This window comes from Pantherophis guttatus, chromosome 4 (genome assembly GCF_059756535.1).
Source record: "Pantherophis guttatus breed Tessera chromosome 4, ASM5975653v1, whole genome shotgun sequence".
Classification (NCBI taxonomy): domain Eukaryota; kingdom Metazoa; phylum Chordata; class Lepidosauria; order Squamata; family Colubridae; genus Pantherophis; species Pantherophis guttatus.
This window is the reverse complement of record NC_142066.1, coordinates 4,962,457-5,092,528: the sequence shown is the minus strand read 5'-3', so window position 1 is coordinate 5,092,528 and position 130,072 is coordinate 4,962,457. Positions and strand designations below refer to the sequence as shown.

General features: G+C 46.2%; 5 protein-coding genes across 8 annotated transcripts; 1 reads left to right on the top strand and 4 right to left on the bottom strand.

The window, feature by feature from the left end:
- Window positions 1-9,867: 9,867 nt before the first annotated feature.
- On the bottom strand, window positions 9,868-19,096 carry CEBPE (CCAAT enhancer binding protein epsilon). Its single transcript, XM_034406334.2, has 2 exons — window positions 18,582-19,096; window positions 9,868-10,171 (listed from the first exon to the last, which is right to left on the bottom strand). The coding sequence occupies exons 1-2, from the start codon at window positions 19,005-19,007 to the stop codon at window positions 9,869-9,871; spliced, it is 729 nt and encodes a 242-aa protein (XP_034262225.1). The 5' UTR covers window positions 19,008-19,096; the 3' UTR covers window position 9,868.
- Window positions 19,097-31,912: 12,816 nt separating this feature from the next.
- On the bottom strand, window positions 31,913-74,428 carry SLC7A8 (solute carrier family 7 member 8). Its single transcript, XM_060684796.2, has 11 exons — window positions 73,474-74,428; window positions 66,324-66,528; window positions 63,809-63,960; window positions 42,743-42,868; window positions 41,885-42,038; window positions 41,661-41,784; window positions 41,470-41,573; window positions 38,120-38,216; window positions 37,120-37,269; window positions 33,728-33,905; window positions 31,913-32,613 (listed from the first exon to the last, which is right to left on the bottom strand). The coding sequence occupies exons 1-11, from the start codon at window positions 73,595-73,597 to the stop codon at window positions 32,465-32,467; spliced, it is 1,563 nt and encodes a 520-aa protein (XP_060540779.2). The 5' UTR covers window positions 73,598-74,428; the 3' UTR covers window positions 31,913-32,464.
- Window positions 74,429-93,025: 18,597 nt separating this feature from the next.
- On the top strand, window positions 93,026-107,194 carry RNF212B (ring finger protein 212B). Its single transcript, XM_034406331.3, has 15 exons — window positions 93,026-93,196; window positions 93,592-93,644; window positions 94,452-94,526; window positions 100,638-100,753; window positions 101,594-101,654; window positions 101,833-101,861; window positions 102,087-102,133; window positions 102,345-102,387; window positions 103,078-103,135; window positions 103,911-103,956; window positions 104,244-104,283; window positions 104,416-104,552; window positions 105,094-105,149; window positions 105,738-105,778; window positions 106,225-107,194. Exons 1-15 carry the CDS (start codon window positions 93,097-93,099, stop codon window positions 106,256-106,258), a joined length of 936 nt encoding a protein of 311 aa, XP_034262222.1. The 5' UTR covers window positions 93,026-93,096; the 3' UTR covers window positions 106,259-107,194.
- On the bottom strand, window positions 106,944-114,798 carry HOMEZ (homeobox and leucine zipper encoding). Of its 3 annotated transcripts, none has more exons than XM_034406325.3 (2): window positions 114,339-114,798; window positions 106,944-110,092 (listed from the first exon to the last, which is right to left on the bottom strand). In XM_034406325.3, exon 2 carries the CDS (start codon window positions 110,030-110,032, stop codon window positions 108,599-108,601), a length of 1,434 nt encoding a protein of 477 aa, XP_034262216.2. In that variant the 5' UTR covers window positions 110,033-110,092; window positions 114,339-114,798; the 3' UTR covers window positions 106,944-108,598. The 3 variants fall into 3 exon arrangements, with proteins under 3 accessions (XP_034262216.2, XP_034262218.2, XP_034262217.2); XM_034406327.3 differs by lacking the exon at window positions 114,339-114,798 and adding an exon at window positions 113,648-113,862 and having other exon boundaries at window positions 108,070-110,092; XM_034406326.3 differs by lacking the exon at window positions 114,339-114,798 and adding an exon at window positions 112,185-112,273 and having other exon boundaries at window positions 108,070-110,092.
- Window positions 114,799-116,995: 2,197 nt separating this feature from the next.
- LOC117658200 (twisted gastrulation protein homolog 1-like) lies at window positions 116,996-127,597 on the bottom strand. 2 transcript variants are annotated; one of them, XM_060684804.2, is made up of 5 exons: window positions 126,854-127,597; window positions 124,556-124,684; window positions 123,916-124,009; window positions 120,528-120,743; window positions 116,996-117,968 (listed from the first exon to the last, which is right to left on the bottom strand). In XM_060684804.2, exons 1-5 carry the CDS (start codon window positions 127,265-127,267, stop codon window positions 117,739-117,741), a joined length of 1,083 nt encoding a protein of 360 aa, XP_060540787.2. In that variant the 5' UTR covers window positions 127,268-127,597; the 3' UTR covers window positions 116,996-117,738. The 2 variants fall into 2 exon arrangements, with proteins under 2 accessions (XP_060540787.2, XP_087747820.1); XM_087891694.1 differs by lacking the exon at window positions 126,854-127,597 and adding an exon at window positions 126,624-126,711.
- Between the last annotated feature and the right edge of the window lie 2,475 nt (window positions 127,598-130,072).

Below are 130,072 nucleotides of genomic sequence, written 5' to 3'. Positions count from 1 at the left end.
ACCCCTGATCCTAATCATCTTTGTTGCTCTTCTCTGCACTCTTTCCAGAGTCTCAACCTAAACCTCTAATTTTCTAATCTAAACCTCTAATTCTCCTAAACCATCTGAGGGTTTTTTTCCCCCCCTCCCCTGCCCCCAATCCTGTTTGGAAAAGCATCCGTGTTTTCCCATCAGCTTAATGCTGCCTTCCACGGAGCAGCGCCCTCGTAGCTTTGAAAACCTCGTGACGGGAGAGAGGAATTTAACAGTTTAGCTTCCAATAAAAGAGAATATTTGGCGCTCACGGTTGAAAGCAAGGGTGGGCTTCAAATATTTTAGCAAGGGGTTCTCTGCCTGGTTGCTGGGTGGGCGTGGCCATGGTGGGCGTGGCCTAGTCAGCCTCCCGCACCACAGCAGAAGGGGTGGGCGTTTTTGCCCTCCCTGGGCTCCCGAGGCTTTTCTTGAGCCTCCAGAAGAGCGAAAATGTCCTCCCCAGGCTCCGGAGGCCCTCTGGAGGTCAGAAACGGGCCCATTTTTTACCCTCCCTGAGCCTCTGTGAGCACCCTGCACTTACTCGCATCGAAAACAGGCCGGGTGGAGACTCCTGGGAGGGGAGGGGCAGGGTGGACGGGGCCAGCCAGGAATCGGATTTGGGGGTTCTCCGACCTGCACAGAATCTTAGCTAGGGGTTCTCCCGAACCCTTGCGAACCCCCAGCAGCCTACTCCTGGTTGAAAGGCAGGTTCCTCGGTGTTCTCTGAATTTGGTCGTCATTTTTTTTGCAGATGTTTCATTACCCAAACTAGATAACATTGAGGTTACACTAGAAGACCACACCTAGAGTACTGCATCCAGTTTTGGTCACCACACTATAAAAAAGATGTTGAGACTCTAGAAAGAGTGCAGAGAAGAGCAACCAAGAGGATTAGGGGACTGGAGCAGAGGTGAAATCCAATTTTTTTTTACTACCGGTTCTGTGGGTGTGTCTTGGTGGGCGTGGTGTGGCTTGATGGGTGTGTCTTGGTGGGGGTGGCAGGGGAAGGATACTGCAAAATCTCCATTCCCTCCTCACTCCAGGGGAAGGATACTGCAAAATCTCCATTCCCACCCCACTCTGGGGCCAGCCAGAGGTGGTATTTGCCGGTTCTCTCAAAATTTCCACTATCGGTTTTCCGAACTGCTCAAAATTTCCGCTACCGGTTCTTCAGAACCTGTCAGAACCTGCTGGATTTCACCCCTGGACTGAAAGCTAAAACATACGATGAACGGTTATAGGAACTGGGCATGGCTACTCTATTGAAGAGAAGGACCAGGGGAGACATGAGAGCAGTCTTCCAATATTTGAGGGGCTGCCACAGAGAAGAGGGGGATCAACCTATTTTTCAAAGCACCCGAAAGCCAGACAATAATGGCTGGAAACTGAACAAGGAGAGATTCAACCTGGAAATAAGGAGAAATTTTCTGACAGGGAGAACAATCAACCCATGGAACAGAAGTTGCCTTCAGAAGTTGCGGAAGCTTCATCACTGGAGGCCTTCAAGAAGAGACTGGACTGCCATCTTGTCAGAAATGGTATAGGGCCTCCTGCTTGGGTGAGTGGGGGTGGACTAGATGACCTACAAGGTCCCACTCTGTTAATCTGCAGGAGTTCTCATGTTTTGTGCTACCGATGTCGCCTCAAACGAGAAATGAATCGGAGCAAATTTTTTGTAGGATAAATTTTTATGATCTCATTAGATTAGGGTTGGGCCAGACATCAATTTACCATCTACTTTTAAGGCCTACAATTTAACCTCTTGCATTGCAGAGGCTCTCAAACTTGACATGCTTGCACAGGTAAAATTCAGAATAAATATTTTTATTTATTTATTTTTTTATTTTTTTATTTATTTATTTATTTATTTATTTATTTATTTATTTATTTATTTATTTGTTCAACTTGTATGCCGCCTTTCTTCCGCCACGCTCTCAAGACCTTTTTATTTCACCAGGCTGGTCTGGCCTAACCTCTCCCATTCTCTTTTTAATGTAAATTTTAATGTAAATTTTTAATTTGTTCTTAACCTGGGGTTTTAAATTCGTCTTGGGCTAAATTGATTTAATTTGATTTTACTTCTGCTCTTAAATTTTTGTATTCTATGTGTTTTATCCTGTGCCTGTTCACCGCCCTGAGTCCTTCGGGAGTAGGGCGGTATACAAATTAAATAAAATGAAATGAAAAAATGAAATATATGCCCGTCATACCCCAAGAGTTATCTTTTCAAGCCATACCTGTCCTTCTGGGGAAAAAAAGATCCCTGTCCTTCTGAAACCTCCAAGGACACTTCCAACTCTCCTGTTATCCTGATGAAGTTACCGAGTTTGGGTGATGAAACGCTGGGCAAGAAAGGCGACCACGCTCAGAGAAATTGTGTTCATCATCACACCCTATAAATAGAATAACACAGTTGGAAGGGACCTTGGAGGTCTTCTAGTCCAACCCCCTGCTTAGGCAGGAAACCCTACACCACTTCAGACAAATGGTTAGCCAACCTCTTCTGAAAAACTTCCAGTATTGGAGCATTCGCAACTTCTGGATTTCAAGTCGTTCCACTGATTAATTGTTCTCGCTGTCGGGAAGTTTCTCCTGAGTTGTAAGTTGCTTCTCTCCTTGATTAGTTTCCACCCGTTGCTTCTTGTCCTGCCTTCGGGTGCTTTGGAGAATAGCTCGACTCCCTTTTCTTTGGGGCAGCCCCTGAGATATTGGAAGACTGCTATCATGTCTCCTCTAATCCTTGTTTTCATAAGACTAAACCTACCCAGTTCCTGAAACCGTTCTTCATATGTTTTAGCCTCCAGTCCAGTGATGGGTTGCCCCCGGTTCACACCGGTTCGATAGAACCGGTAGTAAAACCGGCGGGAGGCTCCGCCCACTGACCCTGACGTCATCAAAACATTTCTGCGTGTGTGCAGAAGCTTCTGCGCTGCGTGGCCCCGCTGCAAATCTGTAGTAAAGGTAAGTAGAACCCACCTCTGCTCCAGTCCCCTCATCATCTTTGTTGCTCTTCTCTGCACTCTTTCTATTTATTTATTTATTTTATTTTATTTTATTTCTATGCCGCCCTTCTCCTGCGGGACTCAGGGCGGTGTACAGCCAAGATAAAACATAGCATATAAAATTTAAAAAACAGTTTAAAAAACAATTAAATAATTTTGGCCCAAACTTTAAAACAACCCAATTAAAACCGAATTCAATTAAAAACTGAGAGGATGGGATCAAGCCAGCTCGGCTAAATGGAATAAGTTTGTTTTCAGGGCCCGACGAAAAGTCCGGAGGCCTGGTATCGTGCGTATCTCAGGGGGCAGGTCGTTCCAGAGGGCAGAAGCGGCCGCATTCTGGACCAACTGGAGACTCCGGGTGCACCCCAAGGGGAGCCCCATGTAGAGAGCATTGCAGTAGTCCAGGCGGGAAGTGACGAGTGCCTGAGTGACCATGCGTAGGGAGTCCTGATCTAGAAAGGGACGCAACTGGCGTATCAGGCCCCCCTGGCCACGGCCGTCATATGCTCTTCTAAAGACAGCCATGTATCCAGGAGGACGCCCAAGTTATTTATTGATTGATTGATTAAGGTACCACCTATATACTGTACCTGTGCATTTGGGTTTTCTTGCCTAAATGTAGAACCAGTGGTAGGTTGCCCCTGGTTCGGACCGGTTCGCAAGAACCGGTAGCAAAACCGGCGGGAAGCCCCGCCCACCGCCCCGGATGTCGTCATTGGCGATCCCATTGCGAACTGGTAGTAAAGCTAAGTACAACCCACCCCTATGTAGAACGTCACTTTTTCGTTGCAAGATTGCGATCGACGAAATGCCTACTCAAGAGTGCAGCTGTTTGGAGCTGGTTCTCGGGAGAAAACACAAAATTAGATTTCGGATGGGTGGGTGGGTGTGTTTCCCCCCCCCCCGTATTGAACCCTGCCCTTTACACCAATGCAAACAAACTGGTGTCATCACCTGCCTCAGGATGACCGAGTACCATGGCTTCTGCAAAATTGCTGTGACACAGAACTTGGTCAGAGGACTTCCGACTCTTGAGTTCTCTTCTGAAGAAATGGTGCTTCTCCACTGAGCATGCTGGGAAGGTTGGGGGAAAATATATATATATATATTTGTTTTTAGGGTACCCCGTTACTTGAAGGGTGCTATCCTGACCTTCATCGCCAACGGGCCTCCTCTCTCTCTCTCTCTCTCTCTTGGGCCTTCCGGCGTCGTGGTGGTGGACAGCATCCGTGAGCTCCTGGAAGCTTTCCAGATCAGGGGTTGCGCAAACGCGCCCGTTGCAGGATGCCCGAGAAAGTTGTGTGAGGAACGGGAAAAGGTGTACCTTCGCGGTTCGAGAAAGAGAGAAGTACCGCAACGATGATGAGGGGAAAAAAAAAATAGCAGTGTTGGTGAGTGAGTTCGGACCAGCCTTCTGCTCCAGGATCTATATGGTGGAACAGGACCAACCCTTTTCAGAGTCTGGGGTGGACTACAAAACTGGATGCCCGTGTTTTCAAAGGTGGGCTCCGGGGATGGGTTGGTGGAGTTTGCAAAGGGCAAGGAGAGAAGAGAAGAGTGCTTGTGGTTTGTGTGGTAGGTTTCTTTCTCCTTCCTGATGGTGTAACAGTCGGTTTCACAAGACAATGCAATAGGGGTAGTGGCTTACCTTGAAGTTAGCTGGTTTCTACCTCCGTCTTGAAGGAGAACCTCCAGACAAGGGGACCGTGGCCAGAGAGGGGCCGAAAACCCAAAAGCCGAGGACCCAGTTGGGAGTGGAATATTCTCTTCAAGGCCTCTTGGTTGTGTGTCTGATCTCAGGAGAACGAGAAAGGTCGTCCTCCTTCTCGCCTCACCACAACACCTTCATCTCTAAGTAGTTCTCTGGAGGTTGTCACATCAACCGCTGCCTTGCACAACTCTTGTGTGTACGCATCTGTGTGTGTGTGTGGGAGTGGAATATTCTCTTCAAGGCCTCTTGGTTGTGTGTCTGATGTGGTCACGAGATCTCAGGAGAACGAGAAAGGTCGTCCTCCTTCTCGCCTCACCACAACACCTTCATCTCTAAGTAGTTCTCTGGAGGTTGTCACATCAACCGCTGCCTTGCACAACTCTTGTGTGTGCGCATCTGTGTGTGTGTGTGCGTGGTGGAGGGTCATGGAGAAAGCGACTGGGAATCCTTCAAGTTAGGACTTCTGCTACTTGACCTTCTCCTGGGTGGTTGGGTGGACTGCTCTTAGTTAGGGATTGTCCACCCAACCGTCTTTTGAACGATGAATGATGAAACGGTCAATTTTTCCAAAACAAGGGGATCCGGAAAAAAAAAACCTAAAGATTGAGCTGGATCTTGGTGGAGAATCTCATCCTGACGTTGGATGGTACCTATTCTATACACAGCTACAGAATAGGGGGTACCTGGCTCAATAGTAGTAACTATGAGAGGGATCTTGGAGTCCTAGTGGACAATCATTTAAATAGGAGCCAGCCGTGTGCGGCAGCTGCCAAAAAAGCCGACACAGTTCTAGGCTGCATAAACAGAGGGATAGGATCAAGATCACGTTAAAAGGGTTAATACCACTTTATAAGGCCTTGGGAAGGCCACACTTGGAATATTGCATCCAGTTTTGGTCGCCATGATATAAAAAAGATGTGGAGACTCTAGAAAGAGTGCAGAGAAGAGCAACAAAGATGATGAAGCTAAAACATACCAAGAACAGTTGTGGAAATTGGGTATGTCTAATTTAATGCATAGAAGGACTATGGGTGACATGATAGCAGTCTTCCATATTTGAGGGGCTGCCCCAAAGAAGGAAGGGGGTCAACTTGTTCTCCAAAGCCCCTGAAGGCAGGATAAGAAAGAATTCTTGGAAACTAACCAAAGAGAGAAGCAACCTAGAACTAAGGAAAAATTTCCTGACCGTGAGAACAATTAACTAGTGGAACGACTTTCCTTCAGATGTGGGCGCTCCATCACTGGAGTTTTTTTTAAAGAAGAGATTGGACAACCGTTTGTCAAGAATGGAATAGGGCAGGGGATTGGACTAGAAGGCCTCCAAGGCCCCTTCCCACTCTTCTGTTATTCTGAGCCATGTGCAGATTTGTACATTGGGGAAACAAAACAACCACTTCACAAACACATGGCACAACGTAGGAGAACAAACCCCCCTCAGGACAAGGTTCAGCGGTCCATCTGCATTTGAAAAACAAAGGCCACTCTTTGGAAGACGGCAAAGTCCACATTCTGGACAGAGAAGACCTCTGGTATGAAAGAGGGGTCAAAGAGGCCATCTATCTTAGCATTCAGTGGCCCTCCCACAACACAGGAGCGGGGCATAAGGCACCACCTATCTCTAGTTTACAAGGCAACCCTTTTCAGTATTCCAAGAAGGTTCCACACACATTTGCACAATTCAGCTGACCCTGAGGCAGAGATGGTATTCAGCCGGTTCGGACCGGTTCACCCGAATCAGTAGCGGAAATAGCAGGTGGGCCCGTCCACCTGCCCCGGCTCTATGCCATCATATTTAGGCATGTTTTTGAGGCCGGGCGTATGCGCAGGAGGCGCGCCCGCCAGCAAAGCACATGCGCGGAAAGCCGGCCGCATGCATGGACGGGGAGGGGGGGCGCTCACATTTGTGAACCGGTAGGGAAAGTAAGTGAATACCATCCCTGCCCTGAGGGCACAGATAAACTTCCGAGTGGCCTCAACAGCTCTCAGGGAGAATGCTAACAACCAGGTAGAACATTGGAAGGGACCTCGGAGGTCTTCTAGTCCAACCTCCTGCTCGAGCAAGAGACCCTATACGATTTCAAACAAATGGTTGCCGTCTTTCCCTCCCTCCCTCCCTCCCTCCCTTGTTCTCCCTTGTTCAGGAAATTTCTCCTTAGTTCTTAGGTTGCTTCTCTCCTTGATGAGTTTCCATCCGTTGCTGCTTCTCCTGCTTGTATCTCAGTAGCTGATATTTCTTCTTCACATTCATATTCTCTCTCCCTCCCTCCCTCTCTCTCCCTCTGTCCCTCCCTTCCTCTTTCCATCTTTCCCTCCCTCCCTCCATTGTTCTCCCTTGTTCTAACTGTCAGGAAATTTCTCCTTAGTTCTTAGGTTGCTTCTCTCCTTGATGAGTTTCCATCCGTTGCTTCTTCTCCTGCTTGTATCTCAGTAGCTAATATTTCTTCTTCAGATTCATATTCTCTCTCCCTCCCTCCCTCCCTCCCTCTCTCCATCTTTCCCTCCCTCCCTCCATTGTTCTCCCTTGTTATAACTATCAGGAAATTTCTCCTTAGTTCTAGGTTGCTTCCCTCTTTGGTTAGTTTCCATCCGTTGCTCCTTCTCCTGCCTTCGGGTGCTTTGGAGAATTGGTGGGACTCCCTCTTCTTTGTGGCAGCCCCTCAAATATTGGAAGACTGCTATCATGCCACCCCTAATCTGTCTCTACATTAGAAGACTCCGCCCTGAGTCTTCGGAGAGGGGCAGCATACAAATTGAATTAATAATAATAATACTAATAATTAAAGATATCCAGTTCTTGCAACCGTTCTTCATCTGTTTTAGCTTCCAGTCCCCTAATTCACCTCTGCGCTCTTTCCAGAGTTTCAACATCTTTTTTTATATTGTGGTGACCAAAACTGAGTGCGATATATGTGTAAAAAAAAAAAAGGTTTAGAGGTGAACAAAGATAACAGAATAACAGAATAATAGAATTCTGGGGTGAATAAAATTAATCCCCTCGCAATGGTGAAATCCAAATTTTTTTTACTAGTGGGTGTGGCCTGGTGGGCATGGCAGGGGAAGGATCCTGCAAAATCTCCATTCCCATCCTACTCCAGGGGAAGGATATTGCAAAATCTCCATTCCCTCCCCACTCCAGGAGAAGGATAGTGCAAATTCTCCATTCCCATTCTACTCCAGGGGAAGGATATTGCAAAATCCCCATTCCCTCCCCACTCCTGGGCCAAGGATACTGCAAAATCTCCATTCCCATCCCACTCTGGGGCCAGCCAGAAGTGGTATTTGCCGGTTCTCTGAACTACTCAAAATTTCCGCTACTGGTTCTCTAGAACCTATCAGTACCTGCTGGATTTCACCCCTGCCCCCTCGTCTTTGTGTAGATTAGCAATGTAAAATATTAGATTGCTCAGAAATGGATAGACTGACATTAAAGATAAAAGAGAAGGAAGATACGGAATATTTTCAAATATGGGATTTGTTTTAGAACTGGTTGGATAATACAAGTAGAAATTAGGAGCTGGGGAAATATTGTTGTTATTGTTAATGTAATATTATTATGGTTATTATTTACTTTATTCATTAAATACGAAACTCAGTCAACTGAACATTCAAAAATGCATCACAAATACCATTGACTGGTGCTAATGGTTGATACGGGTTGCTGCCAGCATCCTAGGGATCGACCAAGTACCTTCTTAAGATGCACGATGTTCCAAGTAGCGCAGTTTTTTGCAGTTCCGCTGGTGTTATTGCAGGAAGCTGCAATTTGTTGATGTCTCTTATAAAATTTTTGGACATGGTACCAAGTGCCCCGATGACAATGGGTATCATTGTTACATGTTTCATCCATAGCCGTGTAGTTTCGATGGCCAGGTCGCGATATTTCGTGATTTTTTTTCCAGTTCTTTTTCTTCGAATCTGACATCTCCTATTACCGCGATGTCAATAAATTGTACGTTTTGGTTTTCGGCAACTGTGATATCTGGTGTGTTGTGTTCCAAGTGACGATTATTATTAATATTATTATTATTATTATTATTATTATTATTATTATTATTATTATTGTTGTTGTTGTTGTTGTTGTTGTTGTTGTTATTATTGTTGTTGTTATTGTTAATGTTAATGTTGTTATTGTTGTTATTATTATATGTTATATAACCTCCCACTGGCCAATTCACTCCCACAGAGAGGGTCTCCTCAGGGTGCTGTCAGTCAAACAATGTCGACTGGCGGCCCCCAGAGGGAGAGCCTTCTCGGTGGGGGCACCCGCCCTCTGGAACGAGCTACCCCCAGGATTACGATTGATCCCGGACCTCCGTACTTTCTGCCGGGCCCTGAAGACTTTTCTATTTCAGCAAGCCGGGCTGGCTTAAAATTTTTAACTGGTCAATTTTATGGGTAAGGGGTTTTAAATTGGGGAAGCCAAATTAATTTAATCATGTTTTAAATTATTTTAATTTTCATATTGTAGGTATTTTAATTTTGGCTGTTCACCGCCCTGAGTCCTTTGGGAGAAGGGCGGTATAAAAATGTAATAAATAAATAAATAAATAAATATTAAGGGACGCGGCGGCTCAGTGGCTAAGACGCTGAGCTTATTGATCGAAAGTTCAGCAGTTCAGCGGTTCGAATCCCTAGTGCTGTGTAACGGGGTGAGTTCCCGTGACTTGTCCCAGCTTCTGCCAACCTAGCAGTTCGAAAGCACATAAAAAAATGCAAGTAGAAAAATAGGGACCACCTTTGGTGGGAAGGTAACAGTGCTCCATGCGCCTTTGGTGTTTAGTCATGCCAGCCACATGACCACGGAAATGTCTTCGGACAGCGTTGGTTCTTCGGCTTTGAAACGGAGATGAGCACCGCCCCCTAGAGTCAGGAACGACTAGCAGAGATGTGCAAGGGGAACCTTTACCTTGTATGTTATATTATTATGTAAGCAGTTGACCGGGACATTACAGTATTCACAAAGTTAATCGAAAATGTATAAATAAACTATAAAACAAAAATTCACCACCAGAGATGGTTAAAGCCAAGCCAAAAAAAAAAAAATCTTTTATTTACACCTTGCAAAAGCTTTGTTCTTCTAGATTCCAGTCACCCCCCGCTCCCCTCTTGGCACCTCGGATGCCAACGCCCCCGTCCAGCTTCAGCTGCAACCCCCGAGACCCTTGATCAAGCCGGCGGCTTCCGGCACTTGACGGAAAATATCCCGAAGGGTCTCGGTTTCCTGCATCAGTTGTTCCACCCGGGTGCGCAGCCGCTCGTTCTCCCCCAGGAGTTCCACCATGCGCTGCTGCGTCTCCATCACCCGCCTCTTGGCCTTGTCGCGGCTCTTACGGACCGCAATGTTGTTGCGTTCGCGGCGCAGGCGGTACTCCAGGCTGTCCTTGTTCACCGATTTCTTTCCCTTGGGGTTGCCACAAGGAGGAGACGGGCTGCAGGCCGGACCCTGTGGGGCGGGTAAAAGAAGAGATTAGAGAAACGTGGGTTGAACCCAGTGATGGCTTTCAAAAATTTTTACTACCGACTCGGTGGGTGTGGCTTGGTGGGTGTGGCATGACTTGGTGGGCGGGGCAGGGGAAGGCTACTGTAAAATCTCCATTCCCGCCCCACTCCAGGGGAAGGATACTGCAAAATCCCCATTTCCTCCCGATCAGCTGGGACTCGGGAGGCAGAGAATAGATGGGGGCAGGGCCAGTCAGAATTTTTACTACCGGTTCTCCGAGCTACTCAAAATTTCCGCTACCGGTTCTCCAGAACTGGTCAGAACCTGCTGAAACCCACCTCTGGTTGAACCCCGCCTGAAGGCAGGACGGACAAGAAGCAAAGGGATGGAAACTCGTCAAGGGGAGAGAAGCAACCGAGAACGAATTTTCCCGAGAGTTGGAACAATTAATCTGTGGAACGGCTTGCCACCAGACCTGAAGGCAGGAAGAAACAAGAAGCAAGGGATGGAAACTCATCAAGGAGAGAAGCTAGCGAGAACTAAGGAGGAATTTCCTGAGAGTTTGAACAATTAATCTGTGGAACCACCAGAAATTGCGGATGTCCTGCTCCATCCCTGGAGGTTTATAAGAAGAGCTTGGACAACGAGTGGTCTGAAATGGTAAAGGTAAATTTCCTGCCCGAGCAGTGGGGTTGGACTAGAAGACCTCCAAGGTCCCTTCCAACTCTGTTATTCGGGTAGGGGAAGTGGGGCTCCCTGTGAAGGAATGTACAGTCGATCCAACCACAGGGAGGGGAAAGGAAACAAGATAGGCCTTAAGGAGAGACGTGCAGAAAAGATTCCTCGTCCCGAGAAAGAAAGAAAGAAGAGGTGAGAAAGAAACTCAAGGAAACCCTACCTTGATTTTATTTAGTATACAGTGGCACCAAATAAAAACTGGGGAGGCTTTCAAATTCTTGCTTCTCTGACCTTCCTTCTGACTTCAGCCCTTCCTGAAACCCGAGCCATGCTTGCTTGTTGAGCTAGTCTACCTCAAAGGGGTAGTCAAATTCAAGACAGGAATATTTTCTCACAGAACGTATCTCAAAATCCCCCTTAATGGTTATTCCCTTTCTCTCCCCCAAAGTCAGGTCTATGTTCTCCCTCGCTCCCTCCCTCCCTCCTTTCCTCCCTCTCTCCCTCCCCCTTTCTCTCCCTCCCTCCTTCCTTCCTTCCCTCTCTCTTTCTTTCTCTCTCTCTCCCTCCTTCCTTTCTCCCTCCCTCTCTCTCCCTATCCCCTCTCCCTCCTCCTTCCTTTCCTGACTCTCTTTCTTTCTCCCTCTCTCTTCTCCCTCCCCCTTTCTCCCTCCCTCCCTCCTTCCTTCCCTCTCTTTCTCTTTCTCTCTTTCTCCCTCTCTCCTTCCTTCCTTCTCTCTCCCTCTCTCCCTCCCTCTCTCTCCCCCTCCCTCCCTCTCTCTCTGCTCTCTTTCCCTCCCTCCTTCTCTGTCCCTCCTTCCCCTTTTCTCCCACCCTCCTCCCTTCCCTCTTTCTCTCTTTCTTTCTCTCTCTTTCCCTCTCTCTCCTCCCTCCCTCCCTCTCTCTCCCCCTCCCTCCCTCTCTCTCTCTGTCTCTCTTTCCCTCCCTCCTTCTCTGTCCCTCCTTCCCCTTTTCTCCCACCCTCCTCCCTTCCCTCTTTCTCTCTTTCTTTCTCTCTCTTTCCCTCTCTCTCCTCCCTCCCTCCCTCTGTCTCTCTTTCTCTCTCTCTTCCTCCCTCCCTCCTTCCTTCCTCTGTCTCTCTGTTTCCCTCTTTCTCCCTCTCTCTCCCTCCCTCTCTCTCCTCCTCTCTCTATCTCTCTTTCTCTCTCTCCCCCTCCCTCCTTCTCTCTCCCTCTCTCCCTCCCCATTTCTCCCTCTCTCCCTCCATCCTTCCTTCCCTCTCTGTCTCTCTTTCTCTTCCCCCTCCATCTCTCTCCTTCCCTCCCTCCCTCTCGCTTTCTCACAACCACACATCAAAGACCCACTTTTTAAAGCATTTGAAACTCCCACCTACAGTTTTTGTCATCAGTTCGAAGCTCAAAAACCACATTAAAAACTGCAGCGCGGTTCCTAAAAAATAAGACTCTGCAAGGACCAGATCAAGCCTAGAAACCGGATTCAGTAAAGTAAATAATAAAATAGATCTGGGGGTTGAAAGCCAGAGCGAGAGACACACATTCAAGCTCCCTCAGCGGAAAATGCCGAAGAGGGTGATTCTATCCACCTATCTGACCTGACCTTTGCATTATTATTAATAATAAATTAATTAAGTAAGTAAGTAAAAATCAAATAAAAAGTAATAATAATAATAAAATAAAGAACAAAAAAAACTAATCATATAAACAAACAAAAAAAAACAAGCAAGAAAAAACTCAAAGGACGAACTCATCTGGGTTTTTTTTCTGCTCTGTTTTCTTTTCTTGCTCACTTCTCCGTGAGCCCCTGTTCCCCACCCCACCTCACCCCCATTTAATTGTGGTCCCAGTCAGGCCGTCCTTACCCCGGGATTTAAGTTAAAGAAAATAAAGCTGACGATAAGGAAAGCTTCGCTTCCTCCAGATATTTGGAACAATGAGAAGTTGAGACTCCAAACCGCTCTTTGTTAAAACAAAAACCATTTCTTTCTTTCTTTCTTTCTTTCTTTCTTTCTTTCTTTCTTTCTTTCTTTCTTTCTTTCTTTCTTTCTTTCTTTCTTTTTGTTAAAAAATACTCAGATGGAAAAAGTTAGAGAGTGATCTTTTTCAATTTATTTGTTTAAAGGATGGATTTCAGATTTGATCCGACCGGGCCCCCAAAACTGCAAGAAGACCGATTCGGTGTGAAAGACGTTGGAATTGTGTCGTTTCAAACTACGGTCCGTAAAAGAACAAGCTGTGGGGAAATGAATTTTAGTCTTTTTTGTTTTGTTTTGTTTTGTTTTAATTTGATTTATATGCCGCCCTTCTCTGGAGACTCAGGGCGGCTTACAATGCGCTAAGCAATAGCCTTCATCCTTTTGTATATTTATACAAAGTCAGCTTATTGCCCCCACAAACTGGGTCCTCAATTTACCTACCTTAGAAAGGATGTGAAGGCTGAGTCAACCTTGAGCCTGGCGAGATTCGAACCTGCAGTAATTGCAGGCAGCTGGTCTTAATAACAAGGTGCTTTAGACCACTGTACTACCAAGGCTCTTCACCCTTCCTCCTCTTCCCCCAAAAATAAATAAATCCTAGATGTCTCCAAGTTTAGGAGAAGAAGGTAGGAAGGACGAGAACACAGAACCAAGAATCTCCTAGCGGTAGAAGGGACCTCGGAGGTCTTCTAGTCCAACCCACAGCTCAAGGCAGGAGATCTTATGCCATCCTATGCCGTTGAATGATTTGTCCGCTCTATTTTTTCAAAACCTCCCGAGACAAAATGAGAGAGTAACAATAGGAAAGAGTACAGATGTAAAAAAAAATTAAGAGTCTATTGGAAATTCGTTTCCTAAACGGCAACTCAACTTAGATGAGGGGGGAAAAAAATCTTGGTTGCAGGAATAAGGAATGCCACGTTTAAGGAAAGGAAGGACTAGGGGTGACACCATAGCGGTCTTCCAATATTTGAGGGGCTGCCTGAAAGAAGAGGGGGTCCACCCAGGAGTGGGCTGCTGGGGGTTCGCAGGGGTTCAAGACAGTTACTACCGGTTCTGTAGGCGTGGCTTGGTGGGCATCACAGGGGAAGGATACTACAAAATCTCCATTCTCACCCCACTTTGGGGCCAGCCAGAGGTGGTATTTGCCGGTTCTCCGAACTACTCAAAATTTCCGCTACCGGTTCTCTGAACTGCTAAAGATTTCCGCTACGGGTTCTCCAGAACCTGTCAGAACCTACTATATTTCACTCCTGGTTCGGGAGAACCTCTAGCTAAGATTCTGTGCAGTTTTGGAGAACTCCCAAATCTCACTCCTGGCTGGCCCCGCCCACCCCATCCCTCCCTTCACAGGAGTCCGTTTCCGGCCTCCAGAGGGCCTCCGGAGCCTGGGGAGGCTGTTTTCGTCCTCCTGGAGGCTCGAGGAAAGCCTCCGGAGCCTGGGGAGGGCAAAAACACCCCATCCCCTGTGGTGCAAGAGGCTGACTAGGCCACGCCCACCATGGCCACACCCACCCGGCAACCGGGCAGAGAACCCCTTGCTAAAATTTTTGAAGCCTATCCCAGGGTCCCCCTACTCTCCAAAGCACCTTGAGGGTAGGACAAGAAGCAACGGATGGAAACTAACCAAGGGGAGAAGCAACTTAGAACTAAGGAGAAATTTCCTGACAATGAGAACCAGGGGAACAACTTGCCACCAGAAGTTGTGGGTGCTCCAACACTGGAGATTTTGAAGAAGAGGTTAGACAACCGTTTGTCTGAAATGGTACAGGGTTTCTGCCTGAGCAGGAGGTTGGACTAGAAGACCTCCAAGTTCCCTTATTCTGTTATTTCCAATTATTCCAAGATATTCCAACTTCGTTAAATTCCTATTAAAGAGAAGTGGGCATTTTCTTCTTTCCGACAAGTTGTCGAAATTATATTTATCTCAGGCCAGCATGAAAACCCCCCGGTCTTGAATGCCACAGTTTCACATATGTGGACTTCTGAATTCCTACGGGAATAGTCGGGTTTCCTTCCATTGTCTTGGATTTTAGGGAGGGCCAATCTCCTTACTCGGCCGTTTGGCTCAAAAGCAGCCCTTGCAAAACTTGCCATAAATATTTTCATAATATTTCTTTAGATCTCCGGCGAAAGGGTTTCGAATGTTTTTCCTGAACCGGCCCTCGCCAGCTCTCTCCTCTCTCTCGCCTTGAAGCTTCACCGAGTTGGTTTCCCCCTTCCATCCGTCTAAAATACACATCCGAAACGGCATCCTTCTTTGTGTTTGATCTACACAATAAATGCGTTTAGACCCACGCCACAAAATATTTTACGGGAGCCCCCGTTTATTTATCTTCCGTCTTTGTGAGCTTCTCCCGTCGCTCATTCCCAGGTTCCCAAAATGGAAAAGTGTAACCACAGCTGCGGTAATAATTAATCCAGCAAAAAAAAAAAAAAAAAAAAAAAGGAGGGGGAATTGTGTTAGAACATCCCATAATTGACCAACTTTTCCCTGCGGAAGAACTGATTCCACCTTTACAAACTTTCAAAGCACTTGCAGAAACAGCTAAGTTTTGGTGGCTCTACAAGAAGGGTTCTTCAAGTTGGGGTATACCAGGGACCCTAACTCTAATTCTCCTTGTTTCCCCGATTTCTGAAATTCCCTCAAAATAAATGGGAAAATCCCTCTGTTCATGGTTTTATTGGATGAGAACGAGTCAAGCTAAGTTCTTGAGAAGTTCTTGAGAAGTTCCTGAGAAGTTCTTGAAAATTCCATCTGAGACCTGATATCAGCCATAGTAAGCCATGACTGAGGTAATTATGGGTTGTTAGATGTCACTGTCGTGCCCAGCTTTGATCGACAGTGATCAAGACAAACCGGTGGGGTTGCACTGTGATGTTAAAGTCGACCATCACGCCAAGCTATGAATAAGCCAGGATTGTGTGAGCCTTGATGAGGTTTGCTTCTCAGAACTCTTCCTGGCATTTGCCTGATCTTGCGAACTTAACAACTTGTACATACCATCATTTTCTTAATACCGTGTTTCCCCGAAAATAAGACCGGGTCTTATATTAATTTTTGGTCCAAAAGATGCATTAGGGCTTATTTTCTGGTTAGGTCTTATTTTGGGGGGAATTATGGTACTAAATGCACCCCTCTGGCTGACAATCTTAACTGGGGCTTATTTTTGGGGGGGGCGTAGGGCTTATGTTACGAGCATCCTGAAAAATCATGCTAGGACCGGTGGTGGGTTGCTCCCGGTTCGGTCCGGTTCTTGTGAACCGGTAGAAACGGCGGCGGGAGAGTCCGGCCAACCGCCACGATGTAATCACCGACGATCTGCGCATACGCGTTGCGAACCAGTCGATAGTAAAGGTAAGTGGAACCCACCCCTGGCTAGGACTTATTTTCCGGTTGGATCTTATTTCCGGGGAAACAGGGTAGGCCCACTTAATACTTCCAGTTTTCTTAACAGGTTTTCATGTTACGTATTTCTGCTTATTTTTTGGCGTGGCTGAGCTATCTTTAAAAACCGTAACAGAGCCATGATGGTGTTGATCTCAGTCTGTGAACGGTCCTATTTTCATGGTTTCTTGGGGCTCTTTTGAGGACGGGAGAAAGACTAGGGGAACCCCACACCGAGAAAGGAGCAGGCCAATATTACCAATAAGAATTTTGCAGAATTGGGAGTCAAAGCCCGGTTAAATGAGACTAGAATCCTAAAATTCTAGCCTCTCCAATTCTAGTCTCTAATCTAAAATTCTTCAAGACGAAAAAGATCTTCTGCAGTCACGACATAAGCCTAAGACTGAAAATCGGGCTTGTTAGATGTTACGTCTTTTCTATCCTGCTCTACGGAGTAGAGAGTTGGTCTCTGACAGAAAGCCACTGGAAGAGACCAGAAGCATTTGAAATGTGGATTTGCAGACGGCTGTTACGTATAAGCTGGGCTAATAAAATCAAAAATGGGGAGGGGATAAGCCGCCTGGAAAAGCCAAGGGAAATCCTCAAAGCCATTAAAAAGCGAAAGTTAGAATATTTCGGACTTGTGAGGCGACACCCAGAAAAATACGGCATCCTTCACTTAATCCTCCAAGGAAAGATTGAAGGCGAACGAGGTCCAGGCAGAAGAAGCAAAACATCATGGCTTCAAAATCTTAAGGGACTGGTTTGGACAAAACTCAGCAGCACTTTTTCATGCGGCTGTTGACAAAAATAGGATTGCCAACACGATCGCCAACATCCGATGACGGATATGGCACAAGAATTAGAAGAAGAAGGATCCTAAAATGGGGACATTACAGAATCTGGGTTGTTAGGGAAAGGAATTAAAAACAGGGACTCTGGAAAACGTACCTTTTCTATTCAATATTTGCCTTCATTACCCAAAGCGATATCCTCTAAATTAACTCTTTAATCGGTGGTGGTATTCAGCCGGTTCGGTGCGCAGCGAACCGGCGGTAAAATGATGTGAAACCCAGTGGGTTTTTTTTTAACATTGAAGACAGTTAAACACTGTCTTTAATCCAGTGTGTCTCAACCTTGAAAACCTTTAAGATGGGTGGACTTCAATTCCCAGAATTCTGGAAGTTGCCAGCACTGATAAACGCCGTTTTAACCTTTCGGGCCTCCGTTTTTCCTTCTTCTTGTGTCCAATTATGGAGCGTCAAGAGCTTAAGAGAAGGTCCTTTTTCAGTCCTTCTCCATGAAACCGATGGCGCTGTAGAAAACCCCCCCAGAGATCACAATACATGTCTTCCTCCTCCTGCCTCATTCTATCCTGTCTGCACAATCCAGGGAATTGCGCCTGTTTCCTTCTGCTCTCCCACAGATCAACCTGCCCCTGAGCGATGGGGCGTCAATCAAGATGGAAAACAGTACTTTCCAAGCGCAGAGAGGAGCAACCAAGATGGTTAGGGAGCTGGAGGCTGAAACGCACGAAGAACGGTTGCAGGAATTGAGTATAGTCTAGTGAAAAGAAGGTACTAGGGGTGTGACATGATTGCTATCATGTCTTCCAATATTTGAGGGGCTGCCCCAAAGAAGAGAGGGTCCACCAATTCTCCAAAGCACCTGAAGGCAGGACGAGAAGCAACGGATGGCAACTCATCAAGGAGAGAAGCAACCTAGAACTAAGGAGAAATTTCCCAACAGTGAGAACAATTAGCCGGTGGAACAACTTGCCTCCAGAAGTTGTGAATGTTCCAATACTGGAAGTTTTGAAGATGTTGGACAACCATTTGTCTGAAGCAGGGGGTTGGACTAGAAGACCTCCAAAGTCCCTTCCAACTCTGTTATTCTGTTTTGTTCTCCAAGGGTGTATAACTGAGTTTTAAAGACTCGTTCTACTTGCAGTGATAATATTCTAGGAGGTCAACTGTAGGAACCAACATTGATCAGAATAGACCTGGAAGGGACCTTGGAGGTCTTCTCCAGCAGTCTCAAGCAGCAGACACAATCCTATTTCAGACAAATGACTGTCCAATCTCTTCTTAAAAACCCTCCAGTGATGGAGCATTCACAACTTCTGGAGGTTAATTGTTAATGGTTAATTGTTCTACCTGTCAGGAAGTTTCTCCTTAATTCTAGGTTGCTTCTCTCCTTGATGGGCTTCCATCTGTTGCTTCTTCTCCTGTCTTCAGGTTGACCATCTCTTCTTTGTGGGCAGCCCCTCAAATATTGGAACACTGTTAATCATGACTCCCCTAGTCCATCTGTTGTTTCTTGTTGGCAGGTAGAATTGGGGGTCTCCAAGTTAGAGAAGGGTAACGGGGGGAGGGGAGGGTCTTCTCCATCCTTACCTTGAGCACTCTCAAAGCTTGTCCGGTCCGCGGTCCCGGTTGGGTGAGGGTCACCTGGGCACAGTGGGCAGCTGGCAAGTGCATGGCGGCGTACGGGTGGCGTGCGGCCCCTCGCCCTGCCTCTCCACCTCGAGGTTCTTCCTTGACAGCAACTGATCGCGGATCAAAGGGGGCCAGGCCTTTGCGTTCCCCTCCGAAAGAGAGGAAGGGGTACGGGTCGGTGGGGAAGTAGTTTGGGAAGGGGGTTCCCTTGGGCAGCCTCTGCTGGTTGCCTTGCAGCAACTCCGACAGCAACTGTTCGTCCCCGATGTAGGAGGCCAACTCCGATTCGCACAAAGGGGCCAAGTCGCTTCCGGTGGACCTCGCAGGAGCCATTTCTAGAGCTTGGTAGTGCCTCTCGCCCTCAAAGTAGCCTCCTTGGGACATGGTAGAAGACCCAACGCCAGTTCCTCTTTCTCCCTGACCTTCGGAAGGCTCCAACCCACGTCTTTACGGGCACCTTATCTCTGAAGGTCTTCTCCTCTTTCGAAGTCTAGCTGCCTCCTTCGTGGGACGTCGTTATTTCTCTCTCTTCTCCCAGATGGGTCTCCTTCTGGTTTTCTTCTGGACCTCGGCAAGCGGGATTGTCTCGTCTTTGTCCTCACCTTGGTGGTCGCCAATTCTCCAAGATGTCCAAGCGGGGTTTTTTTGGGGGTGGGGGGTGTCTTCTTCTCCCTGTCTCTGCTGAATTCCTCTATTCCTTTTGATCTACCTATCTCGCCTTGGTTCCCTCTTTTTTCTCTCTCTCTCTACCCTGTTCCTCTGCTTGCCTGCCCCTTCCTTCCTCTTTCTACGCTGCACCCCAGCCCTGCTCGTAAAAAATAAAAAAAAACCAAAAAAAAAAAAAAGACCAATTCACCCAACAATGTCTTCTTCTCAACCTGGTCCACTCTGGAAGTTCTTCTCCTCCCAACCCGTCACACAAAGAACATCCTAAGAAGTATCCTTCACTGTTATTGCTGCTTTTCCGGGGCTAAGAGGCCCGGCTGGCTTCCTACCCACCTTCCGACCCACTGACCCATTTCAGAATCCAGGCAGAGGCGGGTTTTTGTCTCCTTTCGGCAATTGTTCTCCAGCAAAGTGGTAGCTTGCAGGTTCCTGTTTGTGAGGAGATCTCCAGATATTTCTCAATCTTTTTTTTTTTTTTCCCCAATCCTACCTCAGGTTGAGTTACGATCGTCGCCACATCCAGCCTCCAAAAGCACAATTTGCAAGACGTAAAGAAGGGACTCCTTTAAGAAGCGGAACTGAACGGGGCCTACCTCAAAACATTGTCTGTGTGTTGATTTTTTTTTGGTTGTTGTCTTGTTATCAATGGCTGACAAATTCTCATTTTTGTCACGGAAGAGAGAGGTCCTTATTATTATTATTATTTTTTTTGAAAAGGCCTGCTGTGATGATCTTGGGTTTCTCTTAAATGAGGAGACCCCCCCCAAAAATGATACGGAGACTCTAGAAAGAGTTGTCGAGAAGAGTAACAAAGATGATTAAGGAGAGGGCTGGGCTTCAAAAATTTTAGCAAGGGGTTCCCTGCCCGGTTGCTGGGCGGGCGTGGCCATGGTGGGTGTGGCCTAGTCGGCCTCCTGCACCACGACAGAAGGGGGGGTGTTTTTGCCCTCCCCAGGCTCCAGAGGCTTTCCTCGAGTCTCCAGGAGGGCGAAAACGGTCTCCCCCGGCCCTCCGGAAGCCCTCTCGAGGCCGGAAATGGGCCTTTTCTGGCCTTCCCAAACTTCCGGTAGGCCCGTTTTTCATCCTCCCCGAGCCTCCATACATGCCCTGCACTTACCTACATCCAAAACGGGCTGCATGGTGACTCCTGGGAGGGGAGGGGTGGGCGGGGCCAGCCAGCAGTGGGATTTGGGAGTTCTCCGAACTGCACAGAATCGTAGTTAGAGGTTCTCCCGAACCCCTGGGAACCCCAGGGGGGAATAGAGGCTAAAACATATAAAGAACGGTTGCTGGAACTGGGTATGTCTAGTCCAGGGGTCAGCAATCTTTGGCTCTGGAGCCGCATGTGGCTCTTTCACCCCTCTGCTGCGGCTCCCTGTCTCTCAAAATATGTGTCACCACCACCAATGTGCAACACCCACCGGCACGCGATTTATTGAGCTTTTCAACCCCCGGTAGGCCGACCATGGATAAATCCAAGAAAAGGAAAGTTTCAGAAGAAAACAGAACATTTAATTCGACTACATATGCTAGTTTTGTGGCTGCTCAAGAAATAGTCAGTCACGGGAAGGGTTTTGTGGCTCCCGGTGTTTTCTTTTCTGTGGGAAACGGGTCCAAATGGCTCTTTCAGTGTTTAAGGTTGCAGATCCCTGGTCTAGTCTGATGGAAAGAAGGACTTAGGGGAGACGTGATAGCCGTGTTCAGATATCTCAGGGGCTGCCCCAAAGAAGAGGGAGTCAAGCTATTCTCCAAAGCACCCGAGAGTAGGACAAAAAGCAACGGATGGAAACTCATCAAGGAGAGAAGCAACCTAGAACTAAGGAGGAATTTCCTGACGGAACAATTAATCAGTGGAACAACTTGCCTCCAGAAGTTGTGAATGCTCCAATACTGGAAGTTTTTAAGAAGAGGTTGGTTAACCATTTTTCTGATGTGGTGGAGGGTTTCCTGCCTAAGCAGGGGGTTGGACTAGAAGACCTCCAAGGTCCCTTCAACTCTGGTATTCTATTTCTATTTCTAAATGGTAATTAGCCTTTTTCCTAAATACCCAAGGTGGATATTTAGACCCAAAGGCCAAAAAGACAGCAAGCTAAAAAGACCGGAGGACGTGCAAAATTAATATATACTTGTGTTTTTTCTCCAACCTTGGCAAAGTTAAGATGGGTGGACTTCAACTCCCAGGATTCCCCCAGCCCGCATAGGGAATTCTGGGAGTTGAAGTCCACCCATCTTAAAGCGGTTGATAAATGCCGTAATAGGCATTCGGAGAATGCAAAAAGGGTGAAGGCACCCAAGTGTATGTTTAGAAAAAAAAAAAGAAAGTTAGGAAGAATGTAACGATTATATATTTTATTTATTAATTAATTACATTATTTATTTGTTTGTTTGTTTGTTTTAACCATTTATTTAATAATGCTTGCTTTAGCTCCACAGGTTGCACAGAAGTATCATGCGATTCGGTTGTAGCATCTCCCTGTCGTGACTGGTAAATGATAGCTAGTTTAGTCTGGCTTATTCAACCAATCCTGATTAAATGGTGGTTTAAGGAGATGGGGGAATGTAGTACCTGTCGGTCCCTGAAGAGGGCGCCACAAAGCCAAAAATACACTTGCATCTTTTCTTGCCCCATAAGGAAAAAAAAAAAAAAAAAAAGGAACATACCAGTATTGGAGAAAAATAGTGATAGAGGGAGTCCTCGGCTTACGACCACAACTGAGCCCCAAATTGCCATTGCTGAGACCGTTGTTCAGTGAGTTTTTGCCCCGTTTTACGACCTTTCTTGCCACAGTTTGCTAGTTGAATCGTTTCAGTCATTAATTTAGTCAGAAGGTTATTAAATGCTGCATCTGGCTTCCCCGTCGACTTTGCTTGTCGGAAGGTCGCAAAAGGGGGAAATCCTGTGACCCCCAGGATACTACGACCGTCATAAATATGAGTCCGTGGCCAAGCAACTTTAATTTTGATCCCGTGACCGCAGGGATGCGGCAAGATTTGCGTGAAAACTGTTCCTAAAACTGTTCCTTTTTTCAGTGCCGTTGTAACTCTGATTGTTCACTAAACGAATGTGGGCCAGGGGTGGGATTTGGAGGTTCTCCGAACTGGCCATAATGTTAGCTACGGGTTCTCCCTTACGGGTTCTCCGCTACGGGTGAACCCCTAGCAGCCCACCCCTGAATAGAATAGAATAGAAAATAGAATAGAATAGAATAGAATAGAATAGAATAGAATAGAATAGAATAGAATAGAATAGAATAGAATAAGAGAATAGTAAATACAATACAATACAATACAATACAAGAATAGAATAGAATAGAATATAGAATAGAATAGAATAGAATAGAATAAGAGAATAGTGAATAGAATAAATAGAATAGAATAGAATAGAATAGAATAGAACAGAACAGAGAATAGAATAGAATAGAATAGGAGAATAGTAAATAGAATAGAATAGAGAAGAGAGAATAGAATATAGAATTGAATTGAATTGAATTGAGAATAGTAAATAGAATAGAATAGAATAGTAGAATAGAATAGAGAATAGAATAGAATAGAATAGAATAGAATAGAATAGAATAGAATAGAATAAGAGAATAGTAAAGAGAATAGAATAGAGAATAGAACAGAGACTAGAAGAGAATAAGAGAATAGTAAATAGAAGAGAATAGAGAATAGAATAGAATAGAATAGAATAGAATAGAATAGAGAATAGTAAATAGAATAGAATATAATAGTAGAATAGAGAATAGAATAGAACAGAATAGAATAGAATAGAAGAATAGTAAATAGGATAGAGAATAGAGAATAGAATAGAGAATAGAATAGAATAGAATAGAATAGAATAGAGAATAGTAAATAGAATAGAATAGACTAGAATAGAGAATAGAATAGAATAAGAGAATAGTAAATAGAATAGAATAGTAGAATAGAGAATAGAATAGAATAGAATAGAACAGAATAGAACAGAACAGAGAATAGAATAGAATAGAATAGGAGAATAGTAAATAGAATAGAATAGAGAAGAGAGAATAGAATATAGAATAGAATTGAATTGAATTGAGAATAGTAAATAGAATAGAATAGAATAGTAGAATAGAATAGAGAATAGAATAGAATAGAATAGAATAGAATAGAATAAGAGAATAGTAAAGAGAATAGAATAGAGAATAGAACAGAGACTAGAAGAGAATAAGAGAATAGTAAATAGAAGAGAATAGAGAATAGAATAGAATAGAATAGAATAGAATAGAATAGAATAGAATAGAATAGAATAGAATAGAAAATAGTAAATAGAATAGAATATAATAGTAGAATAGAGAATAGAATAGAATAGAATAGAATAGAAGAATAGTAAATAGGATAGAGAATAGAGAATAGAATAGAGAATAGAATAGAATAGAATAGAATTGAGAATAGTAAATAGAATAGAATAGACTAGAATAGAGAATAGAATAGAATAAGAGAATAGTAAATAGAATAGAATAGTAGAATAGAGAATAGAATAGAATAGAATAGAATAGAATAGAATAGAACAGAACAGAACAGAGAATAGAATAGAATAGAATAGAATAGAATAGGAGAATAGTAAATAGAATAGAATAGAGAAGAGAGAATAGAATATAGAATAGAATTGAATTGAATTGAGAATAGTAAATAGAATAGAATAGAATAGTAGAATAGAATAGAGAATAGAATAGAATAGAATAGAATAGAATAAGAGAATAGTAAAGAGAATAGAATAGAGAATAGAACAGAGACTAGAAGAGAATAAGAGAATAGTAAATAGAAGAGAATAGAGAATAGAATAGAATAGAATAGAATAGAGAATAGTAAATAGAATAGAATATAATAGTAGAATAGAGAATAGAATAGAATAGAATAGAATAGAATAGAATAGAAGAATAGTAAATAGGATAGAGAATAGAGAATAGAATAGAGAATAGAATAGAATAGAATAGAATAGAATTGAGAATAGTAAATAGAATAGAATAGACTAGAATAGAGAATAGAATAGAATAAGAGAATAGTAAATAGAATAGAATAGTAGAATAGAGAATAGAATAGAATAGAATAGAATAGAATAGAATAGAATAGAATAGAATTGAGAATAGCAAATAGAACAGAATAGAATAGTAGAATAGAATAGAGACTAGAATAGAATAGAATAGGAGAATAGTAAATAGAAGAAAATAGAATAGAACAGAACAGAGAATAGAATAGAGAACAGTAAATAGAATAGAATAGAGAATAGAATAGAATAGAATAGAATAGAATAGAATAGAATCTTACTGTCACTTTAAATTGTGCACTAATCGCCATACATTAAAATGAGATTTCGTTGCATTCAGCTCTCAAAAGATAACCATTATGCATACACCCACATACACACACGTGTGTGACACAGAGAAACACCACAGTCTAATTCGATTGTATACAGTGGTGGGATTCAGCCGGTTCACACCGCTTCAATAGAACCAGTTGTTAACTGCTCAGTCCGGCGAACCGGCTGAAGCCTCGCCCCTCCCTCCCAATCTCTCTTCGCCAGGCGGCTCGTCTTGCCACCTTTGCCACTTCCTAGAGCCGCTTCGTGCTGTGATGTCACCCGAGGGGAGGGTAGCAGGAGCAGGGAGGCTCACTTGCTCTCTTTTTCTGTGCCTGCACCATTCGGCCTTTCGTTTTCCTTTTTGACGTCCGAGCCATGCAACTGCCACCATGGGCCATCAGCAGCTGTACTGGAGCCACCCCAGGAAGTTCAGGCAGGGCTTGTGCTCCTAGTAGGTCTCTGACCCTCCCATCTTTCGGCCTCTGCCAGGCCCAGCGCCAATGCCGTCTGGTGCACACCGGCCTCTGCAACCAGGCCTGGCAGTGGAGGGAACACGGGATCGTCCAGCAGCTACACATACAGCTGCAAAAGGAAGAGAGGCCAGGTACTTCCCAACTCCCCTTGTCCCAGAAGCACTCCCCTCTCTGCTAATGGCCGCCCTCTTCTCCCTCTCCCTCCTCGCTGCTGGGCGATCCCGTGTGAAGAAGAGGACGAACACACTTTTTAAAAAAGTACTTTTAACGAAGCCTCCAATGCAGCAGCCAAGATCCAATCCCTCTTGGCACTCTGGGGCGGGAAAGCGCCGGTGGGGAGAAGTCACCCCGCAGAGTGCAAAGGTGAGCTCCGTGGTGCCAAAGAAGGGGCCGGGTTACCACCGAGGCCGGTCTTGGATGAGCAGGTCTCTCTCCTCAAACGCTCCCATGTTTCTGGCAAGTCCCAGAGCAGAGTGATAACAAACCCTCCACACAAACCTCAAGCAGCCTCTGGCTGCAATTAGTCCAGCCCAGCACTGTCTGCACAGCAATAAATCCCAAATGTATTTGGCAAAACAAGAGCCAAGCAAGGAGTTCATGGAACAAAAGATCCAGGTAATTAGTCAAAAGGAATAAAAGGACTCTCTGGAAGTTCAAACGTTGGCATGCAACACTTCAGGAACTCAGCGTTTGTTCCCGACAAATGCCCCTCCCCACGGTGCCTCCTTAAGTCTCATTCCCCAGGTGTGCCCGGTGAAGATGAGCAGGGCATTCTCAAGCGTAGCCTTCTCTATCTGTGCTGATCAGACTTTCTCTGCACTCTCCGAGCCTTTGCATCAGGAGGGGGTGGTTCTTGCTCCGAGTCTGAGCTCTGTCTCGTTCATCCTGCCTCTGTTTCTCCCGCCTGCAGGCCTTACTAATTCCGAAAAGCCTTGCCTGGACTGACTCTGCCCTTCCCCAGTTTCCTCCAAGGCCAACGGATCTGCCCTCTCACTCACCCTCAGTTCTTGTGCCAGCTCATCTTCCACCGCAGATTCAGACTCCGAAGGGGGCATGACAGTCTCTAACCATGATTCAAGATCTAAGCCAGGTGTCAGCAACCTGCGGCTCCGGAGCCACATGTGGCTCTTTGGGCCCTCTGCTGTGGCTCCCTGTCGGGTGATCCCACCACTGGCTGGCCCTGCCCCTTGCCCGCCCCTCCCAGTCACTCCTCTCCTGGCCTGAGAAGGTAACGGTGAGGGCAGGGGATGGAGAAGTGGCCGGGGCAGAGACAGAGAGATACAGAGAGAGAGGTGGGGAGAGAGGGAGAGAGGGGGAGGGAGGGAGGGAGGAAGAGAGAGATGTCAAAAGGGTTTTGTGGTTCCAGGTGTTTTGTAACAACTGGTTCTCTGCCCTAATGACTGGCTGGGTAGGCGTGGCTAGGGGAGTCATGTGACTGGTGGAAGTGAGTGATGTCGAGTTGGCCACGTCCATCCAGGTTTTGTGGCTCCCGTGTTTTCTTTTCTGTGGGAAACGGGTCCAAATGGCTCTTTTGGGTGTTTAAGTTTGCAGACCCCTGGTCTAAGCACATCGGGCTTGTGAGCAGCATCCTGAATAACGGGAAGCGAGTTTCGTATCATTTTCTCGGCTGTGATGTTCGGACCTCATGAACATCCATCCGTAGGATACTCATGGGAACAGAGGATAAAATAATCAAAACAAATCTATAATTTTCTACTTAGTATGGAATTAGAAGAAGAACAAGTAAAGGAAACCAATGATTGCGTGGGCAAAAAAAATGCGGATACTCAATTGAGCTCGATAGACGGCAACAGTTATGGGAAAGGAACTATAAACTAACAATGTCCACTGCATGCAAAAAGAATTGATATAAAATGTTTGACGGATGGCATATGTCCCCTGAAAAATTGGCAAAAATGTTTAAAGACAAATCAGCTAAATGTTGGAAATGCCATTGAATACCAGGATCTTATTATCATATGTGGTGGACACAGTGGTGAAATCCAATTTTTTTTTTTACTACCGGTTCTGAGGGCGTGGCTTGGTGGACGTGGCGTGGCTTGGTGGGTGTGGCTTGTGGGCGTGGCAGGGGAAGGATACTGCAAAATCCCCATTCCCACCCCACTCCTGGGGGAAGGATACTGCAAAATCCTCATTCCCTCCCCACTCTGGGACCAGCCAGAAGTGGTATTTGCCGGTTCTCCGAACTACTCAAAATTTCCACTATCGGTTCTCTGAACTACTCAAAATTTCCACTACCAGTTCGCCAGAACCTGTCAGAACCTGCTGGATTTCACCCTTGGGCGGACCTGTTCAGAAGCTAGAGTCTATTGGAACAAAATTAGGATTTGGTTAGAGGAAATGACACAACAATATATTGATTTAAAACCGGAGCTGTTCCTACTGAGTATCCTACTAGAGAAAATTAGTAAAGAAAATGTATATTTGATTATTCATATAATAACTGCAACGAGGATAGTATTTATTTGTGCGAAGATGGAAAGTAGAGAAAATCCCGTTGGAAGGGGAAGTAATTAAAACATTTTTAGCCTGTGCAGAAATGAATAGATTAACCTTGATGATTAAAGAAAGAGAGAAGATACGGAATATTTTAAGATATGGGGGATATTAAATGTATTGTATTTGGGGGGGGAAATATTGTAATAGAGAAATGGAAATTATAAGGAAAGAAATGAAGATAGGAGGAGTAATCAAAAAGAAGAAGAAGAAACGTTACTGAAGAAATGCCGAGATGACACACGGAAGGATTGATGTGTTTGTGTATAAAAAAATAATTTTTTACGAAAAAAAAATGAACATCCATCCATAAGCCATTTTCTGAGGTAAGGTTTAACGTTCTTTAAAATTAAAATGTTGCCAGTCACTCCAGGTGATCCTCGACCTATTGAGCCCCACATTCCTGTTGCTCGGCGAGACATCCGTTTGAGTGAGTTTTGCTCCGTTTTATGACCTTCCTTGCCACGACCGCTCAGCGGACCCCTGCCGTTGTGAAGCGAGTCATGCAGTTGTTCAGTGAATCTGGCTTCCCCATTGACTCTTGCTTGTCAGAAGGTTGCAAAAGGGAATCATGTGACCCCCTAGGGACGCTGCGACAGTCATAAATAGGAGTCGGTTGCTAAACGGCCGAATTTTGATCGTGTGGCTGTTCAGAGGATGCGATGGTTGTAAGTATGAAAAAAATGGTCATAATTTCCTTTTTTTCAATGCTGTTGTGACTTCGGTCACTAAATGAATGGTCGTTAAGTCGAGGAAGGTTTTTTTCCCCTGCCAAGCCTGCGATTCTGGGATTTTTTAAAAAAAGTTTCCCATCCAGGTGTCAGCCAGGCCTAACCCTGCTTAGCTGTCCTCAGGGCCAGCTCAGTGCTGCCCCCTGCCATTGAGAAAGACAAGCCTGAATTCAAGGCTGAAGGTAGTGAAGGTAGTTTGCCCACCACACCTGAAATGTAACTCTGACCAGAGGTTGCTCTTTTCCAAACCCCTCCCCCCAAAAGCCCCTTTGATTCTCACCCCCCCCCCCGCCGTGTGCTGAACCAAAGTGCCCTGTTCCATCCTACAAAATTGGTGATCTCTTGGTGGTCTCCTTTTCAAATTCCAACCAGGTTCCACTTGGCTTCCAATTCAGCCAGTTGAATGAAATTGAATCGAACTCAATGTCTGGGGTTTTCCAGAGATGGGGCCCAATCCCTCAAGATGGTTAATTGCTTGACAACTGAAGTATTTAATTAATCCTTTCCGGCTACTAGTTGGGAAACTAACCCATTTGATTTACCATTCTCTCTGTCTCTCCGTCTGTCTCGCTCTCTGTCTGTCTGTCTCTGCCTGTGTCTGTCTGTGTGTGTCTCTCTCTGTCTCTCTGTGAGTCTCAGTCTCTGTGTCTCTGTGTCTGTCTCTCTATCTGTCTCTGTCTCTCTCTCTGTCTCTGTGTCTTTCTGTCTCTCTGTCTCTGTGTCTCTATCTATCTCTGTCTCTGCGTCTCTATCTGTCTCTGTCTGTGTCTCTATCTGTCTCTCTGTGTTTCTATCTGTCTCTGTCTCTGTGTCTCTCTGTGTCTCTGTCTCTCTCTGTGCCTGAGTCTCTGTCTGTGTCTCTGTGTCTCTGTGTCTCTCTCTCTCTGTCTCTGTGTCTCTCTGTGTCTCTGTCTCTCTCTGTGCCTGAGTCTCTGTGTCTGTGTCTCTGTGTCTCTCTCTCTCTGTGTCTGTGTCTCTCTCTGTCTCTGTCTCTGTCTCTCTATCTGTCTCTGTCTCTGTGTCTCTCTGTGTCTCTGTCTCTCTCTGTGCCTGAGTCTCTGTGTCTGTGTGTCTCTCTCTCTCTGTCTCTGTCTCTCTGTCTCTGTGTCTCTCTGTGTCTCTGTCTCTCTCTGTGCCTGAGTCTCTGTGTCTGTGTCTCTGTGTCTCTCTCTCTGTGTGTCTGTGTCTCTCTCTGTCTCTGTCTCTCTATCTGTCTCTGTCTCTGTGTCTCTCTGTGTCTCTGTCTCTCTCTGTGCCTGAGTCTCTGTGTCTGTGTGTGTCTCTCTCTCTGTCTCTGTCTCTCTATCTGTCTCTGTCTCTGTGTCTCTCTGTGTCTCTCTCTCTGTGCCTGAGTCTCTGTGTCTGTGTCTCTGTCTCTCTGTGTCTCTGTCTGTCTCTGTCTATCTGTCTCTGTGTCTCTATCTGTCTCTGTTTGTGTCTGTGTCTGTGTCTATGTCTGTCTCTGTGTCTCTGTCTGTCTCTCTGTGTCCCTGTCTCTGTGTCTCTCTCTGTCTCTGTCTCTGTGTCTCTCTGTCTCTGTGTCTCTCTCTGTCTCTGTAATATTCTAACTCAATGTTTCTCAACCAGCACAACTTTTAAGATGAGTGGACTTCAACTCTCAGAATTAAACTTCAATTAACTTAAACTCCCAGTTTCTTTCCGCGTGCCATCACTCTGTTGAACATCTAATTCTCACAGCTGACAAAACACAATAACTACACAATAATAAGTTATTGTTGCCTTATGTGGATTCACATTAACACCTTAGGTGCGGCTGCAGTATTATTATTTATTCTTCCCCATTCTATTGGCTGTACACTTTAGTATTATTATTATATTCTGTTGTTTTACCGGAGACCAATTCCTTGTGTGTCAAACCACACTTGGCCAAATAAATAAAATATTCCTCAGCCAGCCTTGTGTTTCTCAATCATGGCAGCTTTCTGATAGGTGGACTTCAACTCCCAGAATTCCCCAGCCAGCCTCATGTTTCTCAATCATGGCAGCTTTCTGACACGGGGACTTCAACTCCCAGAATTCCCCAGCCACCCCCACGTTTCTCAACCATGGCAGCTTTCTGACAGGGGGACTTCAACTCCCAGAATTCCCCAGCCAGCCTCATGTTTCTCAATCATGGCAGCTTTCTGACACGGGGACTTCAACTCCCAGAATTCCCCAGCCACCCCCACGTTTCTCAACCATGGCAGCTTTCTGACAGGGGGACTTCAACTCCCAGAATTCCCCAGCCAGCCTCATGTTTCTCAATCATGGCAGCTTTCTGACACGGGGACTTCAACTCCCAGAATTCCCCAGCCACCCCCACGTTTCTCAACTATGGCAGCTTTCTGACAGGGGGACTTCAACTCCCAGAATTCCCCAGCCAGCCTCATGTTTCTCAATCATGGCAGCTTTCTGACACGGGGACTTCAACTCCCAGAATTCCCCAGCCACCCCCACGTTTCTCAACCATGGCAGCTTTCTGACACGGGGACTTCAACTCCCAGAATTCCCCAGCCAGCCTCATGTTTCTCAATCATGGCAGCTTTCTGACACGGGGACTTCAACTCCCAGAATTCCCCAGCCACCCCCACGTTTCTCAACCATGGCAGCTTTCTGACAGGGGGACTTCAACTCCCAGAATTCCCCAGCCAGCCTCGCGTTTCTCAACCATGGCAGCTTTCTGATAGGCAGACTAATATGCCTATCAGGCCTAATATGGCTTCCAAAGCTGACACAGACTTCAACTCCCAGAATTCCCCAGCCAGCCTCGCATTTCTCAACCATGGCAGCTTTCTGATAGGCAGACTAATATGCCTATCCGGCCTAATATGGCTTCCAAAGCTGACACAGACTTCAACTCCCAGAATTCCCCAGCCAGCCTCGCGTTTCTCAACCATGGCAGCTTTCTGATGGGTGGACTTCAACTCCCAGAATTCCCCAGCCAGCCTCGCGTTTCTCAACCATGGCAGCTTTCTGATGGGTGGACTTCAACTCCCAGAATTCCCCAGCCAGCCTCGCGTTTCTCAACCATGGCAGCTTTCTGATGGGTGGACTTCAACTCCCAGAATTCCCCAGCCAGCCTCGTGTTTCTCAACCATGGCAGCTTTCTGACAGGGGGACTTCAACTCCCAGAATTCCCCAGCCAGCCTCGCGTTTCTCAATCATGGCAGCTTTCTGACAGGGGGACTTCAACTCCCAGAATTCCCTAGCCAGCCGTACTGGCTAAGGAATTCTGGGAGTTGAAGTCCACCCATTTTAAAGCCGCTCACATTGGAAAAACATTGATCTAACCTAACCCCGCTCCCGTCTCTTAAAAACACACACACACACACAGCCTAAGATCCTGTTATTTTCATCCTTGCTTCCATGGCACCGTGACAGCTTGCGTGCCGCATCGTTGCCAAGGTGGCACGGAGCCCAGACTAAACTACAGTTTCTCAATCCCGATGGAAACTTGGGCTGCCCCCAGGGACAGGCACTTAGCTAGATGAGATGATGTTTCATCACCCCCCAAAAAAATAATAATAATAAAATAAAATAAAATAAAATAAAAAACCCACAACACAGCCAGGAAGCAATCCGGATGGCGAGTGGCGTTTAATTTATTACATCCAAAACGAAACGGGGGGGGGGAGAGAAAAAATCCCCCCCCTCAAAAAAAAAAAACCGTAAGAGAGAAAAATGAAGAAAATACGCGGGCACCAACGGCAGGAGGAAATTCTCCCAGGATAGCTGAGGTTCCACCACCACCCCTTAAAATATTTCTCTCCCCCCCAAAAATATATATATATATATATATATAAGGCAGCAACAAAAGATGCTTTTCCAAAGTGGGGGATGAGAGAGAAGCAGGAATTGGGGGGGTGCCAGCTCTTAAGGGGTTGCCCCATCCTTTTCCGCCCCATCGGGAGGCACTGCAGACGGGGGAAATTGGGATTGTGTGTGTGTGTGGTGTGGACCCCAGACCCTGCAAGAAGCTGGGGAAAGGAGTGTGTGTATTGTGAGGTGTGAGGGGGGTCGACCTCCCCCCCAACAGGTCCAGCTCCGGCTGACGGGAGCAGAGGAACCGTTATCTAGTGGCGAAAAAAAAAACCAGCGCAATCCATGTTTGGCTATTCTATTCCTTCCGTTGGCTCAGTCCTGGGGCGTGCCGAGCTTTTCTGTGCCGCACATAGGTTCCAGCTGTTCTTTGGTCTCTTTGCTGAGGTCGTTCGCCGCTTCCCCGGCGTCCATCTTGGGGTACACCACCACGCAGAGCTTCTGCCCCACCCGAGTGATGCCATCTGGAAGAAGACCAAAACACGCCACGGGTTAAAAGAGCACAGCGGGAGTGCTCGGGTGTGTGGGTGTGGGTGTGTGTCTCTGAGCTGGGTGGGTTTTTTGCCGACGTCTCACGACCCAACTAGGGAATATCATCAGTGCTAGAAGGGAGGTGGAGTTTGTGGAGTGAAGGGGGAGAGGAGGAGGAGGAGGAGGAGGGTGGGGTCCTTGTTCTCTGAGCTTGGTGATTTTCTGGCAGACGTTTCATTATCAAACTAGGGAACATCATCAGTGCTAGAAGGGAGGGAGACTTGTGGAGTGAAGGGGAAGTAGAGGAGGAGGAGGAGGAGGAAGGGGGAGTGAAGGGGTTGAGGAGGAGGAGGAGGACTGTGGGGTCCTTCGTGTTTTCTGAGTTTGGTTGTTTTCCTGCAGACATCTCATGACCCAACTAGGGAACATCATCAGTGCTACAAGGGAAGGAGATTTGTGGAGTGAAGGGGAGGAGGAGGAGGAGGAGGACTGTGGGGTTCTTGATGTTCTTTGAGCTTGCTTGTTTTCTTGACGACATCTCATGACCCAACTAGGGAACATCATCAGTGCTAGAAGGGAGTGAGGTATGTGGAGTGAAGGGGAGAGGAAGAGACGGAGGAGGAATGTGGGGCCTTCATGTTCTCTGAGTTTGGTTATTTTCCTGCAGACATCTCATGACCCAACTAGTTAACATCATCACTTTAGAAGGGAGGACATTTGGAGGAGTGGAGGAGGAAGACCGTAGAGTCCTTGGTGCTCTCTAGGCTTGGTTAATTTCTTGCAGACCTTTCAGGACCCAACTAGGTAACCTCATCAGTGCTAGAAGGGAGTGGGACTTGCTTTTCGTTTATATACTAGTGGCTTGTGTCCTGTCAGTGTTGGTGGTCAAGCCGTTAGTATATAAACAGAGAGCAAACCCCACTCTCTCTTGGCACTGAGGATGTTACCTAGTTGGGTCATAAAACGTCCGCAAGAAAACCACCAAGCTCAGAGAGCATCAAGGACCCCCACAGTCCTCTTCCTCCTCCTCCCCCCCTTCCCTCCATAAACCTCCTCTCAGGCCTATCCTAGCCCTCCCTGCCTGGGGAGGTGGGGGGCAACACTCACCGACCAGGGTGTTGAAGAACGGGGGCTTGTTCTCCCAATGGACGCCCAGGAAGTAGACGGGTACCCCTGTCAACATGATGGCCAGGCCGATACCACAAACCAACGGTTCCGACCACAAGCTGAAGACCAAGAGGAAGGCCCAGAAAAGCAGGTAGATGATCGGGAAGAACAGGCTCACCTGTGGGGGGGGAAGAGAAATGGGTTGAACCTATAGACCTTAACGTCATCCTCTTTTAACGATCCCCATCATCCCTTGTGGGGTGGAGTCGGGGCAAGTGAATGGAGCTGAATGTTTACTGGCCGGATGCCTTTCTTGTTGCCAGTGCGGAGTTTTGTTCAGCAGATATATTCTCATTGTTGCCCAGAGAGAGAAATATCTGCCTCTACCTAGGATCGAACTCACAGCCTCCTGATTGTGAGGCAAGAGCGCTACCTCTAGGCCACTGCACCAGCTTTAACCATAGGATCATTCTCTTATAATGACCCCATCATCCCTTGCGGGGTGGAGTCGGGGGCAAGTGAATGGAGCTGAATGTTTACTGGCCGGATGCCTTTCTTGTTGCCAGTGCGGAGTTTTGTTCAGCAGATATATTCTCATTGTTGCCCAGAGAGAGAAATATCTGCCTCTACCTAGGATCGAACTCACAGCCTCCTGATTGTGAGGCAAGAGCGCTACCTCTAGGCCACTGCACCAGCTTTAACCATAGGATCATTCTCTTATAATGACCCCATCATCCCTTGCGGGGTGGAGTCGGGGCAACTGAATGGAGCTGAGTGTTTACTGGCCGGATGCCTTTCTTGTTGCCAGTGCGGAGTTTTGTTCAGCAGATATATTCTCATTGTTGCCCAGAGAGAGAAATATCTGCCTCTACCTAGGATCGAACTCACAGCCTCCTGATTGGGAGGCAAGAGCTCTACCTCTAGGCCACTGCACCAGCTTTAACCATAGGATCATTCTCTTATAACGACCCCATCATCCCTTGCGGGGTGGAGTCGGGGGCAACTGAATGGAGCTGAATGTTTACTGGCCGGATGCCTTTCTTGTTGCCAGTGCGGAGTTTTGTTCAGCAGATATATTCTCATTGTTGTCCAGAGAGAGAAATATCTGCCCCTACCTAGGATCGAACTCACAGCCTTCTGAACGTAGACCGTTAACGCCAGGAAAAAAACGCTCTGCTTCTTTAACCAGGCTCTCGACCAGCATTGCTGTGAGGAACAGATCCGTATCCCAAATCTCACTTTCTCTGTACAGGTGGTCCTCGACTTACGACCGCAACAGAGCCCAACATTTCTGTGGCTGAGCGAGATAGCGGTTAAGTGAGTTACACCTCATTTTAGGACCTTCCTTGCTCCAGGTGTGAAGTGATTTCCCTGCCGTTGTTAAACTAGTTAGCACGATTGTTCGGTGAATCTCGGCTTCCCCCTTGATTTGGCTTGTCAGAAGGTCGCAACAGAGGACCACGTGACCGCCCCCCCTCTACCCCGGGGACACGGCAACCGTCATAAGTACATGCCAATTTCCAAGCATCTAAATTTAGATCATGTGACCTGGGGGGGGGGCTGCAATGGTCATGTAAAAAACTCCCTTAACAAGCAGGAGTCAGGAATTACCTCTTTTATTTACCCGACTGTTAATTACGTTCATTCACAGTCAGCAAGGTTTGTCCAAACAGTTTTTCAAAGGAATATTTATCAACACAGACCTTATCTCGCTTGGCAAACTGCCATGTAACTTGTTTCCAACCGCAGTACAAGGCCAAACTTGGCACAGAGTCTCTCAGAGTCACAGAACGGACTGTCAAAATCTCTTTTATTTACCCAACTGTGAATTACATTCATTCACAGTCAGCAAGGTTTGTCCAAACAGTTTTTCAAAGGAATATTTATCAACACAGACCTTATCTTGCTTGGCAAGCTGCCATGTAACTTGTTTCCAACCGCAGTACAAGGCCAAACTTGGCACAGAGTCTCTCAGAGTCACGGAACGAACGAATTGTTTCCTGCGAAAGCCCGCTCCCTGTTCGCTCCTCTTTTATTTCCTATGGGAGGGGCCAATCACCTCCCATAGGTGTGGCTTTTACTCCCGAGTCGACCCTGCTTTCTGAGTCGTTTTTGTCTTTTGGCAGCTCTGCGCACACTGGGAACTCGCAGACGAGGAGACCCGAACTCATTGGGAGTCTCACATTGCAGTGAACAAGTACATACATTCAATTTCATAGCTACTCAGATTGTTGGCTGAGCAGGTCCAAAAACAGCCAGGGAAAACAATTGAAGCCTGGGAAACGGACTTCTTGTCAGTCAACAGGAGTGCTGATTTACCACCAGCTTATCACGTACTTAAAAGTTAACACAGAGGTGGGATTCACTTACCTTCCCTACCAGTTCGCAAATGTGAGTGCGTGCATTACATCCTTGTGCATTACATCCGGGCGAGTGGGCGGAGCCTCCCACAATCACCACTACCGATTCATCCGAACCAGACAGAACTGGCTGAATCCCACCACTGGTTAACAGCACAAGGAAACCACAGCCAATCACTGGCCATCAACCCGCCAATCAACCAATAGGAAGGCACCACATAAATACGAAGCATAGAATAGTAACCCAAAGCACACTGTTTGCTAGAGAGAAGTTCCCTGAGGATGGACTCTCCAGCACGAGTTCGAAAGCTCGGAAAACTAAACCTTGGGGCCCGGTGACGGACCTAGATTGGATCTTGCAAAACAGTCAGATTGCAAGGGTGAAATGCTACCCGGTTCGCACCGGTTCAGTAGAACCGGTTGTAAAAAAAAAAGCTACCGGTTTGGGTGAACCTGTAGTTAATAAATACCGAACCGGTATTTCTGATGATCAGCTGTGCTGCGTGGTTTATATTTGCTAGAAAACAAGAAATCCTGCTTTCTAGTGAATCTAAATCACACGGCACAGTTGTTCCCCCCCTCACTGTTCTACTTATCTTGTCAAGCCTCCTTTTTCCACGCGCAGTGTACGTTTGGTGCACACTGCGCATGTGTGCGCAGCGTGCATTTGGCATGCACTACACATGCACACTTGCAGTTTCCGTTTGGCGTGCATCATTAATGCGCAGGCAGCAAGCCGGTGTGAAACCCCGGAGGATTTCACCACTGTCCCATTGGAAACGTAGAAATTGACTGCGCTCAAAGCAGAGACATTGACCATGCTGGACGTGGAGAAACGACCTCATTCGAAGCAGAGAACTCGACTGTGCTGGAAGCGGCGAAATTGACCACACTTGAAAGGACGAAATTGACTACAGTAGAAGCACTGAAATTGACCGTCCCCAGGTGCCCAGGGAAAAGAAATTCTGTGCAAAAATGAAGAACGGCCGAGAGATCAAAAACAGAGTCGTGTCTCGGGAGGGTTCTTCTTACCTTGATTGGACGAGGCCGATGGGGTTCGCGCCAGCGGAGCACGACCTGCCCAGCCACTGTCACTCCGTAGAAGAGGTAGTTGATGAAACCGACGTAATTGATCAGCGTATATATGTCACTTGTGACCAGCATAAGCAAGGTGGACAGGCACTGCCAGAGACAACATAAAGGAAATGAGCCGATGGGTTTAAACCAGGGGTGAAATGCTACCAGTTTGGGCGAACTGGTAGCGGCGGCGGCGGATGGTTCGGAGAACCGGTAGATGCAGCAGCGCGAGGCTCTGCCTACCTACCCGGATGTCGTTACTTCCTGGTTTTAACCAGGAAGCAACCTGTTTTTGACCCTCTGCGCATGCACAGAAGGTCCAAAATTGCACGGGGCATGTGGGCACACAGAGCGCGCACTTCCAAACCAGTAGGGAAGGTAAGTAGATTTCATCCCTGGTTTAAACTACTGACAAAATTGGACAATTCTCCCACAACAGCCAGCCACATCAGTGTCCGCCACCCTCGGCAGCTTGAAGAGGGGTGGACTTCAACTCCCAGAATCCCTCCAGTCAGCTCGATAAGATGCAGGGGGTTGCCCCTGTGACTATGTAGGACGGATAGGGAGGAAGCCAACTACCAGATCACAAGAACACAAGCGACTGATCAGATAAAGAGACCCGAAACTCATTGGTAGCTTCACGTCGCCATGAACAAGGACATACGTTCAATTTCGCAACTATTCAGATTGTTGTCCGAGCAGGTACAAAAACAGCCTGGGAAATTATTGAAGCCTGGGAAATGGATCCCTTATCAGTCAGCAGGAATGCTGATTTACTACCAGCACATCAAGTACTTAGGAACTATGCTGGCTGGCGAATTATGGGAGTTGAAATCCACCCAATCTTCAAGCCGCCGACGCAGACGAACACCGCAGGTTCTCATTGGATCCCACCCACGTGGGATCTCCCCAGATCACTCCCCCACCCGCTTTTATTTCTCTACCGATGACTCACAGTGAAAAGTAGGGCAGGTATTGGCGTGCACCTTCGGATGTGAATCATTGCCAACACGCTGGGAAGATGTCCTTCGCGGGCGCCAGCGAAAAACAGCCTAGGCAAGGAAGGAAAAATAATGTCGCGAAAAGAAAACAATAGCAAGCGGAGGCAGATATTATTGGCGTGGTTTCTAATCAGCACCGGAGCAGCTCTGTGTTTTGAACACAGCTTATTCATGCTTCTTCGGTTGAAATAATTTAAAGACAAGTACTTTCCCTAGACAGCTTGCGAAGATAAAAATCACCCAAGCAGCCAGCATCAACAATTAAAGCATTGCCCCGGGGTGCTAAAATCGGAGATCCGATTCTCTTTCGTAACGCCGCTCTAAGCAATAAATCCCATTCAGAGAAAGAAGCAGGGGTGAAATCCAGCAGGTTCTGACAGGTTCTGGAGAACCGGCAGCGGAAATTTTGAGCAGTTCGGAGAACCGGCAAATACCACCTCTGGCTGACCCCAGAAGTGGGGAGGGAATGGGAATTTTGCAATATCCTTCCCCCAGAAGTGGGGAGGGAATGGGAATTTTGCAATATCCTTCCCCCAGGAGTGGGGAGGGAATGGGGATTTTGCAGTATCCTTCCCCTGCTACGCTCACCAAGCCACACCCATCAAGCCACACCACGCCCACCGAGCCATGCCCAGAGAACCGGTAGTAAAAAAAAATGTGGATTTCATCACTGGAAAGAAGAATGAATACAGATAATCCTCATGACCACAATGGGGGCTGAAATTTTGGTCGAAAAAGCAGTGCCGTCATTAAGCAGATCAGCAGGGGACCAGATCCAATCTTACGATCATTTTTATTGTGGTTATTAAGCCAGTGGGTTATATGAGTGACACTGGTGCGGGGTTTTAGAGAGTATCCTTGGATCCCTGGAGATCCTCCAATGGGGAAACTAGATTAGATTAACAGAGCTGGAAGGGACCTTGTAGGTCATCTAGTCCAACCCCCCGCCCAAGCAGGAGATCCTACACCATTTCTGATAGATGGCAGTGCAATCTCTTCTTGAAAGCCTCCAGGGATGAAGCTCCCACAACTTCTGAAGGCAACTTCTGTTCCTTCGGTTGATTGTTCTCGCTGTCAGAAAATGTCTCCTTATTTCTAGGTTGAATCTCTTCTTGTTCTGTTTCCATCCATTATTCCTTGTCTGGCCTTCGGGTGCTTTGAAGAATAGCTTGACCCCCCTCCTCTCTGTAGCAGCCCCACAAATATTGGAAGACATGTCTCCCCTGGTCCTTCTCTTCACTAGACTAGCCAGGCCCAGTTCCTGCAACCGTTCGTCGTATGTTTTAGCCTCCGGTCCCCTCATCATCCTGGTTTTCTCTTCTCTGCACTCTTTCTAGAGTCTCAACATCTTTTTTATAGTGTGGTGACCGAAACTGGATGCAGGATTCTAGGTGTGGTCTTACTAAGGCTTTGTAGAGTGGTATTAGTACCTCACTTGATCTGGGTTGTAACCCTCTGCGAATGCAGTTTAGGATTCGGTTGGCTTTTTTGGCTGCCGCCGCACACTGCTGGCTCATATTTAAAATCGAATAGAATAACAGAGTTGGAAGGGACCTTGGAGGTCTTCTAGTCCAACCCCCTGCTTAGGCAGGAAACCCTACACCACCTCAGACAAATGGTTAACCAACATCTTCTTAAAAACTGCCAGTGTTGGAGCATTCGCAACTTCTGTTGGCAAATTATTCCACTGACGAATTGTTCTAACTGTCAGTTAATTTCTCCTTAGTTCTAAGTTGCTTCTCTCCATGATTAGTTTCCACCCATTGCTTCTTGTCCTGCCTTCAGGTGCTTTGGAGAATAGCTTGACTCCCTCTTCTTTGGAGCAGCCCCAAGATATTGGAAGGCTGCTACCATGCCACCCCCAATCCTTCTTTTCATCAAAATCGACGTAATCAGTTCCTGCAACCGTTCTTCATATGTTTTAGCCTCCAGCCTCTTAATCCTCTTGGTTGCTCTTCTCTGCACTCTTTCTAGAGTCTCCACATCTTTTTTTTACATCGTGGCGACCAAAACTGAATGCAGGATTCCAAGCTTGGCCTTACCAAGGCCTTATAAAGTGGTATTAACACTTCACATGATCTTGATTCTATCCCTCTGTTTATGCAGCCTAGAACTGTGTTGGTTTTTTTGGCTGCCACCGCACACGGCTGGCTCATATCTAAATGGTTGTCCACTAGGATTCCAAGATCCCTCTCACAGTTTCTACTATTGAGCAAGGTACCACATATATGGTACCTGTGCATTTATTTTTTTTTAATTTTTTTTAATTTGATTTATATGCCGCCCTTCTCCGGAGACTCAGGGCGGCTTACAATGTGTTAAGCAATAGCCTTCATACTTTTGTATATTTATACAAAGTCAGCTTATTGCCCCCACAAACTGGGTCCTCATTTCACCTACCTTAGAAAGGATGGAAGGCTGAGTCGACCTTGAGCCTGGCGAGATTCGAACCAGCAGTAAATTGCAGGCAGCTGTGTTAATAACAGGGTGCGTAGACCACTGTACTATCAAGGCTCTTTTGTTTTTCTTGCCTAAATGTAGACCCTTAATTTTTTTCACCATTGAATTTCGTTTTGTTAGATAGCGTTAGATATTTAGCTGGTTGTCCACTAAGCAGGGTGGATAAAAATCAATGATTTTTTTTACAAAATTTAAAAAAAAAACGGATTTTTTTGATTTAAATCGGATTTTTTGATTTAAATCAGATTTTTTTGATTTTTATTGAATTTATTTTAATAAAAAACTTTTGGGGTAAAAATCTATCGTAAGATAGTTTTCTATTTAAGATACATAAACAATTTAGTTTATTCAGCATGAAATGGAGCTTAGTTACGTAGCACAAGGCTGTATATTCTGCAACACTGGGACTATCGGTGAGTCAACAGCAGGTCAAAGGAGTAGCAGAGATGACAGTTGCTCTTTAAAAATTATGATTTAAATCGAGTTGATTTAAATCAAGCCTTTTTACTAGTGATTTAAATCATGATTTAAATCATGATTTAAATCGACTCGATTTAAATCAAATCCACCCTGCCACTAAGACTCCAAGATCCCTTTCACAGTGACTGCTATTAAGCCTGGTTTCACTCCGTCTATATGGTCTACTTTGAGTTTTTCTTGCCTAAGTGTAAGACTTTTCTCTACGTTGAATTTCATTTTGTTAGATAGGGCCCAGGCTTCAGGTCTGTCAAGATCCATCTGGGGTGTTAGCTATTCCTGCCAGCTTCGTATCATCCGCAAATTCAACTGTGATCAAGGTTGGGAAATCCACCCTGTCGGTTGGAGGTCAGGTCTCTCTACTCACCTGGAGGACGTAAAGAGGGATCCGTTGACGCCTCCGAAGGTGGAGAGAGCCACAGAGATGGGCATGATCCAAGCCATCACTCCTAAGAGTTTCTCCCCAAATGTCTGTGGAGAAAGGAACAAGGAGATGTTAGGGGGGGTCCATTCGCCGGGAACCCAAGAGGAATCTCAACGTCGTTGATGGAGACTCACCACCGCCACAGCGTTGGAGGCCAGAAGCTCCTGAGGGGACATGGCCGTGACGTAGGCTACATTGGCGAAGACGTAGACGAAGGTCACCAGGGGAATGGAGATAAAAATGGCTCGAGGCAGGTTTCTGTGGAGGACGGAAAGAGTTGAAGTGGCGGAAGGTTGGAGCGGAGATCGAGGTGGGCCTTCTCCATCTCCCACACCACCCAGGAGGGGCTCTCACTCACTTGTGTGGGTCCACCAACTCTTCGGTGACGTAGTTGAGGAAGTTCCAGCCCCCGTAAGCAAACGATCCTTGTAAGAAGGCCAAAGCAACCAGCCCCACATTTGGAGTTTGAAAGAACTCGAAGGCATTTTTGGGTTCCAGCCAAAAGTACTCTCCTACGTCAAGGACAACACCAAAGAAAACATCCTCAGCCATGATGATGGGGGGTCTCTTCTCTTTAATCCCCCTTTCCCCAACCAGGTGTATCTCCCATTCTCCTCCTTCCCCGTGGGCAGGAAACTAGTCCCACCTTGTAAATCCAACCATCCCAAAATGGCGTCCATGTCCCCCCGTTTACACCTTTGCAAACCTCTCCACCACCAATACGGCAGGAGAAATACAGAATTACAAGAGTTGGAAGGGGTCTCAGAGGTCTTCTAGTCCAACCCGCTGCTCAAATAGAGGTCTCCAACCTGGATACTTTACCACTTGTGGACTTCAACTCCCAGAATTCCTCAGCCAGCATTCTGGGAGTTGAAGTCCCCGAGTCATAAAGCAGCCAAGGTTGGAAACCCCCATTTTACGACTTATGGACTTCAACTCCCAGAATTCCTCAGGCAGCATTCTGGGAGTTGAAGTCCATGAGTCGTAAAGCAGGCAAGGTTGGAAACCCTCATTTTACGACCTGTGGACTTCAACTCCCAGAATTCCTCAGCCTGGGAGTTGAAGTCCCCGAGTCGTAATGTGGCTCAGGCTGGAGACCCCTGCCCTATACCATTCCAGACCAAGGGCCGTCCAATCGCTTCTTAAAAACCTCCAGCGATGGAGCACCCACAAACGTTGGAAATAATACACTCGGTTGGATCCAAGAAGTCCTCACCTTTGCAAATTTGCACAATTCCCATGATAATGATTAAGGCCAGAGCCAGCAGCTTCCCGGCGGTGAAGATATCCTGGACGCGGGTTGCCCAGCGGACGCTGGCACAATTCACCCATGTCAGTAGCACTGAGGAGAAACAAGGAAGACCGTGAAGCAGGCACCACCCCACTGACCTCACCTTCTCCCAACTCAACCCAATGCTTTTCAACCCAAACCGTTTCCGACTCGTGAAGTAAAAACCAAGTCAGGAACATTGAGGAAATGTTCCTGAGAACATTTTAAGGAGATAAAATGCTGGCATCTCATGTAGATTACAGAGTAACACAGTTGGAAGGGACCTTGTAGGTCATCAGGTCCAACCCCCTCCCGCCCAAGGAGACCCTACACCCGTGAGGGCGAACTTATGGCACGCGTGCCACCATATCTGTTGACACACGAGCGTTGCCCTAGCTCAGCTCCAGTGCTCACGCGCGTGCTGGCCGGCTGATTTTTGGGCCTTGTGGGCCCACCGGAAGTCGGGAAACAAGCCATTTCCGGCCTCCAGAAGGCCTCGGGGTGTGGGTGGGGGAGGCCGTTTTCGCTCTCCCCAGGTTCCAAGAAAGCCTCTAGAGCCTGGGGAGGGCGAAAAATGGGCCTTCTGAGCCCACCGGAAGTCGGGAAACAGGCTGTTTCCAGCCTCCAGGGGGGTAGGGAAGGCCGTTTTCGCTCTCCCCAGGTTCCAAGAAAGCCTCTAGAGCCTGGGGAGGGCGAAAAATGGGCCTTCTGAGCCCACTGGAAGTCGGTAAACAGGCTGTTTCTAGCCTCCAGGGGGGTGGGGAAGGCCGTTTTCGCCCTCCCCAGGCTCCAAAAAAGCCTCTGGAGCCTAGGGAGGGCGAAAAACAGGCCTACCGAGCTCACCGGTAACCTTTTTGCCATCACATGCCAAAAGCAGGGGAGCATGGGGGAGTCACATGCGCATGCACAGGGAGCAGGGGACATTGAATTATGGCTGTGGGCATACACGCGCGCGACCATCCCGTGTTCCTCCCGCTTTTGGCACACAACGGCAAAAAGGTTAGCCATCACTGCCCTACACTATGTCTGACAAGATGGCAGTCCAGTCTCTTCTTGAAAGCCTCCAGTGAAGAAGCTCCCACAACTTCTGAAGGCAACTTCTGTTCCATCGGTTGATTGTTCTCCCTGTCAGAAAATTTCTCCTTATTTCTAGGTTGAATCTCTCCTTGATCAGTTTCCATCCATTATTCCTTGTCTGGCCTTCGGGTGCCTTGGAAAATAGCTTGACTCCTTCCTCTCTGGGGCAGCCCCTCAAGTATTGGAAGACTGCTCTCATGTCTCCCCTGGTCCTTCTCTTCACTAGACTAGCCAGGCCCAGTTCCTGCAACCTTTCGTCGTATGTTTTAGCCTCCCGTCCCCTAATCCGGAGGTGAAATCCAGCAGGTTCTAACAGGTTCGGGAGAACCGGTAGCGGAAATTTTGAGTAGTTCGGAGAACCGGCAAATACCACCTCTGGTTGGCCCCAGAGTGGGGTGGGAATGGAGATTTTGCAATATCCTTCCCCTGCCACGCCCACCAAGCCATGCCCACAAAACCAGTAGGGGAAAATTTTTGAATTTCACCCCTACCCTAATCCTCTTGTTTGCTCTTCTCTGCACTCTTTCTAGAGTCTCAACATCTTTTTTTATAGTGTGGTGACCAAAACAGGATGGAGTACTCTAGGTGTGGTCTTACTAAGGCTTTCTAGAGAGGTGTTAGTACCTCCCTTGATCTTGATTGTATCTCTCTGTTGATGCAATTTAGGATACCATTGGCTTTTTTGGCCAACAGAATTGTTGGAAGGGGCCTTGGAGTTTTCTAGTCCAACCTAGAAATATAATGTATATTAATATATTTTTAAAATATTTTTAATTGGTTTGTTATTTTAAACTGGGGCCAAATTAATATATATCTCTTTAATTCTTTTTAATGTTTGTATTGTATGTTTTTTATCTGGCTATACACCGCCCCGAGTCCCTCGGGAGAAGGTGCAGTATATAAATTTGAAATAAAATAAAATAAAATAAATAAAACCTCCTGCTCGAGCAGGAGACCCTCCCAGTAGTCCTCGACTTACGACCGCAACTGAGGCCCAACATTCCTGTTGCTCTGTGAAACACTTGTGAAGCGGGTTTTGCCCTGTTTTACGACCTTTCTTGCCACCGCCGTTAAGCGAATCGCCGCAGACGGTTAGTCAGTCACACGGTTGTTCATTGCATCTGTCTCTCTCCTGGACTTTGCTCGTCGGAAGGTTGCCAAAGGAGGATCACGTGACCCCAGGACACTGCGACCGTCATAAATAGGAACCAAGTGCCGGGCGTCTGAATTTTGACCCTGCGATCGTGAGGATGCGGCAACGATCGTAAGGGTGCAAAATGGTCCGAAGACACATTTTTTTCAGTGCCTTTGTAACTTCGAACAGACAGTAAACCAGGGGTGTCAAACTCAAGGCCTCACATTGGCCGGATTCGGCCTGCGATTCAGTCGAGGTGGTAGTCACTTACTTTCCCTACCAGTTCGCAAATGTGAGCGCGTGCGCATGTATGCTTCACTCGCATGTGCCACTTTCACGCATGCGCACGTCCTTCCCGCATACACGTTGTTCGTGCTCCCGGCCTCAAAAACGTGCCTAAATAGAATAGCATAGATCCGGGGGTTCGGGGGGGACACCTGTGATTTCCGCTACCAGTTCCGGCGAACTGGTCCGAACCGGCTGACTACCACCTCTGGATGTGATCAGATCCAGTCTTGGAAAATGGGGCCAGCCATGTCGCTTTATCCCGGTCTATCCAATGTGAAGAGGCAACACTGGGCCAGCGTGGCTTCGGCCTGGTCTACCCAATGCGAAGAGGAAACATGCCAGCAGTTTGGGGAGTGGCGTCAAGCCGGCCACGCACACCCGGGCCCCCGAAGTCAACCACAGCCCTAATGCGGCCCTCAGTGAAATTGAGTTTGACACCCCGGCACTAAACCAACCGTTGTAAACCGAGGACTACATCCTGATCAAAAATAGCTGTCCAATTCTCTTCTCAAAAACCTCCCGTGTTGGAGAGAAGAACGCACAACGTCTGGTGGCAGGCAGTTCCGCCGGCCAGTCGTGGAACTCAATGTCGGGAAATTTCTCCTTCGTTCTCAGTGGCTTCTCTCCTTGAGGAGTTTCCACGCATTGCTTAAGAGTTCAGCAACCCGCCGTGAAGGCCGTAACCCGAGGTTAAATCTCACCGAAGAACCCAAGGCCCTTCAACGGTGGCTTGATGTCACCGTTGTCCGAGGGAATGAAAACAGCAGCAGTGACCTATTTGGCCTAAGGCCACCGGCATGGAAAACATCCCGTTTACAGGCCGGCTGACCTCTGGGGTTGTTGCGCGGAAAAAGCCGTCCATCTGAGAGAGATCAACAGAAACTCAAACGTCTTGCGTCACCCCGGAGAACAAGGAAGAACAAGCAACAAACAAACCACAGCTTGTTCCTTCTTGTCACCTTTCCGTCCACGCAGGACAGGGAGAGATTAGCCAGAGGTGAAATGCAGGAGGAGTTTCCTCATCTTCCGCAACCGTCGTTCGGCGGTGTGAAAGCTCAGCGTATCATTTCTAGGCTCCCAAACGCCGTGTGGAAATCTGACGTTTGGGTCATGCTCCACTGACGACGATTCGTTTAGTGACCGTCCAATGGGAAGATGGGACGACGATGAACGTTTTTCACGCACGTGGTCAAGCGAGGCGGCATCCTCGGGATCATGTGATCAAAATTCAGAGGACGCTTGGGAACTGACTCATGTTTACGACAGTTGCGGTGGGCCGGGGGGGGTCATGTGATCCTCCTTTTGCGACCTTCTGACAAGCCAGATTCACTGAACAACCGTGTTAGTTGCTTAACAATTCACTTAACAATTGTGGGAAGAAAGGTCGTAAAAGGGGGCAAAGCTCACTTAACGACGGTCTCGCTATAAATTTCGGGGGTTGGAAGTCGAGAATTCCCTGTGTGCTCCTATATATGGAAAAAAATACCTTCCTGATGGAGCAGTATTGTTCAAATTTAACCACTTTGAAAAGGGGTGGACTTCAACTCCCAGAATCCCTCAGCCAGCCTGGCTGGTTGAGGGATTCTGGGAGTTGAAGTCCATCCCTCTTCAAGTACCCAGATTGATAAACACTGAGATATTCTGGACTTCCTCCAAGCGCTGGGATAGGACGAAGTGGGGAGAGGTGTGGACTTCAACTCCCAGAATCCCTCAGCCAGCCTGGCTGGTTGGGGGATTCTGGGAGTTGAAGTCCACCCCTCTTCAAGAGTTAAGATTGAGAGACACTGTGGGATAGGACAAAGGTAGAAGAGGGATTGACTTCAATTCCCAGAATCCCCCAGACAGCCTGGCTGGTTGGGGGATTCTGGGACTTGAAGTCCACCCCTCTTCAAGGGCTAAGATTGAGAAACACTGAGGGATAGGATGAAGGCAGAAGAGTGGTGGACTTCAACTCCCAGAATCCCTCAGACAGCCTGGCTGGTTGGGGGATTCTGGGAGTTGAAGTCCACCCCTTTTCTGCCTCCGTCCTATCCCAGTGCTCGGAGGAAGTCCAAAATATCTCAATGTTTCTCAATCTTAGCCCTTGAAGAGGGGTGGACTTCAACTCCCAGAATCCTTCAGCCCGCCTAATAAATCTAATAAGTCTAATAAATCAATCAATTTCTCAGTTCCTTGTGATTTTGTAACCGTCCCAGTTCACGGTCAGGCAAAGGAAGATGGGGATTGAAATCCTCACGTTTGAACGGCCTTGGCGAAGAGAGAAGCCGTGATGTCATCGAGCGGATGATGTCATCATCAGACTGGTGACATCACTTCCTCTCCCTTCCTAAGCGGTAGAACGGGTGCGATTTTAATAGTGGTGAGTTTTTTTCGGGTTTTTAAATCGATATAATCTCTTCGCAACCCATGATAGGAATGCAACAGCTTGCCTTCAGTCCCTTTCAAGACTACCATCTGTCAGAAATGGTATCTCCTGCTTGGGCAGGGGGCTGGACTAGATGACCTACCAGGTCCCTTTCAACTCTGTTATGCTGAGTTTCTAATATACCGATATGCTCGAAAACTAGCCTCTAAGACCCTTGTCAATATATGGGTATAAGTAGTCCTTCGCTTACGACCACAATTGAGCCCACGGTTTCCATTCCGAAGCAAGACCGTCGCTAAGTGAGTTTCGTCCCAATTTAACCACCTCCCTTGCCGCAGTTGTTAAGTGAATCCTTGCAGTTGTTCAGCTAGTAGAGGGGTCTGCCACCTTAAACACTCAAAGAGCCATTTGGACCCGTTTCCCACAGAAAAGAAAACACCGGGAGCCACAAAACCTGGGTGGGCGTGGCCAACTCGACATCACTCACTTCCACAAGTCACATGACCCCTCCCCAGCCACGCCTCCCCAGCCAGTCATTAGGGCAGAGAACCAATTGAGTTCTCTGCCCTAATGAGTCCGAAAGGAGTCCGAAAGGAGTCCGAAAGGAGAAGGGCGGTATAGAAATTTGAATAATAAAATAAATAAATAAATAATAATTGTTAAAAACCCCGGGAACCACAAAACTCTTTTAACATTTATTTATTTATTTATTTATTGAATTTCTATACCGCCCTACTCCCGAAGGACTCAGGGCGGTGCACAGCCATGAAATAAAACACATAGATATACAAAATTTAAAATCGAATAAAATGAATTAAATAAATTTGGCTGAATTAATACCCAATTTAAAATACCCATATTTTAAAATCCATTAAAAATCTCTCCCTTCCTCCCTCTCTCCCCTTCTCTCTCTCTGTATCTCTCTGTCTCTGCCCCGGCCACTTCTCCATCCTCTGCCGTCATCCTTACCTTCTCAGGCCAGGCGAGGAGTGACTGGGAGGGGAGGGCAAGGGGCAGGGCCAGCCAGTGGTGGGATCACCCGACAGGGAGCCACAGCAGAGGGCCCAAAGAGAAGGGGTGAAATGCTCCCAGTTCGGACCGGCTCGGGTGAGTAGGTAGCGATGGTGGCGGGCAGTTCGGAGAACCGGTAGCAAAAATCCCTCCCCCCCTCACCCCGAGCCTCCAGCTTGCTTACCTTCGCACACCTGCCTTGCTTCGCTTGCTGTAATCCCTGCAATCCATTGCATCAGCAAGCAACTGAATCTCCCTGCCTGCAATCAAGCTCATCGGTGAGCAGCTCTATCTGCCTGCCTGCAAGTTTTTTTTCCCCTTTGGGAGCTTTAAAAAAAATAGTTATTGGGGGTTTTTTTTAGTCGTTCTTTTTTTAGACCTAGCCATTTAAAGTTTAGGAAGTTTTAAATTTAGCTGCTTTTATATAAAAATAAAAATAAAATAAAAATAACGTAATATTTGTGCAGCTTTCTGAGATTTTGTATGTTTCTGTAGTGTTTCACTCTAACTACACAAACACACAAAATCTCACAAAGCTGTATGTGGAATTTTGTGTGTGTAAAGTGTGAAAGTTGGGTTTTTTGGGGCTTTTTGTGGCTGTGTGAGGTTCCTGCTTGTTGCAGGGGCCATTTTGGGTCTAGCACAGCTGCTTTTACCTTGTGGGTGAGCCAGTTGTGTTGTGTTGTGTTTTGTAGGTTAAAAAAGGGCAAAGAAGTGACATTGACTTGGCCACGCCCACCTGACCAACAAGCCACACCCTCCCAGTCACCTGACCACCAAGCCACACCCATTAATTAAGCCACGCTCACAGAACCGGCAGCGAAAATTCTTAGATTTCACCCCTGCCAAAGAGCCACATGCGGCTCCAGAGCCGCAGGTTGCTGACACCTGAGCTAGTAACACGGCTGTTAAGTGAATCTGTCTCTCCTGGTCAGAAAGGCGCAAAAGGGGATCCCAGCTCCCCGGGACACTGAAACCGTCGTAAGTCCAAGTCAGTGGCCAAGCATCTGAATTTTGATCATGTGACCATGGGGAGGCGGTCACGGTCTTAAATGTGAAATTCAGTCCCTTTTTTTTTTTTAACGCCGTCATAACTGTATCCCCCTTCTTTTATCCCCCTTCTTTTGGTGCCTTTTCCTTTTCGTGTTTATTTATTTTCCCTAAAGGCACTGATAAAAAATAAATATTTACTTTTCAAGCAGGAGCTCATAAATACAACGTCCTCTTAGCACAATATTGCAAAATGAAACAATTGCCAGAGGAGGAAACAAAACCACGTCTGGAAAAAAAAAATGTTATTTTTTCTAGTGACTAAGACCAAACAATTAATTCCTGCCACAAGTAAGATATTAAAACAGGAAGCTTTGCTAAGGGAATATAAGTAGTCCTCGGCTTACGACCACAATGGAGCCCCAAATTTCCTATTGCGAAGGGAGATCGTTGCTAAATGAGCTTTGTCCCACGTTGCGACTTTTCCCGCCACGATTGTTAAGCGAGTCGGCGTAGTTGTGAAGTTACTAACACGAACCTGGCTTCCCCCCACACTTTGAAGGTCGCAAAAGGGGATCATGGGATCCCGCCACCGTCATAAATATGAGTCAGTTGCCAAGAGTCTGACTTTGGATCTCGTGACCAGGCAGCGTGCAACGATCCTAGCGGTAATAAATCACATTTTTTCAGTGCGGTTGCAACTTCAGAATAGTTGTAAGCCGAGGACCTCGTGCCTCTCAGAATGTGTCACACAACTGTAATCAGGGTTTGCTTAGTTTCAATTAAAGGTCTCAGGGAATCCTAGAGGCAGACAAACCACCATTCATGGTTTGATGTGTTTACAAAGCCTAACACTGCAGCGCCCCGCACAGAAAGTGGTTTAATCCAATCTGTGGTTTAACGTGATGGATTAACCCCTTCACAGAATGATGTCTAGGCACTCGTTTTGCCTTCTGGTTAACCGTCTAAGTATAAAGGCTTCCCGGCTTTGCATTTCAAGTTTAATTTTAAATTCAGATTTAAATTTCCACATCCTGCATTTTCCTCCTTGCATGGGGGGGGAGGGCGGTCAGGGGTGAACCAACGGGGAGGGGGTCCCGCCAAGCTTTGCAGATGAAGAGGAAATGGGAACTTTGCCTGCTGAGTTGGCGTCCCGTTTCTGACAATCCAGACAATTTCTGATTTGTTTCTGACAAATCAGCAGAGGTTCAAAACAGGAAATGCAGAGTCTGACAGAAAAACCCTTGGGGAGAAGCAGATCGCGAAGTGAAAAAGCACCAGATGCAAAAATCCTTCAGATCAGAACATAAAATTAATAGAGTCGGAAGGGAGCTTCTCCATCTTGGCGACTTTGTAAGATGGTTGGACTTCAACTCCCAGAATTCCCCAGCCAGCCTTGAGAAACGCGAGGCTGACTAGGTTTGAGAATTCTGGGAGTTGAAGTCCACCCGTCGGGAAAGTCGCCAAGATTGAGCTACCCAAGGTTGACTGGGGAATTCTGGGAGTTGAAGTCCACCCATCTAAAAGCTGCCAAGGCCGGGAAAGACAAGGCTGACTGGGGAATTCTGGGAGTTGAAGTCCACCCATCTAAAAGCTGCCAAGGTCAGGAAAGACAAGGCTGACTGGGGAATTCTGGGAGTTGAAGTCCCCCTGTCAGAAAGCTGCCATGATTGAGAAACACAAGGCTGGCTGAGGAATTCTGGGAGTTGAAGTCCCCCTGTCAGAAAGCTGCCATGATTGAGAAACACAAGGCTGGCTGAGGAATTCTGGGAGTTGAAGTCCCCCTGTCAGAAAGCTGCCATGGTTGAGAAATGCGAGGCTGGCTGGGGAATTCTGGGAGTTGAAGTCTCCCTGTCAGAAAGCTGCCATGATTGAGAAACACAAGGCTGACTGGGGAATTTTGGGAATTGAAGTCCCCCTGTCAGAAAGCTGCCATGATTGAGAAACACAAGGCTGGCTGAGGAATTCTGGGAGTTGAAGTCCACCCATCTAAAAGCTGCCAAGGCCGGGAAAGACAAGGCTGACTGGGGAATTCTGGGAGTTGAAGTCCACCCATCTAAAAGCTGCCAAAGTCGGGAAAGACAAGGCTGACTGGGGAATTCTGGGAGTTGAAGTCCACCCATCTTAAAGTTGCCAAGGCCGGGAAAGACAAGGCTGACTGGGGAATTCTGGGAGTTGAAGTCCACCCATCGGAAAATCACTAAGATTCAGCTACCCAAGGTTGACTGGGGAATTCTGGGAGTTGAAGTCCACCCATCTAAAAGCTGCCAAGGCCGGGAAAGACAAGGCTGACTGGGGAATTCTGGGAGTTGAAGTCCACCCATCTAAAAGCTGCCAAGGCCGGGAAAGACAAGGCTGACTGGGGAATTCTGGGAGTTGAAGTCCACCCATCTAAAAGCTGCCAAGGTCGGGAAAGATAAGGCGGACTGGGGAATTCTGGGAATTGAAGTCCACCCATCTATAAGTCACCAAGATTGGGGGAAACACAAGGTTTTCTGGGGATTCTGGGAGTTGAAGTCCACCCATCGGAAAATCACTAAGATTCAGCTACCCAAGGTTGACTGGGGAATTCTGGGAATTGAAGTCCACCCATCTATAAGTCACCAAGGTTGGGGGAAACACAAGGTTTTCTAGGGAATTCTGGGAGTTGAAGTCCACCCATCGGAAAATCACTAAGATTCAGCTACCCAAGGTTGACTGGGGAATTCTGGGTGTTGAAGTCCACCCATCTAAAAGCTGCCAAGGTCGGGAAAGACAAGGCTGACTGGGGAATTCTGGGAGTTGAAGTCCACCCATCTAAAAGCTGCCAAGGCCGGGAAAGACAAGGCTGACTGGGGAATTCTGGGAGTTGAAGTCCACCCATCTAAAAGCTGCCAAAGTCGGGAAAGACAAGGCTGACTGGGGAATTCTGGGAGTTGAAGTCCACCCATCTTAAAGTTGCCAAGGCCGGGAAAGACAAGGCTGACTGGGGAATTCTGGGAGTTGAAGTCCACCCATCGGAAAATCACTAAGATTCAGCTACCCAAGGTTGACTGGGGAATTCTGGGAGTTGAAGTCCACCCATCTAAAAGCTGCCAAGGTCGGGAAAGACAAGGCTGACTGGGGAATTCTGGGAGTTGAAGTCCACCCATCTAAAAGCTGCCAAAGTCGGGAAAGACAAGGCTGACTGGGGAATTCTGGGAGTTGAAGTCCACCCATCTAAAAGCTGCCAAGGCCGGGAAAGACAAGGCTGACTGGGGAATTCTGGGAGTTGAAGTCCACCCATCTTAAAGTTGCCAAGGCCGGGAAAGACAAGGCTGACTGGGGAATTCTGGGAGTTGAAGTCCACCCATCTAAAAGCTGCCAAGGTCGGGAAAGATAAGGCGGACTGGGGAATTCTGGGAATTGAAGTCCACCCATCTATAAGTCACCAAGGTTGGGGGAAACACAAGGTTTTCTGGGGAATTCTGGGAGTTGAAGTCTACCCATCGGAAAATCACTACGATTCAGCTACCCAAGGTTGGCTGGGGAATTCTGGGTGTTGAAGTCCACCCATCTAAAAGCTGCCAAGGCCGGGAAAGACAAGGCTGACTGGGGAATTCTGGGAGTTGAAGTCCACTCATCTTAAAGTCGTCAAAATTGAGAAACTCTTGCTTTAGAGGGTTTCGATGGTCTCCTTTTCGAGGGGCAAAACCACGTGGAGGGGAGGCGAACAGGTGAGATTCGAGCAGGATTCAAGTTACACCATCCCTAGCACAGGTGGAAATCTGGGCGATAGATTAAAATCTCCGTTCGGAGATCCCAGAAGGGGAGTTTTTCTGCTGACTAGATCCTGCCGGTGGGTTTCAGCACCTCTAGGATCAAGGCTGATCTGGGAAATCCGCAAATAGACGGGCGAAACTGACTGTGCCATTTTCGGGCTGTTTTGGGGGTTTTTCAGGCCGTTTTCAGGATGTTTTTCGGGCCAAAACACGGCCTGAAAATGGCTCAAAAAACCGGCAAAAATGGCCAAAAAACAGGCCGTTTTCAGCTGGTTTTGGGGCCATTTTCAGGCTGGTTTTCAAGATGTTTTCAGGATGTTTTTCGGACCAAAACACGGCCTGGAAAATGGCAAAAATGGCCAAAAAACAGGCTGTTTTTTGGGCCATTTTCAGGCTGTTTTTTTGGGCCATTTTGGGGCTGTTTTTTTGGGGCCGTTTTGGGGCTGTTTTTCAGGCCGTTTTCAGGCTGTTTTTCAGGCCAAAACATGGCCTGAAAACGGCCCGAAAAATGGCTAAAAGCAGCCAAAAAAACAGGCATTCTCCGTTTTCCGGTGCTCCGGTGTACACATTTCAGTTCAGGCATTTGGTGCCGAAAAGGTTTGCCACCACTGCTCTAGGAAGATCCGGGAATAGTTTTCCAGGAATCAGCTGGTTAGAAACTCACAATCTTCTCCAGATCCCAGCAAGATCTAATGCTGGGGGATTATTCTCAAAAAAAAAAAAAAAAAAAACACCAAAAAAAACAACAGGTCGATCTCCTAGAAGGAGATCGTCTTTCTCAGTATCCTTGGCAGTCACAAGGTTGGAGCTTAGCCCGGCCGGGCTCCGAATTTTTGGAAGCAACCCTGGAAGAGAAGGTGGGGCTGCAAAACTCTTGCAAAATTTGCGAGCACAGCCTGTCCCGGTGAGCGATTTCAGGGCTGGGCGTCCCCCCTCCCCCCACCTCCTCCTGGCCTCAAAATAGGACCCAGCCTTCGGTTCAGCGCGGACACCGCCCGAAATGCCACTTTTCGAGGGCACGCCTCGACGGAGGTGCCCACGCCAGGCCGGCTTGTGGCTACCAAGCAAGGGCTGGTACCAGGAAAAAAAACAACCTTGGAAGTGACCCGGGGTGAAGATACAGAACAGAAACTAACCGGGCAGGCCAGATAAGAGAGATTAAAAAAAAAACACCTTCGGAAGTTTTTTTGGGGACACCGACCGGTTTCGGCCTGCCGGGATTGGAGTTTGCCTAATCTGGTCACCGTATCCTCCTTCTGCTCCGCTCCCATCCTCCCCAGCCGTGAAAGATTGATGGGCCTTGAAGCCCATCAAACCCAGAAGGCACCGAGTTGAGAAAAAGCAAACAGTGAAGAACAGAATCACAGAGGAAGGGTCCTCAGAGGTCTTTTAGAGGACCCTTGAGTCTGAGTGGCGTAGGAGGCTAATGCCTCCTACTCAGGCAGCATTTAACATCCAGCGGCCTGCAATTACTGCGAGTTCAATTCTCACCAGGCTCAAGGTCGACTCAGCCTTCCATCCTTTCTAAGGTGGGTAAAATGAGGACCCGGTTTGTGGGGGCAATAAGCTGACTTTATATAAAATATACAAAAGTATGAAGGCTATTGCTTAACACATTGTAAGCCGCCCTGAGTCTCTGGAGAAGGGCGGCATATAAATCAAATTAAAAATAAATAAATAAATTAATAAAATTCCAATCCAACCGCACCCCCAGCTCAAGCACTACCATTTCAGATAAGACTAGGTGGCTCAGTGGCTAAGACACCGAGCTCGTCGATCAGAAAGGTCGGCAGTTCAGCAGTTCGAATCCCGAATACAGGTCTCCTGCGTGAGGAGGGGGTTGGACTAGATGACCATCAAGGTCCCTTCCAACTCTGTGGCTGTTACGTGGTCGTCCAATCTCTTCTTTAAAAGGAGGAAGGACGGAGGGGGAGGAGGGGAATAACAGAGTTGGAAGGGACCTCAGAAGGTCTTCTAGTCCAACCCGCTCCTGCTCAAGCAGGACACCCTAGTACCGTGATGGCGAACCGTGACATAGGTGGCACGCGGAGCCATATCTGTGGGCACGCGAGCTCAGTTTGCCGACTTATGGAAGTCGGGAAACGAGTTGTTTTCAGCCTCCGGGGGAGGGGCTTCCGGGGGGGGTGGGGAAGGCCATTTTAGCCCTCCCCAGGCTCCTAGAAAGCCTCTAGAGCATGGGGAGAGCAAAAAACAGGCCTTCCGGTCCCACCTGAAGTCAGCAAACGGGCTGTTTCCGGCCTCCGGAGGGCCTCTAGGGGGTTTGGGAAGGCTGTTTTCACCCTCCCCAGGCGCCTAGAAAGCCTCTGGAGCCTGAGGAAGGTGAAAAACGGGCCCACCGTGCCATTGTGTGCCAAAAGCGGGGAGAGCACAGGGGGGCACGTACTCATGCGCGGGGGGGGCAGGGCACATAGAATTATGAGTGTGGGCATGCGCGCAACCCCCCCACGCTCCCCACGCTTTTGACACGCAGCGGCAAAAAGGTTAGCCATCATTACCATTTCAGGATTGGAATTTCCACAATCCACAATTTTCTAGTTTGGCAATTCTCACCCTGGGCCCCGTTTAAAATGGATGGGCTTCCACTACCCAGAATTCCCTCCAGCCGAGGGGAATTCTGGGAGTCGGAGTCCACCCATCTTAAAAACTCAGCCCAGGGTGAGAATCGGACTTGCGTCTATCTTTTCTCCTAAATTCCCGTCGATATTTTTTTTTTCTCCCGCCCGCTGGCTTCCCTCTGGTTTTATCTCTCTTCCTAATCTCCTCCCCGCCCCCCCTTTTCTGGGTCACCTCCGATCTGCCCTATTTAAGCCGCTTATGGTGGTTGGTTTTATTTTATTTTATTTTATTATTATTTTTTGTCATTCCAACTGTGCAATCGGAGATTTGGGCACCGAGCCCAGCCCCGTTGGTGGGGTGTGAGCGGTTCCTTCTTGCAGGGGGGGGGGAATATAGATATCTACCCCCCCCTCCTCCTCCTCCTCCTCCTGTTTTCCTAAGCTTTGTCTCTCGTCTCTGACGTCCCCATTCGCTGACTCAGCACGGGAATAACTGGCTTTGACCTGATTAATAAAGTTTTGCTGATTTGCGGGTGGGGAGGCCTTGCCCAAGCATCCCCAGCCCAATCCAATCTCAGCCTCCCGCTCTTATCCGGGCCTCCCCCGCCTCTCCTGCCCCTGCTGAGAAGCTGGATATTAAAAGGGAAAAAAAGGAGCAAAACCAGTTTGCGCCTGATCTTTCCAGCCTAGGTTAAGATGTCCTAAAGTAGCCTCCAGCAGGATATTTTAACTGCCTCCCCCTTTCTGAAATACTTTTTAAGGTTCAGGCAGGGGCTGAGAAGGGCTCCCCCTCCCCACCAGCTCGCCCCCTGCTGCGAAAGAGGGGGTTTTATGGGATAGGATGGGACGGGGTAGGATAAAGGATAGAGTAGAATAGGAATAGGAATGGGAATGGGAATAGGAATAGGAATAGGAATAGGAATAGGAATAGGAATAGGAATAGGAATAGGAATAGGAATAGGAATAGGAGTAGAGTAGAGTAGATTAGAGTAGAGTAGAATTGCATTGCATTGCATTAGGATTAAGAATAGAGTGAAGTGGAGTGGAGTGGAGTGGAGTGGAATAGAATAGAATAGAAAATATGGACTGGAATGGAGTGGAGTGGAGTGGAATGGAATAGAATAGCATTAGGAATAAGAATAGAATAGAATGGAATGGAATGGAATGGAATAGAATAGAAAATATGGAATAGAAAAGACGGAATGGAATGGAATGGAATGCAGTAGAGTAGAGTAGAGTAGAGTAGAGTAGAGTAGAGTAGAGTAGAGTAGAGTAGAGTAGAGTAGAGTAGAGTAGAATAGAATAGAATAGAATATAGGAATAAAAATAGGAATAGAATAAAATAGAATAGAATAGAATAGAATAGAAAATATGGAATGGAATAGAATGAAATGGAATGGAATAGAATAGAATAGAAACTATGGAATGGAACAGAATAGAATAGAAAATATGGAATAGAAAATACGGAATGGAATGGAGTGGAGTGGAGCGGAGCGGAGCGGAGCAGAGTAGAGTAGAGTAGAGTAGAGTAGAATAGAGGAATAAAAATGGGAATAGGAATAGGAATAGGAATAGGAATAGGAATAGGAATAGGAATAGGAATAGGAATAGGAATAGAATAGAATAGAAAATATGGAATGGAATAGAATGGAATGGAATAGAATGGAATGGAATAGAATAGAATAGAAACTATGGAATGGAATGGAATGGAATGGAATGGAGTGGAGTGGAGTGGAGTGGAGTGGAGTGGAGTGGAATGGAATGGAATGGAATGGAATAGAATAGAATAGAATAGAATAGAATAGAATAGAATAGAATAGAATAGAATAGAATAGAATAGAAAATATGGAATGGAATAGAATGAAATGGAATGGAATAGAATAGAATAGAAACTATGGAATGGAACAGAATAGAATAGAAAATATGGAATAGAAAATACGGAATGGAATGGAGTGGAGTGGAGCGGAGCGGAGCGGAGCAGAGTAGAGTAGAGTAGAGTAGAGTAGAATAGAGGAATAAAAATGGGAATAGGAATAGGAATAGGAATAGGAATAGGAATAGGAATAGAATAGAATAGAAAATATGGAATGGAATAGAATGGAATGGAATAGAATGGAATGGAATAGAATAGAATAGAAACTATGGAATGGAATGGAATGGAATGGAGTGGAGTGGAGTGGAGTGGAGTGGAGTGGAATGGAATGGAATGGAATGGAATGGAATGGAATAGAATAGAATAGAATAGAATAGAATAGAATAGAATAGAATAGAAAATATGGAATGGAATGGAATGGAATGGAATGGAATGGAATGGCGCATACTTATGACAGTTGCAATGATCACCGATCACGTAATCCTCTTTTGCATCCTTCCCAGCTACTTCTCTAGCAAAGTCATTGGAAGAAGCCGGATTCACTTAATGACCGCGTGATTGATTTAAAAATTGCCGTGACTCACTTAACAATGGAAATTCTGGTCTCAATTGTGACGGTAAGCGGAGGAGTCCTTGTACGGGGTAAACTTGAAATGCCAGAGATCTCCAGTATCAAATTGCCCAAAAAGGGTAATTGGGGATGGATGGGATTGATTCGGCCTTCTCGGGGAGTCCTCAATTTATGACGACAATTGGGAGGGGAATCACAAAGGGTGATCATGTGACTCCGCAATGCTGCGACGGTCAGAAACCCAGACAGTCCTCGACTTACGATTCGTTTAGTGACCGTCGGAAGCTACAGCAGCGGCCGTGGAAAAAAAAGTGACTGTTTCTCACACTTATGACCGCTGCGGCATCCCCGCGGTCCCGTGCTCCAAATTCAGACACTTGGCAAGGGACTCATATTTATGACGGTTGAGGCGTCCCAGAGTCACACGATCCCCTTTTGCGACCGTCTCACGAGCAAAGTCCGCGGAGAAGCTGGATTCATTTAACTTAACAACTGCAGTGATGTTTGCCCCATCGTAAAATGGGGCAAAGCTCACTTAACAACGGCCTCGCTTAGCAACAGGAATTTCGGGCTCAGTTGCGGTCGTAAATCGAGGACTACATGTAACTGCAGCTAGCCAAGCGTCTAACTCTTGATCGTGTCCCTTTAAGGACACCGGAATGGTCATTAGTGCGAGAATCGGTCATAAATGCAAGAATTGGTCACAAGCCTTGTTTTTTTTCCCGCACCGTCGTAACTTCAAACAAGTGGCCGTACGTCGAGGACTACCTGTTTATCCTCTCGGCATTAGCTACCAATATCTTTTCCTCTCTTTCAAACAAAGCCAGCTATATTATTCCGTTTTCCATCTCTTTTTTTTCTGTTTTGATGGATGTCGGTTAGCCCTTTTAATCGCACAACACCCCTACGAGGTAGACCGGGGAATAGGAAAAAGGAAGGGAACACAAGGTCATTCAGCAGGTTGGAAGAGCCAACAACAACAGAACAAAACAAAACAAAAAAAAGGCAAATCAGCAACTTGGCCAAAGCCTCTGTCGGAAGGCAAAGCGACAAGGTTTGTACAAGCGAATTCCCTGCTAAAAAGCCCAAAGAGCTGAGCAAAATTGTGATTGGAATTCATTTGTGTTGGTGCATTAACCCTGTTTGAGCTGCCCTGTTTTGATGGGAGTTTGTTGGAATTGCATTCTTGGAACGCTTACGAAGGAGCCTAATTCAAACGCGAAACTTTGGTTTTATTTTTAGGGAAAGGCAAAAAGGAAAAAGGAAAATCAGTCAATCAATCTATCCATCTATCTATCATCTATCTATCTATGATCTATCTATCATCTATCTATCTATCTTATTTTATCTGTATCATCTATCATCTATCTATCTCTATCTATCTATCTCTTAGTTTATCTATCCATCTATATCTATCTCATCTATCTATCATTATCTATCTATCATCTATCTATCTTATTTTATCTATCTTTCTCTATCTCTATTTTATCTATCCATCTATCTCTATCTATCTCTATCTCTATCTATCTCTATCATCTATCTTATTTTATCTATCTATCATCTATCATCTATCTATCTCTATCTCTTATTTTATCTATCCATCTATCTATCTCTATCGATCTCTATCGATCTCTATCATCTATCTATCATCTATCTATCATCTATCTTATTTTATCTATCTATCATCTATCATCTATCTATCTTTATCTATCTCTATCTATCTCTTATTTTATCTATCTATATCTATCATCTCTCTATCATCTATCTATATCTATCTATCTATCTATCTATCTATCTATCTATCTATCTATCTATCTATCTATCTATCTATCTCTATCTATCTCTATCTCTTATTTTATCTATCTATCCATCTATCTATCTATATCTATCATCCATCTATTTATCTATCTATCTATCTATCTACCTATCATCTATCTCTCTAACTATATCTATCTATCTATCTATCTATCTATCTATCTATCTATCTATCTATCTATCTATCTATCTATCTATCTATCTATCTATATCATCTATCTATCTATCTATCTATCTATCTATCTATCTATCTATCTATCTATCTATCTATCTATCATCTACCTATCTACCACCTGTCTGTCCATCTATCTATCTATCTATCTATCTATCTATCTATCTATCTATCTATCTATCTATCTATCTATCATCTATCGTACAAGTAGTCCTCAACATATGACCACAATGGAGTTCAACATTTCCGCCGCTAAGCGAGACATTCGTTAAGTGCATTTTGCCACATTTTACGACCTTTCTCACCACCGTTCTTAAGTGAACCAGAGGGCAGAGGGCACCAGAGGGCAGGACAAAAAAAAAAAAAAAAAAAACAATGGATGGAAACTCATCAAGGAGAGAAGCAACCTGGATTTAAAGAGAAACTTCCTGACAGTGAAGACAATTAGCCAGTGGAACAGTTCGCCACCAGAAGTTGTAAGTGCTCCAACACTGGAGGTTTTTAAGAAGAGACTGGACAGTCACTTGTCTGAAACGGTATAGGGCCCTCCTGCTTGAGAAAGGGGGCTGGACTAGAAGACCTCCAAGATCCCTTCCAGATCTATTCTGATCAGGAATCACGGCAGTTGTTAAGTTAGGAACAGAGTTGTGAAGTCTGGTTTGACATGGCTTATCCGAAGGGCGCAAAAGGGGAACATGTAACCCTGGGACCTTGCAACCGACACAAATATGAATCAGTTGCCAAGCCTCCAAATGTCCATCCCCATGGGGGAATGATGCGATGGTCGTAAGTGTGAAAAACGGTCATAAGTCACATTTCTCGGTGCCATTGTAACTTTGAATGGTCACTAAAAGAACTATTGTAAGATGAGGACTAACTGTATTCATAAGCCATCCCTTTAAGTCAGTGGTGAAATGTAAAATTTGTTACTACCGGTTCTGTGGGCGTGGCTTGGTGTGTGTGTGGGGGTAATATGACTGAGTGGGCGTGGCCATCTTTTTTTTTTTTACTTTTAAAACCATTTTTTCTACAACCTCTTCGGCCGAAAAAATGCTTTTAAAAGTAAAAAAAAAAAAAGCCTCTGATGATCGCGCGGTTCAGCTGGGATCGTCAGAGGCTTTTAAAAGCATTTTTTTCTGCAACCTCTTCTGAGGTTGTAGAGTAAAAGCCTCTGACGATCCCAGCTGACTTGCCTGATCAGCAGAGGCTTTTTTTACTTTTAAAAACATATTTTCTATAACCTCTTCGGTCGAAGAGGTTGTTAAAAAAATGCTTTTAAAAGCCTCTGACGATCCCAGCTGACTTGCCTGATCGGCAGAGGCTTTTTTTCCTTTTAAAACCATTTTTTTCTATAACCTTTTCGGCCAAAGAGGTTGTAGAAAAAATGCTTTTAAAAGCCTCTGATGATCCCAGCTGAGCCGCGCGATCATCAGAGGCTTTTTTCTTTTTTTTTTTACTTTTAAAAGCATTTTTTTCAGCCAAAGAGGTTGTAGAAAAAATGCTTTTAAAAATTAAAAAAAAGCCTCTGATGATTGCGCGGCTTCAGCTGGACAATGAGGGGGAGGGCAGGGATTTTTGCTACCGATTCTCCGAACCGCTCACCTCCATCGCTACCGGATCGGGCGATTCGGTCCAAACCGGGAGCATTTCACCCCTGCTTTAAGTGTCTTAAAGGATACTGACGCTTCTTGACAATATCAGTTTTATAACCTTCTTTAAACTCCGGTTCTAATAATCTTGATTAGAATTCTTGAGGCCTACAGCAAGTTAACTGTAGATTTATTCACCCTGGGAAATAGTGCATATTTAAAGACTACGCCTAGAGCTAAATTCACTGCCTCTGATTAGAGAGCGATTATTCACCAGACTGAGTGCGAGACGGGGGGGATTAAATCCTCTTTACAGTCGGTTTCCCATGGAATTTTAAGCCAGGGAATTTATTATTTTATTTTATTTTTTAAAAAAGCCCAATGAGCTGAAAACGGCCTAGCAATCTTGTGTCTGAGCAGCCGTAGGAGGAATTATTACACAATACGTTCATTTAAGCATATAGAGAGGCTGCAAAACTCCTGACCACCAGTAGGGGGCAACAGAAAAAAAAATCAACTCTTGGCTGCCACCTGGTGGTCGCTCGAAGTTTTGCAACCCAGATCTGGTTGGTGGTTCACTCCCCATGTGGGTTTAGTTAGGAGAACCAGATCTGGTTTCAACTGGTTCATATTTCTGCCTTGTTGAACCCAGGTTTGTTGAATGAATTACCTTTGGCTGAACAAGTCACCCAACATACAGTAGCGGCCAAAATTGTGGAAACCTTTCAGGAAAAGTGTATTTTTGAGGTTGGATGGCTAATAAAACAATTTTTTTGGGGGGGGGAGTTTCAAGATAATCCTATTCCGCTGCTGGAATGGCATAGGAATAGGCCAGACCTTAACCCAATTGAAAATCAATGGAGCCGACGAAAGAAACTAGCTAGTCAGAAGCGACCCAGCAATAAAACCCAGTTAATAGAAGCCATCATTCGATCTTGGTTTCCCATTAGAACAGCTGCAGAACTAGAAGACTTGGTTCATTCCATGGGAAGATGTTGTAAGGCCATAATTTATTTTTATTTATTTTATTTTATTTTATTTCGAATTTATATACCGCACCTTCTCCCAAGGGACTCAGGGCGGTGTACAGCCAGAGAAAAACATACAATACAAACATTAAAAACAATTAAAAGAATATATATTAATCTGGCCACCGTTTAAAATGACAAACCAATTAAAAATTAAAAATGTAAAAATATGTTAAGCTATAATTCATGCTAAAGGTTACCCAACAAAGTATTAACTGACGTGGTAACCATTTTTGTATATCTGGTTTTTTCTATGGTGGTAATTTTCGTATATCGTATTTTATCTATGGTGGTAATTTTTGTAGATCTCATTTTTTTCTACGTGTTTCCCTTTTCTTCTTTATACTGTAACTGCTATTCTAATAGCAAATCCTCCCTAAAAGTTATCGCGTTGCATTCTTGATGAAATGATCTTTCCATTGATATATATATAATTTTATGGTACCACTCCCAAAATAAAGTGGTGTTATTAGCTAATTTTAGAAAAAAATAAGCTGACTTTGTATAAAATATACAAAAGTATGAAGGCTGTTGCTTAACACATTGTAAGCTGCCCTGAGTCTCCGGAGAAGGGCGGCATATAAAAATAAATAAATAAATAAATAAAAATACACTTTCCCCAAAAGGTTTCTACAATTTTGGCCGTTACTGTACAAGCTACAATGGTTCAGTTCCCACAACCAGCTAAAGCCATAAACGAGCAGCCGTTAAAAAAAGACACACCGCTCTGGGATCGTAGGTGTAACGCTACGTATCGCCGTCAGGTTTCGCTCGCTACTTACAAAGGCAGACCCCTGCGAGGAGACGCAGCCCGGTTTCTGGAGGCAGGCAGGTGGGGAAGATGGGTTGGAGGACGTAGTTGGCAAAAGTCAGCGCGATCACCGCCTGGTTGGTGGGGTAGATCACCAGCACCGCGATCCACAGTCGGAGGAACCTTGGGAGAAATGGAAGGGTTAAGAGGACCCTCAAGGCTTCTTGGTCCGTACCGGAGGTGGGTTTCATATAATTTTACCACCGGTTCGCCCCGGGCCAAAAATGTGAGCGCACGCCTTCCACGCACGCACGACTTGCACGGATGTGCGCGGCTTAGAAAACATGGCTAAATAGGACGACATAGCGTCGGCATGGGTGGGCGGGGCCGCCCGCAGGTCCTCACAATCGGTTCTCCCGAACCAGTCCGAACCGGTTGGATACCACCACTGGTCCTTACCTAAACCCCCATGTCTCTTTTCCTTAGCAAGATCTATTGAGAAGAACAGCAAGAATTCTGACAACTGAATGAGTTCCTTTCCAAACTAATGTACAGTATTTCCCCAGTATACTGAAGTGGCTGTTTCTTGAGCTTCTTTCTAACTGTCACCTGATGAATGGGGAAATAACAGAACAGAATAACAAGAGTTGGAAGGGACTTTGGAGGTCTTCTAGTCCAACCCCCTGCTTAGGCAGGAAACCCTACACCTCTTCAGACAAATGGTTATCCAATCTCTTCTTAAAAACTTCCAGTGTTGGAGGTGTTGTGGCTCCGTTGCCTGAGCCTGGGCTATCGACAGATGCAGACTCTGAGAGTGAGGGAGAGGAGTTGGCAAGGCCTCCCTCGCCAGGACCCTCCTCACTGGCAATGCCTCTGGAGGACACCGAAGGCCAAAGGATAGGCCCAGAGCCAAGCACGTCCCCGCAGCCACAGGTGGACAGCGATGAAGGAGATAAGTGCTGGCTGGACCCTCGCCAGAGGCGCAGGGAGAAGCGTGCGCAACAGAGGGGAAGGCGTGCCAGAGATTAGCTGAGTCACTGGACCACACCCCACAGGGTATAAACGTGGGTGTGGTGGCCGGTTCAGTTTGTGACGAGCAAAAACTAGAAATAATCCATGATCTCTGCGTTACTGGACTTCTGCCTGCCTTGTCGGACTGCATTTGGACTAATCCTTGCATTGTTGAAACTTTGCCTGCTTTATCGGAATGCTGGCAGTCTAATCTTTGTTTTGTGTGAGTAAAGTCTGAATTGGCAGCTAGCCACTGGGTTGCTGCCAGCTTTATCTTCAAAGATTTTGTCGTCTGGCTTATTAACTCCGGGCCGTCTGTGGGGATGCGTGTGTGGGATGGGGACAGAACAGGAGGATTTACAACTTCTGGAGGCAAGTTGTTCCACTGATTAATTCTTCTAACTGTCAAGAATTTTCTCCTTAGTTTTGCGTTGCTTCTCTCCTTGCTTAGTTTCCACCCGTTGCTTCTTGTCCTGCCCTCAGGTGCTTTGGAGAATAGTTTGACTCCCTCTTCTTTGTGGCAGCCCCCGAGATATTGGAAGACTGCTATCATGTCACCCCAATCCTTCTTTTCCTTAAACTAGACTTACCCAATTCCTGCAACCGTTGTTGTTTTTGTTGTTTGTCGTTTAATCAGCAGCGGTGGGATTCAAATTTTTTTACTACCGGTTTTGTGGGTGTGGCTTGGTGGGTGTGGCATGGCTTGGTGGGCGTGGCAAGGGAAGGATACTGTAAAATCTCCATTCCCACCCCACTCCAGGGGAAGGTTACTGCAAAATCCCCATTTCCTCCCGATCAGCTGGGATTCGGGAGGCAGAGAATAGATGGGGGCGGGGCCAGTCAGAGGTGGTATTTACTGGTTCTCTGAACTACTCAAAATTCCCGCTACCAGTTCTCCAGAACTGGTCAGAACCTGCGGAAACCCACCTCTGGTTTAGTGACCCCGTAATCCGTTGCGGGGTGAAGTCGGGGCAACTGAATGGAGCTGAGTGTTTACTGGCCGGATGCCTTTCCTGTCGCCGATGCAGAGTTTTTGCGGCAGATATATTCTCATTGTGCCCAGAGAGAGAAATATTAGAAGACTGCTATCATGTCACCCCGAGTCCTTCTTTTCCTTAAACTAGACATGCCCAGTTCCTGCAACCGTTCTTTGTCTGTTTTATCCTCCAGTCCCCTAATCATCTTTGTTGCTCTTCTCTGCACTCTTTCTAGAGTCTCCACATCTTTTTTTACATCGTGGCGACCAAAACTGGATGCAGGATTCCAAGGGCGGCCTTACCAAGCCTTTATAAAGCGGTATTAACACCTCACGCCATCTTGAATCGATCCCTCTGTTAATGCTGCCCAGGATGGTGTCGGCTCTTTCGTTTCAGCGGCTGTTTACACAATGGATTCTCCTGAAACCCTGAATTTCTGGATGCCCACCGTTGCAAAATGGCCACCCTGCTAAGCGCATCCGTTTCTTCTCTTCACCCAACTCGGTTCTCTAACCCCCAACCCCTGGCTGACAAGCCAAGTTCCTTATTCCCTCTTACCCAGCCAGTCCTCCGAAGATGTCCTTGACGTAGGAATAGTCTCCTCCGGATTTGGGGATGGTGACCCCCAGTTCTGCGTAGCACAGGGCCCCCACGGCGGTGATGAGGCCCGTGACGATCCACACGATCAACGCCAGCCCTACGGAGCCCGCATTCTCCAACACGCCCTTTGGCGATACAAAAATTCCGGATCCAATGATGTTACCTACAAGGGGGACAACAGGAGATCACAATGGAGGACGACGACGACGACGACAAGCAACAAACAACAAATTTTGGTGTAGCTCCTTCTAAGACTTTTTTCAAGTACGTGTTCCTTGCTTCCAGAAGTTGTGGGGGCTCCAACAACTGGAGGTTTTTAAGAGGAGACTGGACAAGGATTTGTCTGGAATGGAAGAGGTCTCAGTTAGAAAGAAGATCAAGAAACAGCCACTTCAGCCCCTTCCAACTCTGTTAATTAATCTGTTATTCTGGCTCTGGAGAGGGGTTGGCTGAGATTACGTTTCTCAGCCTGTTACTTTAAAGATGTGTGGACTTCGACTCCCAGAATTCCCCAGCCAGAACATCATCAAGATTTGAGAGACGCAAGGATGACCGGGGGAATTCTGGGAGTTGAAGTCCACACATCTTGAAAGCGGCCAAGTTTGAGAAATACTGCTTTAGATCAGTGGTGAAATCCACTTTTTTTTATTACCGATTCTGTGGGCGTGGTTTGGTGGGCGTGGTGTGGCTTGGTGGGCGTGGCAGGGGAAGGATACTGCAAAATCCCCATTCCCTCCCCACTCCTGAGGGAAGGATACTGCAAAATCCCCGTTCCTTCCCCACTCGTGGGGGAAGGATACTGCAAAATCCCCGTTCCCTCCCCGCTCCTGGGGGAAGGATATTGCAAAATCTCCATTCCCTCCCCACTCCGAGGGAAGGATATTGCAAAATCTCCATTCCCTCCCCACTCCAGGGGAAGGATACTGCAAAATCCCCATTCCCTCCCCACTCCTGGGGAAGGAGACTGCAAAATCCCCATTCCCTCCCCACTCCAGGGGAAGGATACTGCAAAATCCCCATTCCCTCCCCACTCCTGGGGAAGGATACTGCAAAATCCCCATTCCCTCCCCACTCCAGGGGAAGGAGACTGCAAAATCCCCATTCCCTCCCCGCTCCTGGGGAAGGAGACTGCAAAATCCCCATTCCCTCCCCACTCCAGGGGAAGAAGACTGCAAAATCCCCATTCCCTCCCCACTCCAGGGGAAGGAGACTGCAAAATCCCCATTCCCTCCCCACTCCAGGGGAAGAAGACTGCAAAATCCCCGTTCCCTCCCCACTCCTGGGGGAAGGATATTGCAAAATCCCCATTCCCTCCCCACTCCGGGGGGAAGGATACTGTAAAATCCCCATTCCCTCCCCACTCCTGGGGAAGGATACTGCAAAATCCCCATTCCCTCCCCACTCCTGGGGAAGGAGACTGCAAAATCCCCATTCCCTCCCCACTCCAGGGGAAGGAGACTGCAAAATCCCCATTCCCTCCCCACTCCTGGGGGAAGGATATTGCAAAATCCCCGTTCCCTCCCCACTCCTGGGGGAAGGATATTGCAAATTCTCCATTCCTACCCCATTCTGGGGCCAGCCAAAAGTGGTATTTGCCGGTTCTCCGAACTGCTCAAAATTTCCGCTACCGGTTCTCCAGAACCTGTCAGAACCTGCTGGATTTCACTCCTGCTTTAGATTAGCTATATGGGATACCTGCAACCAGTGGGGAAATGCTACCAGTTCGCACGAACAGATAGCAGCAGCGGCGCATGGTTCGGTGAACTGATAGCGACAGCGGCGCAACGCTCCACCCACCCGCCTGGATGTCGTTACTTCGTGGTTTTAACCAGGAAGTAACCTATTTTTGACCCTCTGCACATGCGCAGAAGGCTTTGGCCACGCGCAGAGGGATCAAAATCGCACGAATCGGTAGGGAAGGTAAGAAGATTTCACCCCGGCCTGCGACCCTTTCATTCTGAAGTCAGCGACCTCAGAAAAAAGTTAGTTCCCTAAATACAGGAAAAACTTCCTCAAAGACGACATTTAAGTTTACCTCAGCTTTTCTCCTGATAAAACTGTGGGCCTGACTCAGTGGTGAAATGTAACATTTGTTACTACCGGTTCTGTGGGCTGAAGAGGTTGTAAAAAAAATGCATTTAAAGCCTCTGACGATCCCAGCTGATCGGCAGAGGCTTTTTTTTCCTTTTAAAAACATTTTTTCTATAACCTCTTCGGCCGAAGAGGTTGTAGAAAAAATGCTTTTAAAAGCCTCTGATGATCCCAGCTGAGCCGCGCGATCATCAGAGGCTTTTTTTTTTTTTACTTTTAAAAGCATTTTTTTCGGCCAAAGAGGTTGTAGAAAAAAAATGCTTTTAAAGCCTCTGACGATCCCAGCTGATCGGCAGAGGCTTTTTTTTCCTTTTAAAAACATTTTTTCTATAACCTCTTCGGCCGAAGAGGTTGTAGAAAAAATGCTTTTAAAAGCCTCTGATGATCCCAGCTGAGCCGCGCGATCATCAGAGGCTTTTTTTTTTTTTTTACTTTTAAAAGCATTTTTTTCGGCCAAAGAGGTTGTAGAAAAAAAATGCTTTTAAAATTTTTTTAAAAAGCCTCTGATGATCGCGCGGCTCAGCTGGGCAATGGGGGGGGGGCAGGGATTTTTGCTACCGGTTCTCTGAACCACCCGTTTCCATTGCTACCGGATCGGGCGATCCGGTCCAAACCGGGAGCATTTCACCCCTGGCCTGGTTCCTGTTAAAAATCCAGAAATATTCACCCTTTTGCATTACGACATATCTTGAAGGAGATACTGCCAACTTGGTTACGTAATCTTAAAACACACCGGGTGAATTTTTTTATGCTTTGCCTGCATGTGTCCCAAATATAATAATCGCCCACAAACCTACGTGCAATTGTACAGATGATGGGTTGTAGAGTATACGGTAAAGAGCAGAAAGGCGATCTGCCTTCGAGAACGATTTTGCATGGATACCTGGATGTAAAGATACTGTGTACATCCTTCGCAATGCTTTTGAAAGTTGACTAAGGAATCGCACCTTGAAAACAATAGGATTTCCTGGCTAAGCAAACTCGCTGAAGTTTTTCTCGCGTGTAAAAATAAAACAAAACAATAATAGGTTTTTTTAACCACCTGGGTAATTCTAAAAAAAATAATAATAATCAGGTTTATCGAAGGGACCGAATTAAAATCCAGCTCTCTTCTTAAGCAAAAGCAGATTTTTTTTTTGTTTTTTTTTTCCCCCCCTGAGGCTGTGCCAAGATTTCAGTTTGGAATCGGATGAGTTCCAGATCTTGCCACTTCGTTGGAAATCAAATCGGGTCGATTTTATCCACCGAAAAAGGAAGAACTGAGCAAAGAAGGGTAGGGAAACGATCGCCCGGTTTTCCCAAGGCGATTCCCCAATGCAAATGTTATGTACCAAGCTCTTGGCGTCTTATCAGCCCTTCCATCTGGAAAGATGAAGGATGCAGGTTGCGCAACGGGGTGGTTTGTTTTTCAAGCCAGGGATGACTGCTTTGATATAAAGAAACGTCCCTACATATGTATATGAAGGAAAAGGAGAAGGAGAAAGAGGAAGAGGAGGAGGAGGAGAAAGTAGAAGACAAAGAAGAAGGAGGAGGAGGAGGAGGAAGAGAGGGAGGAGGAGAGGAGAGGAGGAAGAGGATGGAGGAGGAGGAGGAGGAGGAGGAGGAGGAGAAGAAGAAGAAGAAGAAGAAGAAGAAGAGGAAGAAGAAGAAGAAGAAGAAGAAGAAGAAGAAGAAGAAGAAGAAGAAGAAGAAGAAGAAGAAGAAGAAGAAGAAGAAGAAGAAGAAGAAGAAGAAGGGGAAGGGGAAGGGGATGGGAGAGGAGAGGACAGGAGGAAGAAGAAGAGGGAAGGGGAGGGGAGAGGAGAGGAGGAAGAGGATGGAGGAGGAAGAGGAGGAGGAGGAGGAGGAGGAGGAGAAGAAGAAGAAGAAGAAGAAGAAGAAGAAGAAGAAGAAGAAGAAGAAGAAGAAGAAGAAGAAGAAGAAGAAGAAGAAGAAGAAGAAGAAGAAGAAGGGGATGGGAGAGGAGAGGAGAGGACAGGAGGAAGAAGAAGAGGGAAGGGGAGGGGAGAGGAGAGGAGGAAGAGGAAGGAGGAGGAAGAGAAGTAGAAGGGGAGGGGGAGGGGAGAGGAGGAAGAGGAAGGAGGAGGAGGAGGAGAAGGAGAAGGAGAAGAAGAGGGAGGGGAGAAGAGAGGAGGAAGAGGAAACAGGAGAAGGGGAGGGGGAGGAGAGAAGAGGAAGAGGAAGGAGGAGAAGGAGAAGAAGAAGGAGAAGAAGAAGAGGGAGGGGAGAGGAGAGGGGGAAGGAGGAGGAGAAGAAGGAGAGGAGGAGGGGGAGGAGGAGGAGGAGGAGAAGAAGGAGAGGCGGAAGAGGAAGGAGGAGGAGAAGAAGGAGAAGGAGAAGAGGGGGAGGGGGAGGGAGGGGGAGGGGAGAGGAGGAAGAGGAAGGAGGAGGAGGAGAAGAAGAAGAAGAAGGGAGGCGGAGGGGGAGAGGAGAGGAAGAGGAAGAAGAAGAGGGAGAGGAGGATGAGGAGAGGAGGAAGAGGAAGGAGGAGGAGAAGAAGAGGAAGAGGAGGAGGAGGAGAGGGAGGGGGAGGAGAGGAGGAAAAGGGAGGAGGAGAAGAAAAGGGGAAGGAAAAGAAGAGGGAGAGGGAGGGGAGGAAGTGGAAGGAGAAGGAGAAGGAGAAGGAGAAGAAGAGGGGAAGGAGGAGGAGGAGGAGGGGAGGGATAGGAGGAGGATTACAGATACATATATATCTATGTAAATAAATAACCAAAATCAAACTCCGGGCCTTCTCATTGAAAAAGCAGAGTTTTAATGCTCCTTTACAAAATCAATATACACCGAGGGAATCTCTCTCCAGGCGACTCACGGCTCCGAAGGAAGAGAATATTTGAAAAACCAGATTTTTCTGCATAAACGCCGGGGTGGGGGGGCGTGGGGGGGTTCCAGGAGATTTGAAGACGAAGCAAAAAGTGTCGACAGAAAGCCGCCAGTTATCTCTCGCTGGCGCTTTTGCTCCTTGATCGAGGGCTTCTGGGAAACATTAAAATGCCCTTGACACGCGTGCCACACTTTAAGCAGTAAAACAATTTCACTGGCAAAGCGAGATTTGGAGCTGTTTTTTTTTTTCCCCCTCCCTCCCTCCCTCCCTCTCTCTCTCTTTCCGTCTCTTCTGAACTCCTTTTTTTTCTGCCCAAGAATACAACGTAGAATAATAAGGTTGGGAAAGGGATCTCAGAGGTCATCTAGACCAACCCCTTGCCCCGGAGGCAGGAGATCCCTCACCCGGGATCCAATAGGGGTGACAATGATAGCAAGTGTCCAAGATCTGAGTGGTCGCTACAAAGAAGGGGTCAAATTATTCTCCTCCAAAGCCCCAGAGAAGGCAGGGACGAGAAGCAACGGACGGGAAAAACTTTAAATCAAGGAGAGAAGCAATCTAGAACGAAGGAGAAATGTCCAATTCATCAGCGGAACTGCCTGCCACCAGATGTTGCCAACTTTGGAGGTTTTAAAGAAGAGATCGGACAACTATTCGTCTGAAGCGGTATAGAGTTTCCCGCTCGAGCAGGGGGAAACCACTTTTGAACGGGCCCAATTTCTGGGCAATCGTATTTTCAAGAAGCCTGACTTAGGCGGCTCAGTGGGTAAGACACTGAGCTTGTGGATCGGAAAAGTCGGCAGTTCGGCGGTTCGAATCCCTAGTACAGGTCTCCTGTGTGGGCAGGGGGTTGGACTACATGACCTCCAAGGTCCCATTGTTGTTGTTGTTGTTGTTGTTGTTGTTGTTGTTGTTATTATTATTATTATTATTATTATTAGCAAGAAAGGACATTCTTGCTCTGAGCATCAGCCAGGAGAACATCTGGAAGGGAGCCATCGATATCTTTTGGGACGCTGGCGGAAAGGGCCCCATGGGAAGCCGAGGGCATTTAAATTCAAGGCGGAGGGGAAAAGGAGGGCAAGCGAAGCGTTGGCGAAGCTGGAGTGGGGTCGGGGGTGGGGGGGGGAAAGCGAGGGTGCTTCAGTGCTCACTCCCCGTACTTCCGACCCGCCACTTCTGTCTGCCGGGTGTTTGTTTAATGGTCTCCTGGCACCTGCTGAAAAAAATGAAGCCATCTGGAAAGCTGGAACAAACACGCTCGAGCGGTGGCTTGGCGTTCCGGCTTCATCGGGGTGGAAAGCAAACGCCGGCGGGGGGTGGGTGGGCAGGGGATCTGGTTCCTTTGGGCCTCGGGCTGGCAAGCTTCCTTCCCCCCCCACTTCCAGATCCCCTGAATTGTGCAGGATATTTTGTTGTACGAAATTGCACCTCTTTTTGTGAAGGCCGGAAAGGAACGATTACACCGTGTTGTGGTCTTGTTTTCCAGCAAGGGAAAAAGAAGAGCTGCAACTTGGCACACCGGGGCAGTTATGTTTTCGGAGAAATTTCGTCAAGCTGGGGATATGCGATCCCTCCCTACAGCTCGCAGCTGTTGGCTTGTTTGCGGCGAGGGGGATCTTTCCGGGGCTGGGACTGTGATCCTGCCAAGCGGGCCCACGAAAAGACCGAATCCCGTCTACGGATCTCCCTAAGCCCCAGTTCAGTGGATCTCAAACTAAGGGACCCAGGGAAAGATGGTTGGGCAATAGGCCAGGAATCCAGGTCTCTCTCTTTCTCTCTCCTTCTCTCTCTCTCTCTCTCTGGCACCAAGGCCGAAGAAAGCCAGTAGATTACCAGACATGGGGAGGTGAAGTTTGGAAGGATAAAGCTGGCGTTGGACCGATCGATGCTGGGAACCGAGAAGATATGAAAAAAAGGAAGAGGGAGAGAATGGCAGGGGCCAAAACTGAGAAGAAGCACCCAAATAAAATAAAAATAAAGCAGAATTGGAGATTTCAACGACCTCCCCAAATCAAAAAGCCAGGACAATGGATCCTGTTTGATTCCGGATGACCGCTGGGGATCCCTTGCCAAGGGCTAAGTAGATCAGGAAATAATGCCATCCAATTCAGAGCCAGCAAGTGTGTGTGTGGGGGGAGAGGCAGAGACCCCCCCTTCCTCCCGAGACACCCCACCATCTCCCCCGCCACTCACCCACAATAATGCCACAGGCGCTCAGCAAGCCAATCTCCTTCTTGAGCGCCACTCCTTCGCCGCCTTCTTCCGTTTTTTCGGAGGCCTTTTCGGGGCCGCCTCGCCGACGGGCACCGTCCTCCATCCTTTTTTTTTTTTTTTTTTTTAAACCAGGTGGCCCAGTTGAAGATCCCCCAGGGATTCTGGATTCCGGCCGGAGGGCTTTCCTAGGTCTTGTTTTCCAGCAGGGAAAAAAAGAAGAGCTGCAACTTGGCACACCGGGGCAGTTATGTTTTCGGAGAAATTGTGGTTGGGGGAAAGCCGGGCTCGATCCTCAGTTCAAAGCTCAGGGGTCAGTCTAGGCAAGCTCTGAAGGGCTCTTCCCCCTTGTCCAAAAAGAGTTTTGCGGGCTGCTAGGAAGCTCAGCATCCGAAATTGGGTGGGTGGGCTTTTTTTTCTTCCTTCCTTCCTTCCTTCCTTCCTTCCTTCCTTCCTTCCTTCCAGAATCCAAGCCAAGGGTCCCGTCCGAAATTCAGATCGGTTCCCAAAGGGAAAAATTGCTTTTCAAAATAAGATTCAATAATCTCTCCGTTTGGGTGGCTAGGCAAGCTGACACGCAGCCCCTTCCCACGTGCGAGGCTGACCCAGGTGCGGGGATCCTCCTGGGTTTTTTTTTAAGTTGGCACAAGTTTTCCCCGCGGTTATTCCGCGATGAGGCTGAGGTTTCTTTTTTTGCAAAGGCTTCGCGGGCTCTGGGTGCAAATGAATCCCCCCGGATCGGGCTGGGTTAGGGGCTGCGGGGGCGACGAGAGAGGGGAGGGGGGTCTCCGCTGCTGAGCTCCGGCTTCCTCCTGGCCCCGCGGCGCCGGACTCCGCTCTGCCCTCCGCCGCCTGGCTTTGCGCTGTTTTTTTCCTCCCGGGCGGCGCTCCGCTGCCAGAAACCGGCTGCCGCCGGCCAGGGCGGTGGCCAAGCCTCGCTCCTCCCTCTCGCTTTACCTCCGGCACCGGCTGCTTCCCGGTTCAGATGAGCCTCCCTTCGCTCTCCCCACGCGGGAAGGATGGCGTGGGGGGGGGACGGACCGGGGGTGGAAACACCCGTGGGGCAGGGGGTTCCTCTGAAAACACGCGTGGGAAAGGGTCCCGTGAAAACACGCGTGGGTCCTGTGAAAACATGTGTGGGAAAGGGTCCCGTGAAAACACACATGGGAAAGGGTCCCCTGAAAACACGCGTGGGTCCTGTGAAAACACGTGTGGGAAAGGGTCCCGTGAAAACACACGTGGGAAAGGGTCCCCCGAAAACATGCGTGGGAAAAGTCCCATGAAAACACGTGGGAAAGGGTCCCGTGAAAACACGCATGGGTCCTGTGAAAACACGCGTGGGAAAGGGTCCTGTGAAAACACGTGTGGGTCCCGTGAAAACACGCGTGGGAAAGGGTCCCATGAAAACACGCATAGGTCCCGTGAAAACACGTGTGGGAAAGGGTCCCGTGAAAACACATGTGGGTCCCGTAAAAACACGTGTGGGAAAGGGTCCCGTGAAAACACGTGTGGGTCCCGTGAAAACACGTGGGAAAGGGTCCCATGAAAACACGCATGGGTCCTGTGAAAACACGTGTGGGAAAGGGTCCCCCCAAAACACAAAAACACACGTGGGAAAGGGTCCCATGAAAACACGCATGGGTCCCGTGAAAACACGTGTGGGAAAGGGTCCCCTGAAAACACGCGTGGGACAGGGTCTCCCCCTAAAACACGCGCGGAAAAGTTCCGTGAAAACACGCGTGGGGAAGGGGGTCCGCCTCCTGCCACGATCCGCATCGCTGCATTGGACAGATCAGAGCCAAATTCGTCCCTCTCTGCTCCAATCCTCCCGCGCTGATTCTCGTGGCGGGGAGTTCCTCAGGTTAACCTGCCTCGGATAAGAATTTTCTCGCGTGGGTCGGCCACAGCATAAAACGAACCCACCCCCACACATAGACACACAAATTCCTCCATCTCTGCTCTAATCCTGCCGCGCCGGCTCTCGTGGCGGGGAGTTCCTCGGGTTAACCTGCCCGGGATAAGAATATTCTCGCGTGGGTGGGCCACATCGTAAAACAGAACCTCCCCCTCCCCCCTCAAATTCTCTGCTCTAATCCTCCCGCGCCGACTCTCGTGGCGGGGAGTTCCTCGGGTTAACCTGTCCTGGATAAGAACTCAGGGTGTTCTCTCGCGTGGGAAAGGGGCACCCTGAAAACACGCGTGGGGATGGCGGTCCGCCTCCTGCCACGATCCGCATCGCTGCATTGGACAGATCAGAGCCAAATTCGTCCCTCTCTGCTCCAATCCTCCCGCGCTGGCTCTCGTGGCGGGGAGTTCCTCGGGTTAACCTGCCCGGGATAAGAATATTCTCGCGTGGGTCGGCCACAGCATAAGACGAACTCACCCACACACACCCACACACACAAATTCCTCCATCTCTGCTCTAATCCTGCCGCGCCGGCTTTCGTGGCGGGGAGTTCCTCAGGTTAACCTGCCTCGGATAAGAATTTTCTCGCGTGGGTCGGCCACAGCGTAAGACGAACCCACCCCCACACATAGACACACAAATTCCTCCATCTCTGCTCTAATCCTCCCGCGCCGGCTCTCGTGGCGGGGAGTTCCTCGGGTTAACCTGTCCTGGATAAGAACTCAGGGTGTTCTCTCGCGTGGGAAAGGGGCACCCTGAAAACACGCGTAGGGATGGGGGTCCGCTTCCTGCCACGATCCGCATCGCTGCATTGGACTGATCAGAGCCAAATTCATCCCTCTCTGCTCCAATCCTCCCGCGCTGATTCTCGTGGCGGGGAGTTCCTCGGGTTAACCTGCCTGAGATAAGAATATCCTCGCGTGGGTCGGCCACAGCATAAGACGAACTCTCACACACACACACACACACACAAATTCCTCCATCTCTGCTCTAATTTTGCAGCGCCGGCTCTCGTGGCGGGGAGTTCCTCGGGTTAACCTGCCCGGGATAAGAATATCCTCGCGTGGGTCGGCCACAGCGTAAAACAAAACCTCCCCCTCCCCCCTCAAATTCTCTGCTCTAATCCTCCCGGGCCGGCTCTCGTGGCGGGGAGTTCCTCGGGTTAACCTGCCCTGGATAAGAACCCGGGGTGTTCTCTCGCGTGGGAAAGGGGCACCCTGAAAACACGCGTGGGGACGGGGGTCCGCTTCCTGCCACGATCCGCATCGCTGCATTGGACTGATCAGAGCCAAATTCGTCCCTCTCTGCTCTAATCCTGCCGCGCCGGCTCTCGTGGCGGGGAGTTCCTCGGGTTAACCTGCCCGGGATAAGAATTTTCTCGCGTGGGTCGGCCACAGCATAAGACGAACTCACACACACACACACACACACACACAAATTCCTCCATCTCTGCTCTAATTTTGCAACGCCGGCTCTCGTGGCGGGCAGTTCCTCGGGTTAACCTGCCCTGGATAAGAACAGGGGGTATTCTCGCGTGGGTCGGCCACAGTATAAGAGGAACGCACACACACACCAAATTCCTCCATCTCTGCTCCAATCCTGCCGCTCTGGCTCTCGTGGCGGGGAGTTCCTCGGGTTAACCTGCCCGGGATAAGAATATTCTCGCGTGGGTCGGCCACAACGTAAAACGGACCCCCCCCCACTTTCAAATTCTCTGCTCTAATCCTCCCGCGCCGGCTCTCGTGGCGGGGAGTTCCTCGGGTTAACCTGCCCTGGATAAGAACCCGGGGTGTTCTCTCGCGTGGGAAAGGGGCACCCTGAAAACACGCGTGGGGACGGGGGTCCGCTTCCTGCCACGATCCGCATCGCTGCATTGGACTGATCAGAGCCAAATTCGTCCCTCTCTGCTCTAATCCTGCCGCGCCGGCTCTCGTGGCGGGGAGTTCCTCGGGTTAACCTGCCCGGGATAAGAATTTTCTCGCGTGGGTCGGCCACAGCATAAGACGAACTCACACACACACACACACACACACACAAATTCCTCCATCTCTGCTCTAATTTTGCAACGCCGGCTCTCGTGGCGGGGAGTTCCTCAGGTTAACCTGCCTCGGATAAGAATTTTCTCGCGTGGGTCGGCCACAGCGTAAGACGAACCCACCCCCACACATAGACACACAAATTCCTCCATCTCTGCTCTAATCCTCCCGCGCCGGCTCTCGTGGCGGGGAGTTCCTCGGGTTAACCTGCCTCGGATAAGAATATTCTCGCGTGGGTCGGCCACAGCGTAAAACGGAACCCCCCCTTCAAATTCGTCCCTCTCTGCTCTAATCCTCCCACGCCGGCTCTCGTGGCGGGGAGTTCCTCGGGTTAACCTGCCCTGGATAAGAACCCGGGGTGTTCTCGCGTGGGTCGACCACAGCATAAGACGAACCCCCCCCAACCCGCACATCTTCCCGCCACGATCCGCATCGCTGCATAGGGCTTAATCGTCCCTCTCCGCTCCAATCCTGCCGCGCTGGCTCTTGTGGCGAGGAGTTCCTCGGGTTAGCCTATCCAGAACCCGAATTTGAGTTGGCTTCAGCATAAGAAGAATCCCCTCCAACAACCGCCCCCTCCCCAATCTTCTGCCCCAATCCGCATCGCTGCATAGAGCCGATCCGCTCCAATTCTGCCGCGCTGGCTCTTGTGGCGGGGAGTTCCCCGGGTTTATAACCGAAGCATTTTTTTTTTTTTCTTTCTTTCTTTTCCAGGAATATTCTCTCCCTGTTTGCATCCTTAATGGCAGTAATAGAATAGAATAATGTTACGATCGCATAGATAACACATACTTTGTGTTAGGGGGGAAAAGAGGTAAAAAAGGGATTTTTTGGACAATTTTCTCCCTTTACGACGCATCCGGCCTTCGTTTCACCCATCCCCGTTGTGCCCCACTTTTCTCTCTCTCTCTCTCTCTCTCTCTCTTTCTCTCTCTTTCTCTCCTCCCGCAAAAATAGCCAAAAATAGCCCCGGAGATACTGTTGACATTTTGCACGGCTCGCGTCAAAAATCAGATTTATTTATTTTTTTACTTCCTTCTCAATCCAATTCAATCCAATTCGAATCTTTATTGTCTTTATATGTGCAATGAGATTGGTTGAGCTCCCTCAGTGCGCCCCCTTCTCTCCCTTCCTTCCTTTATTTCTTTTCTTCCTTCCTTCTATCCTTCTGTCTGCCTTCCTTCCTTCCTTCTTTCTGTTTTCCTTCCTTCCATCCTTCTGTCTGTCTGTCTGTCTTTGTTTTCCTTCCTTCCTTCCTTCTTCCTTCCTTCTTTCTATCTTTCTTTCTTTCTGTCTGTCTGTCTTTGTCTTCCTTCCTTCCTTCTTTCTTTAACTGTAACAGAGTTGGAAGGTACCTTTGAGGTCATCTAGTCCGACCCCCCTGCTCACGCAGGAGACCCGTATTAAGGATTCGAACCGCCGACCTTTCTGATCGGCAAGCTCAGCGTCTTAGCCACTGAGCCACCTAGTCAGGCTTTCTATCTTTCTGTCTGTCTGTCCTTCTTTCTTTGTCTTCCTTCCTTCCTTCCTTCCTTCCTTCCTTCCTTCTTTCTATCTTTCTGTCTGTCTGTCTGTCTTCCTTCCTTCCTTCTATCCTTCTGTCTGTCTTCCTTCTTTCTGTCTTCCTTCCTTCCTTCTATCCTTCTGTCTGTCTGTCTTTCTTCCTTCCGCCTGTCTGTCTGCCTTCCTTCCTTCCTTCTTTCTGTTTTCCTTCCTTCTATCCTTCTGTCTGTCTTCCTTCTTTCTGTCTTCCTTCCTTCCTTCTATCCTTCTGTCTGTCTGTCTTTCTTCCTTCCACCTGTCTGTCTGCCTTCCTTCCTTCTTTCTGTTTTCCTTCCTTCTATCTTTCTGTCTGTTTGTCTGTCTTCCTTCCTTCTTTCTGTTTTCCTTCCTTCCATCCTTCTGTCTGTCTTTCTTCCTTTCTTCCTTCCTTTCTGTCTATCTGTCTGTCTTCCTTCCTTCCTTCTTTCTGTCTTCCTTCCTTCTTTCCTTCCTTCTATCCTTCTGTCTGTCTGTCTGTTCTCCTTCCTTCTTTCTGTTTTCCTTCCTTCCATCCTTCCTTTCTTCCTTTCTGTCTGTCTGTCTGTCTTCCTTCCTTCCTTCTTTCTGTCTTCCTTCCTTCTTTCTTTCCTTCTATACTTCTGTCTGTCTACCTGTCTTCCTTCCTTCCTTCCTTCCTTCCATCTTTCTATCTGTCTGTCTTCCTTACTTTCTACCTTTCTTTGTCTGTCTTCCTTCCTTCCTTCCTTCCTTCCTTCCTTCCTTCCTTCCTTCCTTCCTTCCTTCTATCCTTCTGTCTGTCTGTCTTCCTTCCTTCTTTCTGCCTTCCTTCTTCCTTCCTTCCTTCCTTCCTTCCTTCCTTCCTTCCTTCCATCTTTCTATCTGTCTTTCTGTCTTTCTTCTTTCCTTCCTTCCTTCTTTTTTTCCCCTTCCTTCCTTTCTCCCTTTTCCCTTCAAAACCCTCCCCCCCCCCACCCGAGATGGGGAGGGGGTTAATCTTTCCCTCCCCTCCTCCCCGACCCTTTTCCCAGCTTTGGGGGCGCTGCTCCGTCCCAAATCCTCCCACCCTCCCACCGCCCCCAATTCCGCCCCTGGGGTCTCTGGCACAACTGGGGGAGAGGGGGGGGGTTGCAGGAGCCCAGCCTCCAGCTGTTAAGAAGAAGAGATTTGATTTGATTTGATTTGATTAATTTAATGTTTTCAGCCTCGGCCTTGGGAATCGGGACTCCCCAACCCCCCCCCACGCCCCCCCTAATCCTTAGGGCAGGGGTCCCCAACTCCCCAGGCCACGATGCTCATAGGTGCAGCTCCATTTAAGGAAGCATCATCCGCTCTCACCCCCCCCCCAAAAGCTGGAAAGATTGGGGACCCCCACTGCCTTAAGGGGAAGCAGAAGGGGGGGGCTGGCTTTCTCCACCTGCCCCCCCCACCTACTCCCAATCCTCGACCCCCCCCTTCCCACCCACCACCCCCCCACCCCTCCTTCCGCCCCCCAGCATCCTCGCCTCCCATCTGGGGCTCCCCTCCCCCGCTGTTTATCCCGGGACTTCGAAGTTGTGCAACGCGGTTGCACATCTTGTGGTGGCCTTTTTTGTGTGTGTGTGGTTTTTTTTGTGTGTGTTGTTGTTTTGCGAAGTTGGGAAAGCAGCGTCGGAGGGAGGGGGGTGTCTTTTAAAGGGGAGGGAGGGTGTCTGTTTCTTTCTTTCTTTCTTTCTTTCTTTCTTTCTTTCTTTCTTTCGTTCTTTCTCTCCCCTCCTTCCCTCTTCATTCCTCCCTCCCTTCTTTCTCTTTCTTCCCTTCCTTCCTTCTTTCTCTCTCTCTCTCTTTCTCTCCCCGCCCACCCTCCCTCTTCCTTCCTCCCTCCCTTCTTTTTTTATTTCTTTCTCTCTCCCCCTCCCTCCTACCCTTTCTTTCTTTCCTTTCTTTCTCTCTCATCCCTCCTCCCCTCCCTCTTCCTTCCTTTCCTTTCCTTTCTTTTTATTACTCTTTCTCTCTCTCCCATCCCTCCCACCCTTTCTTTCTTTCTTTCTTTCTTTCTTTCTTTCTCTCTCTCTCTTTCTCTCCCTTCCCTCCCTCCCTTTCTCTTTCTTTCTTTCCTTCCTTCTTCCTTTCTTTCTCTCTCTCCCCTCCCTCCCTCTTCATTCCTCCCTCCTTTCTTTCTTTCTTCCCTTCTTTCTTTCTCTCTCTTTCTCTCCCCTCCCCTCTCTTCCTTCCTTCTTTTTTATTTCTTTCTCTCTCTCCCCTCCCTCCCACCCTTTCTTTCTTTCCCTTCTTTCTCTCTCACCCCTCCTCCCCTCCCTCTTCCTTCCTTCCTTTCCTTTCCTTTCTTTTTTTCTTTCTCTCTCCCCCTCCCTCCCCTCCCCTCCCTCCCACCCTTTCTTTCTCTCTCTCTCTTTCTCTCCCTTCCCTCCCTCCCTTTCTTTCTTTCTTTCCTTCCTTTCTTCTTTCTCTCTCTCTCGCTCTTCCCTCCCTCCCTTCTTTCTCTTTCTTCCCTTCTTTCTTTCTCTCTCTTTCTCTCCCCTCCCTCCCTCTTCCTTCCTTCCTTATTTCTCTCTATCTCCCCCTCCTTCCCACCCATTCTTTGTTTCCTTCCTTTCCTTCTCTCACCCTCCCTCCCCTCCCTCTTCCTTCCTTCCTTCCCTTTCTTTTTATTTCTTTCTTTCTCTCTCTCCCCTCCCTCCCCTCCCTCCCTCCCACCCTTTCTTTCTTTCTCTCTCTCTTTCTCTTCCTTCCCTCCCTCCCTTTCTCTTTCTTTCTTTCCTTCCTTCCTTCTTTCTCTCTCTCTCTTCCCTCCCTCTTCCTTCCTTCTTTTTTATTTCTTTATTTCCCACTCTCCCCCTCCCTTCCCCCTTTCTTTCTTTTTTTCTCTTTCTTTCTTTCCTTTCTTTCTCTCACCCTTCCTCCTCTCCCTCTTCCTTCCTTCCTTTCCTTTCCTTCCTTTCCTTTCTCTCTCTCTCTCTCCCCCACTCCCTCCCTCCCTGCCCACCCTTCCTTCCTTGCTTCCTTCTCCCCTCCCCTCCTCCCTCCCTCCCTCTTTTTCTTTCTTTCTTTCTTTCTTTCTTTCTTTCTTTCTTTCTTTCTTTCTTTCTTTCTTCCCCCGCTTAGCAGCCATCTCCCCCGCCATGTCCCCAGATCGCCTTCTTTGGCACGTCCCCCTTGGCTGATCCGATGGGGGTGAAGTCCAACTTTTGGGAGCAACGGGGGCTCCCCTTATCGCCCGATCAGCTGAAGTAGGCAGGAACAAAGGTCAAGGGTTGGGCTTGGCCGGGGTACAAGAGATAAACCTGTCGCGAGCCATATACGGCGCTGCTCCTGCTGGGGGAGGCTCTTCTTTTAAGAAACAGACAGGAGGGAGGGGAGGGTTGGGGAAGAGAGAAAAGGAAATGGGCGGGCCCCAAGGAGAACTGGGGGGGGGGAGGGCAAATCAGGATTGACAGGCTTCCTTCCTGCAAAATTTTGCAACCCCCCCCCCCCCCCGCAAACATTAAATCATCATTTTGTCCCTTGCCCTGGTTTTAAAATCATCATTTTTGTTCCTTGCGCTTTGGCGGGGTATATGAGGGTTGCCCTGCCCCCTGCTGGTAGCAAGGTAAAATGGCGAGCTGGACCTATAGACAGGTAGTCCTCGACGTATGACCACAGCGGAGCCCAAACATGTATCTCGCTAAGGGAAACGTTTCGTTAAGGGAGCTTCGCCCCGTTTTTAACCATCCTTTCTTGCCGCGGCCGTTAAGTGAATCACTGCGGATGTTAAGGTAGTCATCCTTCGTGAAGCGTCTGCATTTCCTGCGTCGGATGAGGAGAGCGCATCGTTCTGCTTCTGTCCTCGACACTTTTTTACAGAGGCACGATTGTGAGAGCGATTTAACAAACCGCATCCCTGCGGCTCAGCTAGAAAGTCCCTACAGAGAGTGGTGAGGACAGTGGAGAAGATCATAGGAAGCTCTCTTCCCGTTATTCAGGATGCTGCTTACAAGCACTATTTAAGTATTGTTAGAGACCCCTCCCGTACATACACACACTGTAGTTCTACTCTGGGAGGAGGGTTCGAAGTATCTATAGCAGGACTACTAGATTTTTGAACAGCTTCGTTCCTTAGGCCATCCGTCTTCTACATTCGGAAGATTCTTCTTTTTTTCTCCCCGCCATGTATATATTCGAAATAGACTGTGATGTTTCTCTATGTCATATATGTGTGTGTACGTGGGTATATGTATATTTATGTGGGTATATCCCTTTTTATGTAGATTTATGTAGATTTAAATGGGACGCGGTGGCTCAGTGGCTAAGATGCTGAGCTTGTCGATCCAAAGGTCGGCAGTTCAGCGGTTCGAGTCCCTAATGCCGCGTAACAGGGTGAGCTCCTGTTACTCGTCCCAGCTTCTGCCAACCTAGCAGTTCGAAAGCACGTAGAAAAATGCAAGTAGAAAAAAATAGGGACCACCTTTGGTGGGAAGGTAACAGCGTTCCGTGCGCCTTTGGTGTTGAGTCATGCCGGCCACACGACCACGGAGACGTCTTCGGACAGCGCTGGCTCTTCGGCTTTGAAACGGAGATGAGCACCACCCCCTAGAGTCGGAAACAACTAGCAGATGTGTGAGGGCAACCTTTACCTTTACCTTACAATTATTTGCAATTTTTAAAAGAAAGAAAGAAAGGATGGGAGGGAGGGAGGGGGGAGAGAGAGAAAGAAAGAAATAAAAAAAGAAGGAAGGAAAGAAGGAAGGAAGAGGGACGGAGGGGAGAGAAAGAGAGAGAAAGAAAGAAGGAAGGAAGGAAAGAAAGAAAGAAAAAGAAAGAAAGGGAGGGAGGGAGTGGAGAGAGAGAAGGAAAGAAATAAAAAGAAAGGAAAGGAAGGAAGGAAGAGGGAGGGGAGGAGGGGTGAAAGGGAGAAAGAAAGAAAGAAGGAAAGAAAGAAAAAGGAAGGAAGAGGGAGGGAGGGGAGAGAAAGAGAAAGAAAGAAGAAAGAATGAAAGAAAGAAAAAGAAAGAAAGAAAGGGAGGGAGGGAGGCGAGGGGAGAGAGAGAAGGAAAGAAATAAAAAGAAAGGAAAGGAAAGGAAAGGAAAGGCAGGAAGGAAGAGGGAGGGGAGGAGGGGTGAGCGAGAGAAAGAAAGGAAAGAAAGAAAGAAAGAAGGAAAGAAAGAGAAAGAAAAAGAAAGGAAGGAAGGAAGAGGGAGGGAGGGGAGAGAAAGAGAAAGAAAGAAGAAAGAATGAAAGAAAGAAAAAGAAAGAAAGAAAGGGAGGGAGGGAGGCGAGGGGAGAGAGAGAAGGAAAGAAATAAAAAGAAAGGAAAGGAAAGGAAAGGAAAGGCAGGAAGGAAGAGGGAGGGGAGGAGGGGTGAGAGAGAAAGAAAGGAAAGAAAGAAAGAAGGAAAGAAAGAGAAAGAAAAAGAAAGGAAGGAAGGAAGAGGGAGGGAGGGGAGAGAAAGAGAAAAAAGGAAGGAAAGAAAGAAAGAAAAAGAAAGGGAGGGAGGGAGGCGAGGGGAGAGAGAGAAGGAAAAAAATAAAAAGAAAGGAAAGGAAAGGAAGGAAGGAAGAGGGAGGGGAGGAGGGGTGAGAGAGAGAAAGAAAGGAAGAGAAAGAAAGAAAGAAAGAGAAAGAAAGAAAGAAAGAAAGGGAGGGAAGGGGAGAGAGAGAGAGAGAGAGAGAGAAAGAAAGAAAGAAAGAAAGAAAGAAAGAAAGAAAGAAAGAAAGAAAGAAAGACCCCCTCTCCTTTAAAAGACACCCCCTCCCCAAAAATGCCTCCCTCCGACGCTGCTTTCCCAACTTTGCAAAAACAACAACAAAAGATGACAGCCGACTGGCACATATGTGCGAGGGGGAACCTTTACCTTATGTATATTTCTGTACCGAATATATATTTTAATGGAAATCTGTAAATCTTTGCAAGCTTAAATTCTGCCCATCTAGTTTTAATCTTGGCCATGTGTCACCTGCCAGTTGTCATGTGAGCTTCCCACGCATGTACTTTAAGCCATCTTCAGTGCTTTTCCACCCACACGCCCATCGTGATCATTCCCTTGCCATCTTTTTAAACAACTGCTCCCTCCAATATTATACCAGGTCTGAACCGCAAAACGTCAGAGGTCCCCCAGGTGGCAGCAAAGAGCCATGGTTTTTTGTTATCTCTTTGCTGCCATCTAGCGGCAATCTGGATTTCTGCACCCTGAGTTGGATTATTGTGTTGTTGTTGTTGTTAATTTATTATTATTATTATTATTATTATTATTATTATTATTATTATTATTATTATTATTATTATTATTATTATTATTATTATTATTATTATTATTATTATTATTTAATCTTTAGTGAGATTCACAGCCTTTGAGGCTGGTTAATAGCTCAGCAGCTCGAGTCCTAACCAAGGACCTAGGAACTGTTAAGGTATTGTCGGAGGATGTAAGCTGTTCCGAGTAAGGTGGTTTTTTGTAGAGTCAAAATGTTCAAGTCCGGCAAATTTAGAATTTCTAAATAGCGGGGTAGCCCTTTGGGTATTGCTCCGAGGGCTCCAATTACAATCGGGACAACACACGATTTCTTTTTCCACAGTCGCTCAACTTCAATTTGTAAGTCCCGGTACTTTGTGATTTTTTTCTTGCTGCTTATCTTCAATCCGTGCATCACCAGGTATTGCAATGTCAATGAACCATACTTTTTTCTTTTCAACTATTGTTATGTCAGGTGTGTTGTGGGCCAAGTGCCTGTCAGTCTGAATCCTGACCTCCCACAAGATCTTGAGTTTCTCATTCTCTAAAACTTTCTCAACCTGATGTTCCCAGTGGTTTTTGCTGTACTCAAATCCAAACTTCTGGCACAATTTCCAGTGAATGATCTTAGCAACACGGTCATGGCGTTGTAGGTAGTCAGTTTGTGAAATTTTGCTGCACCCACTGATCAGGTGGTCGACTGTCTCATCTTTCTCATTGCAGAGGCGGCATTTGCTGTTGGTGGTAACATGTTGAATTTTTGCCTTCGTGCTGTTTGTGGCTAGGGCTTGTTCTTAAGCTGCCAAAATAAAGCTTTCTGTTTCTTTTTTCAGTACTCCTGATCTTAACCAGTTCCAAGTTAGTTTCTGGTCAGCTTTGCCTTCAATACTTTTCAATACATCATCATCATCATCATCATCATCATCATCATCATCATCATCATCATCATCATCATTATTATTATTATTATTATTATTATTATTATTATTTATTGGTTAATCTTTAGTGAGATTCACAGCCTTTGAGGCTGGTTAATAGCTCAGCAGCTCGAGTCCTAACCAAGGACCTAGGAACTGTTAAGGTATCGTCGGAGGATGTAAGCTGTTCCAAGTAAGGTGGTTTTTTGTAGAGTCAAAATGTTCAAGTCCGGCAAATTTAGAATTTCTAAATAGCGGGGTAGCCCTTTGGGTATTGCTCCGAGGGCTCCAATTACAATCGGGACAACACACGATTTCTTTTTCCACAGTCGCTCAACTTCAATTTGTAAGTCCCGGTACTTTGTGATTTTTTCTTGCTGCTTATCTTCAATTCGTGCATCACCAGGTATTGCAATGTCAATGAACCATACTTTTTTCTTTTCAACTATTGTTATGTCAGGTGTGTTGTGGACCAAGTGCCTGTCAGTCTGAATCCTGACCTCCCACAAGATCTTGAGTTTCTCATTCTCTAAAACTTTCTCAACCTGATGTTCCCAGTGGTTTTTGCTGTACTCAAATCCAAACTTCTGGCACAATTTCCAGTGAATGATTTTAGCAACACGGTCATGGCGTTGTAGGTAGTCAGTTTGTGAAATTTTGCTGCACCCACTGATCAGGTGGTCAACTGTCTCTTCTTTTTCATTGCAGAGGCGGCATTTGCTGTTGGTGGTAACATGTTGAATTTTTGCCTTCATACAGTTTGTGGCTAGGGCTTGTTCTTGAGCTGCCAAAATAAAGCTTTCTGTTTCTTTTTTCAGTACTCCTGATCTTAACCAGTTCCAAGTTAGTTTCTGGTCAGCTTTGCCTTCAATACTTTTCAAGTATTGGCCATGCAGAGCTTTGTGTTTCCAATTTTCAGCTCGCTGCTCAATTACTTCTTTCTTATATTCTGCTTTTGTTTTAGTTGTCTTTAAAAGGCCTCCTTTATTTACTTCCTTAATCATTGGTTCTTCACTTTTCTGGATGTAACCATTCAAGCTGCATTTTTCTTCTTCCACAGTCTGCTTTACTTGTAGGAGTCCTCGACCACCCTCTGCTCTTGGTAAATATAATCGGTCAACATCACTTTTAGGGTGCAAGGCATGATTCATTGTCATAAGCTTCCTTGTTTTTCTGTCCAAATTGTCTAACTCCATCTGGGTCCAGTCAATTATTCCTGCAGAGTATCTAATCACAGGTATAGCCCAGGTATTTATGGCTTTTATGATGTTTCCTCCACTCAATTTGGACATTAATATCTTACGAATTCGTCGAATGTACTTGGCTGAAGTTAATTCCTTGACTTTATTATGCATTAAGTCAGAGGCTTCTAAAATTCCCAAGTACTTGTAGCCTTCTTCTGATTTTACTGCCTTTATCATTTCTTCATTCTCTAGTTCTATTCCATCCTCTTCTATGATCTTGCCTGCTTTGGTTGCTATTGTTGCACATTTGTCAATTCCAAACTGCATACCAATGTCTTGGCTGAATTCTTTTGTGTTTTCAATTAATAAATTCAGTTCAGCTTTTGTTTTACCAAACAGCTTCAAATCATCCATGTACATCAAGTGCGAGATTTTCAGTCCTTTCTTTGCAAGTTCGTATCCACAGTTCATCTTCTTCAAAATGATTGTCAGTGGTAGCATTGAGAGTATAAAAAGTAGGGGTGAAAGGGAATCGCCCTGGAAAATGCCTCGTTTAATTTCAACTTCACCCAGTTCTTCTTCATTAGCCATAAGTTTTGTTTTCCAGAGGTTCATTGAAGATTCCATGATGATGATGATTATTATTATTATTATTATTATTATTATTATTATTATTATTATTATTATTATTATTTGAATTTCTATACCGCCCTTCTCCCGAAGAACTCAGAGTGGTGAATAGAATAAGATTTCATATACGTATAATAATTTTTTTTTTTTTAAATAAACAGTAAATAATAAATTGAGTCAACTTAGTGTATCTGCTAAGATTTTGGCATAGAATTTAGATGTTTATGTTAGCCCTGCTTGTTGAAACAGAAAGGTCTTCAGGGCACGTCGGAAAGTGCGAAGATCTGGGATTGTTCGTATTCCAGGGGGTATTTTGTTCCAAAGAGTAGGTGCCCCCACAGAGAAGGCTCTCTCCCTTGGAACTACTAGACGACATTGTTTTAATGATGGTACTATGAGTAGGCCTACTCTGTGAGAGCGTATTGGTTGGTGGGAGGTTATCGGTTGCAGCAGGTGGTCTCGTAAGTACTCAGGACCTAAATCATGGAGCACTTTAAAGGTAAGAACCAACACCTTGAAGCGCACTCGGAAGGCCACCGAAGAAGAGAGTAACAGAGATGGAAGGGATCTTGGAGGTCATCTAGTCCAACCCTATACTAGGCCTATACTAGGGATTCGAACCGCCGAACGGCCGACCTTTCTGATCGACAAGCTCAGCATCTTAGCCACAGAGCCACCCAAATCGCGGCTCCGTTTTGACCGCCAACCGGTGAAACTTGAAACACGTAGTTTTCCCAGCATCCCTTTTATGATTTTTTTTCTTGGAATTCTGGGAATTCTGCATTGTAGAGGGCGCCCAGTTGGGGATGGAGCAACATGGGCTTTCAAGGGTAAAGCTCATTTGGAAGCCTTGGAGATCTGGATACAAAAAATCGGGCATCCCGCAGCACCTGTGAGACTACAATTCCCAGCACCCTCTCTTTGGATTCCTTTGGAATTCTGGGAATCGTGGCTTCAAAGTCTTGCAAGGCCATCCAGCTGGAGACGGAGTAATAATAACAAGAGTTGGGAAGGGACCTTAGAGGTCATCTAGTCCAACCCCGTTGCTCACGCAGGAGGCCTATACTTCTGATCGACAAAGCTCAGCATTTTAGCCACTGAGCCACCTAAGGATGGAGTCAAGCACCAACTCAACCACCTGGGTTCCCTCTATATGTGCAAAGACTACAACTCCCAGCATCCCTTTAGCATTTTTTTTTCTCAAACCGGTGAGAAAACACCTTTTCCAGGTGTTTTTTGCTCCACAGTCCAAAGGGCACCCAGTTGGAGATGGACTGAGGCAGGAATTATGAGAAAACTTTTGGAGGCCTTGGGAAAAAAAAAAACCCCAAAAAACCCTGTCAGCACACAAGACTACAACTCCCAGCACACCCTTAGGATTCTCTTGGAATTCTGGGAGCTGCCACTCTACTCTTTCGAAGACGTCCGATTGGTAGCCTTTGCTTGCTCCCGCCCATTCTTCTAAGCCCCGCCCCACCGCCCCGCACTCTCGCGACCGATCCTTTCTTTTCCCGCCGCTTTCTTCAAGAGGCGGGAAGAGAAAAGGCGGGAAAGTGCCGCGCATGCGCGCGCCGGCGGCTCCTCTGAGGGAGCTGTTTTTCCGCAGTTTCAGTTACGTTACAAATATTAAAACAAAACAAAACGAAAATAAAAAAAAAATACCGGATCGACGCGGCGTTATAGCAAGGCAAAGAGGCGGCCTGCTTGGTTTCTCTCACCCTCAGCCTGGTGTCTCCCCCGCCCTACCTCAGAATGAGTTGGAGTTTAGTTTCCATCATCCTGAGGGCCGCGCTGGGGAGGATGGTGGCTGTAGTCCAAGCAAGGAAAATAGGGTTTACCCCTCAAAATTAACCTCCTTGCCACTTAGTTTCGATGGCGGCTGAGGTGGATGAGCCACATTTATAGGCTGTGTCAAGGCAGGAAATTCCCAAAGGGATGAAAAATAAGCCATTAAACATGGTTATAACCTTGTTAAATTCATGGTTTCCATCTGGGGTGGAGTGATTTGAGTGGAATTTGAGGTTTTGGGGACCAAGTGAATAACTAGGAGCCTCTTTATTTTCTAAGTTTTCCTCAGTACTTTCTTAATTTCCTTTCCCTTTTTTCCTCTTTTTCTCTCTTAATTCCTTCCCTTTTCTATTTTCCTTTCCTTCTTACTCTCATCTTCCTTCTTTCCTTCTTCCTTCCTTTCTTTCCTTCCTTTCCTTCCTTCCTTCCTTCCCCTCTTTTTCTCTCCCCTCCCTCCCTCTTATATACATATATACTGTCAAATCAATACAGACTCATCAAATAAGCAATTAAATATCCATCATGGTTAAGGTATCCGTTTAAAAAATGTAAATAATTCTAAAGCAATGCAGCTGCTTTTTACAAGCGGCAGCCATAGAAGGAGAAATTATAATAAAAGCGATAATAAAGAATTGCACCAAAACCAAACAATATAATAGTTAAATTGAATAGTTCAAAGAAAACCATATTGAATTTTACGATATGGTGCAGTACCGGGTTTTCAATTTCAATTATATAGGATGTAAAGGATGTATGTTTTGTGTTTTTATTTTTATTAGTTATAATGTACACTGAAGATGGCGAAATTTAATTTTGTTGTACCTTGTGCAACAACAACAAACTAAACCTAAACTAAACTAAACTAAACTAAACTAAACTAAACTAAACTAAACTAAACTAAACTAAACTAAAAAATAATTTAAAGATGGCAATAACTACCGGTATTCAGAAACGTCTTTAGACAAGTTTCATCTTCATTAGTATCTTGGATCTATAGAAATTTTCCTTTCAATGTCCAATCTGTTCTTAAATTGATGCTCATCCCCTTGTTCAGAAATCCCTCCCCCGTTCAAAAGTACAAATCCAGTAGTTGTAAGAGAAACCCCTATAAATCCTCATTATTTTCATGCTGCTTCTGCCCTCAAATGATCAGATTTGAAAAGTCATCCTGCAGTCACAAGATGGATGGATAAATCCTTGACCTACTGCTTTGATCCATGATTAAATCACATATAAATGGTATCTATTCCCATTGATTGGATTGCAATTTATCATACTTTTAACAATAGTGGGAATGTCGTGATAGTGAAGAAAGATTTGAGCTGCAGTTTTCATGATTTTTTACATTAAAGAACTTCAACTCCCCCCTATTCCCCTGCTCTAATCTTGCATCAGGGTCCTTGTATTGAGCAGCACGAACGCTGGATTCACTGTGCCCTGGGTGCAAATACCTGCCTCTCCAGTTGAGACCCCATAATAAATCCCCTAATTAATTCTTTAAATGTCTTAAAAAATATTGCTTCACTGCAGTTGGCAAGCAGATTTAAAGACTACAGTTTTTTTCCCAGCCTGATTTCCAGATAAACTGGATTTCAGTTTTCCTAATCCCTAACCACCATAGCCAAAGGATTAGATTCAGAGATTATATACCAGCAAGCAAATAAAATTTTTAAAAAGTACCTGATTTGGCAAAAAATAGAATGTCCTTGTTTTGTACAGTAATGTCAAAAGAGTGAAGATCAATGATGGTCATCAACCTCCAGCCAAAACTGGCAGTAAAAGAAAGACAAAATAATAATAATAAAATGGGAGTAACTCAGGGCCACTAGAAGGAACAGGATTGGGGAAGTAAACAGGATTTCAAGATAAAAGTGACGCATTCTGCTGCCTAGGACATGTTGGTGTTATGAAACCATTAATATGATGCCATAGTTTTGATATATGGCAATTCATATTAACATCTGTACCTCCATTCTCTTCCCTCCCTGCTATGGATCCATGCCAAGAAATGAAGCAAGACTGCCTCCCTTCATATTTAGATTCCCCCCCCTCATTTTCTTTTTCCTGTTTCTGAAGTTCACAATATTTTGATATAATAATGTTTTATTTGTTTTATTTTATTTGTTGAACTCAATGAATATTCATTAATAGTGAGTAGGCAGTAGGAAAGTATCAGTCAATCACAGGGGTGTCAAACTCCAGGCTGTGTGCTGAATCTGGCCCACGAGGTGCTTAGATCTGGCCTGCAGGGCTGCCCTGGAAACAGCAAAGGACCAGCCCGCAGTGCCTCTAGCTGTTTTTGCTGGCAGAAGGCTGCAGAAGGATCCCTCCAGCCCCACCTGGGCCACCATAGGTGGCCCCGAAACGCATGATGTCAAGCTCAAACACAAACCCTGGTGCGGCCCTCAATAAAATTGAGTTTTGATACCCCTGGTCAATCAGAATAGAGCTGGAAGGGACTTTTGAGGTCATTTAATTCAACCTCCTGCTCAAGCAGGCGAACCTATACCATTTCAGACAAGTGACTATCCAGTCTCATCTTAAAAACTTCCTACAACTTCTGGAGGCAAGTCATTCCACGTTGTTCTCACTGTTAGGAAGTTTCTCCTTAATTCCAGGTTGCTTCTCTCCTTGATTAGTTTCCATCCACCCACTGGATCTATTGGGCCTGATATAGTTGCAATCATCCTTTTTCAGTCCATATAAGACCAGACTGTACAGTAATACTCAGATGATGGTGGTGGTGATGATGATGTGCCAGTTTCTGCCTTCCTCACCATCTTTTAAAGAAAGGATTATGTGGATAAAGAAACAAACGTAGTCAACATTTTATCAATTTAGTAACACTAACACAATCTTCTATATAAATGTATCCTTCAGTTACTTATATTTTCTCCCTTAATGGAGGAATGTTTCACCTTTGTTTCCAATCCAATATATCCATCCAGCCTTATCTATATGCCTGGGTTTTTTCCCTCTACTTCTCTCTCCCTCTCTTTTTATAATTCATTTGCTTATTTTAACCTGTATCACCTTTCCAATTCTACTTTTCCATCCATCCAATTCTTTTTATAACATCTTACCGGTATTAAAAATTTAAATACAGAATAAGAACTAACAACCAATATTTGGAATGAAAAAAAAAAGAAGAGCAAAGACAAAAATACAGAAATAAAAAAGTCAGTTTCAATTTTCTTTTACTGCAGTTATAAATATAAAATAGTCTTTTGTTCTATGGTTACAGCATTAGTGATATCTTCTTTATAACCTTTTATTTTTATTCTAATCTTCAGAACCCTATATCATGATTTAATTTTTTTTTTGTTTCCCGCAAAAATTCAAATTCAATTACAATTCTTTCTAGAAAACAATCTGACACATTCTTATTCACAATAGAAGCTGAGAAAAATCTACCTTGCCTCTCTGCCTTGCAGCATGGATTGGTTTCATTGCAATCAGTGCTTCACCCAAGAGAAATCTGACTTTTCGGTTACTAGCTGTGGACATATATTTTGCCAAAAATGTGCCGGTACAGGTAAGTATGAAGTGGATTTTTTTACTTTAGAGGCTTTTTTGTGTGTGTGCCACCCAGCACAAAAGGAGTAAAAGTCAAAGAAATAAAAATGACATCTCCTTCAAATGTGCCTGACTTCTGATGACCTCTTGGACACTTCTGTGTCATTTCCTTGGTAACAGTATAGATATTTTTGTCACATTCTAGATTGATCTACAACTCTGAGATTTCTGATGGTTTCCTATCAAAGTGCCATCCAGCCCCAAACTTCCTTCACATATAGAGATCAGCCAAGAGAATATAAACAAAGATTGGCTTGCTAATTTTAGAAAAATCACCATTTTTCAATTTTAGACATTATTATATATGAAACATTTCAATATCGTATTAACATTTTACGTTTTTAATCTTGTTAGACAAATGCCCTTCTTGTGGAACAAGCTGCAAATATTTGTCTCTAAAAGATAATGTAAGTTCTGGTTTCTATAAGAAAGATTCTTTTTTTCTTTCTTTTTGGTGTCTCTGAACTCAGACTTTGTATCCCAACTTACTGGGTGAATGTGTCAAATATTTAAATTATAAGCAAGAAAACCAAATAGTAAGCAGGATTTTTTAAAAAAACAACCTGAGTGTTAAACAATGAGTTTAATAAAGCTCTGACATTAGTAGAAAGTGGATAAATATTAATTTATAAGAAGCCAAACAAAAGACATTTCGTGAAAACTTGAGAATGATTTATTATGTACTTTTAATTTGAAAAAATAATTTCAGCTACCTGGCAATCGGGACCTCATTATGTATCCCAATTATATTATGGAGAAAAGTATTCAAATACTGCCCATCAATGCTGTGTACTGAATTACATGGAATCAGTCACTATAACTTATTTAAAAAGGCTTCTATAAAGTTAGGTGAGAGAAGAAAAATGATTTTAAAAAAATTACTTATTTCATAATATTTTTCCTGTTTTTCAATACTCCAAAAGTGGTATTCTTCATACTATACTACCTTCTGCTTCTTGGAAAAAAGGCAGGAGAAAATATAATGACATTAAAGAAAAACTGTAAAAAAAATAAATCAAAATCATATGCACAAGAATTCAGAATGACCAAGTAGCTGAATAGACATATTTTAGTTGGTGAAATGATATTGGAAAGGTGATATTTCAGATATACAACCAATTAAATAAACTCTGAAAAATTCAATATGTTTCACCTTTTAGATTATAAAGAATTTAACTCTTTATCTACCCTTTGTCTGCTTTTCTGGCTTTCAGATGAAGCAAGAAGAAAAGAAGTTTTTCAAAAACCCTGTTGAAACAGCGCTCAACTATATTGCTCATATCTCTCAGGTAAGAAACCATTTGGGGTTATATTCTCATTGATTTTAGCTACGAAAAAGAGGGGCAGTGATTAAAACAGGTATATAATACTGAAGTTATTCTGACCCACTTAAAGTGTTCAGAGGCATGTCTACCCATGTAAAAAACATGAATGAATTACTTCCCTAGTCAAACATGTTCCCTACAATTAAGGTATATTTTATTCCATTTTTAATAGCTGTTACACCATGGATGAATGATCCAAGGTCCCCTAGAGGACTGGTTAATAACCAATCTGGGGAAAGGTTAATTCTGTAGTAATAGTGATCCCAAGTTTGCCAAGCAAGCTAATTAATTACCATAATAAATCTAGATAAAAGAGCCAGATAACTATTGTGACGGGCTAGTTAATCAACAGAAGAAGTTTCAGCAGAATCAGCGATACATGAGCATTAAAATCCACCATGATAATCCTCCTCCTAATCCTATCTCGTAAACCAGATAGCCTAGCGCTCAGATGAAGAGGAGGGGAGGAACCTTTAAAGATGGAATGGATCTGTATTTTATTCTACAATCTATTCAACAATTGTTTTTATTTATTTTCTTACAATTATATCAGAGGTGGGTTTCAGCAGGTTCTGACCAGTTCTGGAGAACCGGTAGCGGAAATTTTGAGTAGTTCGGAGAACCGGTAAATAACACCTCGCAGAGAATAGATGCCCCCCCACCATCTGTTCTCTGCCTCCCGAGTCCCAGCTGATCGGGAGGAAATGGGGATTTATTTATTTTTTTATTTGATTTATATGCCGCCCTTCTCCGGAGACTCAGGGCGGCTTACAATGCGTTAAGCAATAGCCTTCATACTTTTGTATATATTTATACAAAGTCAGCTTATTGCCCCCACAAACTGGGTCCTCAATTTACCTACCTTAGAAAGGATGGAAGGCTGAATCAACCTTGTTTTGCAGTAACCTTCCCCTGGAGTGGGAAGGAAATGGGGATTTTGCAATATCCTTCCCCTGGAGTGGGGTGGGAATGGATGGAATACTCTTCATTAGATCCCGAAAATGGGCAAAACTGTTACCTTGTGTTCAATATTCCACACAGGAGCCTCTGGTAAAAGATAGTCCAGAATCCTGCAGTTCTAAAATCCTTGGATAAAAGACAGATGATCCTTACTCAGCCAGTGACAAAAGGCTTTCTTTTCTACACTGCTCCAAAAAAATAAAGGGAACACTTAAACAACACAATGTAACACCAAGTCAATCACACTTCTGTGAAATCAAACTGTCCACTTAGGTAGCAACACTGATTGACAATCAATTTCACATGCTGTTGTGCAAATGGAATAGACAACAGGTGGAAAGCATAGGCAGTTAGCAAGGCATCCCCAATAAAGGAATGGTTCTGCAGGTGGTGACCACAGACCACTTCTCAGTTCCTATGCTTTCTGGCTGATGGTTTGGTCACTTTTGAATGCTGGCGGTGCTGTCACTCTAGAGACAGAGTCTACAACCCACACAAGTGGCTCAGGTAGTGCAGCTCATCCAGGATGATGGCACATCAATGCGAGCTGTGGCAAGAAGGTTTGCTGTGTCTGTCAGCGTAGTGTCCAGAGCATGGAGGCGCTACCAGGAGACAGGCCAGTACATCAGGAGACATGGAGGAGGCCGTAGGAGGGCAACAACCCAGCATCAGGACCGCTACCTCTGCCTTTGTGCAAGGAGGGACAGGAGCAGCACTGCCAAAGCCCTGCAAAATGACCTCCAGCGGGCCACAAATGTGCATGTGGCTGCTCAAACAGTCAGAAACAGACTCCATGAGGGTGATATGAGGGCCCGACGTCCACAGGTGGGGGTTGCGCTTACAGCCCAACACCATGCAGGACGTTTGGCATTTGCCAGAGAACACCAAGATTGGCAACTTCGCCACTGGCGCCCTGTGCTCTTCACAGATGAAAGCAGGTTGACACTGAGCACACTTGACAGACATGACAGGGTCTGGAGACGCCGTGGAGAACGTTCTGCTGCCTGCAACATCCTCCAGCATGATCGGTTTGGCAGTGGGTCAGTAATGGTGTGGGGTGGCATTTCTTTGGGTGGCCGCACAGCCCTCCATGTGCTCGCCAGAGATAGCCTGCCTGCCATTAGGTACCGAGATGAGATCCTCAGACCCCTTGTGAGACCATATGCTGGTGCGGTTGGCCCTGGGTTCCTCCTAATGCACAACAATGCTAGACCTCATGTGGCTGGAGTGTGTCAGCAGTTCCTGCAAGACGAAGGCATTGATGCTATGGACTGGCCCGCCTGTTCCCCAGACCTAAATCCAATTGAGCACATCTGGGACATCATGTCTCGCTCCTGTTCTGTCCCCAACCACACGCACACAACCAAACCAGCCGGCAAAATCCTTTTCCTTAAGATAACGGAACTTGGCAACAACCTAGTGGCTGCCTGCCAAGAGTTTATTACTTACAAAGAGGAGAGATAACTTCTCCCCACTTCTGATACATCCAAAGAAACAGCTCAATAATTACGGAGGTAATCAAGTCCAGAGATAATCCAGCAAAGTCTTATAGCAAAAGTCCGGCAATGCAGAATGGCGTGGAAGCTTTCAGCTTTGTTTGTCACAAGGTTTGACTGGCCACCACGCTCCCTTTTATATCCTGTGGGGTGTGGTCCAGTGACTCAGCCTAATCTTGGGCACGCCTTTTCTTCTGTTGCGCCCGCTTATCTCTGCGACGCTGGCGTGGATCCAGCCAAGACTCATTTCCCTCATCACTGTCCACCTGTGGCTGCGTGGACGTGCTTGGCCCCGGCCCTATCTCTTGCTCTTCGGCGGACACCGAAGGCATTGCCAGAGAGGAGGGTCCTGGAGAGGGAGGCCTTGCCAACTCCTCTCCTTCACTTTCGGAGTCCTCTCCTGCCGATGACACAGGTTCAGGTAACAGAGCCACAACAGCTCCATCCACCAATGCCACATTGCACCACAGACTGTCCAGGAGTTGAGGGATGCTTTAGTCCAGGTGTGGGAGGAGATCCCTCAGGAGACCATCTGCCACCTCATCAGGAGCATGCCCAGGCATTGTAGGGAGGTCATACAGGCACGTGGAGGCCACACACACTACTGAGCCTCATTTTGACTTGTTTTAAGGACATTACATCAAAGTTGGATCAGCCTGTAGTGTTTTTTTCCACTTTAGTTTTGAGTGTAACTCCACATCCAGACCTCCATGGGTTGATAAATTTGATTTCCATTGATAATTTTTGTGTGATTTTGTTGCCAGCACATTCAACTATGAAATGAACAAAGTATTTACTAAGAATATTTCATTCATTCAGATCTAGGATGTCTTATTTTTGTGTTCCCTTTATTTTTTTTGAGCAGTGTATATTTGTTTGTGCTAAGACTGAAAGATACTGTATAATCTTGATTTTCATAAGGAAAATTTGTCCTCCAGGGGGTTAAAAAGAAAGTAAGATGGTTGAGAACAGCAATCCAGGTAATTTCCATGTAATCACATAAGTCTCCTTGTCATCTCAACAACTTGATATGCGAGAAGAAAAGCAACCTCGAAAAAACCATGAAAAGTTCAATCCTGAGAATGACGCGCACATACATACACATATATGTGCATCACATATATGTGATGGTTTAGAAAACATCACATCACATTATTTTCATCCATTCGCATGAATGCTTATTATGCATCACATTTTAAAATAGACATTTCCTAGTACAGTTTTCAAAAGATAAAAGAATGGAAATATTATTTATGATTATCATACATAACAGTGATAAAACAGCCACTGTATCTCTTACTTTAAACTATTAAAGGCCTGGGAAAGATAAAGGGCTCCCCCTGCTGTTAAAAAAAAACCCTGCAATATAACACACAAGTGAGCACCAACCATATGGAAGGAGATTCCAAAAGTTGGAAAAAAGTGAGAGAAGGGGTTTTTTTTTAGTCCCAAGTAAAGATTAAGAAATCCTGATGGACAGATATTTTAATTGCCTGCATTTCCATTGTTCTCTGGTAGTTTTTTTTTAATCTCTTTCTCAGCCTAAGAATAGTTTGCATGCCCATTATTTCAATTTCTAGAGAGTTGTTATATTTGTATAATAACAGGCACCCGTGTTTAAGGGATTATGACACATTTTCCCAATGCATTAATTAGGCTGTAACCAGTTTCACAGTACTTATTTCTGATAAGATTTTTTTCCCTATAAATCAGACATGCAGTTGCTTAACATAAACTATCAAGCAAAAATGACGCACATGCCAGATATTCAAATAGGCAGTTCTGTAAAGTATTGGAGTTTCCCTCCCCTCCCCCAGAGATCCTCTTTAATTCTAAAAGTTAATTCTTAAATTTTCATGGTTTAAAAACAGTTCTGGGAGTAACCAAGAAGGAAAGCCAGGAAATGTAATCTAAGACAATTTATACTGTAATAAATTGGTTAGACTTTAAGCTGTTGTAAGATTCCTTGCTATCATTCAACTCACCTCGTGGATAATATTCATATAACCTTGTTCATTTTACAGCTTTAAGTACACAAAGTCTGAACTGTTTGCTCTATATATTATGTGCCTTGCAAATAAAGAGCACAGCTCACACCCTTGACTGGATGGAATATTAAAGTAAATATATAAAGTACTATTAGACCATTTGTCCTTCTACTCAGCTACTAGATGGTTCCAGGGCTGGAGAATCTATGGTCATTATTTAATTGAAAATATTTATACAGCCACCCAACTTACATCAAACTCTGGGCAACTCCCAATTAGCAATTAAAATAACATCCATAATACAAGACAACATTATACATATAAACCATGAACATTAAGAAATCTGGAACCAAAATATTGGTTCCACATGTAGGCCATTGTTAAATCCTCTCGCCCACTTCACTTTCTCCCAGCACTTTTGAGAAAAGCCAGGTCTTGTGATTTTTGGAGAATAACCTCCCTCTCCACTGGAAACAAATTCCTTGTGTGTCTAATCACACTTGGCCAAATAAAGTCAACCCTTTGGAGTTTGCCCCTTGTCCTTTGCCTTCCCTTTCCTTCTCCATTCCATTTCATTAACGCCCATATAGGCCCTCTATATAGGCACTGTGCCATTACTGCCATTTCTTTGCCAGTTGTAATTCAGACAAGGCACTGAACATCTTATAAAATAAAGGAAGCACAATAAAGTTCAGTAATAAAATAAATAGCAAAACAAACCATCGGTACTCTAAGGAGCAAAATTAATAACACACAATCCATATCAGGACAGTGACTTTCACTACAATTTTATTTCCAAGGCTTCCCCACCCCCCACCCCCCCAAAAAAGGATGGGAAACAATCTGATCTCAGGAGAAATGATGCTTCAGAGAAGGTGGTCAGCTGGGTCCCTGAAAATTATGTGCCTTAAGAAACGGGATCCAGAAAGAGTCCACGGTCTTATTGAGTAGGCATAAGCCACTTGGAGAAGGTGATCTCATAGATAACAAGACCTCAAGCTTTAAAGCAGAAAACTGAGTTGTAATCATAAGGAAGAGTAGCTTTAAATACAGCAAAATGATTATGTGTCATCAACTGATTGTCAGCTCTTAGCTACATTGTGGCAATCTAAAAAAGAGGTGATCAAGGCATGAGTGACTGTGAACAGAGACTTCCAATCTAGGATAGATGTCATTGGACCAGTCTTCCCATCAATTACTGCTGACCATCCTATTTGACATATATGGGAGTTAGATTTGAATAATATTAATGCCTTATTTTACTGCATGAAAGGAGTCGGAAGTCAATGCTTTTTTTCCACTTCCCCTTTTTCCTTTTCTAATTTACCTAATATTTGCTTTTGTATTCTTTTTGCATGTCGTATTATAAATTAATAAAACTATGGAAAAAAAAAGATTTGAATAATATTCAGAATGCCAAAGATTTCGTATCGTAAGCCTACTGAGATTTGTAGGGACTGGTTGTGTACGATCCATATACAGGAAATGTCTTCTGCTCTGAGTGATGTACCTGGACTTAAAAGGTTCCACATATGCCGCTTCTTATATCCCTAAATGAGTTACAGTCATGAGACCAGATGCTGAATTTCCTTGAAATCCACTTCTCTCGTGCCTTCTGGTCTTCTTTCTAGGTATGGACATTCCAGAAGAGCCAGATGGACCTGCTGGTCTCTTTCTACAAAAATAATGCTTCAAAAGCCGAAGGAGCACTCCAGCAAGCTCTCCACAAACTAACTATCCAGGAAAAGTGAGATATGCAGGTTGTGTTCATATAAGAGAGGAAAACAGTATAAATGTGTCTGCACAACACAGTATGAATATTAAATTATCCTACTCTCCGAGGGTGGGGATGACGACATATAATACACTGAACATGCTAAAGCACCAAATAAGCTGCTTCACACAGCACTCCAAGCCACAAAGAGAACCTAACTAAGATTCAAAATAAGGTTAACGGGTTGTGCAAATACAATTGTTAGGTCTTTCATTTACCTGCTTGACCTACTACTCTGTGAATACAGCCTGTTAGTTTTATCTGTAGGGATTAGTAAAGTTAATATGATTAACTTTACAAGATCTAGTTTCATATTGTCACTCAGTTAAGAACATTACTGGTTGATCAAAGGTCCATTGTGCCTTCTTAAGTCAACCCCCCACTCTGAGCTGTTTAATTAAAATACTTAAAACATTTCCCCCCCCTTCATATATCCAGAAAGCCATTCTTTCCTCTCGTCTCTTCCCCAAAAGAAAGTTATTGAGTAAGTTGGAAATATCCTTCAGTTGTCCTAATTGGTGGGAAAGAAAGAAACACTTGTTTTATTTTTGATGGAGATAAAAACTGGGGCAAGCAAATAGGGTTATATACTTTTCTAAAGAAGACTCCAGGCTCCCTTCTGATATCAGCCATTAAATGTTAAAACATGTTGATAATTTGTGAAGTGAAACTAATAGCTTGCATGGCCCCAGAGGCAGCCCTCCTGCCTTTATTCTCATCACTGCTGAAGTGTTCTCTAGTGGGCTCTAAAGCATCAAGGCATATTATTATTACCCGCTTTCTGTTTCTCTTGCCTGCCACTTCCATATGTAGAGAACTAGAGGCTGTACAGAAGGAAAATAGGGAACTGAAGAAGAAGTACTTCAACCTGAAGGTAAGAAGTTTGGTGGAAACAATTATATTTTCCCTTATTTGGTTTCTTGTCACCCTCTGCTGGCAGCAATGACTACTGCTCTTCTGCTTTATTTATTGAGGAGGGAGTAAATCAAACCTCTTTGCATGTTAGGGGCCCAGCTGTTGACCCCCCAAACCCTCCCTTCTTCTCACAACAGGCTTTTCCCAGACAACACCAGGGTAGCAGGTCAGTATGTCTGTTCTGTCCTTTGGAAACATTAAATCAGGATGGGCAGCCCATGAAATAGAGGCAGTGCTGTAAGAGATCTTCGTGGCAAAATGAGGGAGCTGGGTCTTGAACCATCATAGGCCAGCAATGAAAACACAAGGCAAAGAAAAACCCCAATGTTTAGGGGTGGGTGGGTGGGGAGGAGTTATCCTAACTGATCAAACTCATTTCAATTTGATGCAGAAACAGCACCCCAAGGCCAATTGCCATCACTCCTCCGTCACAGACAGGTAAGAGAGATAAGGATCCCGAATCTCTTCACTTGGTCCAGGGTAATATTTTGTGTATGTGTAGATATGTGCATGGACGGAACTATATGGATGTTTGCCTGGATCTCTGAGGACAATGTAGGATATGGACAGATAATCTTATTATCTCAGGCCAACATTATGTTTAGCAGATTTAACCATGGCTACATAGTAACTATCTCATACTTTGCAGTTACACCGCAACCAATTTTCCAGCGCTCCAGTGAGGTGGTCAGGTAAATGTTTTTTTTCCCCCCCAGTTAGAGGTGATTCACAGTGTTAATAGTTTTTATCAAAAACTCCTTGGACAGGGTGTTTTTTTTTTTTTTTGTAAAAATGGTCAAATATGGAAATAAACAAGCCAGCAAAAATATGCTACATTCTAGTATACCTTTTACAGAAGTATCTTGGGTCCACGCAAAAAGTCCCAGTTGGTTGGTGTAAATATCCCGAAGAGCTAGTTGGTTTTCTGGCAAAGGATATTTTGAGCTAAGTTTCCCAAGGCAGCCACTCTTCTAAATTTGCTCCAGATCCTGGAAGATTGCGTAGTTTTTAGAAACTTGCTCAGAATTGAAGAGAAGGAACAGTGTTTTCTTCGAAAAATTGGAATTCAGAATAGAATAGAGCTGGAAGGGATCCTGGAGGTCTTCTAGTCCAACCCTCTGCTCAAGCAGGAGACGCTATACTATTTCAGACAAATGGCTGTCTATATACCATGGTATGCATATTCTAAGTGGAATAAGTGTGTTTCCATATCTTAGAATCTTCCTTACTGTGACTATGGTCCCTTCAGTCGAGTTCCCTTTCAGCAAAATTTGATTATTATACTTAAAAGATCACATAAAGATACTGAGCATCCGACTGCAGATTTAGCTTTCAGTTGTAGCTAGTGACAGCTCCTTGACCTATTGTGCCTCTTTTCTCAGCCGCTCGTCTTCTATGGATTCCATTTCTTCCAGAGTCAGCCGCCCACCAAGCTGGCAGGTTAGTTTCTGCCATTGCTTTTTTCTTTTCCCAGGAAAGCGAAACCATGGATAGACAGACTGCTTTGTTTCGTGCAGTTATTTGAAGGTAGTTTTGAGAATAAAATTCCACTGATAACCATCTGCCCAAACAAAAAGTTGTTTTTGGACATAAAACATTCTGGGCTCTTCTTTCTCTTTAGCCACACATGGCTTGGACAGAACCACCGTTTCCTTAGCAATAATATGGTTAAAAAGGAGGTTTCATTGGGGAATCCTAAAAGCTCCAAATCCCCAAACCGGTTTATCGGCAACAAAGAACAATGAATAATGTTTAGCTCGAAGGTGTTTATGAATATTTTAATTGTTGCCCTTTTAGTACTTTTGCTCCATTAACATCCCTCCACCATCTCAGTGGTGAAATCCAAATTTTTTTACTACCGGTTCTGTGGCCATGGCTTGGTGGTCGTGGCAGGGGAAGGATACTGCAAAATCTCCACCCCTCCCCACTCTGGGGCCAGCCAAAGGTGGTATTTGCCGGTTCTCCAAACTACTCAAAATTTCCGCTACTGGTTCTCCAAACTGCTCAAAATTTCTGCTACCTGTTCTCCAGAACCTGTCTGAACCTGCTGGATTTCACCCCTGCTCCATCTGGCTTTTTAAAAAAATAGTTAATATTTTTGTAATGATTTTACATAGTCACTGTTCTTAGCTTTGTTGTACGCTGCTCCGAGTCACTATACAAATGAGATTAAATAAATGAAAATTCCTTTAAACTTTTCTCCCCCTTTATTCAGCATACCACCAGAACCACACGAACGACCCCGGCGGTCTCTGCGAATGGTAAGAAGTGTAACTGTCAACAAACAGTAAATTTTTGCCATATTTAGATTCCAAAGGAAATAAAATCAAGAAATCTTCCAGGGTTTCATTTCTACAGACAAGCATCGTTTCACAGCTTATTATTTGGAACAGAATTTATTGTGAAGAGAAACATCATTTCTATTTGATCTCCTCCTCGCCTTACAATACTCTTTTCTCACATTGCCTACCCTTAAACTTCCTATCGCCTTTCCATGTGCTTTCCACCATTCATTCCAGGTGTAACACCTTTACATTCTATTTGGCAGCCACTCCGTCTTCAGCCTCCATGCAGAGCTTATTCTACAGGTGAGTCATAGGAGTGGGGAGGGGCCTTGATGAAGGTGTTGCTTACATATAGTTTATATGGTATAAGTTTAAAAACATTTAGTGTCGTCTTCCACAATAATTAGGACTTCTGTCACCCTCCTTCCTCCGTAGGGCCTCTCCTTCCACTTCCCACACCCCCAGTTTCAATGTCTTCAGTCTTCAAACTCCAACGGCGAGACTAAGTCAGAGTGCTAATAACCCTGGGCAGCCACAGGAAACTCCGTACTTCAACCTCAGCATCTTTCCCGGTGAGGAAAGTTGTTCCTCTTTGGTGAACATATGTTTATTCCATATAGTTTTTGTGCAGTATCACACTACTTTTGATTGTGATCTAGCTCCTTATATGAATTTGGCTTCTAATGATTTGTAAATAATAACAACATCTAAGGCCCACTAGCTACAGGTGAATCCCAAAGCATTGGATTTAGCTTGAATGGCCCCTCAAAGTTGTTTAAAGTGAACAGAAGGGGAACCATACACAAGGAATAATCACATCAACTATACTGTTATTTTCTTTTAAGTAAAATTAAACCTTTGTCCTAATCTCCCTCACTTTTTCCTAGAAAAGTCCTCTTTTCTTTTGATGCATGCCTGACATTACCAGTCTGCCCAAAGTATATTGTGCAATGTTTAAACCTGGCATTATATATTCCAGAATGGTTAGACAAACGAAGGCTTAGCATAACATACAAATGCCAAAATTGACTAACATGTTAAGATAGCCCTTCAACTCCCACAGAACTTGCCCTCCTGTTCAGTTGGTTTCCTATTGCTTTCATTTTTTTACAGATCCAACAGGTGCTTCTGTTCCTGACCACAATGCTGAAAGACTGCGCCCTCTACAGGTAAAATGTAGATTGCAGGCAGGTAGTCCCAAAGGTGCTTTTTCAGGAGGCAGCTGGACTTTCTTGGTTTTTTCTTTTGAAGACGTTTGGCTTCTCATCCAAGAAGCTTCTTCAGCTCTGACAGGATAGTGGGGAATGGAAGGATTTATATTCCTTGCAGACAGCTGGTCATTTGCATCCTTTTAGAGGATCGTTGAAGCACTTGGAGGTTTATCTGTGTCCTCAATGGTCACCCGAGTAGTGCTAATGGTTCTGTGGTCTGCAATTTTCCCTCTGGAAAGCCATTCCTACTCCCACACCACCTTAGAGTGTTCATCCCAAATTGTGTAGCTAAAAGTGTGTAGCGATTCTCAGTCATCCAGGTCATGGTTCCATTCCCCACTATCCTGTCAGAGCTGACGAAGCTTCTTGGATGAGAAGCGAAACGTCTTCAAAAGAAAAAACAAAGTCCGGCTGCCTCCTGAAAAAGCACCATGGGGACAACCATGACCCGGATGACTGAGAATCTCTACAGACTTGTAGACAGGTAGTTCATACTAAGAAAAGCTTCACTCATTCCAATTGCTTTTCCTTTTCTGTCATTCTCAGCTGAGATTCACACCTCACTCTACACCATCCTTTCCCCACAGGTAAGTGAGACCTACATGGATTCTTCATTCTCACCCTTTCATATGTTACATGACACAGCTTTGTGAAAGATGATGAATGTAATCCATATCCAGGTGAAATTATCACTGTCCTCTACCCCCCACCGCGGCTCTAGTTTTCATCACCCTTGCCAGCAAGATGCAACAATGATTTTTTTTTTTGCTGTTAAAACAAATTGGTTTAAGTCCTAGCTTTACCATTTAGAAATCTTAATGGCAGCATCCAAAGGAACAAAGTCCCAATTTTTTCCTCATTCCCCATGTCTTCTGTTAAATTAAAATTGTAGCATGTTAGAAATACATTACTTGCTGTTATCAGAAATTAGAATGTAATTTTGTTGAGCAAACTAAATAGTGATCAGAATTTAATACATCCCTAAAGTAGGAAGACTGGCTCCACACAACTAGTTAATTGCACTTTTCCCCAGGTATTCATCCATCAGCCAAATCCATCAGCAATAATGGGGATGACCAAAGCAGCTGTGCTCTTAAACATCATCCTAATGTTAGATGCAAGATAGACTCTTCTGTGCAGATTTCCTGCAGTATAAATCTTCTGAATATTTGAACCTGATTAAAAAGCAATCCATTAGTAATTGAGTGATGCCATTAGGAGACCCTGTTTTGATTAAAATTCTTTTAAATATTTTTTGTGACTTGAAATAAGACGTTCACAGTTGCTTGAAGCCAACTGGTGTATGAATCGTAGTAAATAAATAAAAATTATTATACAAGGCAAAGTATATTTATGGCACTTGGCATGTGTGACATAATTTTACAACAAATCCCTATAAAGTCTTTGAGGAAAATGGCTAAAATTAGCTGGTGAACTCTGCAGTAGCATTATTGATACATGGTGTTTTAACTGTCAAATATAGCCCATTAAGTAACCTGTGGATCCTAGCTTCAATCTTATTTTGTGACTAGATTTGCTAAGAAAATGTATTACGTTGTATGTTCTCTGAGCTAAAATGCTTTGTGTACTTCCAAGATGAAATATTCAAACAATTTGACCCAGGTTGCCCATAATGTAGGATTATTGTATTTGCAACCAATATTGTTTTGCAAACTGAAACAAAACAGACAAGTCTTTAAAAAAACTATACTTAGAAAGAGGAAAAAGACAGATATAATTTACTGAACATAATTATCTATTAACTCATTCAATTTATTAAGTAACCAATCCACAAATCAAATTATTCCGCTCAGTTCTATCTTTAAGTTACAGCCTTTGAACATTTCACTAAGTACGGCATAATCCATGTACCACTTTCTTTTTACCTAAAGTTGTTTAGCTTATTTCAGTATTTTTGAATTCTCTTGCCTGCAGAATATTTTTGTAAAGATTCTACTTAAAAAAAAATTGAAAATGGTATTTAATAAATAGAAATTTTAAAGTACAGATGATTAATCTCTGTCTAGTCTCCTACCTCTTCATACTTTCACAAACTTCCAAATTCCTCTTTACTTTCTTTCAAAATAATCTCAAACGCTATTCTCAGAATGTATGGGTTTTATTTTCCCCATCAATCTGAGGGCAATGACAGTTTGACAAATGGAAGATAACCAAGCATTTAGGAGTGTTTGCACTTCTTTTGCAAGAGGCCACTCTTGTTATCTTACAATATCTCTAACTGGCATCGAATTCACTATATCAACCAACTAGTACAGACCAGATATATGACTTGAATGGAAAAACTGGATGACAGGGAAAGCTGGTGAATCAAGGCACTAACGGAACAAGGAAAAGAAAACAGAGCAACTAAGAGAAATGATATGAATCATATGATAAAGAAGATCACCAAGAGCAGATAATAGAAGTCATTCCAAAAATGATTTTTTTTAAATAAAGGAGAGAATGAAAATGGAAGATAAATGACAAAATATTGATTTGAATATAACAGCTACAATCACCATCTTAAGTACCAGTCTAGAAACTAACATTTTTTAGTTCCAAAGTATTTTGAAGGCATGAAAACAGGAAAGATAGCCTTAGTCTGTCTTCTACATTTCTTTGATTTCAAAGAACTGGCTTATAAAAACAAAACATAAGCACCAAAAAGCAAATAATGACTTTAACTGTTCATTTACTCAGGAAAATATAGTTGGTATGCAAGCTTAGACTGGTTAAATCTTATGTATGGCTTTTATGGAATTTGAAAGAGTGGGGTTGCCAAATCTCTGCAACTGGTAACAAACGGTCCAGTTTCTAAACTCGAATAAAAAAATAAATGAATTGGAAGAAACAGAATCAAGACAGATACATCCAAGGGTAAATGAAAAATATCTGTATTCCAAGTCTTAGAAAAGGTAACAAAATTAGGCAATTGTTGGGCTTCAGGGTTTAGTGACCTAGACAACAAATGTATAATTATTAAGGAAAAAATTTCCTCTGATTATTATAGAGGAAACAATATGAAACCAAAACAATGCAATTAACCGAAGTTTAATTCTTTGAAGTTTTTTCAAAGAAATCATTGGAGACCCAGCGGATTGCTGAAGGCATTCATATACAGTATTATGGCCACTCACATCTGAAGGGTTGGAAACCCCTTCTTTATACCATTGTGATTCTGCCTTGATAAACAGTGAATGGAAACAAAACTAGTTTTGTTTTTATATTCAGTGGCTCAAAGGGAAAAAAGAAACCATTCTAGAACATAAGTGATGCGGGTCACTGCTACCAGCAGGAAACGGTTGGGACAGAAACCTGGCTCCTAGGATTTACTAATCTGTCTCACTGATCCTTCCACCTGCTCCTCGGAGAAATCCAAAACCCTCCAGCATCCGCACAAAAGTCCTTCAGTCTTCGTCCTCCTCCTCTTCCACGTCCTCTTCTTCGTCGTAGTCTTCGTCTTCCGCTTTTATCATTGCGGCCGCCACCTCTTCGTCTACCTCGTCATCGTCCCCCAGACACACCTCCACCTCGCACGGCGCCGGCAAGTGCAAGTGAAACCACTCCAACACTTGCTCCGCGCTCATTCCCGATTGGCGGCAGAGCATCGGCAAGTCATTCTCATGCAGCTGCGCGTGGGTGGCCCAGTACTGTTCCAGGGTGCTCATGTCTGGAGGATTTGTGCATGGCTGGGGAGGAGGAGGTCCACCTGAGGAAGCAGGCTCTGGACTCTGCCCTGCATTGTCCCGGAACCATTTCAGCTGACCGTGCTTCAGGGCATAACGTGTATCTCCAAACCACTGGATGATCTCTGCCCGGGGTAACCCGGTTACTTGCTCCAACTGGTGATAATCCTCTCTCCTGGCCCACTGCCGGTGAAGGAAGAAGGCCTTTAACAAATCCAGTTGTTCCTTCGTCTTCCGCCTAGGCTTCCGTAAAACCTCTGGCAAAAAAGTCTGCTGCTCGCTGACAGTGTGCTGATGGTTTTGAAGGTCCGCGGCACTGGTTGTAACTTTCGAGGAGGACGGGGTGACTTTCACCGAGGAACCCAGCGGAAGAATCACCGGGTGGTGCCCGCCGTTAACGGCAGGCGTGATGGACTCAGCGGGAGGTTGGGATGCTGCGGGGAAGTTCCAGGCCATCGTGTGAGAATCCAGGAAGTTATAATCCAGGCCAAGGGTTGTGATGGGTGGATAAGCACCGGAAATAGTCTCTTTGGTATTTTGAAAATTCATCGTGATCCCTGAAGGTTCAAAATGTTCCTGAGGTTTCTTATAGTGGGACGACGGGGCGTTTTCCTGCAGTTTCCAAATGTCCTGAGTGATCGTCCCGAGTTCTTTTGTCCCTGGAGCTGTACTACAATGATTTAAGGAGGTTACAAGAGGTTGCTGGTTCTCTGGATATTTACCGGAGTAGTGCAGGGAGTGGGGAGCCAGCTGGTGGTGGTATGAAGGGCTTTTACAAGTCTGGTGCCAGGAGTCACCCTCGTTGCCAGCAAGCAGGCAACTAAAGTGAAGCTGGTCCTGGTGATAGATGAGGCGAGCCCGAGTCTCTTCGATTTCCTCGGCGCTCCAGCTGATGCCGCAGCGCAGCCGCTGCGCCATGAACCAAGCCTTCACCTTCTCCATGTGCAGGCCGTGACGCAGGCAGAGCAAAGCCAGGTCGGAAAGGCTGGGATACGGAAAATAGCTGAAAGTCTGCAGGAGGTGCTGGTTACCATCCAGGTCACTCGTCTGGGCCGCCTGAGTCCATACCAGCTGGAGGTCCTCTGAGATGGGCGGCAAGCAGATCAAACCTGGCGGTGAGCCGAGACAGCCAGAGGCGTCCTTATTGGAGGGCATGGCTGCGGCAGTCGAGAAGTCGTCTCTCTTTGGGAATCAGCTGCGGGCTTTTCAGAAGAGCTGGAGCAGAGGGGGAAGAAAAGGGAAAGATCAAAAAATACATCAATTGTAGGGGAAAACGTAAAAAGACGCAGCATGTTAAGTAGTAAATAATGAGGCAAGGATAAAGCAGAGAGTTTTAGAGAAAAGGCAAGCACCTTTTAATGTAACACCACAAATCTACTTTTTTCTCTCTCTGCTCACCACCCAGCACCCAAGCACTACAACTCCAGTCTACAAATTACGGCTCGCATAATTGAGTGCTCTTCTTTAAAAAAAAAAAAATAGACTTCCCACATTGAAAACTATCACTTGGTCAGAAAGAGGAGACCCAGCAATCTATGGGTTGGATAATGAGGGTGTGTCATGGTTCCGATTAATGCTCCCAATCCATTCAAAAGACCCTGAGGTGGCGGCTTTTCTCAAAGATCCTGTTTATTGGGCGCATCGTATTGGCACGTTCAAATGTGAAACCACCTCTAAATCATTCCCGCACTTTGGCATAATGAGAGAATAGATATTGCCCACCCATCCACCCACCCTTGTGTGACAGGTCACGTTAACTAACCAAGCAGGCGATGACTTCATCACTCCCTCCTGCCCTTGCTAGGGCACGTTGAGCTGACCTTGGTTCTCAGGAGCCTTATCGCTGTTATGTCTGGCAGTGTAGAGGAAAACGTTCTACGTTCTTCAAATCTGCCCCCCCCCTCCACCCAATATGCACGGCAACTAAAAAACGAAGCAAAGTGAAGTATGGCTTCAGCTAGAGTCCTTTCGAGAGTTGACGGAAGGAGATCCAGAGAGGCACCGTGTCACATGAACCTCTTATTGTCCAAAGTGGCCCCACCCAGACCCTGGTTCATCGCCAAACTGCTTACTTCTCTCTATTAACAGAGCCTCTTTTCTAAACAGTGTATCTCTCTAGTTATTTTGGATTCTATGCCAGACTGAAAAGACATTTACAAACGTTCGTCTTTCTCTTCCCTCGTATGGATTTGCAATTAACATCATATTTTACTTGGCCAAGAATCTCCCAGGTCACGTGAATTGGGGAAACTGTGCTTGAAGTTCCGCTTATTAATATTATAGAGAGAATATAGAGTTTATATAGAGAGAGATATATAATCGTAATCTTAACAGGTTTCTGGAGCAAAAAATATTTTTGTGCACAATCAATGTTAACACAGTACCAGAGATTTCACGTTGCTCCCAAGCTAAAATGTGAGCGGTTTTGGCTTAACATGAAGCATGAAACATTCAATGTATATTAATTTATAAACTACAGCTTCTAATTTGGCTTATTGAATCAAATTAATCAAATTATGTAAGCAGGTGAAAGTAGGCCTTTTATTTCAATTCTGTTATAGAAAAGGATGTAAAAGTGTTGAGTTCCAGCTTATTATTCACAAGGACAAAATTCCTTTTGCTAAAGCCAACTTCCACCCACCTATTAGTATTCTTTCTGCATCCCCTCCGAAATTTGTTGGAAGCTTTTTATCTGGAAAGTCTATTTGGAGGAACTGACGGTGTTTCAAAGCGCAATAATTTATATAACCCAGGAACTTAAAACCTGGAGAGGTAATAAATCGAAACGAAATGCAATGCCGGGGCCCATTGTGCTAATCAGACTGAAGAGCCAATTTCACTTTAATAGCCATGGAAAAAACAGATGGCTTCAACTTAGCAAACAGATAATATGGAAATAATGGGGCAATTAATGCCACTTTAAATGACAGGAGGAAATGAGGTGCCTGAAGTCAAAATTCATGGGCAGCTTCCCCCCAAAGCCACAGCCTCTTAGTAAATCCTGCCACTAATGGAATAAAGTGTCTTGCTCAGTAAATGCACTGCAGGAGGAGCAAACATTTTTTCAAGTGTGTTTGTGTGTGTATGTGTATGGGAACTATCCTGAACCAATCTCTGGAATGATAACAATGTGAACACCACCAAAATCTCTCCTTTTCCAGCTTGGCGTCCCCAAACGTCCGCAGTAACCCTTTCTTTGTAGGTCCCCCACTCCAACACTTCTTCAGCGGCCTTCCCTTCCAGTCTTGCCTCTCACCCCACACCCATCTTCAAATCCCTTCCACTGAATTCTGGACACTGTACTTACTTTTCTTCCCTCCCACTTCAGGAGTTTCCTTCCTTCCTTCTCTTTCCTATACCCTGCAAGGCACGCCGGGAAACAGGAGGCGGAGTTTCTCACGCCAAAGGGACACTGGCTCTTTAAGGGAAGAAGTGGTGGTGGGGTTCCTAATGTTTTTTTTTTCACCAAAGCTTTTCTAAGTTGCCTCTCGCTTTTTTTTTTCCTCCTCTCCCTCTTTTGCTTCCTCAGTTCACCTTCCCTTAAAATCCCCTGTACGTCTTTTTTTAAAAAAAAGGAAATGCATTTTCTTTTTCCCACGGAAAAGTTGAGAAAAAGCCCAGTCAAATAAACGGAGATGGTTTCCGCCACAACGTTTGATGGACACGCCAAGGTTAACCAGCAGACAGTTTGCTTGCCTCTTGCTTTGCAAAAACAAACCCCACACTTCTGGCCTCTCCACTCCCAACCCCCGCTGCAATGCAGGTCGTCCTCGACTTACAACCGTTCATTTAGCGACCGTCTCAAAGTTGCAACGGCACTGAAAAAAAGCGACTGATGAACGTTTTTCACAGTTACGACCGTTGCAGCATCCCTCCACAGTCATGGGATTTAGATTCGGATGCTTTGGCAACCGACTCATGTTTATATGACGGTTGCAAATATCCCGGAGTCGCGTGATCCCCTTTTACGTCCTTCTGACAAAAGCAAAAGCCGGTGGGGAAACAAGATTCCTGTCACAACCAGGTTACTAATTTAATGATGGCAGCGATTGACTTCACAAAAGCAGCAGGAAGAGTCGTAATATGGGGGCAAAACTCACTCGACAAGGGTTTCGCTTAGCAACATAAATTTTGGGCTCCGCTGCGGATCGCAACTCGAGGAGTTATCCGCAAGGGCTTTGTGTAAAATGGGGATAATTGCGCGGCAGCCGTAGACAAACACAACGCAGGCCAGACAATACTTGGCTGTGTAAAGCTGGAGTTTTTGCCTAATGGGTTAGCTAACCATCCATCCAGACTCCTTCAACCAAGCAGCGGGAATAGTAGTTACTCACTTGGCGAGAGAAAGATGCTACCTATTGCAAGTTGCCGCCCAGGACGTCTTGACAAGCCAAGTGTAAAGATTGTGTGCCCCGCGTCTACTTTTTGTCAGGTTCTTTCAAACGAGGAGGAAACCCAACTTTTGAGAAAAGCACAGCCCTGCCAGAGTGTGGCTGTGCATGCTGGGCTCTGGTGTCCCAAGATTGCTTCTCAACAGCTCCCTTCCCCCCTTTTAAGGACTCCCCTAAAAAGCTGCACGTTCATCCCAGCCTCTATGCCAGCCTACCCCGGAGCCTTCTGGCTTACATTCCCCCCTCCCCAAATCCAGAGGTGGCTTCCACCCACCTACCCACCCATCTCTTCTTTCCTCCTTCCCTCTTGGAACAGGCTCTTCCTCCTCCTCCTCCTTCCTGCACGCCCCCTTATAAAACAATATAGGGCGAAACAAACCAGCATGGGCTTTTGCGGAGGACCCTGAAGAACGCTTAAGGAGCCAGTCCTCAGTGAGGAACGCCGCTCAGGATGGTCCTTCCCCAACCCATTCGCGCCCCAGCGAACCTGTTGCCGCGAACCACGCGCGTCTGCGAAAGGAAAAGCTTCCCTTTTGTGGGACACCCCCTCGCCCCCGCTTCTCTGCCCCACAGCTCCCCTACGCGGGGACCCCCGGCAGCCCCCCCATCCCCAAACCGCTTCCTCCCCATCGCCCCCCCCCCTTTTTTTTTCCTACCACCCCTTCTTCTTCAACTCTCCCTTTGCCCTCCCCGCCCGCCCTCTTCCTCCCCTGCCGTCTCTTTGTCCACACGCCCCCCTCCCCCTCTCCGCACACCATGCTCTTAAGCAACAGGACCCATGTTGCACGGCCTCCGGGGGCTCTTTTCTCCAAGCTTCTCTTTTTTTGGGAGTCTCTCCCTGCCGGTGGCCAAGCGGCCGCCTAAGCGAACCCCACCTCTCTCTCTCCCTCCCCAGCATCGGGAGACCCGTTGGGGGCCCGGGGAACAAAGGCCGCGGAGGAAGCGGGGCAAGCAAGCAGGCGTTGTTCGAGAGAAAAAATAAAAGCCGCGGCGAAGGCTGAAGGGAGAAGAAGAAGAGCAGGGCGCCGGAGGAGAAGCTGGGCCGCCCGGCTCGGTCCCCGGCCACTCACCCGCTCGGCCGCGATCCGGCTCTCGGCTTGGCGTGGGGGCGCTGGCTGCCCGGGCGCGGGAGAAGGCTGGGCTGGCTGCCATTGGCTGGACGAGCCCCGAGCGCCGGGCAGGGGAGGCTCCGGACCATTCCGCACTCTGCACGTGCTCAGAGGGCTCCGAGTTCCGCTCATTGTGGCTTCACGCGTTCCGGAACTTTCAGGGCGGGCGGAGCGGCGGCGCTTGCAGGGCAGGGAGGCGGAGAAAGGAGCTGGCCGAGGCCGCCTTCCCTTACTCCCTTCTCGACAGCCGTGGCTTCGAGCTCTAAAGCGGGGTTGGGGAACTCGGGGGTTTGGCGGGTCGTCGGAACGCGGCCCTTCTCTCCGTTTCGGCCGTGCAATGAGCGAGGAATCTTGAGTAACGTGTCTATAAAGAGGCGAACCCGGGATTGCGATCATTCACTCGGGTGCTTTTTACTCCCTCGCTTCATCTAGGCAAGTTTTTGCAACGGAGAAGCTCGAGTTTTCCTTGGTCTAAATTCCTCTTAAGTCTTAAGCCATGATTTATACCTTTATGCATAGTTTATGTAAACCCCGATGGATGGGTTCAAATGCACTCGGCCATTAAAAGTGGTATATTATCAGGCTAGAAACTGGGAGAGCCGAGTTCGGATCTCCTCTTTAGGCACAAAGCCAACCGGGTGACCTTGGGCCAGTCAATCGCTCTCAGCCCTGGGAAGGAAGTAACGGCAGACCACATAGGGGGGAAAAAAAAATCTGGCCAAGAAAACTCACCTATGTAAAACAAAAGGATGGGTGGAAAAAGGCATAAACCATGATTTGACCAGGTTCAACAGCAGATAGATCAGTATATCTTGTCATTTAACCATGGTTTGGTTTGCGCCTTTTTTCCAAATGAAGAAGGAAAAGGCATTTTATAATCCTTCAGAAGACTCATTTACAAGAGGTAATTCTCGATTTACAACCTTGTCGCTTAGCGACGGTTCAAAGTTAAGACGGACCTGTCTCAAGGATACGTCCGAATGGGTTCCAATGGCTGCCCTTCTGGTCATGTGAACGTAGGTGGGGCATTTAGCAACCATCCTGCATTCACAGCTGTTTGTTTCCTGACATTTTTTGACAAAAACTAGTATTTATTTCCGGTTTGGGGTAAAACGCTCCAGAGTGAACAATGAGATTGTTTGATGATTGTGGCATTCACTTAATGACCACTGCAAAAAGGACATAAAATTGGCTCAGTCACATGGATGACGCGTTTTGTGACCATCTCAACTTAGGACCAGAATGGGCAGACTGGCTGGGGAATTCTGGGAGTTGAAGTCCACATATATTGATCTCTAGAGCAGAGCTCTCCAAACTTAGCCACTTTGACGGATGGATTTCAACTCCCAGAATTCCCCAGCCAGCATGACTGCCTGAGGAACTCTGGGAATTGAAGTCCACCCATCTTAAAGTTCCTCAGCATAGCTGCCTGAGGAATTCTGGGAATTAAAGTCCACCCATCTTAAAGTACCTCAGCATAGCTGCCTGAGGAATTCTGGGAATTGAAGTCCATGTATCTTAAAGCATGACTGGCTGAGGAATTTTGTGAATTGAAGTCCACCGTCTTAAGGTTCCTCAGCATGACTGGCCGAGGAACTCTGGGAATTGAAGTCCATCTGCCTTAAAGCATGACTGGCTGAGGAATTCTGGGAATTGAAGTCCACCCAACTTAAGGTTCCTCAGCATAGCTGCCTGAGGAATTCTGGGAATTAAAGTCCACCCATCTTAAAGTACCTCAGCATAGCTGCCTGAGGAATTCTGGGAAGTCCATGTATCTTAAAGCATGACTGGCTGAGGAATTTTGTGAATTGAAGTCCACCGTCTTAAGGTTCCTCAGCATGACTGGCCGAGGAACTCTGGGAATTGAAGTCCATCTGCCTTAAAGCATGACTGGCTGAGGAATTCTGGGAATTGAAGTCCACCCAACTTAAGGTTCCTCAGCATGGCTGCCTGAGGAATTCTGGGAATTGAAGTCCATGTATCTTAAAGCATGACTGGCTGAGGAATTCTGGGAACTGAAGTCCACCCGTCTTAAGGTTCCTCAGTATAGCTGCCTGAGGAATTCTGGGAACTGAAGTCCACCCGTCTTAAAAGTTCCTCAGCAGGACTGGCTTAGGAATTCTGGGAATTGAAGTCCACCTATTTTAAAAGTTCCTCAACACAACTGACTGAGGAATTCTGGGAATTGAAGTCCAACAGTCTTAAAAGTTGCCAAATTTGGAGACTCTTAATCTAGAGGTCGGTGTTTCTGCAGCCATTGTTAGAATGAATCCAGAGAAAACGATTTGTGGGCATACACATCCATACAACACGTACACTTACTTACTAACTTTCAGTCATTGTCTCCTGTTCCTCCATTAGCAGCGAGCGCCGTTTGGCAAAGTCAAAAAAGTCAAGATGGCACCCTCCATCCCATCCCCCGTGAGCATCTCTGCTCCATAAGCTCCTTTTAACGGGTTAACTCCGATGACTAGCAAGTGGGTCAGGTTCACACAACTCGCTAAGCCCAGAAAACGCGATATACAATGTCCCAAACAAACTCCGATTGACCTGTGGGCTAGTTGGAACCAGAAATTTGCCTGCAGACTTTGTGCCTCCGATACTTTCAGACAACTCTGTTTTCCCCCATTATTTTTATTTCTACAAAATACTACAAAGATATTTTATCTTTAAAAGAATGGATTTGAGGATTCGTGCACGGGGCTGATGTCAGCAAAACTAAGGTGGGGGGGGGGTAAGGAAGGAAAAATGTCCAAAGTGAGGTCCCAGGACAGATGGACCCCCAGCTGCAGAGGGAAAGACTGGGCTGGGCAGGGGTCTTCGGTGCCCCCCCTAAACTTGTTCTCGCTGCTGAAAATATCTGGGTTTGGAAAGCAGGCTGAAGCAGGAAGCAATACAGCGAAGTCCTCGACTTACAGGAGTTCGTTTAGGGACCGTTTGAAGTCACAACAGCACTGAAAAAAGTGACTTAACGGCAGCGTTTCACACTTACGACCTTTGTAACAACCCCATGATCCTAGGATCAAAATTCCGATGCTTGGCAGCAAATTCATACTTACGACCCTGGCTGTGTCCCAAGATCATGGGATCCCCTTTTGCGACCTTCTGACAAGAAAAGTCAAGGGGGATGCCAAATTCACTTAATGACCATGTTACTAACTTATCTACTGTGGCGAGTCACTTAACAATGGGGGGGGCAAGAATGCCTCGCTTAACAATGGAAATGTGGGGCTCCCTTGCGGTCGTAAGTCGAGGACTACCTGTAATGGCCGCGTGCGGTTTGCAAGGGGGGGAAGGCTGCGCAGAAAAGTGCAGGCGAGGCGACGCTCTGCGAGGCGAGGAAGGAGAAAGCAACCCCAACTCAGTCCTGGCAGTTGGAGCAATTGGCGTGGGCACCTCCGTAGCCCTGGCAATCCGGCCCCAGGCATTGGCAGCAGGCGCTGTGAAACCAGCGGTAACGCCAGGCGCCCACCGACTGGCAGGCTGCGCGGCACCGGCTCATGGACAGGCAGTCGTTGAAGTAAATGGACTGGCAAGCTGGCGCCGTCGCATTCGGGCCCTTGGCGGTGTCGGGATCCGGGAGCACCAAGTCTGCCAACGAGAAGAAGAAAGGTTGATAAATGGATCTCAAGAGTTGGAAGGAACCTCAGAGGTCTTCTAGTCCAACCCCCTGCTCATTCAGGAGACCGTGTATACCATTTCAAACAAAATTTCAATTTCTTCTTCAAAAACCTCCAGTGTTGGAGCACCCACAATTTCTGCAGGCAAGCCGTTCCAGTGATTAATTGTTCTCCCTGTCAGGAAATTTCTCCTTAGTTTTGGTCACCACGATATTAAAAAAAGAAAAAGAAACGTTGAGACTCTGGAAAGAGCGCAGAGAAGAGCAACAAAGATGATTAGGGGACTGGAGGCTAAAACATATAAAGAACGGTTGCAGGAATTGGATAGGTCTAGTTCAGGGGTAAAATGCTCCCGGTTCAGACCGGATCACCCGATCCGGTAGCGATGGAGGCGGGTGGTTCGGAGAACCGGTAGCAAAAATCCTTGCCCCCCCCTCATTGTCCAGCTGAGCCGCGCAATCATCAAGAGGCTTTTTTTTTATTTTTAAAAGCATTTTTTCTACAACCTCTTTGGCCGAAAAAATGCTTTTAAAAGTAAAAAAAAAAAAAGCCTCTGATGATCGCGTGGCTCAGCTGGGATCGTCAGAGGCTTTTAAAAGCATTTTTTTCTACAACCTCTTCGGCCGAAGAGGTTATAGAAAAAATGTTCTTAAAAGGAAAAAAAGCCTCTGCCGATCAGGCAAGTCAGCTGGGATCATCAGAGGCTTTAAAAAAAAAAAAAGCCTCTGCCGATCAGGCAAGTCAGCTGGGATCGTCAGAGGCTTTTAAAAGCATTTTTTTACAACCTCTTCAGCCAATGAGGTTGTAGAAAAAAATGCTTTTAAAAGTTAAAAAAAAAAAGTTGGCCACACCCACTCAGTCATATTACCCCACTCAGTCATATTTCTCCCCCCCCCCCACCAAGCCACGCCCACAGAACCGGTAGTAACAAATTTTACATTTCACCACTGGTCTTTTTTAAGGAAAAGAAGGACTAATGATGACATGATAGCAGTCTTCCAATATTTGGGAGGCTGCCCCAAAGAAGAGGGGATCCATCTATCCTGTTTCCCCGAAAATAAGACCCAACCGGAAAATAAGTCATAGCATGATTTTTCAGGATGTTCGTAATATAAGCCCTACCCCGAAAATAAGCCCCAGTGAAGATTGTCAGCCAGATGGGTGCATTTGGTACTGTATTTCCCCCAAAATAAGACCTAACAGGAAAATAAGCCCTAATGCATCTTTTGGAGCAAAAATTAATATAAGACCCGGTCTTATTTTCGGGGAAACACGGTATTCTCCAAATCAGCTGAAGGCAGGACAAGAAACAACGGCTGGAAACTAATCCAGGAGAGAAGCAGCCTAGAACTAAGGAGAAATTTCTTGAAAGAACAATTAATCGGTGGTTAATTCAGAAGTTGTGGGTGCTCCATCACTGCAGGTTTTTAAGAAGAGATCGGAGAACCCTTTGTCTGAAATGGCAATAGGGGTTCTGTTTGAGCAGGGGGTTGGACTAGAAGACCTCCAAGGTCCCTTGCAACTCTTGTTATTCTATTATTTTTTTTCACCTCTATTCTATTATTCTGTTTCTCTTTATTCACCTCTATGCACTTTTATGCACATATATTGCATCCAGTTTTGGTCGCCACCATATAAAAAAATATTGAGAGTCTGGAAAGAGTGCAGAGAAGAGCAACAAAGATGATTAAGGGACTGGAGGCTAAAACATACGAAGCAGGAATTGGGTATGTCTAGTTCAATGAAAGGATTAGGGGTGACGTGATAGTAATTGTCCAAAATTTGAGGGGCTGCTGCCCCAAAGAAGAGGGGATGAACCTATTCTCCAAAATACCTGAAGGCAAGACGAGAAGCAACGAATAGAAACTAGTCAATGAGGAAAGCAACCAAGAATTAAGGAGAAATTTCCTAACAGTGAGAACAATTAACCAGTGGGACAACGTGCCACTAGAAGTTGTGAATACTCCAACACTGGAGGCTTTTAAGAAGAGATTGGATAACCATTTGTCTGGAAGGGCTGTGATGATGAACCTATGGCAGGTGTGGTGGAAGTGGCACGCAGAGCCATCTCTCCGGGCATGCGAGCTGTTGCCCATAGCTCTTCCGGGTTCCTGCATACTGGCCAGCTGGTCTTCATGTGCGTATGCGCACTGGCCACCTGGTCTTCCGGTTTCTGGCGTGTATGCTCTTATGGTTTCCGGTGCGCACATGCGCACCGGCCAGCTGATCTTCGCAACGCATGCCGGGCAGGTGCTCTTCCAATTTCCGGCGCTCCCACACGCCTAAAGAGCAGCTTGTATTCGCGCGCGCATGTGCACCAGAAAACCAGGTGTCCGATGCGCATGCCGGAAACTGGAAGAGCAACCCCCTGGCACGCACATACGCACACTCCCGTTTTGGCACTTGGTGCCGAAAAGGTTCGCCCACACTGGTATAGGGTCTCCTGCTTGAGCAGGGGGTTGGACAAGAAGACCTCCAAAATCTCTTCCAAATCTTGTTTTTCCGTACGCCCGTCTCACTCTGGGCATACCTGTATGTGGTCCCAGCAGAAGATGTCCAGTATCCAGGTTGTTTTGCCGCAGTTCCTCTTCTAGCGGCAGAGTCACGATGCTCCAGCCGAGAGCAGGATGATTGTTGGAGAGTGCCAGGAGCGCCCGGAACAGGGACGGTACCGGTGACACCAAATCGTGCATGGAACTTCGTTGGGCAGGGTGAGGAGCGGTTAAGATGCGTTCATCACACAGACCTTGAGATGGGGACAACAACAACAAGGAAACGGCAAAGAACAAAGGACACCTGAGTAACAGGTATGTCCTCGACATACGACCACAGTTGAGGCCAAAATTTGCACTGCTACTCAAGACAGTTGTTAAGCGAGTTTTGCCCTATATGGTACGACTGTTCTTACCACTATTTTTTAAGTGAATCCCTGCAGTCACAAATGGTAAGAGTCACAATTCACCAGTGGAACAGCTTGCCACCAGAAGTTGGGGGTTTTTAAGAAAAGATTGGATAGCTACCTGTCTGAAACGGTATAGGGCAGCGATGGCTAACCTTTTTGCCGTCGCGTGCCAAAAGCGGGGGTAATGGGGTTGCGTGCGCGCACATGCCCACACCCATAATTCAATGCCCCCCATGCCCGCCCCCACACATTCACATGCGATCCCCCCGCACTCCCCCCACTTTTGGCATGCAACAGCAAAAAGGTTACCAGTGGGCTGGTAGGCCCGTTTTACACCCTCCCCAGGCTCCAGAGGCTTTCTTGGAGCCTGAGGAGGGCGAAAACAGCCTTCCCCATTTTCTGACTTCCGGTGGGCCCAGAAGGCCCAAAAATCAGCTGGCCGGCACACGTATGAGCGCTGGAGCTGAGCGAGGACAATGCTCGTGTGCCTACAGATATGGCTCCACGTGCCATAGGTTCGCCATCACAGGTATAGGGTCTCCTGCTTGAGCAGGGGGTTGGACTAGAAGACCTCCAAGGTCCCTTCCAGCTCTATTCTGATCGATCGATCGATCGACTTAACGATCATTCACTTAGTGGCCATTCGAAGTTACAACAGGACTGGAAAAAAACAACGACTTATAATTGGATCTCCCAACGGTTGCAGCATCCCGAAGGTCATGCGATCAAAATTCGGACACACGAGAACTGGCATGTAGTTATGACGGTCGCAGTGTCCCAGAGACACGTGATCCCTTTTGCGACCTTCTGACCAGCGAAGTCCATGGGGAGGTCAGATTCGCTTTGCTAACTAACTTAACAACCACAGTGATTCGCTTAACAACGGTGGCAAGGAAGGTCGTACAACGGTGCAAAACCCCACCAAACAAGTGTCTCGCTTACCGTGTTTCCCCAAAAATACGACCCTGTCTTATATTTTTTTTGAATCCTGAAATAAGCGCTTGGCCTTATTTTCGGGGAGGTCTTATTATTTCGGGGCGCGTGGAGGAAACCAGAGGAAATGGCGGAGACTGGCTGCGCATGTGTTTAAATATTTTTCGGGGAGGGCTTATTTTCAGGGGGGGGCTTATTTTAGTGCATGAGCTCAAAAGCCCAATTGGGCTTATTATCAAGGGATGTCTTATTTTCGGGGAAACAGGGTAGCGATGGAAATTTCGGGCTCAACTGCGGTCGCAAAGCAAGGAATCCCCATAGATTTTTCTCAACCTGAGGAAGCTGGAAAATTGAAACCCGTCAAAGTGAAGACTGGAAGTTTGAGAAAACAGGATGTCAGGGTCCCAACTCCCTCCCAACTTCCCACGGTATGATTGTGGTAGGCCAGGATCCTCAAGGCACACAGGTAATATGACTTCCAGGCATGACACAGGGTAGGAAGCAGTGATGGTATTCAGCCGGTTCGGCTAAGTTCAGGAGAACCGGTAGTGGTGACCTGCGGCTATGCCATTCTATTTAGCCACGTTTTCTAAGCCGTGCGGAAAGCGCGCGCATGCACTCACATTTTCTGTGCCCAACGAACCGGTGATAAAATTATATGAAACCCGCCTCTGGTAGGAAGACACCCCCCCCCCCGGTTCCTGCATCCCCTGCATGGGGCTCCCCTTGAAGAGCACTCGGAGGCTCCAACTGGTCCGGAATGCGGCCGCGCGGGTGATTATGGGCGCAGCTCGTTGCGCCCATGTAACACCTCTCCTGCGCGAGCTGCACTGGCTCCCAGTGGTCTTCCGAGTGCAATTCAAGGTGTTGGTTTCCACCTTTAAAGCGCTCCATGGCATAGGACCAGGATATCTACGGGACCGCCTTCTGCCACCAACAGCCTCCCACCGACCAGTTCGCTCCCACAGAGAGGGACTCCTCAGGGTGCCGTCGGCCAAGTTATGCCGGCTGGCGACACCCAGGAGGAGAGCCTTCTCTGTCGGAGCCCCTGCCCTTTGGAATGAATTGCCCCCGGATATTCGTAACATCTCTGATCTTCGGGTCTTTCGTTTATGCCCTCAAGACTCTACTGTTCCGACAGGCGGGGCTGTCTAATTGAATGATTTTAAATTGGGTTTTAACTTTTGGTTTTAAAATTTGCCCAAAACTATTTAATGATTTTAATTAATTTTAACTATGATATTGTATATTTATGTTTTAATTTTGGCTGTACACCGCTCCGAGTCCTTCGGGAGGAGGGCAGTATATAAATAAAATAATAATAATAATAATAATAATAATAATAATAATAATAATAATAATAATAATAATAATAATAATAATATTATGTCTCAGGACCAAGGCTTCCTGAGACAGTAAAAAGCCCACAATTAGTCCCCAAAACCTTCTTTTTATTTCAACGGCTGTGAATTCTGTTCATTCCCAGCCCGTAATGAGTCATCAATAGTTTGTAAAGAGTCCGACAGAAAGTCTGCCACAGTTCTTCGGGATAAGGCTGATAAGCCCCCGCGTTTATCTCCCTTGAAATGCTGCCAGAGACCTAATTGGCAATTAGCTTTGGAAGGCCAAACGGAGCACAGAGTCAAAACGGAGCTTCAGAATTTAAACCGACCAGAACGAACAAAGTTGCTTCCTGCAAAGGTTCACGTGTCTTTATGTCTTATGGTAGAGACCAATCATCTCCAAGCCTTACTCCTGAGTTGCCCCTTTTGTCTTAACTGTTCTTCCCTTCTGGTGGCTCTGCACATGCGCCCACTGGGAACAGGCTCCCCCTGTTCCTCTGCCTCGCTGACGTCAGACTCTGGAGGCTCCGGAGGCAGCACAAAACTCCCAGATGGCCCTGGCCCCCTCTCTGCCTCCGACGCAGAGCCCTCGTCCGAGCCTCCCCCAGACTCCAGGACTGGCCCATGTTCCTCCCCAGACTCCTCACTGTCCGACTCCGCTGCCAGCTCCACAGGCCGCCGGCGGACCACAACACATCCCACCCCTTGCCCTTTCCCATCCAGGGGGCAAGTCATCTCACCTACACAATCACAGCAAGGCTCCCAGAGTTTAGCCAGGCAGAACGCGCACTGCCGACAGCAACGGGTACGGTTGGCTTTGCACTGGCACATTTCCTGCCGAGAGAAGATTGGTTACGGCAACGGCGTCTTTTATTCCAAACAAAGGAATTCAGGCGTCTGCGCGCACACAACCCTCGCGTCCAGAGCGAGGTGTCCCAAGCCACAAAACTGAAGTAACAGGCAGTCCTCGACGTACGACCGTTCGTTTATAGTGACCGTTCGAGGTTAAAAATGACCGCTGCTCACCCTTATGACCGTTGCAGCATCGGGCGATATACATTCGGAGGCTTGACAACCGCCTCATATTTACGACGGTCACGTGATCCCCTTTTGCGACCTTTCGACAAGCCAAGTCAAGGGGGAAACCCAGCTTTGCGTGACTAACTTAACACCTGCAGGGATCCACTTAACAAACGTGGCAAGAAAAGTCATAAAGTGAGGCAAAGCTCACCTAGCACCTGTCTCCCTCGGCGACAAATATTTTGGGTTTCAATTGTGGTTGTAAATCGAGGACTGCCTGCAAATATGACTCATTTGTTTCTCCAACCTGAATGTTTCCATCCAGATCAGACTCCCGGCATGCTCGTCGCAGTGCCTTACCTGCAGCAAACACTTGCTGACGTCACTTGCACAAAGTGCTTTATTGCACCCCTTGGCGTGGGCACCCACAGCCCATGCGGCTGCCACGAAAAGCAAAACCACCCACCAGCGCATGGCTGCCAGCCGTACCTGGAAGGGAATTAAAATAGATAGATAGATAGATAGATAGATAGATAGATAGATAGATAGATAGATAGATAGATAGATAGATAGATAGATAGATAGATAGATAGGGATGGGATGGAGGGAGGGAGGGAGGGAGAGAGGGAGAGAATGATAGATTCCTCTCTATGGCAGAGTTTTGCAACTTGGCCTACTTTAAGACAGGGGGACTTCAACTCCCAGAATCCCTCAGCCAGCATAGGATGCCTGCTGCAGCCAACAATGCATGCTGGCTGGGAATTCTGGGAGTTGAAGTCTACACATCTTAAAGTAGGCAAGGTTGGAAAAGCATGCTTTATTTATAGGATGTAAAAAGGGAGCTTTTTAAACTTCCTTCCTTCCTTCCCTTCTTTTTCTCCTTTCTTCCCTTTTCCTTCCTTCCTTCTCATTTCCTTCCTTCCTTCCTTTTCTTTCTATTTTATTCCCTTTTCCTTCCTTCCCCTCATTTTTCCCCTTCCTTCCTTCCCCTCATTTCCTTCCTTCTGATTATTCCTTCCTTCTCCCTCCCTCCCTCCCATTTTTTTCCTTCTTCCCCTCATTTCTTCCTTCTGATCCCTCCCTCTCCCTTTTCTTTTTACTTTATTCCCTTTTCCTTCCTTCCCCTCATTTCCTTCCTTCTGATTATTCCTTCCTTCCTTTTCATTTCCTTCCTTCCTTTTCTATTTTATTCCCTTTTCCTTCCTTCCCCTCATTTTCCCCCTTCCTTCCTTCCCCTCATTTCCTTCCTTCTGATTATTCCTTCCTTCTCCCTCCCTCCCTCCCATTTTTTTCCTTCTTCCCCTCATTTCTTCCTTCTGATCCCTCCCTCTCCCTTTTCTTTTTACTTTATTCCCTTTTCCTTCCTTCCCCTCATTTCCTTCCTTCTGATTATTCCTTCCTTCCTTTTCATTTCCTTCCTTCCTTTTCTATTTTATTCCCTTTTCCTTCCTTCCCCTCATTTTCCCCCTTCCTTCCTTCCCCTCATTTCCTTCCTTCTGATTATTCCTTCCTTCTCCCTCCCTCCCTCCCATTTTTTTCCTTCTTCCCCTCATTTCTTCCTTCTGATCCCTCCCTCTCCCTTTTCTTTTTACTTTATTCCCTTTTCCTTCTTTCCCCTCATTTCCTTCCTTCTGATTATTCCTTCCTTCCTTTTCATTTCCTTTCTTCCTTCCTTTTCTTTCTATTTTATTCCCTTTTCCTTCCTTCCCCTCATTTTCCCCTTTCCTTCCTTCCCCTCATTTCCTTCCTTCTGATTATTCCTTCCTTCCTTCTCCCTCCCTCCCTCCCATTTTCTTTTTTTCTTCCTTCCCCTCATTTCTCCCTCCCTCTCCCTTTTCTTTTTACTTTATTCCCTTTTCCTTCCTTCCCCTCATTTCCTTCCAATTATCCCTCTCTCTCCCTCCTCTTTCTTCTTTCTTTCTTTCTTTCTTTCTTTCTTTCTTTCTTTCTTTCTTTCTTTCTTTCTTTCTTTCTTTTTCTTTCTTTCTCTTCCTCATCATCCTTCAACACTGTAAAAGAGGACCACCAGGGTAATTCTGCCATACACCCTGCAGTAAAATGTGTATTTCAGCCAGTTGTTCCTTCCCCGATTCATGTTTCCTAACCTTCTCTCTTTCTTTCAAAGTTTCCTTAACTCTTCCTATCCCTCCCCCTCCTCTTTTCTCCCCCCCCTGCTCCTCCTTTCCTTTCCAACACCTGGCCTTTATAAACCCGGATTTCTTTTCTTGTGGGGGGGAGGGGGGATTATGCCCCATATTCTGCAAACCTGGGGGGGGGGAGCGGATTTGGATAAAAAGAGATTGATAGAGACAGAGAGAGAGAGAAAGAGAAAGAAACAAAGAGAGAGAGAGAGAGACCCCCCCTTCCTCTAGAAAACCGGATCAGACCCTTGGGGAAAAGACCCCCCCCCCTTCCCAAATCTACGTACTGGATTTAGCTGGCTGAAATGGGGGTGGGGGTCTCAGTTGGAAAGAGCTGGGAAAAGTTGGCGCAGATGAGATCCAGAGACACCTCCCCCCCCCACCATACTTCCCACCCCCCACCCCCCTTTGGTTCTCCCTTCGGGAAGGGAAGATTTTTGCCCCAAAGAAGAAGAAGAAGAAGAAGAAGAAGAAGAAGAAGAAGAAGAAGAAGAAGAAGAAGAAGAAGAAGAGTTACCTGGGCAAAAGCGGAGACTCTGCAGCCGTCTTTTGGGGGGGGGGGGCGGAGGAAGGGCGAAGATGGATCGCCCCCCGGTTTTTTTTCCTCCAGGAGGAGGAGGAGGAGGAGGAGAGAAGGGAGTGGGGCAGGGGACAGGCCGGTGGATGGTCGGGAGTAGGGGGGGGAGCAAGAGATCGGGCCTCCTTTCCTTCCCCCCCCCCCTCGCCCCAAATGCGGACGATCGCTTCGGGGCAGCCAGGCGGACGGGCAGGCAGGTGGGGGCTCCTCCAGGCTTCTCTTTATGCAAGCCGCGATTTGGGGGCCTTTCCTCCCCCTTCTTTCCTTCCCCCTCCCTCCTTCTTCCTTTCTTTCTCCCCCCCCTTTTTTTCTCTCCTCCCTCCCTCCCTCCTCCTTTTCTCTTCTTCCTTTCATTTCTTCCCTTCCTCTTCCCCCCTCCCCCTCTTCCTATCTTCTCCTCCTCCCTATTCCCCTCCCTCCCTCCTTTTCTTTCTCTCCCTCTCTTTTTTCTCTTCTTCTTTCCCCTCGTTCCTCCTCTTCATCTTCCACCCTCTTTCCTTCCTTCCTGTCTTCCTCTCCCCCCTTTCCCCTCCCTCCCTTCTTTCCTTCCTTTTCTTTCTCTCCCTTTTTTCTCTTCTTTCCCCTCATTCCTCCTCTTCATCTTCCACCCTCCCTTTTCTCTCCTTTCTTCCCTTCCGCTTCCACCTTCCCTCTCTTCCCTTCCTATCTCCTCCTCCCTCCCTTCTTTCCTTCCTTTTCTTTCTCTCTTTTTCTCCTCATTCCTTTTTTCCCCTCATTCCTCCTCTTCATCTTCCGCCCTCCCTCTTTTCTCTCCTTTCTTCCCTTCCTCTTCCACCTTCCCTCTCGTCCCTTCCTATCTTCTCCTCCTCCCTATTCTCCTCCCTCCCTTCTTTCCTTCCTTTTCTTTCTCCTTTTTTTCTCATTCCTTTTTCCCCTCATTCCTCCTCTTCATCTTCCACCCTCCCTCTTTCCTTCCTTCCTATCTTCCTCTCCCTTTTCCTCTCCCTCCCTTCTTTCCTACCTTTTCTTTCTCTCCCCCCTCCCTTTTTTCTCTTCCTTCCTCTCATTCCTCTTATCTTTCACTCCCTATTTTCTTCCTTCCTACCTTCTCCTCCTCCCCATTCCCCTCCCTCCTTCCCTTGCTCCCTCCCTCCCTCCTTCTTTCATTCCTTCCCTTTCTCTTCCACCCTCCCTCTCTTCCATTCCTATCTCCTCCTCCTCCCTGTTCCCATCCCTCCCTCCCTTCTTCCCTTCCTTTTCTTTCTCTCCCTCTTTTTTCTTCTTCCTTCCCCTCATTCCTCCGCTTTATCTTTCACCCTCCCTCTTTCCTTCCTTCCTTCCTACCTTCTTCTTCTCGCCATTCCCCTCCTTCCCTCCCTCCTTCTCTTCCACTCTTCCTCTCTTCTTTCTCCCAGCTGCTTCCTCCTTTCTGGTCTTCCCCTCAATTGTCACCCAGTCACAAGGACGCACACTTTGCCCTTGCAGGAAACCTCACTATTAAGCTCTTTGGACAAGAGGATAACGACAACCCTGCTGTGTTGGGCAAGCCAAGACCTCCCATTGTGGGTCTGTCTTGAACAATCCCAGTTTTCATCCAGCCTGCCCCTCAGGATCCCCTGGATTCAAAGAACTGCAGATCCTTAGGCCAAAAAGTATGTTTCCTGGGTATAAAATGTGAATTGGAAATCTCTGGGTTTTCCTTCCATGTTTATTTCTTTGAAATATGATTAATTTTTCCCCCTGGCTTGTTCAGTTATTAACAGGAATGAATGAATGTAAGTTTCTTTGGTATCTAGCAGAAATCTCTGCCTTAAATTCACCACTCAGTCAGACACACAAAGACATGAATCATTAAATGATTGAGCTAATTATCAGTTTTATATAGCCTGATCATTACTCCGGACATTTTCAGTAATCGGGTCTTCGGTGGCATGGGAATAGTTTGGTGGCAGGGCCCATAATGGGGTTCCTAGAATTCCCAATAGTGCCCCCCACTCAGGAAAGGGCCCTCGTCTTACATCTTAACTTTTTAAGTTATAAAGCAAAGTAGGTCAGCTCAGAGATAAAATGCAATAGAATCTGGAACGGTATTTCTCAATTTCAGCCACTTTAAGATGCGTGGACTTCAACTCCCAGAATTCAATTGGGAATTGAAGTCCAAGCATCTTAAAAGTTTCTCAGGTTCAGAGACACAGATCTGGAGGAAGTGTTATAAAATCTGTAATTCTTACGGTTCTTTTCATGCCCATTGGGTCAAACTACTTATTTCAGTAAAATGGCATCTCGGATTTTCCCAGAATCCTCTAGCCCAGGCGTGGGAAATTATGTCCCTTTTACGACGTGTGGACTTCAACTCCCAGAATTCAGTTCCCACCGGCTCAGGAATTCTGGGAGTTGAAGTCCACAAATCGTAAAAGGGCCACAGGTCCCCACCTCTGCTCTAGCCAGTATGGCTATGGCTGAGAATTCTGGGAACTGAATTGCCCATTTATTTATTTATTTTATTAAATTTGTATACCGCCCTACTCCCGAAGGACTCAGGGCGGTGAACAGCCATAAAATAAAACATATACATATATAAAATTTAAAATCAAATAAAATGAATTAAATTTGGCTGAATTAATACCCATAATTTAAAATACCCATATTTTAAAATACATTAAAATTTAAAATTTGCACTTAAAAGGGAGAAGATTTAGGCGAGGCCAGCTTGATGAAATAAAAGAGTCTTCAGCTTGCGGCGGAAGGTGCGCAGATCTGGAATCCTCGGTATCTCCGGGGGGAGCTCGTTCCAGATCGTCGGTGCCCCCACAGAGAAGGCCCTCCCCCTAGGGGCCGACAGCCGACATTGTTTGGCCGACGGCACCTGGAAGAGCCCCTCTCTATGGGAGCGTACTGGTCGGTGGGAGGCTATTGATGGTAGAAGGCAGTCCCGTAAGTAACCAGGTCCTAAGTCATGGAGCGCTTTAAAGGTGGTAACCAGAACCTTGAAGCGCACCTGGAAGACCACCGGGAGCCAGTGCAGCTCGCGCAGGAGAGGTGTTACATGGGAGCTCCACGCCGCTCCCATAACCACCCGCGCGGCCGCACTCTGCGCCAGTTGGAGCCTCCGGGTGCACCTCAAGGGGAGCCCCATGTAGAGAGCGTTACAATAGTCCAGACGAGAGGTGACGAGGGCATGAGTGACTGTGCATAACG

Bases quoted from the DNA above. Each gene is read 5' to 3' on its own strand.
- CEBPE (XM_034406334.2), bottom strand. From the start codon at position 19,007: ATGTCCCAAGGAGGCTACTTTGAGGGCGAGAGGCACTACCAAGCTCTA. The intron at 10,172-18,581 runs GTAAGGATGGAG...CCCGCCCCACAG, and splicing joins AAGCTTTGAGAGTGCTCAAG to GGTCCGGCCTGCAGCCCGTC.
- SLC7A8 (XM_060684796.2), bottom strand. From the start codon at position 73,597: ATGGAGGACGGTGCCCGTCGGCGAGGCGGCCCCGAAAAGGCCTCCGAA. The intron at 41,785-41,884 runs GTGAGTGAGAGC...CGTCCTCCACAG, and splicing joins GAGTTGGTGGACCCACACAA to AAACCTGCCTCGAGCCATTT. The intron at 32,614-33,727 runs GTGAGTGTTGCC...GTCTTCTTCCAG, and splicing joins GTTCTTCAACACCCTGGTCG to ATGGCATCACTCGGGTGGGG.
- RNF212B (XM_034406331.3), top strand. From the start codon at position 93,097: ATGGATTGGTTTCATTGCAATCAGTGCTTCACCCAAGAGAAATCTGAC. The intron at 100,754-101,593 runs GTGAGATATGCA...TTCCATATGTAG, and splicing joins AAACTAACTATCCAGGAAAA to AGAACTAGAGGCTGTACAGA. The intron at 102,388-103,077 runs GTAAATGTTTTT...CTCTTTTCTCAG, and splicing joins CGCTCCAGTGAGGTGGTCAG to CCGCTCGTCTTCTATGGATT.
- HOMEZ (XM_034406325.3), bottom strand. From the start codon at position 110,032: ATGCCCTCCAATAAGGACGCCTCTGGCTGTCTCGGCTCACCGCCAGGT.
- LOC117658200 (XM_060684804.2), bottom strand. From the start codon at position 127,267: ATGAAAGGAAGAAGAGAAAAGGAGGAGGGAGGGAGGGAGGAGAGAAAA. The intron at 124,685-126,853 runs GTAACTCTTCTT...ATTCCCTTCCAG, and splicing joins GAGTCTCCGCTTTTGCCCAG to GTACGGCTGGCAGCCATGCG. The intron at 120,744-123,915 runs GTGAGATGACTT...CCCCATCTCAAG, and splicing joins GCCTTGCTGTGATTGTGTAG to GTCTGTGTGATGAACGCATC.